Here is a 141,446-nt window from a genome sequence, read left to right on the forward strand (position 1 = left end):
AACCCTTAACTTTTTTTTTTTTAGAACATTCCTTAACTTAATAATATTTGAATGAGTACAATCACCTTTATCACTCCATAAATTATGGGATACGCCTTATAACTCCTTAATGCTCATTAATGTGATTCAGATTTGCTAATACAGTGCACTAAACTTCCAAAGCTGCAAAAACTCTTAACTTGATAGAATAAAATAAAACCAAGTAAGGTTTTTTCTTCTTCTGAAATAATAATAAAAATAAACTCAATATGCTGAAAATAGAAAAGTCATGTTTCATGAACGATGAAATTTGACCGAAAAGCCATATATGCCATTTCTACTATTAAATGGGCATTATATCCATCCGTTTTCCGGGTAGATAATTCAATTTGCATTTGTTTATATAGTCTGTGAACCAATTAATTACTCAATGGCTTAAACGGTAATTTTACCTCCTCTGATTGTCAATTAGCACATATTTTAATTTTATGGTCAATTTAATTATAAATTTTATTTTATTTTTACCAATTTGTCCAATTTTAGCATAATAGTCATTATCGAAGGTGACAAACATGCAAATTAAGTGTAAAAAAGAGAGAGACTAATAAAAAAAAAGTCAAGTTTAAAATTAAATTGATCAAACAATTAAAATATGCCTGCAAGTTTGAGAGATCAAATTCCTAGTCAAGTCATTGTTCAACTTATCCTGACTAAACGACATATAGTTTTAAGAGTCTCATCGCGCCACTTTTTCTAGTCATCCTAATTAGTTCCCTCTTCTTTTTTTCTTGCTCCAAAACGGAAAATTATCATTGCCAAACACTAACAAAACGCATGACCGTAGTCAAACCTCTGCTCTACTTGAAGATTCACGCGGGTGAAACTCAGTCCTCCAATTTTCATAGATTTTTGCTAGTTCAACTACAAATCCACTAAAATGCTTCAATTTCATTTCATGATTATTACTTCACTTGCCCGTGTTTTTTTCTTCTTCTTATCGAGGGTTTTGTAACTCGTTACTGAGATTTTAGGTTTTTAGTCTGTTCTATTGTGTTATTGATGATATTTTTGGGTAAATTGAAGAATTATTTGGAAATGATTATTAATTGTGTGAATTTATATTTTAACAGGGGCTGGATAATTTAAAATTTTCACTATGTATATAAAACAGGTAATGTTCTATATAGGGTTTTCGTTGTTTAATTTTTTATTTACTAGTTGACTAGCTGGGTTAATTTGCAATTTTTTTAAAAAATTATAGATTATAATTGAAGGTTTTAAGAGTTATAGAGAACAGGTTGCTACTGAATCTTTCAGTCCAAAAGTTAACTGCGTTGGTAAGTTTTTTTTTTTGCCTCTCCATTTTTTTTCATTAAATTAATTATAGTTTATATTGTGCAAAGGATAAGATTACATGAGATTGTGTATTCCATTATTTAATTTTACTGTACTGTACTTAGAAATCATGACTATGTTTAAACTGCTGCAGTTAGAATGTTTGCATTAATTAATTACTGAAATAGGCGAAATGCTGAATAATACATTGGCATTTATTATACAAATATCACAATCGTATATAGTTTAACTTGATAGCTCTAGATTAAATGTTATAAGTACTTTATTCCTCTCTTTGATTGATGTCATGTGTCTTAGTTAATTTACTTGCTGTATCGTAATGCTTTTTCTCTTTGGAATTCTGTCAACATATTGTTCTCTGGTTGAAAATTTTCATTCATATTCCAATTGGTTTCTGCAGTTGGAGCTAATGGATCGGGCAAGACAAACTTTTTCCATTGTGAGTGTCTGTGTGACTAATGGTTGTTTCACTGTTATTTATTTTTGCTTTTGCTTTATTTTTAAGCAAAATAATGTTTTTTAAAATGTTTTTTTTAGCCATTCGGTTTGTATTGAGTGATCTCTTTCAAAACCTGCGAAATGAAGACAGACATGCATTACTCCATGTATGTGTACTAAATAGTATACCTTCCATTTACAATAAATTACTGCTCTTCTGATATCTACTCATGCTATGTTTTTCTGTGTACATTTTGTTATTTTAACAGGAAGGTGCAGGGCACCAAGTTTTATCTGCATTTGTGGAGATTGTGTTTGATAATTCCGACAACCGAATTCCGGTGACATACTTTAACCCATTCTTTTCTGTTTTGACCTGGGGAACGGGGTTGTAGCTTAGATATAAATATTTTATCTTTGAAAGATCTTGATTTATTTGTCTGTTCCTCATTTTGCGAAATTACTTTTTTAATTTGACGTTTTTTTCTCCTCTGCTACTTCTCTAAATAGAGTGTTAGTTCAAACTTATTATCTATTATGAACTGTAGTTATAATTACAAACTTTGTTTTCTATTAGTTAGGATAAAGGTGCATCATTTTGTTCTTATCCTTGCAGTCATCTAGTTCCGGGTTTAAAAGTACAGTTCACATGATATGACTAATATATTTGGTTTCTTTAAATCCTATTGTCTCAGAAAAGCTTTGGTTAGGTCTTAACTTGGCATTTTTCAATCTTAGTAGTCATGTTCTCAGTAAAACAGTTCTTTCTTTACCAAAAATTTTCTCTTGACTAGGGCAGTTCAATGTGTAACTCAGTTCATCATATGAATTTGGTTTATCCCTCAGTCTGATAACTTTGTGTTAGAATAAAAAGTATGTAACTAACTGTTATGTCTATATATTAATCAACAAAAACTTGACCTGGCATTATACAGAATACAGATGCTCTTGAAAATTTGAAATAGTATTATGGGCATCTTACGTGGAGGAGAAATTAAGTTAGAAAGCGTCTTTGCTTTCCTGGGGTTCTTATCCTTTCTTTTGGTTTGTTAAGAAAGAAAAATTTAGCTTGCATCACTTCATGGGTTCTTTTCTTCAGTCTACTACTTATTCATTCACATTTTAAGGATACTTCTTTTGCCTATAATTTTTTTACTGTCTATTTCTTGTTTTTTCACATTCCAAGGATCTTGCCTCTATATAGGTTGATAAGGAAGAAGTGCGTCTGCGTAGGACAATTGGTTTGAAAAAGGATGAGTACTTTTTGGATGGGAAGCACATCACGTAAGTAGTCTGTTCTTCTTGGAAAATGTAATTAGCGTTTGTGAATATCATGTGTCGCATCCTTCTATCATCCATGATGTTATCTTGACAGTAAAATATGATTTAATTTACAGGAAAACAGAAGTTATGAATCTATTAGAAAGTGCTGGGTTTTCTCGCTCGAATCCATACTATGTGGTTCAGCAAGGGAAAGTATGAATCTTGAATTTAGATAGTTAGACCTTTATTTCTTTTTGACTTATGGATGGTATTTTTCCTACTCTTTTAACATCTTTGTCTCTTCCTATAATGTCTCCAACAGATAGCATCGCTGACATTAATGAAAGACTCGGAGCGTCTTGATTTACTGAAGGAAATTGGTGGAACTAGAGTGTATGAAGAAAGGCGTCGTGAAAGCTTAAAAATCATGCAAGAAACAGGTGAGTTTGTTTCACATCATTCCCTTCCTTCCGTGTTTTGCATTTGCATATATTTGTAGTTACTTTTCTTGGTGGCCAGGTAACAAAAGAAAGCAGATTATTCAAGTTGTTCAATATTTGGATGAGAGACTGAGGGAATTGGATGAAGAGAAGGAGGAGCTAAGAAAATATCAGCAGCTTGACAAACAGCGCAAATCTCTAGAATTCACCATTTATGATAAGGAACTTCATGACGCTCGGCAGAAATTGGCGGAGGTCGGTAAAAGCTTTTTCTCATGAATGATTGTTTCATGTATTCTTGAATATGCATAAATGCAGTGTTTTAAAAACCGGACCGGACTGGCCGGTCGAACCAGTTAAACTGGGAACCGGCCAGTCATTCGGTCCAAATGCCTCATATGAACCGGAAATACAGTTTAACCGGATTGAACTGGATTAAACTGTCAAACCGGATGGAACCGGTGAACCGGTTGGACACTAGAACCGTCGGGTTAGTGAAAAGAATTTGCACGACGAGAGGAAGAAGAGACAGATGCAAATTTTAAATCCACACAGATAATATTTTTTCACAAATTTTGTTGCTTACATGATCGGTTAAAAGAGTAACTAGAGAATAAAAATTTGTGATATTCTTGAGAGTTTGAAGCACCTTTTCAGTTGGTGACTTTGAGTGCATACTTGGTGTATAATATAAGGATGCAGCAGGATGGGCAATAGTTAGGTCATTAAATGATACCATTAATAATTACCATATTAAATGTGTTACATCTGAGCTAATAAGTTTGCTAATAATGATTTTGCATTATATATTTTGCAAATGAACCGGATTCTGCCCTGTTCTGTAATCTTTTAAATTGTACAGATCATCAAGCTTGAGAATTGTGATAGTTTATACTAGTCATTAGGGTCCTATAGTTACTAACTAGTCAGTAGCTGCTTCAACATGAGAATCATTGACATCCATTTGGTACGGGAGTCTTGGCTTATTCACAAATGTGGTTTTATAAGTGAAGGTAGAACTTATTTTGCACACACCGTCTGACTAGTGCTATGATCCAATTTTTTCCGCTCGATGCCATTTCATTTTATTTTTATTTTTTCTATGGGATTTTTTCCACATTAGTGACAGTCTCCTTAAAGAATAGTTTGGTGTTAATTCACATTTTCTATTAAGCCTGGCTGAAAGTTTCTTATTTCATGTAGGCTCTGGGTCGTGTTACTGTATCTTGTGTGCAATGTTCATACTCCAAGAATCTAAACAGTACCTTACTGTATCATCTTTTAGAGTGGCAAGTTCATCTAACACCTAAAGATGTTTATTTCTCCTATTTCAGGTAGAAGAGGCTCGAAACAAGGTTTCTGAAAAATCAGCCAAGATGTATAATGATGTGTTGGATGCACATGAGGAGTCCAAGGGCTTGGAAAAGACGCTAAAAGATATCACAAAAGAGCTTCAAGGATTGGACAAAGAGAAAGAGGTAGTAGAGAAGCGACAGACAGAATCAATGAAGAAGCATACAGAGCTTGATCTTGATGTGAAAGACCTGCAGGAGAAGATTTCTGGAAATGCTCAAGCTAAAGTAATATCTTTGTGGTACCAAATACATGCATTTAGTTTCTACCTTTAAAGAATTTTTTGTGTTTATGTTCTGCATTTGTATTTTTACAGGAGGATGCAGTGAAGCAACTTGATATTCTCCAGAGAGAAATACAAGATTCAATGGAGGAGCTTGACAAAATTAGCCCGTTGTATGAGAGTCAAGTTGTTAAGGAAAAGAATACTGCTAAAGGGTATGCAATACAAGTTTGCATAAGCTCATTGCTTGTTGCACGTGGACTCGTACCATTCTTTGGCTAAATGTTTATTCTTAATGTTACTTTATGCTGGTCGTAGTGCATGGTTTGAGTTTTGAGACTTTGTTATGCAAAGTGAAAAGGCTACTGGTTAATCTAAAATTCTCGTAGCATCCGAGATTAATTCATTTAAGATTCCAAGTTACCTGGAATTCTTCTATTATTGCTGATGAAGTTGATATCTTTTCCCTTATTGCATACCTGTAGCGTCTTTTAGTTGTTTGATACCGGCTTACAAACTTTCGCTTGGGTGCATTTATGTAATTTGGTTGTCCTACTACATCGTAAATACCTCTTCTGTTTGAAGAAGAGTTTATGCTATATCTTGTACCTATTTGACTATTTTTTAATTCTTGAATGGTTTGGATAACTTGCAGAATCATGGAGCGTGAAAAGCAGCTTAGCATTCTTTACCAAAAGCAAGGCCGTGCTACCCAATTTCCCAGTAAAGCAGCTCGGGACAAATGGCTTCAGAAGGAAATTGATGATCTCCAACGCGTTCTTTCTTCAAATTTGTCTCAGGTGATTGCTACTTTTTAGTTTTTTTGAGGCTTAGCTGCTGTTGAAGGGTTTTTAAGAATGTATTTTCAGGATGTGCCTTCCAACAGTATTCTTACTATGTAGTCCAAAATGCTAGCTTTAGCCCCACCTTTCAACTGTGTCAATTATGTAGTTCGAATACAGCCATCCATTATGTGAACTCGTTTTGCAGACCACTATTCTACATGATGGAGATGTTAAACTGGCCTTTTGTTCTGTACTGACTAGTTATCTCAAGAATTATCGGAAAATTGAAGGAAAGAAGACAAAACAAAGTAATAGAAACATAAATAGATGCATTAAATGTTGGCATGAGATTTCATTTAGAAATGCTGATATGACATTTGTAATCTAGAATTATACACTTGTTAGTGTAGCAAATTATGGCAGACCAGGAAAATGTTGTAGTCACAATATACATGGAATAGCTATAGCTGACCTAAAGACCCCAAAGTCGGGGCCGTAGCATTAAGATAAGTAAATGGTGTGGTAAAAATGTAAAATTGTCACAACCGTGTCTACATTTGCCTTCGTGAGCAACAAAAGGAGGAACGATACAGTTATGCTTAACTCCTGCAAAGTTCTCATGATATTTTGCTGCTTATAATATGTATACATGAGTTGACATGAGATGAAAGAGTGGAATATATTATTATCAGAGGAGTACTGAGATAATCATTCGATCTGCATGAAACATGAAGCCATCTTCTTCTTTAACATTGTTAATTGGTTGGTTAATCTTAGTACTGATCAAATAGTTTCTTTGCTGAACTTGTTATAACATTCCTTCCAATTTTATGCTTTTTTGTTGCATAGGAGCAAAAACTTCAGGATGAAATTCACAAGCTTAACATAGACTTGAAAGATCGAGATGCCTACATTAAGAAACATAAAGCTGAAATTGCAGATGCAGAATCTGGTATTTCGCAATCTCGTGAGGGGTTAAATAGTCATAGAGCACAGAGAGACAAGCTGCAGAATGAGCGAAAGTATCACCTTTTTCCCTGTTTATTTGTTTGGGCTTGTTAAGTCCATAATCAGAACATGGCTAAGTATTCTTCTTTCTTTTTTTCTTCCCTTCCTAGGTCGTTGTGGGCAAAAGAAAGTGCACTTATTGCTGAAATTGATAAATTGAGAGTAGAAGTTGAAAAAGCAGAGAAGAGCCTTGATCATGCAACCCCTGGTGTAAGCTATTCTATTTTCATATCTGGTCTCTGATTCCATGAGCTCAATTATTCAAACACCTGATACTTGATATTGAGTTTTGTTTTGTTACTGGGTCCATTAGTATATATACGCTCGACAACAAACAGACCTGTTTGCGAACTTGCACATTTATTTATGATTTATTCACATAAATAAGCCCATTTTGATGCTTGTTTGTTAAACAAGATAAAGTAAAGCAGGTCCAAGGTTGGTTGACTGGGCTTGATAGCTCAAGTTTCATCAATATGATTTTTAGACAATATTTGGATTTGGGAATGGAATGGAGTGCATTTTTAATTGAACTTTGGGTTCTTTTTATATGACTCTAATTTTGTAGGCTGCATTTATGAGTATTATTTATTTATTTATAGAGTCAGATATACAGTCAAAGAAATGGGGTTAAAAGTGAAAGGAGCAAAAATCGAGGATAAGTTTTGTTCCCACTGTTGGCAAAACACACGAAAAGGGGGGAGATTTTCAGGGGTTATATTTTGATCCCATATGAAATGGTGCCTTCATTTTCAAATGTTTGCTACTATGTTTGAAGCCATTTTGACTGCATAAGCGCGCGCACATATACATATATATAAATATAAATATATATACATATATATTAAATATATATACATATACATACATATAAAAATATATACACATTTACATTCATACATATATATCTATATGCACTTACATGCATACACACATACATATATAAAGCTGATCAGCCAAATGCGCAATTCAGCTTTGTTGTGCCTCAAAACTAGTAATTGATACACTGCTTTTGTAATGGAAGATATGGCACACTAAAAGATTTAATAGCTGTGGGTGAATGGTCTGTTAGCTGTGCTTGATGGCTTCTTTTTAAAAGAGATTCTTCAGCAGAATTTAGATCTTAGATTTATTAACCATCTCAGACTTTTTTTTGGTTGGTTTGTTTATTACTATTTTACTTTGATAAAATATCAGGACGTGAGGAGAGGACTCAACTCTATTCGTCGAATTTGTAGAGACTATGACATTAATGGGGTTTTTGGTCCAATTATTGAGTTGATAGAATGTGATGAAAAGTTTTTTACTGCAGTTGAAGTCACTGCTGGAAACAGGTATCATTTATGTTCTGTTATAAAAAAATTCCTAAATTTTCTGAATTGGAGCTTTATGTTCTCCTTAATCTGCAGATTAGATTAAATGCGGCCTTTTACTTTGGCCATCCCATGTTTTAATTGATTTTTAGTTTACTTTAAACTGTTCTTTTTGTGTGTACAGCTTGTTTCATGTGGTGGTGGAGAATGATGATATATCAACACAGATAATTAGACACCTTAATTCTTTGAAAGGTGGACGTGTTACTTTTATACCACTTAACAGGGTTAAGGCACCACATATAACTTATCCACAGAGATCAGATGTCATACCTTTGTTAAAAAAATTGAAGTTCTCCTCCAATTTTACCCCTGCTTTTGCTCAGGTGAATACTTCTCTCTTATTCCGTGTTCATATAAACAACGAGTCTGAGAGAAAAATAATTAATAGAAATTCAAGTACTGTATTTTGGCTAAGTAAATTGAGAATGTACTGATATTGCTGAAGTAGATAATTGGTCAATGTTATTACTCACTTATTTTCTCATCTTGCTTGCTATGGGTCCTTTTGTAAATTGTTTCAAAAAGTGATAATTATCTATACACCTAAAGGTTTTTAAGTGAAAAAGTGAAATTAGGTAGATGATAGCATGGGGCTATTTGCTCTTATGGTGATGTCTAGAATTGCTGATCCTGCGTCAATAAATTAAATTTCTTCCAGTTAACAAACTTCCCGGTCAGCCTTCTAATCATCCCACATTGTAATTGAGTGCTCAAGCATTTGAACTATCTTTGGCATGCATTTGTTTATGTTGTGATTGTAGTGAACCTACATGGGGCATCATGTGACTCATGAACGTAAAATCCCTTCTTCCTCGATTGATGTAGATGCATTCTTTTTGAAAGATTCCTGTGTTTCTATGATCAGAGCACTGCAGTTCCTTTCCATAACTCTTGGAATCTGTCCCATAAATAAATTATGGATGTATCAAGTCAATGGGCATGTCTTTTACCATCTGGTCATTATGATAAACATTTGAGTTATAGGATATATTAGTTGCTTTTTAAAGGTTGAGAGTTGCACAATGCTTTGTCTTGTTTATATCATCGACTTGCTTCAGGTATTTGCTAGAACTGTGATTTGTCGAGATCTGAATGTTGCCACTGAAGTTGCACGAACTAATGGTCTGGACTGCATAACTTTGGAAGGTTAGCGAGTGGGTTTTCTGCATTTTGACCTTTCTGTCTCTAAACAAGTGTCAGGACTAATGTAGTCCACTTTTTATCAGGTGATCAAGTAAGCAAGAAAGGTGGCATGACAGGAGGATTTTACGACCATCGTCGTTCAAAGTTGAAGTTTATGAATATGATAATGCAGAATACAAGATCTATCAATATGAAGGAAGAAGAGCTGCAAGAAGTTAGATCTATGCTAGGAGATATCCTTTTCTTTGATTTTATTTAGACAATTTGGGTAGTGCTTTCATGTTATCTGTTGAAAAGCATTTTCTTTTTTGGATGGCTGCATAAAATGGTAAATATTGCAGTTTACTCTTGTTGGATTTTTCTTAATTATGACGTTAGTAGTCACTGCTGATTTACTGGTAGCTAGAGTATCTAAATGTCCGAGGATTATTAGTTGTACGGTGTCTCATATTCCTTGACAGACCTACATATCCTCAAAAAGTTTTTTGGAGCTCCAGTCTTGGATTTTACTTGAGAAGACAGTTTATTTAATATTTTATGTTCTCCACTGATACATTTTTTGCATTCTGTTGCTTCTCTGGTTCATTTGAGTTCACCTAGGATTTAAGAGCAACTACCTATATTTCACTGCATACTTGCTGTTGTGCTCTGCCATCTCATTTCTATGTTTTTATCAAAGTGAGGACCTGTAACATGGAGCTGGACCTTTGCTTCATTTTTTTTTTTAAATAATTATCTAGGCATTTTTATAGGAGTCTTTTGGAGTAAATGGTAAATTCTTTTGTAAGCTACTGGAAGAAAGAAATGAAAAAGCCAAGTCCCGCTTAATGCTAGAATTATGAATGACTTGATTAAATCCCAAAATTCATCTGCCTGAGCAGATGCTAGTCACAAAATTCTTTTAGCATTACAGCTTTTGAGCCATCTGTCTTTACCATTCATAAAATGCTTTTTTGAACAGACCATCTTATTCTTGTCATAGTAGTAAACATATGAGCTTGGCAATTGCCAATGGACATCTCAGTGATGTTATTGTCCTCCTGATGTCATGTCTATCCAGACATCTCTGTTTTGCTTTTACTTGATTATTCTCACATATAGACCAGAAGATAACTGAACAAGTGACTGAGCAGCAGAAAATTGATGCAAAGCGAGGCCATGACAGATCAGAGTTAGAACAGCTGAAGCAGGATGTTTCTAATGCTAATAAACAGAAACAAACTATTTTAAAAGCTCTCGACAAGAAGGTAGTTTATACTTTTAGATTACCTTCCCTTGCCAAAAGCGGTAGTCCTTGTACATTTATTTTTGCTGTTCTGAAAATGATTGAAACTCTTCTTACATAATTTTGTAGGAAAAATCACTTGCTGATGTCCGAACTCAAATAGATCAGCTTAGAGGCAGTATGACCATGAAACAGGCCGAGATGGGTACAGAACTCATTGATCACTTAACGCCGGAGGAAAAAGAACTCCTTTCACGTCTAAACCCTGAAATTGCAAACCTTAAAGAGAAGCTTATTGCCTGCAGAACAGATCGCATGGAGGTTGGTAACTTAATTTGTTGCTGTTATGATTGGGATTTTTTTAACTAATTTGTTGGCTCATAGAATATATATGCCCAACCCTTAGACTGAAACAAGAAAAGCTGAACTGGAGACTAACCTTACTACCAATCTGAAAAGACGAAAGCAAGAGTTGGAAGCTGTCATATCATCTGCAGAGACAGACATCTTGCATGGTGAAGCCGAGTTAAAGGTACAGGAGCTGGATGAGGCTAAGTCATTGCTTGAAGTTACAACACTAGAACTAAAAAGTGAGCTTCATGTTAATATTACTTAACTAATATTAATGGTTGAAATTTAAGGCTTGTGCGCTAATTTCGGATTGTTTTCAGGAGTTTCTGGTCGTATAGCGGAATTGACAAAGCAACTTAAAGAGATCAAGGATAAAAAGGGAAAATTAAAGGTAAACCTGACCTCAGTTTTGGCTCTTGGTTCATTCATATTTGAGGTCTGGACACAACCTCTTTGCAAAATGTAAGGGGAAGACTGCATACAAATGCGCCCACCTTCCCCCTACCCCCTCAATAGCTGGGGAGCAGTTTGTGGACAGGATGAGTCTTTTTAAGGCAGTAACTTTGGCTCCAGGCTAAGGAAGACAGCTATGAGAGCACACTTCAGGAGGAAGCGAAAGAATTGGAGCAGTTGTTGGGTAAAAGGAATACTTTTCAAGCCAAGCAAGAGGAGTTCTCAAACAAAATTAGAGAGTTGGGCCCCTTATCATCAGATGCTTTTGAAACGTAATACTTCCTCGTCAAAACTTTGAACTTGCTCAATTCATTTTTAAACGAACGATTGCGGTCTAAAGCACCAAAAGTTTTCACACTTGGATGTGTACTTTTTTATTATACTATGATCAATCTAACACCTTCAGGTGTGATTGATTAGCTGTGTGCCTAATCCACCACAGTCCACACACAAAAAAATTATGTTGATATTCTTGGAGGGTGTCATTATTATTGTCAAATGACCAATTTGTCAAAAAGTTCAAACAGTTAGATGAAGCTACAAGCCTGCAACTATGGTTTTATAATATCCAACATAGATCCACTTTATCTTGTGTCTAAATATTTAAATATTCAGATGGTAGTTGTCAAGAATCAAATTCTAGACCTTTTGATATTAGAAGCTCTGATACCATGTAAAATTATTAATTCATTCAAAAGTTCAAGCTATGAGGTGAGGCTCCAACTATGATTTTATTATCTCTAACAACTATTAATCATGCCATTGCATAGTGTATGTTATTACATTTTTCTCTGACCATCAGGAGCCCCTAAATACTCGTCCTTTATTTCGTTTTACGAATATGCTTTGTTCACAATTTGTAACAGGTATAAGAGAAAGAGCATAAAAGAGTTGAACAAAATGCTCCATAGGTGCAATGAGCAACTGCAACAGTTCAGCCATGTCAACAAGAAGGCACTAGATCAGTATGTAAACTTCACTGAGCAACGAGAAGAACTCCAAAAAAGACAAGCAGAACTTGATGCTGGGGACGAGGTATCAGTATTTTGACATTGTTTCAATCTGTTATGATGTATATACTATTGGCAATAGGGGCTTGACAGGTTTTATTTATCTTTAAATCATTGCAGAAAATCAAGGAGCTAATTTCTGTTTTGGATCAGCGGAAGGATGAATCTATAGAGCGTACTTTTAAAGGTGTTGCTCGGCATTTTCGAGAAGTGTTCTCTGAACTTGTCCAAGGTGGTCACGGTCATCTAGTTATGATGAAGAAAAAGGTTTGTTATTTGAGCTTTTAGGTCATATATGATCATGCATCATAAACATATGTTTAACATGGCATAAACTTAAACGCACTTGAAATGTAAAATATGATACTGTTGTTTGATGATCCCCACATGTTCAACTTCCATTCTTTTTTGGCTTTTCAACATCTGGGCTTAGTAGTTAGTGTATTTGAACATGAAAATGCCATTTATTTGTCAGTGAATGGGCCTAATCTGGAATTGCTTTGTGAATTTTGTTTCATTTCTACAGGATGGTGATCATGGTGATGATGACTATGATGATGATGCCCCTCGTGAAGCTGACACGGAGGGCAGAGTTGAGAAATATATTGGAGTAAAAGTAAAGGTATGCATCTCTTTATATTGATTTTGCAGAAATATTTATTTCATGTGGGAAAAAAGAAATAACGAGAAGGTAGCTGGTGTAGTTTAGCTTGCAGGATCAATGCTGGTTGGTACACTTTTTGTTAGTTTACATGACTAACTAATAGGAGAATTTAAATACCAGTTTAAATGAGGCATTCTCTAAAAATCACTCTTTATTTCTATTTCTTATTTCTTTTCCTTAGTAAGAGCAAGTAGAGTATCATAAATTTTTTAACGGAATACATTTGCAAATCAATATTGGATGTGTTTGCTGTGTGCAAATTAATAGAAATCGTTTCTTCTTAGAATGGGTTATAACTAAAGTTAGTTCTATTATATTTGATAAAATTTTATAATAATTTTGAAGTTAATACGTTTTGTTTATTATGGAAAAATTACCATTAATTGATATGCCATATATATTCCTCGCTTTGCTCTCCTTTTCACTTGCTTTTTTTCTTTCCACTCTCCCTAATATTCTCTTTTATTTCTTCCTTTCTTTTTTCCTACAACTTGATATTGGTAAAGATCTTTTGAGAATAAAATAATTGAAAACATAGCATGTATGATGGGTATTTTCGAAAACTACATTAGTGAAATCACAGTCCAATGAAATTCAAAATTCATTTTCATCTTATATGAGTTCCATATTTGGGTTGTATATTATTTGATGTGGTATCAATGTCTATGAATAAAAGGTCTGGAGTTTGATCCTTGACAAATGACACTTGATTAATTAAATATTTTAGCACAAGGTAAAATAGGCCTATACTTGTCCACACTTCAAGCCCAGTGGGCATTTGCATACTAGTAGGGGGTGATAGAAATAATAAAATCATAGGAATAATGGAATATGGAAATTATTAATGGCATTCTTACTACTTCAAGACATCTGTGACTTGTAATTCAAACATTTTGCACTTTATCTTTTTCTGCTGTTTAGGTTTCATTTACTGGGCAAGGGGAGACACAATCAATGAAGCAACTGTCTGGAGGACAGAAAACTGTTGTTGCCCTGACATTGATTTTTGCCATACAACGATGTGATCCTGCTCCTTTCTATCTTTTTGATGAGATTGATGCAGCACTAGATCCTCAGTACAGAACTGCTGTTGGAAGTATCCTTTTTTGCAGTTTATTATTCTTGTGCGAATAAAGTGTTCAACTGTTACACTTTTTGGTTCTATATTAGCTTGTAGATGCCTGTGCTATGCCTAGTAGGACGTGTGCCTGCTTGTATTTTTTGTAGAACCAGCATCTCTGTAATTGCATAAATCTATGCGTATGAAGTTATACTTGCAGTAGTGCTTAATCATTTTATCTAGTGTATGAGGCGTCAAAACAATGAGAACTGAAAATACTGTAGTTATAACCATGTCAACGAGTAACTTTGATGAAATAAAGATGAGATGTTGAATGTGTAATTGCAATTTCCCTTCGCATGGGAGACCTCCTATTTTCAGGAACTTTTTTTGCTGTTTATTGTCTTTTCAATCATTGCTAAATGATTCTTGGAATCGTGATAGCTGTTGCATTCTGTGAAAATCATATTTAGAATGCTTTTCTATTTTTAAAAGCTACCTGTGGCTCACTTGGTGTTTTTAAATGCGGAAACTGAATAGAAGATTATTATTGTGCATCGAGAGGGGCAATTTGTTCAGTTAAACTACTGCATTGAATCATTTGATCCAGGTTAGGTAGCTCTAATTGTTTTTCTTGCTCTATGTTGCTGGTATATTTTTGCATCCAGATGCTGACTCTTTCATGCGCTGATTATCAAAATATTATCTATGTAGTTGGTTATGCTGTGTTCTGCTATTGCTATTTTATCTGAGGCTCTCCACTTGCGGAAAATCCTTGACTTTTTTGTTAGATATGATTCGCCGCTTGGCTGATATGGCAAATACACAATTTATAACAACCACCTTTCGGCCAGAGCTTGTCAAAGTTGCTGACAAGATATATGGAGTCACACACAAAAACAGGGTGAGCCGTGTCAACGTTGTTTCCAAGGAAGATGCTTTAGAATTCATCGATCACGATCAATCTCATAATGTAGATTAAGGTCAGAATCTTGTTGAGATTAGCAATTTTCTTATGATTTCTTTCACTTGAATATCGTAAACAGAGCAACTATTAGTCATTGTGTGTGGAAACCCTTTTTAAAAGGGAAAGAAACAGCCGGTTGAAACACCTTCTCTAAGTTATTCAAAGCTGTAAAGATTAATGTGCCAAATACTTGAAAAAGAATTGCTTAGCTAAAAGATATAATTTCGTGAACGTCTAAATTAATAATGCGAAAGAGTAATTCAATTTATTGTCATTATTAAACTATTTTCTAAATCAACTAATTCTTGTTTGTGTTTGTGTTTGTGTTTGGTGCAGCTTACTTGTTATGTACGGTATGAGGTAACATTGATTGAACATGTATGTAGATTTTCTATCATGTATGCTGTTTAGTAATGCTGCAAGGTTTTTAATAGGCACTGAACACTAAAGCTAATGTAATAGTGTAGAACAATTATTGTATATATTTTTGTCTGTGCTTCGGAATTTGCTAATGGAAGATTATGGGAAGGCTTTGAATTTCGGTGAGCTTGAAATGATTTTGATTGCTTAATTATACTGGGTTATCCATTTTACTAGTAGCAGTCTAGCATGTCTTGTAACGACAGTTGAGTGTTTCAGCTGCTCCCTGCAATAGTCAAGTTTAACAACAATCTCAACCAAAAGGCTTTGTTGTTGTAATAGTGGATCAACATTCCTGGCAATCTGATTCAAACATGAATGAGCTGAATATGGTATTTGTACAATCAAGATGAATACATCATGCTGGAAGCGATAAATAAAGACATCCAGGGACACCTATAAGAACTGGTTCCGCGTCATCCTCATTCTTAAACTTTACCATGTAGTGATTAATCTTCTAATCAATAACATCAAACTTTTAGCTAAGTTCGCAACAATTCAAGGCGATTGTGAAGGTTTTGGTATCCAATTGGTTTTTCTTACAAGTTCCATTATGACAGTGAAGAACCATGGTTTTCATAACTCTTCTTGGATTCTATATTCTGGGAGATAATATAGACTGCAGTACTCCATTATTATTCACAATTATATCTTCATCGTGTAGCACAAATCCTAAGTCAATGATTCTTATACGTCCCTTGCCATAGATAATTATACAACCATTGTGTTAGAAGTGTGCTAAGTTGGTCACAGGGAAACCTCCAAGTTCTTTGTCGAGGAATCATGGGAATCGCGTTTCAGAGTGGAGGCTTGAGAGTAATTTGGTGTATAATTATTCTTTTGATTACCTCCCCCAAGGGTTCTAATGGGAATCATCATTCTAAAACTTTGCATTCTTTGTGGACATATACAATTTTAACAGTATTAAGTTTATGGAGATCTGCTGTAATTGTAATATTTAAAATATATAATTGCATATTCAATAGTTTTAAAAATATATATCATATAATCTTATCTCTATTATCAATTACTCCCTCTGTCCCATTCTAATTGAAAAAATTTTCATTGCACATTTTTTAAGAAATTTTAGTAACTTTACTTTTATATCCTCATATTATATTAAATGCTTCACCACTTTTTTAAAAATATGCTTTTAAAATGCATTAATTGAGGAAGGCAAAAGAAGAAAAGTAGTGTGAAAAGTATTCTATAAATAGAAGTTATCAAATAGAATGTGACACCCAAAATAGAAAATTTGTTCAATTAGAATGGGACGAAGGGAGTAGTATTTTAAGTTCTTCTAATTAATTGTTTTTCCCAAAAGAGATTATTAACATTTACTCCAAAAATAAAAATATTTGCACATTTTACCTCAAAGCGGAAAAGTTACAAAAAATACTTCATGTTTTTCTCAGATTTATGTTTTTACTCTGGGAATTAAAATATTTATGATTTTACTCCGTTATCATCTGGTTATCATGAATCTTTTTATAATTTATTTTTTACGTAAGTTATCATACAATATCAACCTTATCATACTTCATTGTCATCTAGTTATCATACTACAATGTTATGATAACGACATGATAATATAGTGATACTGACATGATAATTAGACAGTTCTGTTTTATCATAACATTATTATAGATATTATCATAATATTATCATAATTATTATCATGACATTATCATCTCGGTATTATATGACAATGTTATGATAATGACATTGATAATGTTATGATAAAAATAAGATAATCAAACACTATTTTTTGCATAATTTTTTTCTGTATTGTTATGATAACAACATAATAAGATAGTGATACTCATATAATAACCAGTGGCTGTTTTTCTATAAAAAAAATCATTTTTTATGCAGTGTTATGATAATATTATGATAATGAAGTGATACTCATATGATAATCAGATGCTGTTTTTTTCTTCAGAAAATCATTTTTCTCATGTAGATTTTTAGATCTAAAAATTGAAAAAATCAAATATGAAAAGAACGGCAGAGCGACGGCGAACCGATAAAGGAACGACGAAGAAGAGAAGAAATAAAGAAGAAGAAATGGCGGAAAAATTTCAAACATCGAAGAAAAAAAAGAAGACGAAGAAAAAAAAGAGAGAAAAAAGAAAAGAAAAACATTAAAATTTTCATTTGAAAGTAAAAAAATATGATAAAAAAGAATGAAAATTAAATATAATTATAATATAAACATGTGTTTGAATAAAAAAAAAACAATTATATAGGATGTTTTTTTAATTGAAATAGAAAATCAAATTATTTTTAAAATGAAATATTTATTCTAATTTTCTCATGATACTAATTAGGACTGTGAGTTTATTCTATCCAAGTTTAACAGTTTTGCTTTTATATTTGAACCAAATTGAGCAAGAATAATTAATTCTTTTCACTTATAGATATTTAATTCGATTTGATTCTCAGTTAAAAAAAAAACCTAAAAACCTGCAATTGTTTTCTCTCTTTCTCGCTCAAGTTTTTTTTGTCAAAGATGAAAATCGACTCTTTCGAGTCTCAATTGTTAGTTTGTTAGTTACGGAGGCGTGGTTCAAACCACAACCTCTTGATGCACTTAGAGGTGCCTTAGCCATTCAAGCTAGGCACACATTGGCTTCTCGCTTAAGTGACTTTGGCATTTCTATCACTCTAGATTTAAAATAATGCAAGTAGAGGCGCAGTCCGTCCTCGAAACAACACTTCTAACACAACTCTGGAGCTGGAAATTGCATTGTAAATATGCATATATTGACTAGATAACATTCTGAAAGATAAACTAAACAATAACAGTTATGTCTCACTAATGCACAATAAAAATAATTAACTCCTTTTCAGAAGGAATTCGGATAGAACAACACCGAAACAACAGTCAACAGACGAGCACTCAAAATTTTGAAGAATTCTTCACTCACCACCTAAACAATTCTGTTAATTGCCCCAAAGACAAATAGCTGCTGCATTTGAGTAAAAAGTTCAAAGACTGTCACCAAATCTCATCAGTCCGGAAGTATCTGCTCACCATCTGCATCTGCTTCTGTTTCAATTGTGGGTTTGGAAGGACCTGCTCCTGGAGCCTGCTTCTTCTTGATCCCGCTTACAATGTCATCAATCCTTAGAAGCATACAAGCTGCTTCTATTGCAGTCTTGAACGTTTGTGCTTTCACATTATACGAATCCCATATCTAATGCAAAAGCATAAAATTGTCAAATGGCAATTTTTGAAAGTACTCGAAAGCATAGAAAAACTAGAAGAGTATGTTACACATAAATTCTAGTATTTTCTGAATATGGAAGTGAGAAAAAGAAGTGAGAACATTTTCTCCTGCCTTTTAAAAACTCATTAATTTTCCAACTTTAAGGTATTAGATGGCTAAAATCCCTTTGTCGAAGGGTTTCAGTTAAATGGAACTAATAGAAGGGGATAACAGTACTAAAATATCAAAAGATAATTACTATCATACCTTCCTCTCTTTCATATCAGTAATTTCACCAGTGTTGCCATCTATGCCAACCCATGCATTGTCACCATTAGCATGCTGTATAATGATTTAAGACCATAAACAGGAAAAAGATAAATAAAATTGAATCCTTGACCTTTCTTCTCAAAAAGTTATAAAAAAAACAATAAGAAAAGCTCATACTTTTCCTTGCAGGGCAGTCATTGTTCGAATCACATTAACACCACAGTTCTGAGCCAAAGTACGTGGTATAGCCTCAAAAGCTATAGCAGCAGCTTCATAAGGCCACTGTTTTACAATCATATAACATAAGCATCAATAAAAATAAAATAATCACGATCAGAAACAATGGATTTTCATTAATCAGAAAGACTTGTAAAAGAGTTGCAGCATATGATTGAGAGAGCAATTAAACCTTTTCTATGCCTTCAATAGATGAACTCTTTTGCTTCAGAGTAGCAGAGACGGTCAGCTCTGTAGCACCACCGCCAGGAAGAAGTTTGGGATTCTTTAGTATATTTCTAGCCACCGACATGGCATCCTGTATGGAAATGAACATTCATCAATTCTGTCCCATATAAAAAGCATTGGGTAAACAAGAACAAATTATTTAGCAAATTGCAGACCTGCAAATTTCTCTCCACTTCATTCAGGAGATCCTTACTGGCACCTCTCAAGAGAACTGTGCATGCTTTTGGATCTTTACAATCAACAATGAAAGCAAAGAACTCATCCCCAATTTTCTTAACTTCAAATAGCCCAGCTCCAGTACCAACATCAGACTCTTGTAACTCCTCTGGTCTGTTCACAATAACAGCCCCACATGCCTTGGCAATTCTATTATTGTCCGTCTTCCTCAGCCTCCTGATTGCACTGACACCAGCCTTGCTCAGATAATGGCATGCTAAATCACTGAGTCCTTTCTCAGTAATAACCAGATCCGGTTTAAATTTCAATATCTCCATGCACATGTTCTGAATATATTCCTCCTCCATTTTCAGTAGGACTCCCCAGTCTTCTTCTTTTACTAACTCAGCATTTGTTTGGTTCTCACCTTTTTTGTATTCAAGTGGACAATCAAGAAGAATTATTCGCGGATTAACAATCTTTCTCCTCATTTTTCCAGGGGCAACAACATCTTTGTTGAACATAACACCTTTAAGAACTTTAGAATCTTCTAACTGGCCGCCAGGTATCTTCTCAACCTTGATGTACTTCTTGATATCCACTTCTCGGAACCCTTGGCCAAGATCAACGCCGACTGTGGAGGTGGCATCAATTGCTAGATCCTGTATGTTAACCAAGCCATAAAGAGAGTATACCAGTTAACCACCAAAAACTAATGAGTAACAGGGAAAAAGTGCTTCAGTATGATTAATTTATTCAAAAGTTCTGAAACCAAATGAAGCATCAAAGAGATGCACAAGAAGATTATACCACAAAAGGAAGTTGTATCAATACATAGGCCATTTCTTGTGATATTTTATATAAACAAATAAAACACTAACTGTTGTGCAACACAAGGAGTATAAACATGTATGATGGTTCAAATATTCCTCATCTATAATATGTTAAAGAAGAGCTTCGACAATTTACGACATTGCTCCGGTCATACATAAGTTGGTAAATATATTTCATTCCAACAACACAAAAATCGTGCAATGTAAAACATTTGCAGCTCACAGCTATTACGTAATGTATACTAATAGATTTCCAACTCATGTCTTATTAGGTATATAATGCTGCATCAATAAGTACAAATCAAATGGAGCACAATATAAAATCTAAAAGAGGTGCTTACAGCAATTAGGTCCCCAAATTGACTAGTGAACTTTGTCCCTATACAGCTCTTGACCAAACCCAACAATGTCGCACCTGCCATGGACATCCAAATGTCATCGACACAGCCAAAAAGAGAAAAGAGAGAACATGTATATTTTCTCGTAAGAGTTTAAGCAATTGTTTCTAATGGAAAGAAAGTACCATTTCCATTGAACACTAGGTTTGTGGTATAAATTCAATGCATAAAACATCTTAGCAGTTATGTATCAACAATAACAGGAAATGTAGCCCATTTTAAATTAAAATAAGTCTAGGATTACCCCAAAAAAAAAAGTAATTAACTGAACCTTTCATTTGCAATCCAGTATAAATATACACTTCGATATACAAACATTGAAATATCTGAAAAGAAATCTGGAGAACAATAAGAATAAAGCAACTGAGTTATCTGAGCAACTTACGGTCATTGACATCAATGGACATGGCAATTTTGTCAAGCACAGCAATGGCATCCTCAAGAGCTTTAACGTAAGCTGCATATCAAATTTAAAACACTTTCATCACAATGCAGTTATGGCTCAAAAGCAGAAACAGGAATCCAAAAAGCATTAGCAATGTTACCTCTGCAAATGACCGTAGGATGATAACTTTTGTCAATAAAGGCTTCAGCAACATGGAGCATCTCTCCAGCTGTAATATATTCGTTGCAAAAAAAAAAAGTTAGCAAAATGGCACTAAAAACATCCAAAATAAACAAAAAGAGGTTAAGCATTCAATTAGGAGTCCCCATCTTAGGTCATACAATCATGGTAAAGATTGCAGAGGGTAGACCAAAACTTGTACTTAAATTAGTTAAAAGGAATTACTTGTATGAACTACATCAAATAAAAATATTCCCTTCCATCCCATTAGCATATTCAAGACTACAGTTTAATCTCAAAAATTGTACCAAGAACAATCACAGATGTTGTCCCGTCTCCCACTTCTTCATCTTGTGTGCGGCTCAATTCAATCATTGACTGCAACATAAAATCATGTCAGAAAGATACACATTCAAATAGAATAAACATTAACAATAATAAATAAAATCAAAAGGAAAAAACTTCAAAAAAATTCCTGAAACACCTGAAAAGTTTTGACCTTTACTGATCTACCATAGTATCATATTACATTAAACTACTTAAACTTCAGAATTTCATTTGTGCCCCAAATTTGAGTTAGAAAGCAGCAAAAATTACACCTTAAGCAATAAAATTGCTTTTTTTGGTGATTGACCCAAAAAAAAAATACAGCTTCAGCAAATGTCAACATCACTCAATAACAAACCTAATCAATAAATCAAATAAAGTTAAACAAAGCTTCTTGCCACAGTTGGTGTAAAGTATATTTAGGAGTGGGGAGAGTCTTAGTATCTTACCTTAGCTGCAGGGTGAGCAATATCTAGTTCACGAAGGATAGCATTCCCGTCATTAGTCACAACAATTCCTATAAACAACAAAAAATAATAATGAGACTTTAACAATTCTCTGAAGTGCAGTAACAATCAATTTTTGAAAACAAATCATACCTCCCGAAGCATCGAGTAACATTTTAAGCATGGATCGCGGACCCAAAGTTGTGCGAATAATATCAGCAACTGCCTAATAATGCAAACATAAAAAACATTTTAATAAATAATCTAATTACATAAATCGGAAAATAAAATCAAAGCAGAATAAATGATTTATCATTCTAACCTTGGAAGCTTGAATATTGGCATGGTGTACTTTAGCTCCAGACTCGCGTTTCAACGAGTCCTCTGTTAAATGAACACATCCATTAATTAACAACTAATTAAAAAAAAAGCTACTAACATTTCTAAAACTAAAAAGTTAGGGTTTCTAAAAAGAAAAAACATAAAAATGAAAAAACTTACTGAGGACAAGAACCGGAGACTGCATTTTTGTTTGATTATCTCAGTTGTAAAATCTGTATTATACGAGAGACGGCAGACCTATGCAGTAACGGCGTCGTTCTGGTGAAACGAAGCAGTGATGTAGTTTTGCAGGAGACAGTAGAAGTGGAAGGAGAAGAGAGGATCTGGGGTTTTAGTTTGGAAACCAGGTTTTAATTTTATACTCTAAAAAACGGCGTCGCGGCACCAAATTGAGTGAGGCTGCATTATACGGGTCGTCGGGTCGAGTCATAAATGGAGCGACTTGTTTAAAATTGGCAAAAAGTATAAAAAGACCATCATACTTTTTGGTTTCTTACAAATAATTGAAATAAATATCAACTTGTAGTAAACAATGAGCATATTGATACAAGAATTCGATTTTCTTAGTACAAATAAACCATGACGCGGACAGATAGGGATGGGCAATGGGATGAGAATAATTTGTAAACTGGTTATAATAATATTGTTTTTAGAATTAAAAACCTAAAGTTAAAATTTAAAACGGGTTTTTTAGATAAATACCAAAAAAAGATAAAATATTCTCAAGAATACTACCTCAATGTTTTTTTTTTGAAAAATACAATCTGTACTTTTTTTTTTGAAAAATAACTTTTGTTATTCTCAAAAATATCTTTTTTAATCTCAGGAATACGATTTTGGTTATCCAACGGTATACTAACACCGTTGGTTAACCAACATATAAAACTATTACAAATTCAAACCTCCATCTTTATTAAACTAGTTGAAAATTCTATTACAAATCCCTCCGCCTTCATCAACGCAAGAATAATCGTCAAATAAAACCTAAATCGTCTTTTTAAAATTAAAATTATTGATTAACCATTTGTTAACCAACAAGGTACTAAAAACAAGGTCATTGGTGTACTATTAGTACACCGTTGGTTAACTAGCAACAAACATAAAATTTAGCAACTATTTACTAACGATTTTATTAACGATATATTCAAAATAAAAATTACAGGTTACCTAACAGTTTACCCAATATTAACCATTGGTTATCCAACATCCAAAAATATTATAATTCTCACAAGCATTTCTTCAAACACCTAGAGTGCAACATATTGTGCAACACAAAAAAATCGAACCACAAACATAAAATTCAACAACTGTTTACTAACGATTTTATTAATGATATATTCAAAACAAAAATTACAGGTTACCTAACGGTTTACCCAATGTTAACCATTGGTTACCCAACACCCAAAAAATATTACAATTCTCATAAGCATTTCTTCAAACACTTAGAGTGCAACATGCTGTGCAACACAAAAAAATCGAACCACCATTCATCAACAATATCGTTCACAAAAGAAAAATAAAAAAATGGATTAAACAACACACAAAATGTGATTAACCAAAATATTCACATTAACAAAGGATTAGACTGAAATCAAACTTCGGATCCGCCCATGAACCCTAATTTCCTTCACCATTTTTAATGATTCTGCTGTGAAAAAAACATTTGTAATTTTCTGGAAACGTAGGCAATCTCTTCACGAACGGCGATGGCAGCAGACTTACGACGGCGCCGATGGTTTGGTGACGATTGTTTAAGAGGGAGAACGCGACATTCAAGGTGGTTGCTTCTATGGTTGCCGCTTGACTGCTCCAATGATGGCGGAGGGCTGCCGTAGGAGGCGGACTTACAACGATTTCTGCTCTGTCAGCGATGTATGGCGGCACGGCACTGGTCTTTCTCTTCAGCTGATCCGAGGAAGAAGAAGAAATGGAGAATACTGCTAAGATCGTATTTGTCTAATTTATAAAGCATAAAAATCAAAAAAAAAGGAAGGAATTGTAATTCTCTAAAATAAAACTAAGCAGCGTATTTGTCTAATTATTTTGGGTTAAGCCCGTATTTTGTCTAATTAAGTCAAATTTAAAACGGTTAACCATTTAAAATTATTATGTTTCTTGGTTTTACGGATTTTAATCATGTAACCATTAGAAAAAATTAAAATAATAAAATGAAATTTATATAATAAATATTAAGCATAATCTAATAGAAAAACTTTAAATGCATTCTATTTAATTTTTCTAATAAAAAAAATATAAATTCAAATTATATATATAAAATAAAAAATAAATTTTAAACTATTTTTATAAATAGACGAGTCAATTCAAATATTTAAATTATAATTTATAACTATCAAATACACATGAGGCTCGTGAGGCTCACGAGCCTAAACTGGCCTAAACGAGCTTGTTATAAAATAACAATAATAACTTTATTATCATTATATTAAATTCTTAAACCTCTAAATTTAGGTATGCATCATAAAAATTGGTTAAATTGCATAATATGTAGTGAAAAATAATTAAAATACAACAAATCTGATTTTTTTTATTTTTATAGAATTCAACTCGAAGTCGAGGTCGAGCTCGAGTAGCTCGAATGTTGTTCGAGCTCGAGCTCGAGCCTGTAAAACACACTCGAGGTCGAGCTCGAGCTTGGCCTAACTCGGGCTCGGCCTGTTTACACCCCTAGTGTCGTGATAGATATGGTTAAATTAATGTATCTTATTCAAATTAGAAAAGTTAATACAATTATTCAAACATGCTAAATTCAGGTAATTGAGGATATGATAAATTAAAATTAATACATGATCTGCTCAGGACACAGTGACAATTGCCAACCATATTAAATTTCCCTGAGCCAAAAGTAATTATAATTCTATAGTATATAACGTGATAACTCTAAATTCCTTATGATTTTTCTCATTAATACCATTAATTCTTTAAAATGGGGATAGATAAGCCGCTCATTGTAACGCAATTAACAAATGCTTGGAATCGCTTGAAGTGGGATTTATAATAAGTAAGCAGTAATTTTGAAAATCTTGGCTAAACTTAAGGTTGATTTTTGTAATTAATGCAGAAACGTTACCAATATCAGAATGAACAAAAAAATAGCAAGAGAAAAAGAGAGATGTAAGGCTTGCAAAATTCAAAAGCACTATTTTATTTGATATAATTTAGATTCCAGGGGGGCTTATATATATCTGCAGTCTGATAAGAAATGAATAGGTAACAGTAGTGCTGATTAGATAATAACAGACATTCCATTAAATGAAGGATTCAACCTGCATAAATGGCATGAATTTTGTCTATAATCACACACAGCTCTGTTACTGCATCTGTAATTCCCATTCGGTCTGCTGGCAATTCAGAAGAACAAGCAATTCCAATGCCAATTATGGACATCAAACATTCTGTCAAAATTCCTTCACTGTTTTTGCTTTTTCTAACTTTACCATAAGAGGAATTTAAGGTCATCTCTAGTTGGACTATTTCCTGAAGGAGAACTGAATCTATGACCTCAGTCTCTCCATTTGAAAAAGCTGACGCTGCGAATATGTGAATGTTCCAACTCTCTTTGAATGTCTCATCAGTCGGCCTCTTCCCCGTAAACATTTCCAGCAACAAAATTCCGTAACTGTAAACATCGCCATATGTTGATATTGCACTTCCTAGTCCATATTCTGCGAGAGATTCTCACATAAAAAATGGTTAAAGTAAAAAACAATTACCATATATATAAGCAATGATATTCAGCTAACAGAGTGGTAGTAAATTAGTAATTATTCCTCTAAATTCTACAGATGAACTTGACTTTAAAAGAGAAAAAAATATGCATTACCTGGAGGAGCATAACCGATAGTTCCTCGCAATCCTGCGGAACTTATTTGATTAGAAGAACTATTTTGGATGGACTCCAAAAGGAATTTAGCCAGTCCGAAATCGCCAATTCGAGCAGTCATATTCTCATCAAGAAGAACATTGCTTGGCTTGATATCACAATGAACTAGTGCAGTTCCACAATTATGATGCAGATATTCAATAGCTGATGCAACATCAATGCCAATTTTTAACCTCTGAAGAATGTTAAAATTCTTGGTTACTATAGAAGATGGATGTAACCACTCTTCAAGACTGCCATTGACCATGAACTCATAAACCAGTGCTTTGAAGTCATTACCTTGATTGTCAACACTTGAGCATGCAGTTAGTACCTTTACAAGATTCCGATGTCTGATATTTCTCAAGGCTTCACATTCTGCTATAAAACTCTTAGCTGCTCCATGATTTTGCAGGTTAAGCACTTTAATAGCTACCATTTTGCTATCTGCGCCGAGATTTCCCTTATATACAGAACCAAAGCTACCGCTGCCTATCAAATTTTCTGATGAGAAGCCATCAGTGGCCTTGTGGAGATCTCTATAAGATACATTTGGAAGATTCAAAAGGGAATTTTCTGAAATGGATGAAGCTGTTAATTGTCGGATTTTCTTTCTTGATCGGATGAAAAGTAGAAAACACAGCAACAGGATAATGGCACATGAAATTCCTGAAACAGTAGCAATGATTAATACTTTGTATCTCCTTTTTCCATTCCTTTTGAAGTTGCAAGCAGGCAGATTAAACTCTGGTATGCCGCCACAAAGCTTACTGTTTCCTTCGACTGTTGTAATGCTTGCATTTTTCAATACCCCACCAGTTGGCACCATGCCTTCAAAATGATTGAATGATAAGAACAAATTGAGCAAAAACTCAAAGCTGGCAAGAAATTCAGGAATCTGGCCAGATAAACTGTTATTAGAAAGATTCAAAACTATGAGACCTCTCAGCGATCTCAGAGATGAAGGAATGGAGCCTTGGAAATGGTTTTCTTGCATGTAAAGGTACTCTAAGCTCACACAGCTCCCAAGAGTACTTGGTATATCACCAGATAACATGTTTTTAGAAATGTCAAAAATACCAAGAGCTTTCAGGTTTCCAATTTCACTTGGAAGGGAACCTGTCAGGTTGTTTTCAGCAAATCCAAGGTAAATTGACAAGGATGAGAGGCCAATAACTTGAGGAGGTAAGGTACCATTAAGACTGTTTCGTGAAAAATCAAGAACCTGCAGATTTCTGCAATCAGCTAGACTCAAAGGGATGGTACCCTGAAGATTGTTATCAGCTAAATGAAGTCTATTCAACCGTGTCATGTTTCCAATTGAGACTGGAATAGGCCCGAAGAATTTGTTTTGATCAAGAATCAATTCTACTAGATTTTGCAGATTTCCTATACTTTGTGGAATGCTACCAGAAAGATTGTTCTTATACACCCGCAGCCGCTGTAAATTGACAAGATTGCTTATACCATACGGTAATATTCCAGATATCTGATTTACATGCAGTGAGAGTTCTTTAAGATTGACAGACAAATTGGCAATGCACTGCGGTAGCAACCCTCCAAAATTATTACGGCTTATATCTAACAAAACTAAACTACTAGCATTACGCAAAGAACATAGAAACATCAGGTCATTCCGTTTCCCGTTTCCAAGATTGTTTCTATCAATAGTAAGAATTGGAACATCCAATCTTTCAAGAAATGGCACATCTCCAATGAGATTGTTTGAATTTAACTGAAGAGATGAAAGATTTGTAACATTAGATATGGAACTAGGAATACGACCTGTGAATTGGTTAACAGCAAAACTTAAGACTCGAAGATTGGGAAAAGAGGTGAATAAATCTGAGGGAAGGTGTCCTTCAATTTTGTTGTCTCCTATATCTAAAACTGTGATAGAAGAAAGATTGAAGATTGAAGATGGTATTGTACCAGACAACTGATTTATAACAAGGCCCAGAAAAGTCAGGTTTTTTAGCCGTCCTAATGTGTCAGGAATTGGCCCAACAAAATTGTTAAGTGCCGCAGAAAGAGTTAAAAGAGATGACAAGTTTCCAAGAGAAGGAGGAATATTACCTGTCAGGTTGTTTTTGGATATAGAAAGAAACCGAAGCTTGGAAAGAAGACCAAGCTCTGGTGGGACCTGTCCTATCAGCTTGTTGTTCACAAGACTTAAAATGCTAAGACTGGAGCATCTAGAAAGATTGGATGGGATTGTCCCAGTGAGTGAATTGTTGTAGAGATAAAGTGTTTGCAGTCTTCCAAGACGGCCGATTTCAGGAGGAATACTCCGGGTGAAGCTGTTGTTTTTGAGGTCTAGGATTTTCAAAAAGCTCAGGTTTCCAATATGAGGAGAAATGGTGCCTTGTAGCTGTAAGGAATTCAGGTCTAACACTGTGACCCTCTCGTGTCGGCGACTACACTTGACACCATACCACAAGCAGAAGTGGATGGTATCATTCCATGAGCTCACGGCACCAAAAGGATCAACACTTATTTTATTCCTGAATTCAAGCAAAGCTAGTCGATCCGTGTCAGTCCCTCCGATTGCAGACGTTGCTGAGAAAAGGACTAAACAATTAATAATAAAACAACAATTCAGGTAGCCAGATCCCAACTGAAAAGTTGAACTTTTTCCCATACCAACAAACTAGGCAATTCTTTTTTTTTTTTACACAAACTAGTGAATGGATATTACAGAAGAGAAAAACAAATGGAAATTTATAAGTAATGAGTACTAACTACAACATTAATGTAAGTGGACCATCATTATCTTCTAACTTCTTAGTCAAGCTAGCACCCTTCATTGGGGTACTAATAAATTTTCAGGGTTGATGAAATTTCTATTCAGAAGTCAATAGATTGTTGACCACGCTAAACAGGGTTGATGAATTTCTACTCGGAAGTCAATAGATTGTTGACTACGCTAAACCAGGTAATTGATTTTTAGTGTCACTACCATGTGAATTATAGCGCAAATGCGAGCAATTTATTCAAGATTATATTTTTTGACCAATTTATGTGAAATTTTATATTTTTATCAAAACCATTTCATGAAACACAAGAAAGTAGAAATTAATAAGTTCATGTGTAGTAGGTGATTATTGCCTTGAGGTGCAAAACCAGTCGTTCCTCTTAAATTAAGAGAGCTTGTCTGAATAGTATGATCAGGCAATGTTCCTGATAAGATCTTTGCCGGACCGAAAAATCATGGATATGTCCGCTTACTTCGATGTCAAGGAGAATATGGAAATACTCAAACTATTGCATTTTTTACATTTTGATCGATCAAATTTTAATTTATTTCAATTTAGTTTTCAAATTTTACAGTAATGGGCCTGTTTGGTTTAGCTGTTTTCTTATAACTGTTGGCTGATAGCTGATAGACCATACGTATTTGGTGAGATTATATTAATTGTTGCTGTTTATATATAAAATGACCGTAAAGGGCATACTTTTACTAAAAACATTAAAAAAAATTAATAATAAGCAACATTTAGTTTAAACTTATTTATATATTTTGTTAATAAATTTATGATTTATTTTAAAAAAATAAACAAATTATAGTTGTTTTAATATAAATAAAATAATTTTATAGAGCTTATAAATGATTAGAGTATTTAAACATAATCTAAATAATAATTTTGTATATTAAAGAAACGATATGTTCTAGTAAGGGTAATTTTGTTTAAATAATTAAAAATATTAAACAACTATTGGCAAAAAAAATTAAAATGGAGTTTTTCCAAAAAAAGTTGTTGGAGGTTCTAAAAACTCTTATACAATTTTTACCAAACGCTTTAGTATAATTTTTTGAAAAGTAAAAGTTAAAAACTCCACCGAAAAACTGAACCAAACACCCGTTATTTACTTGGGGGTTTTATCTATATCTATACTATCTATATCTATACTATATATAAAAGCACGGATGGGGGGGACATGCAAATTTACTGAATAATCCTTTTCAGTTCACTACTAAATAAAGGTTTTATAGTCATTAACTAATTAGTTATTTAATGAATCATTATTATAATTAAAGTCCTAATTAGAATAGGTAGATAAATTGTCTCCAATTTAGTTTTTAGTATGTAAAAAATAACTAAATTGTCTCCAAATTAGTAAGAATACCTATTTTTTAGTTTAATTGAACTACAAAATTAAAATACTGTATTTGGTTAATATAATATTATTTAAATTTCTATCTTATTATTTTTAAAAATATTATTAATAAAATTAAACTAATTATTTAATTATGGTTATTATAAAACCAAAAAAAGAATAAACTCAGTATGCAAAAAATTTAATAACCGAATATATTATATTTATTTTTACAAAAATTCTTAACTAATTTACTATTATATATAAATAAAAATTGATATAATTATAATAAATTTATTAATATGTTCATTGACGAGTTACGTTACGAGTCACGTATATAGCACGTAATGCGAAACTAGTTAAAAAAATGGTTGGTGTTGCATGTTTATTTTGCCAAAGAAGTAACTAAGCCTTCTAATTATGATTGATTATAAATTTAATTCTTCTTCAATAAAATTTAGATTATCAAATTATTAAAATAAAAGAAAAGTAGTCATATACGCTCATTGATTAATGAAGTAAAAAAATTACGTATTAATTATCTTCACATATTCCAAGTTTCCAACCATTATCGTTGCTTAAAAAGTTGATGGAACTGATAATTTTTAAATGGTCTAATGTCTTAAAAGATCCCGACCTTTTAGCTCCTTTTCAATCATACCCTGACGTTGAAAATTTATCAATTTTACCCTATTTTGTATTTTTGTGTTTCAATTGTACCCTGAAAAATTAAATTAATGTCTTTTTCGTTTGGAAATTTGTTTAAAACATTCTCCATGTCTAGCATATATTAATTGTACGTTTTTAAAATTTATTTAAATTTAGTTAAATTAATTAAGAATTTAAGTTAGTATTAATATGATTATGGATTTTAGTTAGTTTTTAAAAATAAAGGATTTATTTGTACTTTTTGAATAAAAAAGAATTTAATTTCATGTTTAAACTTAGTTAATTGAATGATTACATCATTTAAGTTAAAAAAATTAACAAAAATTAAAAAATTGGGGTACAATTGAAAACGGAAAATTCTAAAGTGGGTAAAATTGACAAATTTTCAACGTCGGGGTGGAATTGAAAAAAAAAAGTGAGGATTTTTTGAGTGATTAGGCCATTTTAAATTTTAGGGATAAACCAGATTTTCATTTTTATTTCAATTCGGTGACTAATTTTTTTTTTTGATTAAATTGTAATTTTATTTCTCTAAGAAGGAATTTTTTTGTTACCAAATTTAGATTTATTTTAATTTGTTTTCATTTTAGTGATTGAAAATTCTTCTTGATGAAATAAAATTAAAATTTAGTAAAACAAATTAAAGTTTGATAACCGAAATAAAATAAAATAAAAGTTTGAATACTTTTAGAATCAATTATCCAAATTTTAGAGGAACCAAAGTGAACATTTCTTTTCATTAAAGTAGAGTGATATGACCAATGGGGATTGATCCAAGTGGTAAGCGGCTTGTTATCGTTTAAGTAAGGTCTCAAGTTCGAGTCCTTGTGCATGCAGAAAATTCCCACTGGCAAACTCACCCACCATAACAAGTGCGCGACGCGGGTCGGATCCGGATTAGTTAGGGCGAAGCCTTGGAAATCGGATGAGCTTATTAAAAAAAATAGTGTGATATGATAACTTAACGAAACTATCACAAATTCGTATTGCACTTAATGACTTCTTATCAATAAGGAGAGACTAATTAATGCTTTATCTGATTTTGCCTATCTTAATGTCCCCATGCATGTATTGTATGTGCCATATGAAGTGTAAAGAAAATCTGGATAAGTTTTTTAGTTTCTTTTTCATTTTATATAAATGTCTCCTTTACCATTTTTGCTCTGCAATCCATCGTTCTTTTTTAAAGTTTTACGTCATCGTCCCACTAAAAACCAATTCCATTCTTGAATTGTTCTTTCTGTAAAGGGATTTGGAATCTTTGTTTCTCAAGCTGTTATCTCTTTGTTCACTTTTATCATGAAAAATTGATGTTATGTAAATATATATAGATGATGATGTACATATACAAGCAGACAATACATAGGTGGTGATGATTATTTATTAGTAAATATAAGTCGGTACTCGGTAGTATAATTTAGCCTCATCAAGACCATGCAAGATATGGATGGGTTCTCAGTGTTTTTTATCTTCTTCATCATAAGCATTCGATGTTCGGAGACATTATCCACTATTGTTTTTTGTAAATACTGTTTTTATTTCAAATATTATAGCACTATATTTTCTAATCTGAATTTCCATTTCTTTTAAAATTCCCGATTGTGTTTTATTTGTCTGATATTATAATCTCGTTTCTCAGTACCGTAATTATTGTAAATGTGCAAAAAAATTCAAGTAGTGAAGTATTGTCACTCTTGTGGTTTTTAATACAAGTTAAATTCATAAGTAAAAGAAAATGTCATAGTGAAATAACTATTAATTAATTCAAATGTTTTCTTACTAATGAGTTTTTTTTTATAATTAAAAGGGAAAGCGCTTGTGGGAGAATTTCAATCCACGATCTAACAGTTTGCTGCAATACTTATATCATATGAACTATAACATTGAGACATATTGATGGTGGATTAAATAGTTTTACAGTTATCGGCAATTGTATTTTACTGTTATTAATTAGACTGTTTATTTTTATTAATTTGAATATAAATTATCAATACATGTAAAATTGACGGAACACATTGTCAATTATTTTTTAAATAAATAATTATGTAAATTAGATTGTTGTGAATACATAAAGAACACCCCACACCAATAAATTACAACTAGCAATATTATAAGACTACTAAAAAGGGAAGCATAAAATAAAAGAGGACATTAAACTACAATATCTCAATATGTAAAAAGAATATAATTAAATTAGTCAAGCAATAACCCCACCATACATATATTACTAAAGAAAAATGCAATTGTCACCAAAGATAAAAGACAAAAAGAAAAGATCACAAATAAAACTAGATAGAAAGTTGAAAGAATGTGAACTAATCAAAATTGGCAATAATAGGCAAAGCTTTAAGATATTTATTTTACACAAATCAAACTAGTAATCATAGTATGCCCAAAAATAATATTTCAAATACATCTCCAAATCAACTTGAAAGCATTGAAACATTAATTAATATTCTTTAACCAAACATTTAAATTTTAGCCAACATGCTCTTCTTTGCTAATTTGTCTCCATCCATATATAAAGTTCATTTTCCAAGTCACAAACATGATTGCTGATCTATGAATTGCTATTTCCATCACATCTTTGCACCTCAAACAACTTTTTTAATGTTTCAAAATCAAAATTCTTTCTCCAACTTGGCTACCACACACAATTTGCAGGCCAATTGCATGCCACTTTGAATCTTTGCACATGTTGCACAATTCATTACATAACAAATAGTATACTCTTGTTTCATACTCATGACTTGTTTATGAATATGAAATAGATTATACTATTTAGTTTTGGTGATTCCAATTTATAGAATAATCCTCGTTCCTCAAAAACTTTATAGTCGAACAAATTGAACGAGTCGAATGATCGATGAAATTCTTGTAGCTAGATATATCCCGTTGACGGGATCAACAGAGTTGCGACAGCCGCCAAATTGATGCGAAAATGGTTATAACAATGCCAATGTGATAAGGTGACGTTCTGCGAGTACCGGTTGAGATTTCCACAGCTTGTGGGTACTGCCCATCCGCCGACTTCAAACTGCAACCACCATTACCAGTTCACATTTTAATAAGCTATATAAAATCACTAATAAAAATACTATAAAATATTGTCTCAAATTTCAATTTTGTTTTTTAAAGAGGCCAACCATGGTCCATGAAGACACTCTGGATTTTTCTAGTATAACAACAAAATAAAGACGTGCCGACCATAAATCCTAGTTAGAAAATAATAAAATCCTAAGAAATACAACCGACATGAACTTCAAATTCCCCCATGAGTCATGACCTAAAATTTACTTGTCACCGACTCTAGAACATTTCCTCTGTTCAGAGGGAAAAAAAAAAATCTGAACACCAAATTGCATATGCAAAATTGCAAAATTGACAAGAATGTTAATGAATTCATAAAATATTAATTTACCTGGTCGAAGGTGACGGACAGAAGGTGATCTGATAATCAGCTCCACCGCAAGTAAAAGTGCTCGTACCGTCATCATAAGCATAACTATAAGCTCGAGGGCAAGCATTTTTGAAGAATTCTGAGTAAGAACTTGGTTTACAAGTGTTGGGATTTCCATAATCCCCACTACAGCAATACTCAGGATTCCCAAATGCCTCGCACGCACTTTTACACGCTATGTTCTCGCCATTTTCACTATCCATAACCTTAAGCTCCGAGGGACAAGCATTGTTCAGCGCAACAGAACACCCCGTGATCGTGCAATTCCCGCTCGTTCCCCCTTGTGGTGATATGAGCATCGGCAGGTTATAACCGTCAACAAGGCTCACATCGTAAAAATCAAGACCATTCGCGCCGTTAAGAGTGAACTCTGCAAGCGTAGCAGGAGGAGCAGCGCCATCTCCGGAGCATTCCACAGTGGACGAGCCACAATCACCTGTTGCACAAGAGAATTTCCCTGCCTGATCAAAAGCGCAAACCGTCCGACCCCATAATCGACCAGACCACGAAACGGGGACCTCCAACGCGTTCGATTCGCCTGGTTGGAGAGCGAAACCGGTGGTGGGAAGTTGAGAGGTGCCAGCGTTGGAAAGTATACCGGGCCAGACAGGGTAAGTGCACTTGTTTACGAAAGTAAATGTGGATGAATATGCAGAGGAACACATAAGAAAGGTGAAGAACAGCGAAAGGAAGTTTTTAGCATGATCCGCCATTGAAGAGTGTTGCTTAAGGTATTAGAGAAATGAAGGGTTTAATTTAAAGGGTTATGAAAAGTGGGGATGATGTGGTGGAAGTATGGAGAATGGGGACCTATTTATAAGCAAAGCACATGGAGTCCAAAATGTAAGAGTAAGGTCGGCGAATGTGGGATGTTTTGTAATTTAGTAGTGTGTTTGCTTCGGCTAAGGGGTTACTTATTGATGATATATATGATGCCAGCGTAGGAAAATACCAAATTGTAAGTGTAAGACTGATGCTATTCTACAGGACAACTGCAGATTGATTTTCAGATGTCATAATTGAGAAAGTTTGTGTAACCCACTTATCAAAGTAATGGCCCACTTGGCTAAACTTGCTTTGCAATTCTCACTGGGTGCGGGTTCGACCATCCTCTGCAGCCAATAGACTGAGTTAAAAAATGAATTTCTAAACTAGTACTGATAATATAATTAATTTTGCTAAACCCCCACTAATCATATCTTAAATAAAAAAAATCAGGAAACAATGAGCTATATGCTATAATTCAACTAGTATAAGTCTTGAGTAATTATTATAGTATTTATTCTCTCTCTAAAAAAATCTCTCATTTCTTTCTAAAAACTTTCCTCTCATCTTGAGCTTTTAAATGGTGGGAGAAGATGATTTCCGGTCTTAATCAAAAAAATATCTTCTCTTCGTCCAAATTATTACTTATCTCTATTATATTTTTTTTCATTAAATAAATCTTTCTATCTATAACTTTTTTTTTATTTGAATGAAGTTATTTTGAGATATGTTTTATCTATTTTTGTGAGGTCATTGAAGATTGGGATTAAATGGATTAAGCGGATCGTATTAGGATTTATATATTGAAGATGAGACTTGAAAAGTTTGAAACTTTAAAATTCAAGCGGTTTTAAAATCGTATTTTCAATATTTAAATCATATATGCCTTTTGATGGTTGAAAAAGCCTTATTCGATGACTTTATTAACAACTCTCATCATTATTTTAACATAGTTTTTTTTAATTTGTTGAAAAACCATTCATATTTGTAATTTTTATCATCATTAATGGAAGTTTTAACCTTTGAAAAAAAAAGTGTTGAGCAACATTTTACTAATTTTTTTTTTAATTCATTTTACAAACGTTGAAAATCTCCCTCTCAATAATAATAATAAGAAAAGATATGCAACTATTATTGAAATAATTAAAAACTTATCAAAAGACAAATAAACAAAAGTTTCAATTTCGACTCTTTCATTTTAAAATATAGTAATATGTTCATGCAGTATTGAGTATATTGTCAAAATTCAACCGTGGCGCAAAAAATATAGTTTTAAAAAGCCAGCTACGTTCAACCGCCAAAGAAATATGAGAATAAAATAATGGTAGGCAGGCTTTTGGAAGTGAGCAAAGGATGATTTAAGATTCTGCAAAGCATAAGGGGCGGCAACATGACCAGAAGAGAGGTCCTATCCCATGAAACTGGGCACATCATTTCATCAAGTTGATGATATTTTTGTTTTTTTAACTCATTGAGAATAATAGTTACAGTACCAAGATTTCTGAATTCACAGTATTTTTGATTTGCCATACTTAGGTTTCTTCATCCCATTAAGAGATTGATCAATAAAATACGAGAAAGAATCTTTTTTTCAAGGGTCATACCGATCACTCAAAGAAAATTCTTATTCTCTTCTTTAATTTTCACAACTTTAACATTTGCCGTTTAAAGTTAGGTCACAATGGTTAGCCATTGAAGGAGTGGAAAAGGTTGGTCCCTGTAGATTATAAATAGATTGTATTCTTATCAAAGTATTTTAAAAATTAAACCAAACCAGTCAACTAGACTAATTTAATTAAAAATCGAAGGGCGATCCATTCTGGCCAAGAGTTAAAACTGAAAATAAGACAGAATATGACTAATTAAATGCCATATGAATTTTAAACATATGGTAAGATGTAAATAAAACCTATAGAAAACGTTTCAATCTGTATAGCCCTGCAAAGGCACAGGTCAAGACTCCAGCAAGCCAAGCCAACTACATATACAATTATCAGGCAACCACCGATCATTATTCCGACCTTACAATTGATACATATAAAGCTCTTGAATTCAACTAGATAATAAAAATGCATCAAAAGATTGCAGCATATATAATTCTCTCATGAACTTCCATCAATTTATCAAAACCAAAACAAGAGACAATCAACATGATCCCCGACAAAATTTCACACAGCAAGAAATAAAAGACTCCATTTATCAATGAAAAAACTACTAGCAATGAGACAACTGCTAAAACACAACTGCTAGTAGTGTTGACAAATCTTCAACCAATGAATACTCAAATACAATCTCATTCCTTTAGCAGCGCAAAAGGCAAAGGGGTTATAAAATATCTAGATTATTGGCAACCAATGTCATAAACACTACAAGAGAATGAATACCAACAACCTGACTGCTATTCTGGCCATTGTTCTTCCAAAATCCATTTCTAGACATATATTCTCAAGACATCATAGACAATATACATCATTACAGTTTATAAGATAGTCATGGGAAGTCCTTAGTAACAATTCATATAATAATTGTATATCTAAGCTTCATGGTGATAGACATTCTAAAACTATAAAGACATCCATAAGTGAAAATAAAGTAGGAAAAAATAGAGAGCAATACTCATGGTCTCTGAGTATTATTTTCTATCTTAACTAATATGCTTTTCTACTCTTCCAGTATCCAACAACATTCATACTTACACATGCTTGTCATATTCCGGCTGCACAATATGCAAAAGTTCACCAGTCCCCCGGCTCTCTTTCCAGTCTCATTAAATATCATTTCAAAAGCATCCTATTATGAAAGGTGACTAAGTATCATAAAATTAGTTGTTTGATTCAGTGATTTTGTCACTGGTATTATCGATCGACAAATTTAACAAGTACAAAATTACAGACTACAACGTTTGCTAAAAACAATTTTCATTAAGTTGAAAAATATACTAGGAAAACAAAGTTATTGGACATGTACAAGATTTCACAATCTAACGCAATTATTGGCCTTATAAGACGCTAATAAATTAATTAGAAGACCTCAAATATCAATGATATTCCAAAGACTAATAACCAAGGATCCTAATCAGAAGCTTAACAATAATGTAAAACCACAAAAAAAACCAACAATGCCCACACATTTCATACCACTGACCCCATGAGTCTTCATAACTTCAAAAATAATAATATTATTATATGAACTATGCCCCCGAAGAATCCTTTCACAATAATGGAAGCCTACTACATCATTTCAACACTTACATTTCAAAAGTGCCAATACACGAATCCAGTTCTCAACTAAAGCCAAATAGAAAATAAAATATCTACCATCATGTCATAAGAAACTAGCAATGACGCTTCAACATCTAATTGTACAAAAGTTACAATTTTCCATTACTTACTAATAAATATCAACTGGTAATACGTTAGTTGTCAACAGCCTTTTCTCTTACAGAACAGCAGAGCAACAAGTTACCTCATATGGTAACAGACTCACAAGACAAATATTGATAAATCAGATTAGCAAATACTCATACCAGTTTATGCAAATAGCACTTGTACTTAGGTTACCAAAGTAAATTGATCTAATATGAGATTCAATCAAGTGAACTCAGAGTAGCATAACAGCTCTCGAAGGCCCAAATAGAAATATAGTCTTCAAACATTCATATGATTAAATAGACTATCACACCAATCCACCATCACAAGTTTAGACAAGAATTCAATTGCATAAACACAAACAAACATTTATATCATGGAAATTAGAACATTAATATCAAACAGTCGTTTAGAGAAAAAAGCCCTAACAATTTCTTTAGAATAACCATATGTATTCGCCAAAAAATGGGAAAATTTCCCTCTTAACAAAGGATATTGATATCACCAACTTGGATCAACACAAATCCTATGTATAAATTGGATATTAATAAAAAACACAATAAAAGAAGAATCCCTAGTACCACCATGATTGAAAATAAAAAAAGAAAAATATAGAATTACTCTCCCCTCAAGATTGGTTAGAACAATCCCGAGCAAAATGCCCTTCCTTTCCACAGTTAAAGCATCCACCATTGCTGCTGCTACCATTACGTCCTTTACCAGCATACCCACCACCAGCTTTACCGCTAGTTCTAGCACTAGTACAATCCCTAGCCAAATGCCCAAACCCTCCACAATTGTAACAGGAACCGCTACCACCTGGGCAATCCCTAGCCATATGCCCATAACCTCCACAGTTATAGCACCCACGCTCACTGTTACCACCAGCTCCACCTCCGCCACCACGGGAAGCACAGTCCCTAGCAAAATGCCCAACATCACCACACTTATAACACTCACCATTGCTTTCACCACCACCACCACCAGCAGCAGCAGCATTACCTCCAATGCGCGAAGTACAATCCCTAGCAAAATGCCCAACATCACCGCAATTAAAGCACTCGCCATTACTTTCACCACCACCAACAGCACCGCCTCCGCCACGTGACATACAGTCCCTAGCAAAATGCCCTACATCACCACATTTAAAACACTCACCATTACTCTCACCCCCACCACGGCGATTATTATAACCATTATTAGAATTACCAGTATTATTACAATCCCTAGCAATATGACCACTGCCACCACAGTTAAAACACCCACCACCACTACCATAACCTCCACCACCACCGTTACTAAACCTACGTCCACTACCCCCACCGCGCCTCATTCCCCCATCACCACCAGCAGCTCCCTTATTATTGGGAGTAATAACAGTCACATCAACAGCTTGATATTTATTATCAGCAGACAGAGTGAGAGTAAATTCAACTAAATCATCAACGTAAAGAGAGCGGTACTCACCGTCCGATGATTTGATAGCTGAGTAGTGAATAAACACATCCTGACCATCATCGTCCGGTTTAATGAAGCCGAACCCTTTCCGGTCACTAAACCTAACAACCTTACCCCTAGATCTCACTGCAGTTTGCTCCTCCGCCATTGATTTTGTTAGAATTAAATCAATCGATGAAATTGTATGAGAGGCAAGAAGAAGATCTATAAAGTATAAGGTTTAGGGTTGGATTTGGTGTGTGTAGTGTTTATATAGAGAGGAAGGTGGTTTAAGAGAACCCTAATTGCTTTTTTTTTTTGTTTGCCTAATTAAGCTCACCGCACCACTACCTTTTCGATTACCTTAAGTAATTATTTTCCTTTTCCGTTTGCGGTTTTGTTTTTTATGAGATGCGAGCGCAGGTCGATTTCTGTGTCTTTTGGACCCTTTTTAAAGCCCAATAGTGTCCTCTTTAAAAGCCCAATTATGCCATGTTCAATGAAAATAATTACATAAATCTATACTATATATAAAAGCACAGATGGGGGGACAGGCAAATTTACTGAATAATCCTTTTCAGTTTACTATTAAATAAGGTTTTATAGTCATTGACTAATTAGTTATTTAATTAATCACTATTATAATTAAAGTCCTAATTAGAATAGGTAGCTAAATTATCTCCAATTTAATTTTTAGTATGAAAAAAATATCTAAACTGTCTCCAAATTAGTAGGAATACATACCTTTTAGTTTTATTGAACTACAAAATTAAAATACTGTATTTGGTCAATATATTATTATTTAAACTTCTATCTTATTATTTTTAAAAATATTATTAATAAAATTAAATTAATTATTTAATTATGGGTATTATAAAACAAAAAGAAGAATAACGGATGGGGGGTGACAGGCAAAATTACTAAAAAATCTTTATTAATTTTACTAAAGAAAGATTTTATAATCATTAATCAATTATTTATTTAATTTATTATTAAAAATATATTATAATTAGAATTCTGATTAAACATAGTATTATTAGAGTTTTAATGAAAATAGAATTATATCATAAGTAATGTATCTAAAACCTAATTCCTAATAAGTAAACATCGTTATTTTACGGAGAATAGAAACATTCTGCAAACCGGATTGCATGAAATTCCTGTAACTTGATACATGGTAATTTAACATACTGCCATATCACATGAGTTTAAACATTAATGACTTAATTGCACATCATCTCTTCATCCATCTCTTCTTAACCATTCAACCCATAAAGATTAGTTATCCCTCAACTTCTAGGAGTATAAATAACATCTATTAACGGTCTTCAGGATTGGTTAAAAGAAAATCATGAGTCTTTTCGTACACCATCCCGACATCTACTTATTTTTTTTTATCTTTGCTTATGCGAGCCTAAACAATGTTACTTAGGCAATTTATTATTTTATTAATGATTCGTAATCAAGTTAAAAAATATGAAAATATTATATGATATTATTTGATGTATGACTAAAGATATAAAATTTAAAATTAATAAAATTTATGTTCCTAATAAAAATAAATTATATTATAAAATAAAATATTTTTAATATTTAATTATTATTTTATCATAAATAATTTTAATTAAAGTACAATACTTTAAATAAATTACTCTTTTAATTATTATTTAATATTTTATGTTTAAAAACAGTTTTTAATTAAACATAAATATAATTATTCTATTCTATGATAAATATAATTATTTTATTCTATAATAAATATAATTATCATTATTTGACGAGTCACAATACGAGCCACGTGTGAAACACCTAAAGCGACACTAGTATCACAAAACGAGTTCAATTTTAATAATAAGCTTTTAAAAAAAATTCATTTATGTATGCAAAAAAATTTCACTTTGTACCTAAATATTTTTATTTTATACATTTCGCATAAAAATATATCGGAGATATATTACAAATGTATGTGATGTATCTTTAAAGTATCTAAATTGTTTTTGCAATGTATCTTCTGTAATTAAAAGTCAAAACATAAGATTTCAATTTTTTTATGAAGATGATTTTTTAAATTTTAAGTGTATTTTTAAAAATTAAAAAGAAGTTGTTGGATAATTTTTTGGTTTTTTCAGTTAAATATCCTAATCGGACTTGAACTTGCATATAATAACATCAATCGAAGCTCACTCCATAAACTGTATAATTCACACTTGTTCTCAGACAAACAATCTGATTCTAGGAATGTTTACAATTTAGAATATAAATTATTGCAAATTCAAATCCTTCTCCCTTCAATTGTCATGTGAAAAAAAATCTCCATATACATTAGGTCTAAATAAAATGTTTCCATAACAATAGCAGAAACTCTAATCATGCAAATTTTAAAGCCAATTCCGAGTAACAACAATTTCTAGTCCATTATCTATATAAAATATAGGAATAATGTTAAATAAATTCATAAACTATACATGTTCTTTTAATTTATTCACGAACTTTAAAACATGTCAATTGTATGCAGGAAGTTGCATTTTTCTCAATTCGATACATATGTTGACGTGGCACTCATTTATTGGTGTGATTTTTGTCGAGTTGTAAGTTATTAAGCACATTAACATATTATGATCTCGTGTATAGAATTGAGAGAAAATACAACTTTATGTATACAATTGGCATATTTCAAAATTAGTGATTAAATTAAAAAAACAAATATAATTTATGAATTTATTTACTATTATCTCTAAATATATTAGGTATATTTTCATGTTTCCAAAGTTGTATAATATTTTGAAAGTTTTAGTGTATTATTAATATTAAAAAGATGTGAAACTAAAAAAACTGTAGATTTATTTTTAATTTTAAAATATCACTAATATTTAAACTTTAAACATTATTAATTTTTAAAAGTTTTATTATATACTCTTGATCTTTATAATACATACAAATAGTCACCATAGAAGAGAAGATTTTATTGAAAATTGGAGTCATATTACCTATCTACAGAAATGCAGGTTGATGGAATCATTACAACAAAAAGAGGAGACATTAATTTGTACAAGTAATAAGGGTTGTTCACATTAGTAAACTTCCACATTCCATTGCTCTGCTCTCTTCAATGTCCTTTTGTACTCTAACCAATCAATGCCTGAAAATATAAAATGCAAACATGAAGTTATGTCCAAGAATGTATGTTCAATGAAATTCAATTATAATTTTTTTTTTTCGGAAAGATGAAAATCTTCATTAATAATCGACTACTAGAGTCGATGTGTTTTAATATGAACAAAGTTAAGTATATGTCACCTTCTTTCGCAGCCAACGATGTCATAATGTCATCAATGCCCTTCTCCATTCCTTTCAATCCACACATGTAGACATAGGTGTTATCTTTCTTGAGTAATTCCCAGAGCTCTTCTGCGTATTGAGCCATTCGAGTTTGAATATACATTTTTTCTCCTTTTTCGTTAGTTTGTTCTCTGCTCACAGCAAAGTCCAGCCTGAAGTTATCAGGAGCTATCTCCTTCATTTTCTCGAATTCCTGTCCATCCAAACCAACAATTTTCAACCTTAATTGTTAATGGTTTTGTACTTACAGAAGCATTTTAGTTGGATCGATCATGTCATTTGTCTCACCTCCTTGTACAGCAGTGAGCTGCTTGTGGGTACTCCCAGGAACAGCCATGCCAAACCGGTGAACTATAACAGGCATCAAGAGAACATAATTAGTAATCAGCTGAGCTGATTGATATTCAAGTTGGGGGTAAAACAGCTTGAATGATACCAAATTTTTGTTCTATGTTTCAATTTGATATAAAGACCTTAATTTGTACCATAAAGAAGGCAATTGCCCCTTAATCTAAAAAAAATAAATTTATTAAGTAAAATTAGTTATAATTAATTTTAATTTGCACATATCACATAGAAAAAAAAATTATATATTGACCTTCTTAATTCAATGAATTTTAATATATATATATAAGCCTTCTAATTTCGGTTTGAGGCTACACTACTTAATATAAGGCATCGCATCTACTGGTAGTTAACGTGATGACCGGCATGGAAGTATATTATAAGAATATACTTCATCTTGTCACCACAATAGATCAAAATATGACGAGAAATTATGATCTGAAATAAAAAATATTATTTATTAAGTATTAATTTGGTAAAATATGAAATTTTGGCACTGAATTGGAATATAAGGTAATTATCTAGTGTTGGTCAAACTTTTAACCCTCAAGTTGGACAAGTCATGTTTAGATGATAGGACTTTGCATGATTTGAAAAGAAGTTGTAACAGTTGACATTGATTGAACCTTATAGTCCTCATGCTTCTCAAAGAACATTTTCCACAAGAATGATCTGAAAGGAGCAATTCCAGTTCCTGTTCCAAGCTGTAAACAGAAATAAATTGGACAGTAATTAATGTATTGGAATTGTATTCAATGCAATTTAAGAAATTTTTTGATGGTTACCATAACAATTGTGGCATTAGGATCTTTTGGCATCAGCATTTCTTTTCCAATTGGTCCAGTAATCTTCACTTCAGCTCCAGGTTTCAAATCACCTTAACAAAAATTAATACAAATCTCAACTGTAATTTGGCTCCTCATAATGCCAATAATCTTCAATACATGCAATATTAGTGTAAATTCAGATAAAAATTAATATAATGCAGAAAAAAATAGGATAAATCTATTATTATATTTTTAAACTATAAGTCTTTTGATTAACTAGTGCCTAAACTAAATTTTGTCTATTTTTATTTCCTTAACTTATAAAAAAAACGTGTCTTTGAGTCATTATATTAAGAGCGAGATATTCACGCCCCAAAATAGCGAGTTAGTAGTTAAAAAATGTCATATAACTAACGGAGGTCCATTGAAGGATTTGAAAACATGCTATTCAAAAGTTCATGGATTAAAAAGAGACAAAAGTTAGTTGAAGGACCAATTAAATTAATCAAAAGACGTATAATTTAAGGACCTAATAACGAGTTAAGCCAAAAAAGAAGAAATTTTGAAGACTTACATAAGAAATTTGAGCAGACTCCTTTTACTACTTCTCCATTGTCATTGGTGTACACAAGTCGCTTCACACAAAGAGAAACCTAAACAAATAAAATTTTATTAAAATGAAAATGAGAATGGAAATAAGAGAGAATAAAAATAAAAATAAAAATAAAAAAGAATGATTTGCTCACAGTTTTGGAGTCTCCAAAGTCACCAATAGCACTGCTGGCAATTGAATACAATCTCAGCTTGTGAGGCTTCCCATTCTTATCAATACCATCTGGAATTATACCAATTGACTGCCCTTCTCTGTACGGTACCTCTCCTATACAACCACTCTCCTCAATTATACTAATTTTTTTGATAAAAATATATTATAGCAATTTACATCCATAAACAATTTTTGAAATTCTGCTCAAATTAAAGCATAATTAAACAAAATTGTTCTGTCAGATTTTCAAATTTGTTTCTTTGTTTATTTTAGGGATCCCACATGATCAATCATGTAATATCTCAGTTATAATTAAATTAGGGGATCAATTGAGTCAAGTTGAAATAAAAATAATTCGATTTGACTCAAACATTCAAAATTTGAGGTTGATTTTTATGTTAAGAGCGAGGTTGAACTCGATACTTGATAGAGTAATTATGGAACTCAACTCTGGTCGACTTTGTATCAAATTTCAAAAATGTAATTCTAATAAAAAAAATGTTGTTATAACTAGATATAAATATAAGTGATCAAAAAATATATTAATAAAAACTCAATTAGATTGCAAACCTGTCAAGTCGAGTATCTTAATACTTGAATTGAACTCGATAGCAAATTCGAGTCTGTTTCAATTATTGTTTGAATCAACTTTGAATAACTCAGAAGTCGACTTGACTAGATTAAGATCTAATAATGATTATAATTTACATAAATGCACACTAAAATTGTCAAGGTAGTTAAATTCATACCCTCAGTGCTGAAGACCATGTGCCAAGTTTCACCAGGAGCATCTTCACCAGTAATAATAGTATTCAAAAGGCATCTCCCGATGTAAGGCTCCTTCGGCTTAAACTTGTTAACAACAATACCTTCATCATTTTTCTTCGACTCTTTCTTAACCTTAACCGGAGGAGCTTCGGCCTCTGTTGTAACTTGAGCTCTAATGGAGATCACTCTTCTACCAGAAGACAAAACATCTCTATAATAAACAGGAACCTGAAGGAAAAAAAATAGTCAAATAACGTATCGTGCAATCAAGTAAAATTCTGCTCCCCCTCGGTGAAATTTCTGGTTCCGCCACTGAATGTAACACTATTAGCTGCGGAATAAGTTACCTTGTTGAAGGTGATTCTCTCTGGTGATATGATGGACGCTCTTGAAGATAGAGGAGTGGACTTAGAGGACGGAAAAGAAACTGCAGCTGTAACTGCAGCGGCCATGGCTGTACTGTAGTGTAGTGTGTTAATGGGAAGTGAGAAGATGAAATGCTAGAAGGGAGATTATTTTTCTGGTTTGGTTTTGTTGTGTTTAGGTTTGGAAATGGATTATGGGATTGCGTGGATGAGATTTTGAAGCCAATGAAGTGGTTGATGTGAGGATAAGTCCGTAATCTAATGTATGACTCTCACACTCACTCCATCTTAACACCTCTGTTATTTTGGCTAAACTCACATTTGGCTTCCTAAACAATTTGAGTTTTGGTTATTTGGTCCCTGTTTTTTTATTTTGATTATTTTATTGGCAAGTGACTTGTGTAAATGTTAAAACCCATATGGGAATAGTTTGCATTTTCTTTTTTGGTCTATATTTTTCAATTTTGATTCTTTTGTTTCTTGACTTCTTTTATTTATGCAATTGAGTCCCTTTTTAAATGTTTGTTAGATGTGTGAAACAGGAGAAATTCTTAGGTGAACCTAGTCCACCACGTAGGATTATGAATCATCCATAAATGATATACCACATGGCATAATTATAATAAATGATCCATTCATTTATTAACACATCATTTATTGTATTTAGAATTAAAATTAAACACTTATTAATTACAATGATGTGTTAATAAATCATTTATTATAATTATGTCACATAGCATATCATTTGTGGATGATTAATAATCCTACGTGGTGGACTAGGTTCACCTAAGAATTTCTCGTGAAACAGAAGTTATATGATAGCTAGCATAAAAAATAAAATAGATTTTTACATGTAAAGATAATTTAGATTACATTTAAATGAGTATCACTTATGTTTTTTTTTGTTTTTTTAATTATACTTCTTTCTTTTTATCTATCTTTGTCCCTCTAAAAAATATCTTTCTAATGTAGCAGAGGTGACGGTGGACAAGATAAATAAATAAAATGTCAATTAATATAATAAATTCTAAGACATAGCTCTTATAAGCTATCAATTAGTACGAATATCAAAAATATTAGGCCAAAAACGGTACTAAGTCAATTGAAGATTGAAATTGAAAAAGAAAAAAATAATAATTCCAAAACATCAAAAATTACCTCACAAGAGTATTGAGACCCTAGTCTGAATTTAAAATGGAATACCGAAAGAAATTAATTAAATAAACATTAATTGTAAATTATAATTTTGGAGGCTTTGATTAATGAATTTGGCTCAAAAGCTACAATATTCATAAGCAAAGCGCATGAATATCGATTGTTGGCTTGTTATCAATAAAATTAGCGAAAATTAGTCTAAATCGCACACTTTCAACTTTAGCAGAATAATCAAACTGCCACTGCTCAACTCTTTGATCTATTATCTCTGGGCAACCACTCCCGCATCAGTAATATAATTATACATTAATATCTAAAACATATGTAAATTAATGTATGCATAATATAATTATATATTAATATATAGGATTTGGATTCTCTCAAGTTCAAATGAACTTGAGGGGGTCATGTTCACGATTTGTACCGTTTATTTTGTAAAATTGTGATTTTTGATCTACACCGTTCATTTTGTAATGAACGGTGTAGATCGTGAACATGACTTTTCTCAAGTTTAAAATAAACTTGAGGGAATCCCAATAATATATAAGTTTCAATTCATATCCAATTAGTTAATTAGTAAAACAAATAAAGCATTAATCATTTTATGAAAAATAGAAACTAATTAATCTTTACTATCCATAATATTTCAAAACTTACTATATTTGAATAATATTTATAGGATATACATGTAATATAATATTTGCATTCGAGTTAAATAAATAATCAAATAAATAAACCTAACATCATGATCTACATACTCCATTTATTAGTTTTTTAGTTTGCCATTTCCCATCAGAAAAATGTAACGCCTTTCATATTTTACAAAGGGAAAGCAAAAAAACAAATTTTATTTGACCGTACAGGTTAGGGTTTAGCGCTCAATGGACTCCTACTATATATACTCACTTCCGGGGTTTACTACGAAACCTACAGTAACAATGTCCGACCAAATTCTGCCTGAGACTGTGTCCAACATTCTAAGCCGGTGCGACGTAGCAACAATTGGTCGCTGCAAATGCATCTCCAAGCAATGGCGTGACATAATCGAGAGTACCCATTTCATGAAACTACACTTAGACTATGCCACCAACACCAGCTCCGCTGCCGTGTTCTTCAAGGAGCTGTTCGACGAAGCCCTCTTTCAAGCGTCCATGAAACATCTGGACTCGCGCTATGTGCCAATTACTTCTCAGGTTATGCCATTTGTCTTAATTGGTTCTTGCAATGGTTTACTTTTATTGCACAAGAAACAAACTCAAGACTTTTGCATTGTGAACCCTGCTACTGATAAACATGCCTATCTTCCACATTTACTTCCAACTTGTAATGATGATGCTGCAATAGGATATGGTTTTGGTTATGACAGTGTTAATGATGACTATAAGGTTATTAGGATTGCGCAAGAGTCTGGTCCTGGTAAAACGGGTTTCTTTAGAACTGAGATAACTGTCACTTGTGTTAAGAAAAGAGCAATCGAACTTGATGAAATGCCTTACTTTATGAAGCCATTGGCTAATGGTTTGTTTCTTGCTGGGGCTTTGCATTGGCTAATGTGTAGATATGATCACAAGAATATGCTGTTAATTGTGGGTTATGATCTTGCCACGAATGAAACCCGAGAGCTGCCACTCCCTGATTTGAAGGGTGAACTTAAGGATTTTAAGTTTGAGGACTGTGTAGTTGGTTTGGGTATATTGAGAACATGGTTATCCATATCTACTAACTATGGAAATGGTATGACTGTTGGTTTTTGGGCTATGAAAGAATATGGTGTTGAGGAGTCCTGGTCGAAGCTATTTTCGTTTTCCCTTGCTCACATGTCATGTGCATTGGTTAGGCCTTTGGGTTTATCGAACAGTGATAACTTAGTTGTACTTGAATTGGATAGGACGCGACTTATCTTGTACGACAGAATGGCAAAAGATGTTACAGGTTTAGAGCACAAGGCTTTCGGAGAAGCTATGGTTTGTTTCAGAAGCATTGCTCCCCTTCCATCTGCTGAAAATGGACAAACTGATGAAAACAATCAATCTTCTCAAGATCAGAATAGGTCAACAAGGAAGAAGAGGTAAAAATACCTTATGATTGCAGATATTCAGCTTTTATTCTTAATTTCTGTTTACTGCATGTAATATGATATATAGATATAAAGCATTTGGGGGATGGAACTTAAATGGCTGAATTTTGCTGATGTTCGATTTTTGTTTAGGGATGATTTTCTGTGGAAAGGTTTCAAGCTTATATCATGGTCATGGATGGTAAACAGGTAATGATAATCTAATTATTCACCATTATGATTGCAGTACATTGTTCATAAGCTGTCTCACACATTGTGATTGATATTCATTGTTGTTAATTCTTGATTTCCTTTGACTACATTCTCTATTTGATTAACTTATAGTTGGTAGAAATGTGGTAATTGTAGTGATAGAGAGTCTTATACATCTAGTCTAATGCTTTTAAGGTAATTCTCTTGACTTCCAAGTTCCAGTTTACCTTGCGACAATTATCCTTTTCCACCTTACTCGGGTTTAAAAACTTTAGTTGCTCTGTTTTTTGTTTTAGTTTCACATAATGCCATGCGCGGTGAGGATGATGTGAGGACTTTAAGGAAAAAGTACTATTAGCATAAGCTATTTACTATTTTCTATCCATCTTTCTTGCTAGTTTTTAAATCACTTAGTGGCTTTTATTTTTAATTTTCAAGATATACAGGTTTTCGTTTGCTTTCATAGTTCTCTAGATAACTCCTTCCATAGATGAGCTCTCTTATATTGATGTGGGGATGCAGCTTATGTATAACTTTCAATCCACAATGCAGTAATCATTCTCTGTATTCTTGACACCATTGTGATCTTTCTTTAATTTTTGTTCATTTGTTTGTCTCAGGGTTTCCACTTGTGTGATGAAGTTTTTTTGGTGGAACAGAAGAAATTAGGACAACTTTTTTGTTTAGTGAAGGCCACATATATATTACTATATGTATATTGCTAAAAGGCTTACATGAGATTTCAGAATAGTGATGCTGTAGGATATGGTAAGATTGAGCAATCTGAACTTCTAGGTTTTTTACTGACCAACTTACTTATTAGCTTATGTTAATCTTCCATCAAAAAAAAAAAGCTTATGTTAATCATTAGTCCTTATTCTCTTATGATCCCGTATAGACCGTCATTTTATATGTTTTTGATTGGTGATCTGTAGCTGTTGTAGTATTTTTGTGACTGTGAATGCCAGGTTATTGACTGTTTAGTTGTTTTTAGGGTGTGCAAAATCTAATATAAACCAAACTAAATATCTCAAATAGATAAGTTCAGTTTGGTTCAATTTGACATATTAAAAGAATTACAGTCTTTGGTTGGGTTCAGTTTTGGAATAAAGAGTTTCAGTTTAGTTTTAGCACAACTAACCAAAGAAATCAAATCGACACAAGTGACCTGTTCAGTTTGAAAAATGTCAAGTTGTAATTTTGGTTTGGTTTGATTTGGAAAAAAATTTAAATTTTAGTTTAGTTTGATTCATTTTTAATTGGTAGAGAGTTGGCATTATAGGATTTTTTTGTGTTAAGATCTGAAAGTTAGTCATCCTTTTAAAAAGTAGAAGATTCATTTGATGAATAGTTGGAAATTGTGTTGCTTGGATGACAAGTTTTGCAACAATGAGTTTTCTAAGGCTAAATCTATAATTAGGTTCCTTAATTATATGTATTTTGATTAACTGGTTATTAAATTTCGGTTTTGCTCTTTTTGGTCCTTCAACTAAGGGAAAACATTATATTAAATCCCTCGTTTGATTTCCTTCAGTAGTGTGATTATATGCTTTAAAGTTGGTGATTGATGAAGGTTGAACATTTTGTAGATTCCTGGACAATATATTATATATTTATCTGGTTCATACTGTCAAAATATATTTTTCAACATTATTAAAATTTATAAATATATATATATGTTCAAAAAATAATAAAAATTAATTTTTTATATAAATGTTTTTCTTTTAATTTAGATTTTATAAGTGATTTTGCTTATATATTGGAGTAGTGTTCATGAATTTGAATTATTTGTAAATTATTCAAAAATAATTCAAAAAGTTTTAAAATAAGTTTAAATGAGTTTTTTTATAAGCGCAATAATCTATCTTCATATGATATTTTTAGATTTAAATATATATTATTATTATTATTATTATTATTTGTTGAATTCCATATCTAAAAAACGTTAAATACATTAAATATCATAATTTTTAAAATAATTATTCTTTATTGTATCGAATTCGGATTTATTTGAGTCAAATTAGATGGTTTGAATTTCTTTCGAACTTGAACTTGAACTTGAACTCAAACTCATTTTATGTTTATCAATTTGTGAAAAATAAAAAATATTTTTATTTAGTGTTTTTTTTTATACCGATAAATTCTATTATAAGAAAAATATAGAGAGAAAGTTAGAGAAAGAAGCATAAACGGTTAATGAAAATAGTAATTTTTCTTCATAGATGAAATTTAATTATGTGTTATGTTAGTGAATTCGTCGGACGGATATCTAAGGAAAAATTTAATTTAATGATAAATAATAGTTTATGGATTAAAAAAACTAAAATGAAGATTAAGGACTAGTTAATCAAAACATATAAAGTTTAAGGATTTTAAAATAGGTTTAATTCCTACAATTTTCCCTATGTAAAAATTCATTTTTATAATATTCTATTAGACAACTGAGTTTAGGAGCACGCTCCCGGCGAACATCTAGCAAGAGATTTACAGTAATACTTTTTCTTAACTGAGGGATCATAAAAAGTGAAAATGAAATTTAAAGACTAACTATTCAAAATACATCTATCTATCTATCTCTATATCTATAACTATACTATAAGAGCGAAGGGGGGACAGGCAAAATTACGATAATAGGTTTCATTAAGAGTAAAATTCATATTAAAAAAGTAAAATTAATAAAAGTTTGATTTAAATATAATAACATAAATAAACTAATTGCCGAAGTTTGTATTCTAGCAAAGATCTTAACAGCATATATAAAATCAAACTAATTGGAACGTATTTGACTGGGATAGCAAAGCTAAATTTTTAATTCTAATAGTTAATTAAAATTAATGATTGTGGTATAGGGTAGGATTACATTCTTTTCCGGTGAGTGAAAAGAGATAATAACCAACTAATTTCATACAAATAAAAACTCTTAAATAGGAGTTTGAGTTGTATATAAAGAGCATTGAAAATACATGAGATTGAGTTATATAATAAATGCACTAAACAATATATATCTAAGTTATTGTGTTGTTAATTTAACATTAATTCATCTCATATGCTCACAAATTATAATGTCTTCGGCTCAGCTTGATTGCAAGGTTTGATTTTTTAAATATTTATTAGTTTAATTTTTATGAATATTCAATTTTAGAAAGTGTATTTAATATTGTGTTGATTAATTTTTTTTTGATAATGTGTAGTGTTCTTGAAAAAATTATTGTTTTGAGAGTTGGTGAAAAAATTGTTGCCTCTATTTATAAAATTATATGCAACTTTAATAGTGTTTGTTTGCAAAATTATTAATCTAGAAGAATTATACAAAAATCGACCGATCAACAATAACAATCATAATTTAATAGCAGCCAAAATCTCAAAATCGGACCAACAATTAAGTTCTCAGATCTACGATGTCTCTTCAATAAGGTAATTTCTCTTTTTACTTTCATATATTAATTTATGTATATTAGTGATGATTGTGTGTTGTGGTCCTATCAATCAATAAATTATCCTTCAATAATTAAAATATATGTAAAATTAAAATTTGATAAATTAGAATTGTCTTCCATAAATTTATTTATTTAACCATGAATTGTTTAACTGCAAATTTATGTCTAATTGTAATATAAACTAATTATGAGTTTCTTAAAAAGAATCGGAGTACTTACAGTACATATACAATTTTATTGCTTCCTCAACAACAAGTTCATGCAAAAAACTATGTAATTTAAAACACACATGTGTATTTTTCCATTCGAATCATATTTCTGCAACAAATATGACTAAGTGATTAAATTTGAAATTCCTGTAACTCTATTTGAAAGTCTTTATTAAATAGAACTTTAAATGTTTAATTTAACATAAAAATTTATTATAGGAATACGGATACGTCTTTAGAATTCTAACAAAATTGTTTTACTCAGTATAAAACTAGAATTATGATTTTTAATGCACACTAATTTAACTATCAAACTAGACAATTACAATCCTAACAAAATATAAGTAATAATATATTACTGAAATAAAAAAAATTATAAATAACGGGTCATATGAATATTGCTCACGTGCGTAGCACGTGGCGAAAAACTAGTACTATATATAAAAGCACGGAGGGGGGGACAGGCACATTTACCTTAACGTCCTTATTATTAATATTAGGTTATCAATTAAACTTCTAATTAATGTCAAACTCCTTATTATTGTCAATTTAATTATTAAACTGAGTTATATATCTATACTATATATAAAAGCACGGATTGGGGGGGGGGGGGAGACAGGCACATTTACCTTAACGTCCTTATTATTAATATTAGGTTATCAATTAAACTTCTAATTAATGTCAAACTCCTTATTATTGTCAATTTAATTATTAAACTGAGTTATATACTAGAAATAAAACTCCTAATATAACTAGCTAGATTATCTATTATACGTATATTTTAGTGTCCTATTATTAACATTAAGTTATATATTAAACTCCTAATTAATGTCAACTCCTTATTAATGTCCTTAATATAATTATAAATTTAAGCTATGTATTAATAATAAAACTCCTAATGTAACTAGGTCATCTATTATTCGTATAGATTATGTCTTTAATTATTGTTCCTTCTAATGGTCAAATTACACTTTATTAAAAAATGAATATATTAATTAGTTAAAAAGTTATATTTAAACTCTAACATTAAAAGTAGTTTAAGTTAAGTAGTATTTAAGATTAATTAATTAATTAATTAATTATTAATAGATAATTAAATTCTATAATAACATTAAATAATAATTAAAATAGTAACTTTTAGTTGTATTAGAAATAATTTAGTATATGCAGTATTCTAAATCAATGTTTTAGAAGTGGTTTAACTTAAATAATATTCTAAATCAATTAAATATTATAGTAGTTTAACTTCTTTTTTTGAGAGAATTATAGTAGTTTAACTTAAGTAATATTTTAAACACGTTTTATAGCGCTATTAAATACTAATTTAATATTAAAAATATTAAGGATGAATTACTATTTAACTACATAAACATAAAATTATCACATATAAAACAAAAATTGATGATGTTACTATTATTGCTCTACCATTATCACTTGAATTTAATGTTAATAATAATAAATTTAATTAATATATAATTCGACGAATCAAATTACGAGCCACGTGCGTAGCACGTAATGTAAAACTAGTATAGGTAAAAGATCTAATTATAGATTTATCCATTTTCTAATTGGCATTTGAAAGACTGTATTTAATTGTTGTAATATGACTCTCATTAGTCATTATTGTATTTTAATCTATTTTTCCATGGATCATCTTGATTAAAAAAAAGTTTGCCATTTTCCATCAAAAGAAAAAGTAATGGCTTTTCACAATTTACAAAATAGAAAGCAAAAACAAATTTTTATTCGACCGTACAAGTTCGGGTATATCTAAGGGTTTGCATTTTGTATTACAGTTTGGTTTGGTAGTGCAAAAGCTAATAGAACCGCGCAGTGTTTACGCAACATAAAAAATAAAAACTGAAATAATTTTTATAGGGATAACCGAAATATATTTTTACCATAAAAGAATTCAGTTCGGTGCTGTTTTTGGTTTTTAATTCGGTTATAAATTCAAAATAAATAAATTAAAATTCTAAATTTTAGCAAGGTTAAATATATAACAAACATGAAACAATCAATATTTGCTAGCAGGACAAGCAATCATATTCCGATTTTGGTCGGATGGAATGAAGAAAAAAAAATTATTATATGTAAAATTAAAGGGTTGTACATTTAAACACACAAAACGACGTTGATTTATGTTATATAAAGCGAGTTGTTTTGCTAATCCGATTTTTTGGTGTATTCGGTTTTAAAATATTCAAAACCGAACCTCATACCGAAAACCAGAATTTCTCTTTTATCAAACAGAACCACTCCACATTACCTATTAACACTTAACAGAACCATTTTTCAATTTTCGGTTCGGAATCTCGGTTCAATTCGGTGATTGTACAACCTAGGTATAGGAGAAGTCACCATGAAATTTGAGCTTAACAAAAGTGAATATTACTGCCTCCACAAACTATTCCACCATCAAAGTTTTTTCATTAAATCTTAAAGCACTTAAAAAGTAAGAACCCTAATTAATAAACAAAATGAAAAGCAAAGTTGAAGGCCTACTTATTAATCAGTAGTCCCTTGCTCCATCTCAAACAAACGATAGATTCTGACTCTTCTTTTCTTCTCAATATCATACTAAACAACTCTTCCTCTCCCATCATACAGTACTTCCAACAAAACTTCACAACCATTCTTTGAAAATCCCAAAGGTTTCACATCTATATATAGTAGTATTGATAACTTTTTTGTAATTTTTCTAGTTTGGTATACAATCGGTCGATAACCCAGTAACACTTGTATTAAAAGACTATAATTCAGTAACTATATTTTCCCCCCGGATATGTATGTTAAAATCCCTCAATTCTTTTAATAATTCAATGCCCTAAGGTTCACTGCTAGTTGTATTATTAAAAGAAATCTGCCGACATATATACATAATTACGGATTAGGTAAATAATGGCATTGGCAACGAGCCACCTACTATTACAAAAAATAAATCATATGACCAGTTTATCATTTTTATTTATTTTTCAGCATGTGATGAAACCCTTGTACAATTATTTTTTCCAAAAAAGAGCACTTGTTAGATTTTTAACAGTTTTTTAGCTGACCTTTAGCTAGATCTAATAATATTACAATTTGAAACTAAACAAATTAGGATCCTTCTTAACTATATTCCATTTTTCAATCTAATATAATGTTGCAACATGTAGGCTGCCAAGTTTTTTCTACATTTAAAATTAAGGTGCACAGCTAAGAAGAAACAATAATCTACTCAGTCAATACTGTCAACTATGTATTGAACCAGTGGGAAATATTTTATAATATTCCTTTGCTATATAATCAGGATTTTTATTACTACAATTACTCATATCATCACCTTCTTTTTTTATTTTTGAGTTCAGAGTATCAAATGGCAGAAGAATCGGATTTGAAGCTGATCGGTTCACGGAAATGTCAATATTCTTGCAGGGTAATATACGCTATGTATACTAAAAACATACCCTATGAGTTCATAGAAGAAGAAGATTACCTCTCCACCAAGACAACTTTACTTGTTGAATCGAACCCAGTTCATAAAAAAATACCAGTGCTCATACACAACGGCAAAGCCATTGCAGAATCAATGATCATTCTCGAGTACATCGATGAGACCTGGCCAGATGAGCCTATCCTTCGGAAAGATCCTTATGAAAGAGCGAGAGCTCGTTTCTGGGCTAAATTTGTTGATGATAAGGTATATAATTTATTTTATATACTTTGGCATAATGATGCTAAAAGTCAGATTGTTCGACTTTGTAAAAGTCTATACAAACTTTTCAAAAGTTTTTAATATTTTAATTTGAGTTTGCTGGAAATCTGTCAGAATTTTCAAAATTAATTTGAATTCTGTCTGCATAGTAATTAAATGTGTACTTTCTTTTAAAATTTTGAAAGAATAAAAGTTGTCAATTGGGATGTCACATGGATAAATTATTTTAAGGAAATATTAAATCGATTTTGAATATTGCATAGATCTCCAGTGAATTGACTGTACTTTGATAAATTTAACTTTTTTGAAAGATTTGAATAGATTTTTAAAAAGTTAAAAAGTTCGACTTTTTAACACATTTAGACCTTTTATTTTTGGCTCATACTGTAAATTCCAAAATTTATCTGATTTATCATGTTACTGTGCAGATCGTGCCAGCAGGTGAAAGGTTACTAATAGCGGAAGACGAAGAAAAAGATGAGATCATCAAGGAAATTCAGGAGCAGATGACGTTTCTTGAGAATGTGATCAAAGAAAACAGTGAATATTTGTTAGCTGAGGGAGACGAGGGGGACTACGTAAACGATGAAATTCGTAAACTTCTTGTTCCTATAGAAAAATTCTTAGAAGAAAATGAGGGTAAGGAAAGTGAGTATGTTGACAGGATGCGTTACCAGAGGAAGGTTCTTATGGATTTGTTAGAGCAAAAGAATACTGTTTCGGATTTCGGATGCGTTGTTTTAAACGCTGTGGTGTATTTCGCAATGAATGAGCTTTTGATGATTAGCAGAGAGATCGCTCAAATAGAATTATTGGACGCGGACCAGTTTTCAAAATTTACTCGGTGGTTGGGATTCACTTCGCAAAATTTTACGATCAGTAGTATTCTTCCTCCAAAAGATGATTATCTTAATCATATTAGAGCTCGCGCTGAAGCTGCAAAATCTACCTTGTAATAGAAAGCAGACTCCTGTAGTTGCTTCACAGTTCTAGAATAATTAAATCATTGTGTTTTATTTATATGTAGCTAGTTTGTTTTCTTCCTTATGTGTGATTGCTATATTATCAATAAAAAGCAGTTTGGTTTGTCAGCTTCATAACTTAAACTTGTAACTATATTGAAGTCTCACTATTTATTAAAAGAGAAAAATACTCTTCATTTTTTTTTCTTCATGTTAGTTGTAAGAGTTAAAATTTTAATAAAGTCATTTTTTCAGCCCACTGGCTGGCAGAGGGGTGAGTCGAACCCACACCCCTCTGCAGATGCACAGTGAGTGTGGCCAACCGGGCCAACACTCACTTGCTAAAAATACTCTTCATTCAACATAAAGATTAATTATATTCAAAAATCCATTCATTTATAGTTTAGTGTAAAATAAAAAATTTGATTTCAAATTGATCCATTATATCTGGATGCTTAATAAAAAGTTAAAAAGAAAACTAATTGTACAATAGTATATAATAAGAACTATTTTAAAATAAAATTATCAGACCAGTTTTGATGAGGTTGCGGAGATGAATTTTGAGTTCATGAAAAAAAAGGGAGCGCAAAGTCGCTTAATGGCAGTTTCGTAATTCTGTCAAAATTGAAAGTGTGCAATTTGGGCGGTTCCGGAGTCTAATTTTATAGGAAACGGGACAACGATCGATACCCATCATCTTGGCTCATGGCCTACGTCGCTTCTGGGCTAATTTCCCTCATATGGGCCCTCAAAATGGTGTTTTTGTGATTTCGACAGTTTTGAGACCTTTTAGTTTATTTCGTTTTACACCCAGTTCAGGGTTTTTATTTTGTCTTAATATTTAAATAACCTTATGAGCTGTTGAACGGCAGTTTTTGATGTTTTGAGGCGTGATTTGTTATTTCCCAAATTTCGGTATTCTTTGAATCATCGATTATTTAATGCCTATTGCCTGGTATTCTTTTATTTGAATCAATAGGTTTTAAAAGTTAATTGTTGGCATTATTCTATAATCAACAGCATTTAAAGTTATCTTGTTCTTTTTTGTGACTTCCGCTACACCAGTGGGTATCAGAATCAGTTTGTTTCTGGATTGAATTATGCCGGCGAGGAGAAATCTGTAACGGGTGAAAGAGGTTTATTACCGTAACCATATTCGTTAGATCGAACAGCGACTTGATGATATTGACCAATGAATGGAGGAACGGATGCACCGGGTAATGGAGCAGATGACGGAACAGATGGGTGAGTTGTTGGTTAATCAAAACAGGGCTAACCAACCACCTAAGAGGGGTCAGAATCTGCCACGTGATGAATTTCCTGTTTTTGAAGACGAGGAAGATGATGGGTATTATGAGGAGGCTCCATAACGGCTGTAGAGAGGGCGCGTTGATAATGATCAATGGCAAATTTTAGCGTTGGAATTCATCAGTTTTACGTTAAATTTAAATTATGATCTAAATTGAATACTAAAACAACAAAGTCAATTCACCGGCGGCTGACTCAGGTGGTGCATTTTCAGTGGTTTTTTTAATTCAGTATTTTTATGGATATTAAGTTTAGAAAGAACTTTTAGTGTTAATATTTTTGTACATTTCTTATGGATAGTTATGTTAAAATCCCTTGATCTTTTAATAAACCAATGCTGTAAGGTTTACTGCTAGTTGCTGTTATTAAAATCTTCCGACATACATAATCACGGGTTAGGTGAATAATGCGGGTATTGGTGGATATTGAACTATGCTAAAATTTCAAAATGGGTACGAAACGTTTTTTTGTTACAAAATGGGTACTGAACTATGCGAAACGTTACAAAATGAGTACTCTCTGCCACTTTTTGCTGACGTGACTTCTTCCTTCGTCCAATCAATGGAAAACACGTGGCTGAGAGTATCCATTTTGTAACGTTTTATATAGTTGAATATCTATTTTGTAATAAAAATAGTTCAGTATCCATTTTAATTTTTTTATATAATTCAGTATTCTCATAAGTTTAATACCCTGCATAATGCATTGCAATTTGCAACGAGCCGGTTATTTAAAAAAAAATCATATGACCAATTTATCATTTTTATTTATTTATTTTTCAGCATGCATGAAACCCACTTGTTCAATTTCTTTTCCAGAAAAAAAATGCACTTGTTAGACTTTTAACAGTTCTTTAGCTGACCTTTAGCTATATCTAATAGAATATGCATTCTTACAATTTGAAACTTAAAAAATTAGGATCCTTCGTAGCTATAATGCATTTTTCAATCTAATACTATAATATTGCAACATGCAGGCTGCCAAGTGTTTTCTACATTTAAAATAAAGGTGTACAGCTAGGAATAAATATAATAATCTACGTCCAGTCAATACTGTCAACTATGTATTGAACCAGTGGGATATATTTTATAATATTCCTTAGCTATATAATAACGATTTTTGTTACTACAATTACTCATATCATCACCTTCTTTCTTTATTTTGAGTTCATAGTGTCCAATGGCAGAAGAAGAAGAATCGGATTTGAAGCTGATCGGTTCAGAGAAATGTCAATTTTCTTGCAGGATAATATACGCTCTGTATACTAAAGGCATACCCGGTGAGCTTATAGAAGAAGAAGATTACCTCTCCAGTAAGACTGATTTACTTGTTGAATCGAACCCGGTATATAAAAAAATACCAGTGCTGATACACAACGGCAAAGCCATTTCAGAATCATTAGTCATTCTCGAGTACATCGATGAGACGTGGCCGGAGAAGCCTATCCTTCGTAAAGATCCTTATGAAAGAGCCAGAGCTCGCTTCTGGGCTAAATTCGTTGATGAAAAGGTATATTAATGTCCAATATATAGTGTTAAAAAGGCAAACGTTTTCATTTTTTTAAATCTATATAAACATTTGAAAAGTTGTAAATGTAATCCAATTTGATCAATTGAAAATCTATCTAATTGTACTTTTTGTAATAATATATAATCGATTTTAAAAAATTAGATAGATTTCCAGCAAATTGGCCAAGTTAGAATTAGTTTACAACTTTAAAAAAATTTGGAGAGATTTTTAAAAAGTTTGATTTTTTTGCCTTTATGGCACGAGTAGACCTTTTATTCTGGCTTATTTTACAAATTTTTAAATTCTGTGTAATTTATCATGATAATGTGCAGATCGTGCCAGCAGGTGAAAGGTTACTAATAGCAAAAGACGAAGAAAAAGATGAGATCATTAAACATATTCAGGAGCATATGGCATTTCTTGAGAATGTGATCAAAGAAAACAGTGAATATTTATTAGCTGAGGGTGATGAAGCGGACGAAGCAAACGAAAAAATTCGCGAACTTCTCGTTCCCATAGAAAAATTCTTAGTAGGGGCGAAGCAACCTCGCCAGGAACGAACATCACTAAGTCAAGCATTTCACCGACCTGGTAACAATTTCCGACCTTCTTGAAACCATAGAACGCATGACTTGGGGAGTCACCGGATCGATGGGAATTCAAACATCATCCGAGACAATCATGCCTGATAAGGTCGGACCAAGAACCTTACCCGAGCTCTGAAGTATGTTCGACTTAGACCTAAGCCGAGCTCCGAAGCACTGGACCGCCTAGTCCGAGATCTGAGCTACTCCCCGACACGGAAACCTTGATAACTTGACTCCCAAGTTATCCGGGCTCCGAGGTCCTGTCCAAAGAGCGCCCACTCGTGTACCAGATCCTGGGACCACAGAAGATTTTCTGACAGGTACGTGAGGAATGTTCCCTCTGACACACCTAACAACCCGTGCCTCCCGCAGGGATATTCCACCACGTCAGCATAACTGATTTCTGGGACCACTGAGCTCACAGCCTGCCAGCAAGGCAGGTTTGTCCTTAAACCCTAACTATAAATAGAGGGTTTAAGGACAAACCCTAGGTAATTCTCTTTTTCTCTACTGAAAACATACTCTTTTCTCTTCTTCTTCTTCCTCTACTTCAAAACCTTACTTGAGCGTCGGAGTGAACGTCCGGTGACCCCCACCGGAGTTCCTTCTGACCTCTGTTTGCTTGTGTTGTGCAGGTCGTCAAAACTCGGATTCAGTTTGGTGATTCATCACTTGGCGCCGTCTGTGGGAATCGTTTTGTATTCCCTTGTTCTACTCTGGTTCTCTTGACGTTGCTGATCAGATCTTGACAAGAAACAATGGCTGATGATCCTGTTTTGGACAGGGTAGATCCTCTGGGAACTACGGTTACCGACGCTAACTTGGTTGGTGGAGTCTCTGCTAGTGGTCGGACCTCTGTGATCACTGGCTTAACCCCTCCGGCGAATGCTCAGGTGGGAGGATCCAGGGCCTCTGGCAGTGGAGCTGGATTTGTGCCCTTATATGGGTTGGAAAACTATCCAAGGGCGAACCCTTTTGCTTCAGATCCAAGTCACACCCACTTATCAACCCCAGGAACCACCGTGCCTCAGAGTTTCCTCCACAATACCTTGTCTCCCACTCAACTCAACTTCCCGGTAGACGCTACACTGGTGGCTACGGGAACGGGAACAACTTCTGGGCAGGATATACCTCCGGCGGTCTTACAAGCTCAAGAATATTTAGAATACATGGCTCGCCAGCTGCACCAAGCTCAGCAGATGCACTTTGCCGTCATGTCCCAGTATTACCCAAGTTATAATCCCTCGGCCACCCCTGTGGCCCCGCCGCCCCGAGCTGCTGAGTTTCAGGATGGTCGTCTTCCGAGAGAAGAAGGTCGGAGCGACCACCCACGACCCAGACCTAGGGGTCCCACAGAGCATCAAGCACCAAGAGGCGAAGATCATCGTGACACTAATCTGCCGAGAGACGAAGGTCGGCATGATCGCCCTTTTCCGAGAGACGAAGGTCGGAATGATCCTCCCCCTCCTCGAAGGGAGGGGGTGCAAGACGAGAATCTACCACCGGGGACACAGCGCGGAGACGCTGGTTTGGGGAGGGGAGACCCAGACCCGGAGGCAGATCCTCTGCGGACCGCGAGAGCAGGAGCTCCACCGGTCAGGAGAAACGGGGCCGAGAGTGTTCACAGTTCGGGGGCCGCATCTCAGCATCAGAAAACTTTGCATGACGAAGTTACTCGTCTAGTCCAGGCCGAGCTGGATAGGCATAAAGGGCACAAGGCAGAATCTCGACCTTTTACTACCTGTGGCATTGCTAGCCCTTTGTCAAAGGCTATATGGGATGACCCATTTCCAGATAAGTTTAAATATCCGCCCATTGACAGATATAACGGTAAATCCGACCCGATGACTCATTTAAGTTGCTTTCAGGTTGCCATGGGAGTTCAAAGTGTCTCGGACGCCACGGTATGCAAAGTTTTCCCTTCAACATTGAGTGATGCGGCGCAAAAATGGTACCAGAACCTCAAGGAGGGCTCTATTACCAGTTTCAGGGAGCTCGCCATGGCTTTCAAAACTCATTTTGCCCCGAGCATCGAACGAAAGAAAAGATCCAGTGATTTGAAGAAGTGCTTTCAAAAGCCTGGAGAAAGTTTAAAAGCTTACATTGCTCGATTCAATGCCGAGGCGATCATGATAGAAGATTTGAACGATGATACCGCCATCGATGCTATGAAAGATAACACCAGCATGCAAGTCTTCCGAGACAGCCTGATCACCAACCCGGTTGACACTTACACCGAGTTGATGGACAGGGCTTGGAATTATATCAACCTTGACGAGGAAAGGCAGAGGAAGTCTTATGGGACGGCTAGCCCGGTTCCCAGTAAAACGCAGAATACTCAGGGATCTAACCGTAACCAAGATCGGTACCGACCTCTGAACGAGACTTCGGGGTATAGAGGTAACAAGCCATTCAATGCTCAGACCAGTCCGCCAAGTACGGGGCCTGGTACTAAGCCAAGTTTCAGTATTGGAGGGGGAACGGAAGGATATGTAGATCGAGCAGGAGTGCCGAGACAGTATGTACCACTCAATACTCCGAGGGAACAAATTCTATCCTGGATCAAGCACAACAACGAAGAGATTCGTTACCCGCCGAGGCTAGTGAAAGACGGAGACCGATCCAAGTTCTGTGATTTTCATGATGGTTACGGCCACGAAACAGAGGAGTGTGGACGTTTACGAAGTGAAATAGACAAGTTGGTCTGCCAGGGGCGATTACAACATTTTGTTGTGGCCAAGGAGGGCCAAGACCGAGGGAATACGAGGGTCAACTCGGTCAGGTCGGAGCCCGGAGGGAGTAGGGAAGCCCAATCCCCATCAAAGAAAACACAAGTCACGGGGGTAATCAACACTATCTCAGGAGGAACCTCAGAATCTGAGTATGGTCGCAAACGCAGAAAGAAAAAGCAAAAGATGGTCATGTCTGTGTCTACCGGGTCGCCATGGCCTAACATTGTTTTCGGGCCAGAGGATGCAAAAGGAGTAGATTTTCCTCATGAAGACGCTTTGATTGTATCGGCCATCATTGGATCAAAATGGGTAAAACGATTGCTGGTAGACGATGGAAGCTCGGTCAACTTGTTGACTCTATCAGTCTTTTTGACAATGGGAGGATCCAAGACTGACCTCAAGCCTGTGAACATTCCTCTCCTGGGGCTGGGGGGAGCTCCGGTCACCCCAGAGGGCATGGTCGAGCTAGATCTGGAGCTCGGCATCGAAATACCTCAGGAGGACGGAACAGAGGGAATCCTGGCGGAACCAACGCGGAAGGTACGTTCACTGTTCATGATAGTTGACATGCCTCTGGCTTATAATGGTATTCTTGGTAGACCTATGTTGTATAGCACAGGTGCAGTGACTAGTATTCGTTACTTGATGATGAAAATCCCAGTGGAAAACGAGGTCATAACTATCAGGGGAAACCAAACCCTGTCCAGGCAATGTTACATGGCCACTATGGGCAGCACGGTGGAAACGATGAACATCGATACACCCGAGCTGCTCATCAGAGAGAAAAAAGCTCAGAAACCCCGAGAAAACTTAGAAACAATTGAACTTAAAGAGGGATCTGAGATGTATGTAAAGCTGGGGGTAGATTGGCCAGACGAGCACCGGGAAGCTATCATAGCTCGGATAAAACAGTACGTGGAAGAGTTTTCCAACAGGCCAGAGGATATTGGGGGGGTAGACCCTAATATCATCTCACACAAGTTAAACGTGGATGCAAAATGTAAGCCTGTCAAGCAAAAGAAAAGAACTTTCTCTCTAGAGAAACAAATTGCTATCCGAGATGAAGTAGAGAAGCTCTTGAAAGCCGGGTTCATCAGGAAGGTAGACTACCCTGAATGGCTGGCTAACGTAGTCTTGATCAAGAAGTCCAACGGTAGATGGAGGCTTTGTATAGATTTCACTGATCTAAACAATGCCTGCCCAAAGGACAGTTTTCCTCTGCCAAACATTGACCAACTGGTGGACGCGACGTGCGGATTTGCGGTCTACGCCTTCTTAGATGCTTCGCAGGGATATCACCAGATCCCGATGAGTAAAGATGACGAAGAAAAAACAGCTTTCACAACGGATCTGGGGACCTATTGCTACAAGAAGATGCCTTTTGGTTTAAAAAATGCTGGGGCAACCTATCAAAGACTCATGAATCATGTTTTTAAAGATCAACTGGGCAAGAACGTCGAGGTTTATGTGGATGACATAGTCGTGAAATCTAGAGGAATCGAGGAACATGCAGCGGATCTGGCAGAAACTTTTGAAAAGCTGAAAGGTTTTAACCTTAAGCTGAACCCGGAAAAGTGCGTTTTCGCAGTACGCTCGGGGAAATTTCTAGGGCATCTCATCTCGGAGAAAGGCATTGAGGCCAACCCGGAGAAAATCGAGGCAGTAATGAGCATGAAAGCACCCAGCTCGGTGAAAGAGGTACAAAAGTTGAACGGGAGAGTAACGGCGTTGGGCAGATTCATGAGTTGCTCGGCCAAACGATGTTTGCCATTTTTCAAAATCCTGAAAAATACAAAGAATTTCAAGTGGACAGAGGAGTGTAACGCAGCTTTTGAAGAGCTGAAGGTTTACCTCAGCACACCCCCGGTGCTGGGTAGACCTGAGCCTGGGGAAATCTTATACTTGTATCTCTCGGTGAATGACGAGACAGCAGCGGCAGTCCTGGTGAAGGAGGACAAGGGTCTGCAAACCCCGGTTTATTATCTCAGCAGGGTCTTGAAAGGCCCGGAGGTCAGATACCCAAAAATTGAGAAATTTGCTTTGGCATTGAAGGTAGCGGCGGAAAAACTAAGGAGATATTTCGAGGCTCACATCATTGTAGTACGTACGAACCAACCTCTGAGAAAGGCGCTGCAGAGGCCAGAGATGTCCGGACGGCTGGTCAGCTGGTCGGTCCAGTTAGGAGGATATGACATCCGGTACGAACCAAGACCGGCTCTGAAAGCACAAGTACTGGCAGATTTCATAGCTGAGACCACTGCAAGCGACCAACCTGAAGAACCTGACGAACAACTCCTACGGTGGGTATTAGAAGTCGACGGAGCATCAAATCTAGAAGGATCCGGGGCAGGCGTAGTCTTGAAAGGCCCCCACGGAGTCACACTCCGGAGCTCGGTAAAATTTGATTTCCCGGCATCCAACAATGCCGCGGAATATGAGGCTCTGTTGATCGGACTGAGAATGGTAAACGTGGTCAAAGCCGAACACGTAACGATAAGGAGTGATTCTCAGTTAGTCGTTTGTCAAACTCTGGGTACTTTTGAAGCTCGGGATTCGGAAATGAGGAGATACGTAGACAGAGTCAAGTTCTTCTTAAACAAGATTCAGGAGCTCGGAGGAAAATGGGTAATAGAGCAAGTTCCTCGTTTGGAAAATCAAGAGGCCGATGTTTTGGCCAAAGCAGCAACAGTGAACGAAAAGATACCAGGAGTCCATTTCTCTGTTCAAGAGCATTCCAGTATTGACAACTATGAAACCATTTTTCTAACTCAGCCTTTGGAAAACTGGATGCAAGGTATAGCCCACTACCTGATGGATGGAACTCTGCCAGAAAACAGAGATAAAGCCTACAAAATCTTGCGACAAGCTCCGTACTACGCGTTCCTCGACGGAGTCTTGTACAGAAAGTCATTCACCCACCCGTGGTCGAGATGCTTGACAGCGGAGGAAGGAGAGTATGTGTTGAGAGAGATACATGAGGGTATTTGCGGAGCACACATAGCTCCTCGCATGTTGGCCAAGAAAGCAGTGTTGCAGGGCTACTACTGGCCCCTGATGGTTAAGCAAGCAGAGGAGATAGTAAAGAAGTGTGAGAACTGCCAGAGACACCAGAATATCCGACATGCTCCAACTACAGAGCAGTGTCCTATTACAAGTCCTTGGCCATTTGCAACGTGGGGAATTGACATCCTGGGGCCTTTCACGCCAACCACGGGGCAGAAAAAGTTCTTGATAGTGGCAGTAGATCACTTTACTAAGTGGCTCGAGGTAGAGGCAGTGAGCACCATCACGGAAGCTCGGATTCGAGATTTCTTCTGGAGACAAATTGTGTGTCGTTTCGGTATACCCAGAGCGTTGGTAACTGATAACGGAAAGCAGTTCAACTGCCGAGCCTTCAAGGAATTTTGCAACGACTTGCACATTGACCTGCGCTTCACGTCAGTAGTTCACCCGCAGAGCAATGGGATGACCGAGGTGACCAACCGAACGATCCTGAAAGGGCTCAAGGCCAGGCTAGGGGAGTTCGATAGACAGTGGCTGGAAGAGCTACCGAAGGTCATATGGGCTTACAGAACCACGCCAAGGGCAGGCACAGGAGACACCCCGTTTTCTCTAACATATGGGTGCGAGGCGATGATACCGGTGGAAATAGGGATGCCAACTCTAAGGGTCCAGTTCTTCGATGAGGCTAAGAACGAGGAAGAACAGAAATTATGCTTAGACCTGCTGGAAGAGCGAAGAGAGCAGGCAGCGCTAAGAATCGAAGCATACAAGCAAAGAATGGCTAAGTATCATAACAAGAGAGTTAAACCCTTGAGTTTCCAAATTGGCGATCTGGTCCTACGACGGGCAGACATCACTAAGGGAAATGCGGGAGTAGGAAAGCTCGAACCTAACTGGGAAGGCCCCTATCGAGTCACTGAGGTCGGACGAGCAGGAGCTTATAAAATAGCACACATGTCGGGCAGAGTGCTCCCGAGAACTTGGAACTCCCAGGTTCTTCGGAAATACTATCAGTAGTTACTTGTTTTCATTTTTGAGGTACCTAGGGGTTTTTTCACTTATGTTCGAGTTAGGCTTTTGTAAAACTCAAACATAAGTTTTTCCCCTCAATGAATAAAAAAGATTAAAAAGAATTCAAGTCTTTTCCAAAAACCCGAGCACTCTACTCGGTAAAAAATCCACGGGCTATGTGCCATCCACGGGCTATGTGCCATCCACGGGCTATGTGCCATCCACGGGCTATGTGCCATCCACGGGCTATGTGCCACCAGCGGGCTATGTGCCATCCACGGGCTATGTGCCATCCACGGGCTATGTGCCATCCACGGGCTATGTGCCACCAGCGGGCTATGTGCCATCCACGGGCTATGTGCCATCCACGGGCTATGTGCCACCAGCGGGCTATGTGCCATCCACGGGCTATGTGCCATCCACGGGCTATGTGCCATCCACGGGCTATGTGCCACCAGCGGGCTAAGCGCCACCCCCGGGCTATGTGCCACCTGCGAGCTATGATCATCCCGGGTCATTCAGAAAGATAACAGGTTACCCACACCAAGCAACTTGACCAAGCTCGATCCACGAACAGGCAAGAACCTACCCTAGCATTTTCTATCCCAAGTCTGAGTCAAGAGCCCATACATAAAAACAACATAGACACTGGAAAATTTGCACTACTGGAACTAGCTCGGAAACTAAGCTAAGTTAGCTATGAAAAACACGTTGTCACGTACTTAGCCAAAATTCTCAAAAGCAAAGACTTCATTCAGAAAGTTAACAACAAACACTCAGACAAGCAACGGCCAGGGTATATATACAAAAGGAAAGACCATTCAAGAAAAACAAATGTATACAAAAGAAAATATTCAAACTTACAAAAGAGAGCTCGAGGCTCAATATCCCAAAAATACAAAAAGAAAACATTGTTTAAAATTTACAAGATAAAACTATCTAAGTTAAAACTATCTAGGGGGGTCGGAGCTCGGACCCTGATCATCAACAAGGTAGTCCTCGATGTCGGCGGGCACATCATAATCTTCAGGCAGCTCCTTGGCCCGCCGACCCAACTCCTCAATGTCCAGGACGAAATCGGAGACATCCAGCTCGGCTCCGAATCGACCTCGGACATATTCACCCGCCTGGACCTCGCTGACATAGAGGATGCGGCGGAAGTCGTCATAGATCTTCTCTTCCCGGCCAGCAACTTCCTTCACCTCGGCCTCCGCTTTCTCAGCCCGCTTGGTGATCTCAGAAATCTGCTTCTTCTGGTCGGACACGGTCTCCCGAAGACCCTTAGAAGCCAGATCGTTCCGAGTTGTCAGGTCGGCCAGCTGCTTGGTAAAATTGTCCCGGGCCAGGACTCTGTCATTCTCGAGCTGAGTCACCTCAGCTCGCAGCTTCTCCAGCACACCGAGGTCCTCAGCTCGGCGATCCTCGGAGCTCTTCAGTTGAGACTCCAGCGTAGCAACCAGGGCAGCCCCCTCAGAAGCTTTCTTCTCCGCCTCGGAAGCCCGCCTCTCGGCTTCCCGGGCCCTCTTCTTCTCGGTCAGAAGAAGGTCCTTGGCCAGTGTCAGGTCGATCTCCACCTTGCTCTGGTTTTGATCGGCCATGTAGGCCATCTGCGAGGCCTGCAATAAACAAAAAACACAAGTCAAAATAATAACAAGGACAAAACAAATAAAAAGAGAGGAGAATACAAGATATTTACCTGGAGGCAGAAAGAGGAAACTACAGCCCACAAGTTCTCAGGCTTGTGGGACTTGTAGTGCTCCCGGTCAGCAGGAAGAGTGGTCACACGAGCGACGTCGCCCGCAATGACCAGGTCATGCAAGGTCGCCGGCCGACCATCATTATGCCTGCTGACCCACTCGGCAAAGCTAGCTCGAGTGATGGTCTGAGGACCCGGAGCCGAAGCACTCGACCCCGACGAGATCTCCGGGAGGTCTGGCACCCGGGATGGAGCAGCTCGGGAACTCTGCCCGACAGGCACGGGAGTTGCTCCTTGGGGATCAGCTGGGCCCCGAGCTGGACCATCCACCGTCTCGGTGGAATCCAGGTTCACAAACGGGATGTTCCCGACTGGTTCGGCACCCGCCGGCACCTCGATCCCCTCCGGCAAACGAACCCGGAGGGGGATAGCATCAACACCCCGAAGGGGCTCTTCAGGAACACCCTTGGCAGCAGGAGCCTCGGCAGCCGGCGACTTAGGTATCTCGGCTGGAGGAGCTCGGGGAGGAGGAGGAGGAGCCGGTGTCACACCTCGGCTCGCCGGCCTCTTTCTTTTCTTGCCAGCCAACTTGCTCAGGTCAATATTGTTCACTGCAATAAAAACATACACAACGAAGTCAATATTCACACAGATAACAAAATTCAATGTAAACAAGAAACACAACAAGACATGCTAGGCACAAAAAAAAAAAAAAAAAAAAAAAAAAAAAACAAACAAACAAAACACAGAGCAAATCACAAACCCCCAGCACCGGGCACCGAATTCTTCCAGTAGTCAAAAGCAAGCTTCGGGCACAAGTCATCAGCTTGTGCTTTTTTCCCCGGAGGTGCATCATCCCGAAGGGCCGCGATGTCGTTATCCTCCAGAGGTCCAGGGATGTGGAACCACTTCTCCGGCTTGTAGCATTTAGTTACCCACGAGGTACCCATCCCATCAAAGGCCGAAGGATGGGAAATTTGAAAATAGTCTTCTTTGAAATCCCGGAGTGAATCAATCACTCCGGAGATCAACCCCCCGGGAACAGCTTTTCTTTCACTCCGGAACCGCAGGTACGCGAAGTGGTTCTGGTCTTTCAGCGACATGAGGTATAAACAGCAGAACAACCTCATGCTGGGAACCACCCCAGTCTTCTCACAGAGCTTCAAAAAGCAACTGTAGTGTCGAACCCCATTGGGGTGAATCTGCGACAAAGGCACCTCGAAGTACCGGCTTAAATCCTTGTAATGCTCGAGCAGCGGAAATCGAATCCCGGACTGCAAGTGCTCCAGTGTAAGCATAATGGTATTGGCCGGGGGAACATCGTTTAGCCTCTTTCCTTCCGGGACCAGCGATAGCTCGTATTCAGCAGGGATGCCAAAGGCTCCTCGCACAGCTTGCAAGAAACCCACGGTGCACCGCGAGGCCTTGATATCGCGATCACTCGCCTTCTCACCAGCGTCCGGGACGGTATCTTTACCTTTTCCTTTTCCGAGTTGAGGAGGCCGAGAAGGACCGGTCTCTTCTACATCCGGGGTATTACCTCGGAGAGGGCGGATAACCACGAACTCCAGGGATGGTTCATCCGTGCCCATGTCTTGATCGTCATACCCCATCCCCTCTTCACGATCTAAGGTTTCACCCGACATACCTAAAAGACACAGAAACTAGCTCGGATGAGACGAGTTCCAAATGAAAAAACTAGACAAACGCGTAGAAAAATCAAAATTACAGATCAAAGACAGAATTCCTAAGGGGTGAAACCATCAGAACATGAAGAACATCGAAATGAATTCCCAGAAATTCTGGAAACTCATTCTTCAAACGAAAAACATAAAAATCAAGAACAACACATGTCACAGCGCATGTCATCACTCACAGACACCAAAACGAACACAAAGAGCTAATCCAAAACTCTAGAAAATCAAAAATGCCAAACACGAAGAACACAGAAGAATCTCCAGATTTCTGGAAATTCCTCTCCCAAACAGAAAACGCAAAACAGAGAACAGAGGAAATCACAAAGAAAAATAAATCAAACACAGCCAAAATATCAAATCCAGAATCGAATACAGTAACGCAGAGAAATTCACAAGGAAAACTTAATCCAAAACATCATGCAAACACATACATCTAAGCCAGAAATTACAACACAGAAACTAAAACAAAATCAGAAATGCTTACTTGTATATAGCACAGAAAAATCCTTAAGAATAAATCGAGAGCAGATAATCCCTTGGTAGAGGAAGCACACGCAGTAACAGAAACTTCGGTGAAACAGAGTCAGTCCCTTCAACGGTAAAAAATAAGAGCAGAAAACTTGAAGGCTCAGGGAGATTATGAAATTTGAAGAAGACAAAGAACAGAGAAATTTCTTCAAGGCAAAATACGAAAGTGAAGAACTGAGAGAGAATGTAAAAAGTCTCTAAGTTTTTGAAAAATGCATTTTATAACTAAAAAGAGAGGGAAAAATGAAAGGACACGCCTTTAATTTTTCTCTCTCTTTCCACTCATAACGTCTCCTAGAAAATTGCACTAGCAATAAATGTTAAACACGTGGCTGAGACGTGCGCTGAAGCACAACCGCCATTTAAGATACCCACCCAAACAGCTGTCATGCACGCCAACTCGAAAGGACAGGTCTTTTCACATAGCCGTTTCAGCTCACCCATCTTCCTGACATGCGGCTCGGTGTCAGAGATCACCCAAAAACACAGTAAGCACGCCCAGAATCACGTGACCTAATAACCCGGATAAAATCACCATCTCGGACATAAATATCCGACGCACTGGGGGGGGACTAGTGATAACGTAGCACATCTAGTAGGGGCGAAGCAACCTCGCCAGGAACGAACATCACTAAGTCAAGCATTTCACCGACCTGGTAACAATTTCCGACCTTCTTGAAACCATAGAACGCATGACTTGGGGAGTCACCGGATCGATGGGAATTCAAACATCATCCGAGACAATCATGCCTGATAAGGTCGGACCAAGAACCTTACCCGAGCTCTGAAGTATGTTCGACTTAGACCTAAGCCGAGCTCCGAGCTCCGAAGCACTGGACCGCCTAGTCCGAGATCTGAGCTACTCCCCGACACGGAAACCTTGATAACTTGACTCCCAAGTTATCCGGGCTCCGAGGTCCTGTCCAAAGAGCGCCCACTCGTGTACCAGATCCTGGGACCACAGAAGATTTTCTGACAGGTACGTGAGGAATGTTCCCTCTGACACACCTAACAACCCGTGCCTCCCGCAGGGATATTCCACCACGTCAGCATAACTGATTTCTGGGACCACTGAGCTCACAGCCTGCCAGCAAGGCAGGTTTGTCCTTAAACCCTAACTATAAATAGAGGGTTTAAGGACAAACCCTAGGTAATTCTCTTTTTCTCTACTGAAAACATACTCTTTTCTCTTCTTCTTCTTCCTCTACTTCAAAACCTTACTTGAGCGTCGGAGTGAACGTCCGGTGACCCCCACCGGAGTTCCTTCTGACCTCTGTTTGCTTGTGTTGTGCAGGTCGTCAAAGCTCGGATTCAGTTTGGTGATTCATCAGTGTCCAATGGCAGAAGAAGAAGAATCGGATTTGAAGCTGATCGGTTCAGAGAAATGTCAATTTTCTTGCAGGATAATATACGCTCTGTATACTAAAGGCATACCCGGTGAGCTTATAGAAGAAGAAGATTACCTCTCCAGTAAGACTGATTTACTTGTTGAATCGAACCCGGTATATAAAAAAATACCAGTGCTGATACACAACGGCAAAGCCATTTCAGAATCATTAGTCATTCTCGAGTACATCGATGAGACGTGGCCGGAGAAGCCTATCCTTCGTAAAGATCCTTATGAAAGAGCCAGAGCTCGCTTCTGGGCTAAATTCGTTGATGAAAAGGTATATTAATGTCCAATATATAGTGTTAAAAAGGCAAACGTTTTCATTTTTTTAAATCTATATAAACATTTGAAAAGTTGTAAATGTAATCCAATTTGATCAATTGAAAATCTATCTAATTGTACTTTTTGTAATAATATATAATCGATTTTAAAAAATTAGATAGATTTCCAGCAAATTGGCCAAGTTAGAATTAGTTTACAACTTTAAAAAAATTTGGAGAGATTTTTAAAAAGTTTGATTTTTTTGCCTTTATGGCACGAGTAGACCTTTTATTCTGGCTTATTTTACAAATTTTTAAATTCTGTGTAATTTATCATGATAATGTGCAGATCGTGCCAGCAGGTGAAAGGTTACTAATAGCAAAAGACGAAGAAAAAGATGAGATCATTAAACATATTCAGGAGCATATGGCATTTCTTGAGAATGTGATCAAAGAAAACAGTGAATATTTATTAGCTGAGGGTGATGAAGCGGACGAAGCAAACGAAAAAATTCGCGAACTTCTCGTTCCCATAGAAAAATTCTTAGAAGAGCATGAGGGAGAGGATGATGAGTGGGTTCAAGGAATGCGCGACCAGAAAAAAATACTTATAGATTTATTAGAAGCAAAGAATACAGTTTCAAATTTCGGATGCGTTGTTTTAAATGCTGTAGTGTATTTCGCAATGAATGAGCTTTTGATGATTAGCAGAGAGATCGCTCAAGTAGAATTATTGGATACGGACCAGTTTCCAAAATTTACTGAATGGTTGGGACTCACTTCGCAAAATTTTACGATCAACAGTATTCTTCCTCCAGAAGATGATTATCTTAGTCATATTAGAGCTCGTGCTGAAGCTGCAAAATCTACCTAATAGAAAGCAGAGTACTATAGTTGCTTCACAATCTGTAGTAATTGAATTGTTGGGGTTATTGATTTTAGGAGTCATTGTACTTTCTCAAAATTGCAAAATGGTCACCGAACAATTTTTTGTTCCAAAATGGTCACTGTACTTTGTGATTAGTAACTTCCGGCGATCACCAAATAAAATCCGGTGACTTTTGTCTTACGAGGCTTGCCGAAAGTTTACTCACACCTTCCTCTTTGTCATGTCATTGTCGATATCACTCTTATTTTTCTACATCATCATTTTCTTCCCTAATTTTTTGAACATTTTCCGGAAATAAAAAGGTGTGAGTCAGCTTCCGGCAATCCACATAGAACAAAAGTCACCGGATTTCATTTAGTGATCGCCGGAAGTTACTAATCATAAATTACAGTGATCATTTTGGAACAAAAAAATATTCGGTGACCATTTTACAATTTTGTAAAAGTACAGTAACTTCCAGAATCAATAACCCGAATTGTTGTGTTGTAATTTTCTTTAGTTGTATTTCATTTTTTCTTATGTGTGATTGCTATGTTATTAATAAAGAGTGGCTTCGTTTGTCAGACTGGGAGCTCAAAATTTGTCCTGATGAAGATAATTTTTTATAAAGTTATTTTTTCACATTTCGAAATCAATATAATTATCTTAATCAAAATTGCATTATTTTAATATGGTATCATAATGTGATAGATAGGCTTAGTGACGACTTGGTGGACTGAGTCTACCTACAAATTCTTTTAAGCTTTATTAAATTTATTTTAATTTATATTTCATTTAATTATATTAATAAAATAATTTTATTAAACTAAATATAAATTAAAAATAAAATGTAAATTAAAATAAATTTAAACTCTCAAATTCAAGGGTTAAAAATGATATTAACCAATTTAAATGTGTGATGGGTTAAACAAAATGTTTAGGGGTCAAAGAGTTAAATTAATACAAATTCATGTCAAACGATGTATTAAGCGCTATATATTTGGTGATGTCGCAAATAATCTGGTAGCCTAGTCAAAGATCTTTCGCCACGTTAGTGCGTTTGAGACTCAATCTCCATATTAGGGGTTAAGAAGGATTATTTTATAAGTTTGGAGGTCCGACAGGTCACATGTTAAATTTAAAAGTTAGATGGATAAAAAGATATAAATTTTATAGATCAAACTATATATTAAGCCATAGTTTAGATATGATATTAAAAATTAGTTTGTGGATGATTGATTTTTTTTTTATGGAGAACTACATTTTGCTAGAGAAAAAAGTTTATAATATTTCTTTGCGTATTGGCAAAATAAATTATAACGTTTCACCTTTTTTGTGATCTAAGCTTAACGTTTAAAACTTTACGAAATAAATCCTAACCTTTTTCATTTTTGCAAATTGTAGCCCAAGCCATTTTCTGGCCACTATTTGTTTATGTGACAACCATATTATTGGTATATTAAATTTTAACGTTTTAAAATTTTGCAAATAAAATTCCAACGTTTCGTATTTTTGCAACTTAGCCTAAAAAGGATGAAAAATGGTTGGAATTAGAATTTGCGATATAATTTGCAAAAATTGAAAATATTAGAATTTAATTTTTTAAGTTTTTAACGTTAAGTTAAATCGCTAAAAAGATAAAATGTTGGAATTTGTTTCGCCAATATTTCTATTTCCCTTTGTAGGTAGATTTGCGAATGAACACATGTATTAGCAAAATGTTTGTTATATATTAGGTCCTAGAATTTAGTTTTCATGTTTTTTTTTAATGTTTTTGTAAATATTACTTGTTTTGGCTTCGAAAAAATTTGATGATTTTTTTTTGAAAAATTGATATGTTATTAGAAGCATAAACGTTAACTTATTAAATATAGAGATAATAATCACCCCTGAATAGCGGCTACAAATTTTTTCAGAATTTTTAAAAGGTTAATTGTTTTTTCTTGCTATTTGATTAAATTCATTACTCTCTGTCTTTGATTTTGAACTTTTCAAATTTTTAAAGAACTATATAAAAATAGTGATAAATGTATTATAGTTCATAAAAATGACCCAGTATTATTTAAAAAGATCGAGATGAATCATTTAATGATTTTATTGATTTCTCTAAAATAAAGCTAAATCTAAATTTATTTTTTTGGCAATAAAATCATTTAACTGATAAAAGTAGATATTAGTTAATTCTGATCAAATGTTAGGGAGAGATATTAAACTTTATAAAAGCTACCAAAAATTGGCAATTACAATTAATCTAGTATCAAAAGGTAAATATTACTCACCATGTAAATATTACAATGAATTATTGACATGATGATCCGAATAGAAAAATACAAGTATATTTTTAAATCAAAGAATGTTTAAAATTACATGTAAAACTGATTATTAGCATAATATATAATAATGATAATAATAATAATAGTTATAAGTAATTGATACAATTGGGAGCTTGAAAATTTTATTAATATTTTAGACTTTGACAAATTCTTTTTTATTAATATTAAAAATTGTAATAAATTAAATTCCTACAATTGAAAAAGAAATAGAAAAAGTTAAAATAAATCACATACATTTAGATTTAAAGCTGACAACCTAAAGAAAAATATAAACAATTTATTTATTTATTAAATTAAAGCTTAATTATAAAAGTAATAATCTCAGATTTTTATGTAAAAAAAAACATTTATACAAATTAAGATTAAGTTTCCCTGGTAATCTATGTAAAAAAAAATTCTCTCCATTAATTTAAATGTACTTTGATTAAGTTTAGTTAATAATTGAAACTAAAATCATTAATTACCAACATGAAAATTATTAAAAAGAACATTAGAATTTTTAATATCATAAAGCAAAATGAGTTAGTTAATAATAACAGGAAAGTCATGAATTAACCACTTATAAATCTGTATCCTAATAATAGCTCATAACTAACAAATCCAAGTCAACCTCATAAATCCACAATAACAGCCAATTCTTAATTTACTCAAAATGAAAAAATTCAGATAAAAACGACAGCGTTCAAAGCAGATACATAAACAAAAAAAACTAATTTGGTTCACTTTGCAATTCCCACCGCTCCACCTCTACTGCTTCACTCTCTTCTTCCTCTCTAACAAATCCGCAATTCAAAACAAACCCTAAACCTAATTTTCTTCAATTCAATTCAACAAATTTAGCAATTTTTTGTTACTGTTCAAACTTTTCTTTGTCACAATTCGGTAGATTTGTTAGTGTCAGGTACTGTTAATCTAACGGTTCTTTCTATTATTATCTGTTAATTTTTTTATTACCGTTCTTGAGATTTCTAAGACCGCGTTTGATAGATCGAATCGAATTGAATTGCATAGTTTTGAGAGGGTTAATTATTGTCGTTTCTTGATTGGTCTTGGTTGCAACATTGTGCTTTGAATAATTGGAATTGAGTAATTTTATTGCTTGTTCAGATTATAATGGTGAGAATTACTTTGATGTTGTTGTGTAAATTAATGTATCTGTTGATTTGAATTTCAGAATTATTATTTGGCTTGATTGTTTGATAGATCCAGCCTTTAACAGTAATTTGATCCTGCTTGCATTAGATTTGTGCTTATTTTGTATATGCAAATTTGATGATCCATCTGCTATAGAGAATTGGAACAATTCTACGTAGGCTTGCATATAGAATTGTATATTTTTAACTGGAGTTTTTTTGCTTTCGCTACCAAATACTTGAATTAAGCCGAATGTAGTAGCGAGTGAGGGAAACTTTAGACTTGGAGAAACTGTGTTAGTCTTCCGGATTTGATGTTTCAATTGAGAGGTTTTGGGAATTGAGATTGCCTATGTGATTACGGCACAAGGAATGAAAATAATGATTGCTATAGCAGATATTAGGCCACAATTTAACTATCCTTTTAAGGAAAAGGATGAGGATAGTATTTTTTGGTTAGGATGATTTTTTTTTTTTTCAAGAATATGGGTAATATGCTTATGTTTGTGGTGAACAATTATAGTTACAAAAATGGCATATTGGTTTAAGAAACTGATGATTATTTTTTTGTTTGATCTTGTCATTTATTTTGCAGGTTGTAAGGATCAATATGAGCTTAGCATGTCTCGTATGCCATAGCGTTGAAAGTCCGTCACATTCTTTTAGAAGCTACTCGGTGTCTAGTTCAGACAATGAGGGAAGATGCGCTGCCATTGGAAATTGTTTAACTAGAAAATTATCTCTTCCTCCTCCAAGAGGGAATGGTACGATGGCATCGACATCCAAAGTGACCCCACAGCCAAGTAATCAAACTCTTGATCAAATGACAGGACCCCCAAGACTAGTACGGAGCCGTGCAGTGAGAAGGGATCTTGTGAGAGACTGGAATTTTGATGGGCTAGCGATGGAGCGATAGAGCTGTTGAGAATGTGCTAGATTCTCCGCTTATCTGATAGAATTAGATCGTTCATTTTGCTGTCTTTTCTAGGCTGTTTCTATTATGGATGCAATTGAACTTACTTTTCCACTTGAAGAGTTGGAGCATTTGTAACCATTTTAGGAAGCATCAATGTGAAACATTGTTCATATTTTCTCCTTTTTTATACCATTGCTATGGTTTTAGTCCATTATGCCTTATTCTTTTCGGCAGATTCCGATTTCGCAGCAGAAATGCCGAATTGTAGAATCTTCACGACAGATTGAGCAAATATGTTTGCACCAAATCCCTGAAATAAACAAGTATGTGTATATATGCCCACAGTTTCATAATTGATTTATGTTTTTTTCCTTTTGATTGTCATTGATGTGCTGAAATGTCCAAATGATAGTTCCCATATGTCATGGTTCTTGTTTCATAGTACTGACAATTTCTCAGAACCTACAAAAAGTTAGTCCACTTTTGTCTAACCGTTATCTATTCAGTAAAACCTATATGTCATCATTCTTTATCATCAAGAAACAGTTTGTTGAATAAGATTGAATATCATCACTTAGGGCAACACAAAGCATGACTCTTAAAATCTCTTCTTACAAGAAGAGCATACTACTTTGCATGGTAATTATTGACTTGAGGGATTTCTCGAATGAAATTATTTTTATGTGAACTTAGTTCGCCACGTAGGATTCATCGTATGACACATATACACTATTTAATATGATAACAAATCATTAAATGCTATATTAATTATACTTAAAATATGATTAATTAATGCAGTATTTAATGATAGGCTACCATGTCACGTGTCATATGATGAGTGGATTATTCATAATCTTACGTAGCGAATTTGGTTCACATAAAAATTTCTCGAATGAATGAGACTACTACTATAAACAATTCTAGTCGAATAATGTGATTCGTTTTATGTATTTTGAGAGAAAAATTAGAAATAGGTACTAGAGAAATTAAAAGACGAAAGCTCTCTTATTTTTTTCAATTAACCTCTTTTAACTTCTCAGATATAAAAACAAAAGTCTCTTACCCAAGAGTCAAGAATTGACCCTACAATTCCAAACTATGCAATCTCACATATACAAGTAAAAATTAAAATAAAGGCAATGTCAAAAAAATTTATTAACCTTACACGTTTTTTTTTATTTTAATTATGCCGTTCAAAAATTGTCATTTTTATACACCAACCAACTACCAATTTTTCTCAATTTCATACGCTGTTCAAAAATCCAGCAAAAATTGCTAACATGTCACTATTTGATTCGTTATGACATGTCACTATCTGGTTGCCAACTCAGCAATTATTACCGGATTTTGAACGGTGTATGACTTTGAAAATATTAATAGTTTGTGTATGAAAATGATGATTTTTGAACGACGTGATTAAAATGAGAAAACGTGTAAAGTTGATGAATTTTTATGACATTAACCCTTAAAATAATATTGTTCGTGCATAACTGCCAATCTACTGCCGATAGACAAATTTATCTATAGAACTCATATTATATCTTTTCACGCAAAAAAGTTATCATTTCTCAATATATAAACATCCGTTGATACCCCTGTAACTTGTCCCGTAATTATACAAATCGTAAGTTAACATTATTGGGCGTTATGAACCTTTTAAGTTTCTTAATTTTATTTTTAACTATAATCGTATAGTATCATGGAAATGGAATTAGTATAATATTTTTATAAACTCTCATTTAAATTCAATAAAAATATATATAAATAATTTACAATTATATAATATTTAATGATTACCTTATTAATTTTTGTAATTTAAATTAATTTAATTTGTAATTCAAGTGCTTTTAGAAATATTGTTTTACAATTGAAAAATAAAAACTAAATAAGTATTTATAAAACTTGGAAACTTATTAAATTAAAAATTCATTTTTTTAAATTTAAACTTTAAATTAAATTACATTTGTAAAAATAATAATAATAAAAAAAATCAAATGCTTCTAGAAATAAAAAAGATAAACTAAAAACATTATGCATACGGGAAATTAATGAAAATGATCCGACAATATAACTTTTTAAAAATATTAAGCTTTATAATTGATAGAAATCCAAGTAATTTAAAAATTATGGCTTTTATAATAATAATATTAAAAAACTAAACAAGACTGAATAAAAAAATTAATTAAACTTTGGTTTATCTTAATTTGTTAAATGGATGTGTATTTGGATGACTCATATAGTAGCTGCAAAGTCCACTTATTATTTATTGTTTAAAGAATGGCTCATTTCCTTCATGGGATGGTTATTCTTCTATACATTTATATATTGTTATCTTTGAAAAAAAAAATAAAAAAAATTAATAATTAGTTAATTACTATTTAAAAATAATGATTTCTATAAGGTATAATGATTAAAAGTCAAACATTTTCCGTTTTAATCAATTATACCAACCTTTTAATTTTATCATTTGTTGCATGATGTATGAATTTTATTCTAATTGTAGAAAAATTTCTCAATTTAATAAAATTGAGTTTAAATTTACTCACCTGATAGTATTTGAAGCGGTCATGTTTAGATTTGTGGATCATTAAATCTTTTTATAATATGTAAAAATTTATACTTCTATAACAAAAAAATAATAATTAAAAGTTAAAAGATAATTATTAAATACATATTTAAAACTCACTAAACTTTAAAAATAACTCATGAATTTGAGTAGATTTAAATTTTAGTTTAGATTTGTCCATTAAAAATACTATTTTTATTCATGAGAATGCCTAATTACTACCATTAGCAATAATATTTTATATAATTTTTATAAGGGATAATGTCATAAAAAATTTACCAACTTTACATGTTTTTTCAATTTAATCGTGTCCTTTAACACCTCTCATAAAAGTATACCAATTTTTATTTTTTCCAAATTCATATACGATGCTGACGTAACACTCATTCATTAGTGCAATTTTTTGAAGTGAAAGTCATTTTTAACCGATGAATGAGTGACACGTCAACACCGTGTATGAATTTGGGAAGAAATAAAAATTGGTATTTTTATGAGAAATTTTAAAAAACATGATTAAATTCAGAAAACGTGTAGTTAGTGAATTTTTATGACATTAACCCCTTTTATAATAAGGGAATTTAAGTAACTAAATGAAACTTTTATAATGGAAAGGCTAATATTGTCAAGAGTGAATCTGTCTGTAATACTCCGTATTTGTTTTTACGTTCTGCTGTATATGATGTATAATAATAATAATAATAATAATAATAATAATAATAATAATAATAATAATATGGATAAAATAAACTATAGTAATAAACTATATATATATGGAAAAAAAAACCCCATGCACTTGATTGTAGTAGCCCATACAAATTCATTATTTTGTTAGGCCCATTAATGATTAAATTTGGCCCATGCATTTTGTTTAAACATCTGACCCATACATTTGTTAAACTGATGTATATGTTATTCCTTCATTATATGTTTTGGTTTATGAGTATAAAGTTGTGTGCTGCGGGAATCCTTCCTATTTATATATTTAGCATGTTTTATCAACTCTAATTTATTCCTTACTTTCATCAAACCCTAGCCGACCTAAACATCTCAAAATTTTCTGAAATTACGCTCTCCTAATCCCCCTCCTTTGCTGTCAAGATCGGTGAGTTTCTCATCTCGTTTTTCTGTTTTACTTCGGTAATCGTCACGTTCCGTTCTTAATCTATATCTCATTCGTTTTAGCACTAAACTGAGTTCCGTTCGTTTGCCGTCGTAGCTAACTCAGCCCTCTTCGATTCTACGCTTGGAAATCGTATTTTGGTACGTTATTCTATCCGTTATTCGCGCCGTCGTTTCATCGTTTTCTTGATACTTTGTCTACGTTGTTCATGTTTGATTGTTGCCGATTTTACTTCTTTTGCTAATTTTGTTACGTGATTCTTAACGTGATAATCATTGTGAGATTGTTTGTTAACAATACTACAATTATGTTGAGATTAATTTTGTTGTTCACGTCGTTGGGTTCAGTTTCATTGTTTGAAATTATCGTGACTGCAATTGTTCTTTCATAGTTTTATTAATCATCCTCATGTGTTTTATTCATGTTAATGGAGCTGGCATTAGATTTAGGAGGTCTGAATATTTTTTATAGTCATTGTTCATCGTCAATTTTTTTTACAGTATGAACACTTTGGTTATGGCTTCTGGGTTACTATAGATTGTTGATTTCTATTTATTGGTTTTCTTTGATGGTGATGGGTTCTTAAATTGTGTATGGCGGGAATGTTTGAGTTCCAATTATGTTTGATTATTAACTTCTCGTAGTAATATGGTTTAATGATTATTATTTTGGTTAATTAATTGAAAATGGCTAATGTGATGTTAGGTTCATAATTTTTTTATTCTGGGTTGGTTTTGTTGATGAAATGGATGGCAGTGGCTATTCAAAATATTTGGTTTTGATGTTTCATGATTATGTTATGTGTTGTTGGTTGGTTTTTAATTTTACTAATTAAAGGGTTCGATTTGATTTTTACTAAATTAAAACCGGACTTTTAACTATAGTTTTAATTTTTAAATTTTTATTTGATAACATTATTTAAATAAAATAATAATAATATTAATTCGATTATAATTTAAATGGCTTTGATTATTATTTTAAAAAAAACGATATTAATTAAAATCTTTTAATCGGATGATTACTCGGATAATTATCATTTGAGAATTATTAGCTTGACGTGCCAATTTGGCTTATTTACATTTTAGCTTTCAATTATTTTTCTTTATTTATTTTAATTAAGTAATTGTTATCAGTAACTATTGGTTACTTGTGTTTTAAGTTATTGAGTTCCGTTTTAAATTTTTGATTTTTATTTTATCAAATTTGTATCTATAATTATAAATTATGGTTTATAATTGGATATAAATATATTTATTTTATCAAAGTTATTTTTGAGAATTATAAACTATGGTTTATATTTTTGATAAATATTTTGGGTAGAGTGACTTGGGTCACCCGACATGTGAGGTAGCTTGGTAGTTATTGGTAACTCGGCTAACCAACTATCTGAGGAATTGATCTAAGTTATTATTTAAATATTACTTAAGTAATATTTTCCGTATCAGATTTTAAAACGGGAACTCAATAAACTTGCATTATTATTTATTTGAGTATTGTATTTACTCAACGTTGTTCGTATTTTGTCTTGGGTCACGATATAATTATTTATTCTTTCTGCTCTGGCTATATTTTGTTTCACTTGGTATTGTGCTAGTCCTATGTGGTGTCTAGTACTCTCTAGAGTTCGGGGTTGATTTTAATATTGGTTCTTACCCTGTTCTTAGACTCGTCGACTACTCGTGCTTCAGAGTCGCATCAGGTTTTGTCGCTTGCCAGGTTTTCACGTGGATTAGCAAGCAGTGAGTTTGTAGTGCTATTTACCGTTTTATTAAGTACCGCAATTTATTTTAATATTATAAATGCTTTTGAACTGTTTTAAACGATTGTGGATCTGGATTGAAACGAGCTACTCGATAGGCTTGTATCGAGACTGTGTGCACCGGTAAGTACTCTGGGAATCGGCAGACTAAAGTCTTGCTTACGCTGGTATATATATATATGACGAGGATTTGTTCCCGTCCACGTTGGGTTTATATTTTTCGGTATGATATGTCATACTCACGCTGGGATCATTTCAATACCGTATTTCCATAATCATATTATATTAGTATAAAATGTTTTGATTTAAGGGTTTTAAACTTAATAAATGTAAATAGTATTGCGAACTCATCTCAGTATATCTGACCCCGTTGTTTTCCCAAATTTTCCAGGTTTATGATTTGAAAGCTGGTCCACTCCGATCCTTTTGATTCTTCGGAGGTTTTTATGTTATTTTAACTAGTTACTGTTTTCAAACTCTTAGACCGCAGTAGAACTAGTTTATTATATATTACATTGATATTACACTCTGGGATTATCGATTTGATCGATTATTTATTATTAGCATGTTTACCCTGGATTACTTTAATATTATAGTTAAGGCATGTTGTTGAACATTTTTGGATAAGTAAGTTATTTATATTAGATCTGTAATATAAATTGCTATACTTAGGTTGGAGTCTCGGTTGCCCCCGAGCAGTTTTCTGCAGGTTTAAATATTTAATTGTTTTCCGCAAGGTTTGCTACGGGTTTTGGTACGACCATACCCATACCCTAGCGCCGGTCCCGATCCATGAAATTGGGTCGTGACAAAGTTGGTATCAGAGCTTTAGTTTCGAACTAAGGCCAAATTTTTGCATGTTACGTGTTTATCGCTTTAAGGCATGTTAAGTGTTATAGTTATGTCATAGGATCTACTGCGGAATTAGGATTCAAGTTTTGTCTTTTGAAACGTCATCATTTGTTTTTAAAACTTTCTGCCTGCACCGATAGGATTGCGTCAAGTCAGTCATTAATTATGCTTTGATTTGATGTTTTTATTTTACTATATTGATGTTATTTCACTTGAGTGAATTAATTGCTTTTGATTTCTCGGGAAATCTTATGTTGGTAATTTTCTTTATGTCATACTTGAGTATGATGTAAATTGCCTTATCTTTGTGATGTTGCTTTTCATTTGGGTAATACATTTTGGTTGTTATACTTTAAGGATGTTGATGTTAAATTATTTTGTCGGTACTTCTGGTTTTTGCCTTGAACTTCGATTTCAAAAATTTATATTTGTTAGGCTTTGACATTGTTTTGGGTTAAATGATTTTTGACCGAAAAATCTTTTTCACGTTTTGTGAATTGCGTTGTTGGCACTTATTGGTTTTAAATTATCTTAATATTATTTTTTTCTAACTAGTGTTTGACATAAAAAGGTCAAATGGGTAGTCTGAACACGACACCCTAAAATATTATTTTCAATATCTTGCCAGTAAAATGAAATCCGTTTATTTCAAAGTTTTATATTTGACTAAGGATTGAATAAGGGTTGTTATTTTGAAACAAAATAAAATTCTTGTATTTTAAAAATTAAAATGTTACGTCTAGCTTGGTGTTTTCAAAATGATTGTTTTGAAATAATTTTTCAAGGCGATACCGATTTGATAATTTAACATAATTTTGTAATTTTACCATATTTCGATTTGTCAACACTTTGGTGTTGTTGGTCTTATGCTTGATTTACTAATTTTGGTTGAAGCAAGTATTTCTGAAAAGAATGTTAAAGAATAATTGTTTTTCCACTTGCGAGATTAGTTGATGTTATTACTTTGGGTGACGTCGAGCTACCTATTTTGAAAATAATGAGATTTATGTTCAAAAGGTTTTTTTTTATATTTTAAAATGTGTTGCATATGTTTCATAAATGGATATTATGGGTTTGACTTGGGTCACCTAAACTTGGAGTTGAGCTTGGAAGTGGTAATCACTCGGCTAACTCGATAATTTTAAATTGAGGCGTTTGTGAACAATTTTATCTATTATTTTATAAAGAGGTCTTCCGGAAAATGATTTTTAAAACTGTGGGGCCGACATGAACTTGAAATCTATTTTGTAAATCTTATCTTTCGAAGTGGGTTTTGATAAGTACTTTATGACCAATATCTTTATTATTTTAATTTAAGCTGATGTGTTCAAAATGTTATTGTATGATTTAAATTTTCATCAATTACGGGTTGTATTGAGTTGTCACCATGTCGGTAGGAATTCAAGGATCATATAAGATGTTGTGTGCTTAACTTTTTGAAATTATTTTTGTTATCTACCCTAATGAGTAGTTGTTTTACTGCAAGATATTTTAGTGCTTTTCGGTTTGTGTGATTAATTTTTGATCTATATTACTATGTTATTATTATTGTATCTCGTGCTTGATTAAATTAAGCCATATCTGTTTTTTATCCTCGTTGACATCATTGTGTGGAGTAACACGTGAGAGCATTCCTTGCTAGTTTTCTTTAGCTTAATTTTGGTATTGGTGTCGATGTGCGATTCGAACCTTCGTTTTCTTTTACCCTGCAATTAGTTTTGATGTTATAATTGTTTTAGCCGGATCTAGCGTTTGACCCTAGAAATCGAAGTGATTAATTTTCTTATCAATAAATTTGAGGAGCGATTCTCAAGAGCTATTCGCTGATTCGAATCCCGAAACTGTCCTGGTCGGAGGAAGGCAAATTAATTATATTACTCAACACCGGTGGAATAATTCTTCTCGTGTGGGTTTACCTCGTGCGTGAAATTTTGAACGTTATGTGTTTCTACGTCGGACTCGTTTGTGATAATTTGTTGTAGTCGAAAGTTCAGCTGTGAGTGTTCTAGAATTAGATATGGAATCTCTGAATCGAGGTTGATCAGTGTAGTAATACAATAGTGTTCTTTAGATAGATCGGTGAAATACCAAAACTGATAGTGGGGCTGTGAAGGTGTTCGTGTTGTTTGATGCCTTTCAATTCGATTTGAGGGGGAATTTGTTGTTAGGTGAATTTTAGTTTCGTCGTTGATTTTAGGTTATTTCGTTAATGACGATGCAAATTGGTGGACTAGTATAATAGAGATGGGCAAATATGTCAAGATGGACGAGTGCTCGTCTCACGGAGTGTTATGTCTAGAAAAATATTTCGAAGGAAAATTGATTTCAAATGTTAACTTGTTAAAGTAATTGAAATGTTTTTATCACATGATTGTGCTCAGACATGTCATGAACATGCATTTGAAATGTCACAAATAGGGAACTGCATTGAGCATTGAGTATGATCACTAATTAAAAGAGAAATAAATAATTGATACATGCATTTAGAACATTCATCACGGCATTAAATTATTAGGGTTGAATGCAACTCTTTGGGGATGAGAGCTGTCATCACCCTGGCGCACAATTATGTAAAATAAATTTTCTCAGTGAGACTTTTCAAAAAAAAAAAAATTGTTATAAACTCGCGAGTTATATTGTGAAAATAGTGTTTAAAAGGTTATTAAATTTCAAACGGTTTTGAAATTTTTATTTGGTTGGAAACTAGACAAATACTCTGTGATGACGGTGGTGATTTAAGAGGAATTGCATTGTGAGGATTTATTCTATATTATTGGAGTATCAGCATTTGGTAAATAGGAGCTTTGGTTATAAGTTGCACTTGAGGTTTAGTTGTGGTAAGTGCAAAAAAATATAAATAAATAAATAAATAAATAATTAAAATAATTTGTGTCAGCTTAGACTATATAATTTGAGGAATTTTGATTTATGGAAATTGGTTATGCTCTGCGTGTTTATTTACACTGAAAGGTTTAAAAGGAATTTTGTATTTACAGATTCAATTTCTGTTTAAAAGTTTTGTTACCGATAAGGAAAATTTTTCGTAAATAAAGGAATTTTTATTTTTGGGGAGAAGCGATGAAATTTTATCAGTTTTGATTTAAAAATGGATTTTAAGATTTTTCTAATTGAACGATTTTATAAGTCGTGATATTTAGTTTAAAAATAAGTTTCAGAAGTGAATTCAATGAGTGTTTAACTATTTGGTGCGTTTACAAACTGAAAGGTTTCTAACAGGTTATTTATTGACGGTTTCAAAATGAAAATGAAACTTGAAGTGTTAATGATTTTTTAATTATAGGTGGATGATAGTATTAAATGATATTTTTTAATTATGGAAAAAAATTATTTTCCATAAATTTTTTGTTTTAAGCATAACCAATGAACCGATTAAGTGCGGTTTCGATCTCGATGATTTTTTTGTAGTATTCAACGTTATAGTTGGATGGTGAGAAAATCTTGGGATTTGCGAGTTAACTTAGAAGAAATTTATCAATTCGGAGGATTGTTGTCAAAAGTTTAAGTTATGTGTCCCTTGGAATTGCGTTATGTGTTCTTACGTCTTGGTTCACGAAGTTGATAGTTTTGTCGAGTAGATAAGAGTTGGTTGAACCGGGACGATTCTTGCGGTGTTTAGTTTTCAGCCGTTTTTTTTGTGAGAGCATATTTAATCAGGATGACATATTGATTTGCTTGTATGCTATGTTAAACATGCGTTTTAAGTTTTCTCCTATGAGGTATTTGGTGTCGAGACCACTATAAGTGATATAGTGCGTAGGCATTATGGAATGTAAGATTTAATTCCAATTGTGAGTTTCTGTATGTTTCGGTTTGTAATGTTGGAATTTGGCCTTATAAGATTACAATTTAAATTTTGGGTTCATTCCTACACTCAATAGTGTTGCTTTGGGTAATCATTAAGACTTGATTATATTTTCCTTAGGAGATTCCCTAAGTAGAGCTTTATCAGTAATGCTGAGCGAAAGTTAGTATTACCAAGTGAAGTATTGCTTGATGTAAGTGAGCGGTGCTAGAAAGTTATCGATAGCGAGAAATCTGCTGAGGTTACGGTTGTATTTTGCGTAGGTTTATTTTTACGACTTCATTTTGTTTCTTTTTGAGTTCTCACTCGGTCGTTGGGCGGTTTTGGGAATCAAAAATTGTTACACGTTGTTATTTCCTTTCGTTCTTCTTTGAATGCGTTGACTCTTACATTATATGTTAGGTATGGTTTTGTGCGCGCTATAATTGTTTTTATTTTATTTTGATTTTGTTTTTAAATTCGAGGACGAATTTTTAATAAGTTGGGGAGAATGTAATACCCCGTATTTGTTTTTACGTTCTGCTGTATATGATATATAATAATAATAATAATAATAATAATAATAATAATAATAATAATAATAATATGGATAAAATAAACTATAGTAATAAACTATATATATATGGAAAAAAAAACCCCATGCACTTGATTGTAGTAGCCCATACAAATTCATTATTTTGTTAGGCCCATTAATGATTAAATTTGGCCCATGCATTTTGTTTAAACATCTGACCCATACATTTGTTAAACTGATGTATATGTTATTCCTTCATTATATGTTTTGGTTTATGAGTATAAAGTTGTGTGCTGCGGGAATCCTTCCTATTTATATATTTAGCATGTTTTATCAACTCTAATTTATTCCTTACTTTCATCAAACCCTAGCCGACCTAAACATCTCAAAATTTTCTGAAATTACGCTCTCCTAATCCCCCTCCTTTGCTGTCAAGATCGGTGAGTTTCTCATCTCGTTTTTCTGTTTTACTTCGGTAATCGTCACGTTCCGTTCTTAATCTATATCTCATTCGTTTTAGCACTAAACTGAGTTCCGTTCGTTTGCCGTCGTAGCTAACTCAGCCCTCTTCGATTCTACGCTTGGAAATCGTATTTTGGTACGTTATTCTATCCGTTATTCGCGCCGTCGTTTCATCGTTTTCTTGATACTTTGTCTACGTTGTTCATGTTTGATTGTTGCCGATTTTACTTCTTTTGCTAATTTTGTTACGTGATTCTTAACGTGATAATCATTGTGAGATTGTTTGTTAACAATACTACAATTATGTTGAGATTAATTTTGTTGTTCACGTCGTTGGGTTCAGTTTCATTGTTTGAAATTATCGTGACTGCAATTGTTCTTTCATAGTTTTATTAATCATCCTCATGTGTTTTATTCATGTTAATGGAGCTGGCATTAGATTTAGGAGGTCTGAATATTTTTTATAGTCATTGTTCATCGTCAATTTTTTTTACAGTATGAACACTTTGGTTATGGCTTCTGGGTTACTATAGATTGTTGATTTCTATTTATTGGTTTTCTTTGATGGTGATGGGTTCTTAAATTGTGTATGGCGGGAATGTTTGAGTTCCAATTATGTTTGATTATTAACTTCTCGTAGTAATATGGTTTAATGATTATTATTTTGGTTAATTAATTGAAAATGGCTAATGTGATGTTAGGTTCATAATTTTTTTATTCTGGGTTGGTTTTGTTGATGAAATGGATGGCAGTGGCTATTCAAAATATTTGGTTTTGATGTTTCATGATTATGTTATGTGTTGTTGGTTGGTTTTTAATTTTACTAATTAAAGGGTTCGATTTGATTTTTACTAAATTAAAACCGGACTTTTAACTATAGTTTTAATTTTTAAATTTTTATTTGATAACATTATTTAAATAAAATAATAATAATATTAATTCGATTATAATTTAAATGGCTTTGATTATTATTTTAAAAAAAACGATATTAACTAAAATCTTTTAATCGGATGATTACTCGGATAATTATCATTTGAGAATTATTAGCTTGACGTGCCAATTTGGCTTATTTACATTTTAGCTTTCAATTATTTTTCTTTATTTATTTTAATTAAGTAATTGTTATCAGTAACTATTGGTTACTTGTGTTTTAAGTTATTGAGTTCCGTTTTAAATTTTTGATTTTTATTTTATCAAATTTGTATCTATAATTATAAATTATGGTTTATAATTGGATATAAATATATTTATTTTATCAAAGTTATTTTTGAGAATTATAAACTATGGTTTATATTTTTGATAAATATTTTGGGTAGAGTGACTTGGGTCACCCGACATGTGAGGTAGCTTGGTAGTTATTGGTAACTCGGCTAACCAACTATCTGAGGAATTGATCTAAGTTATTATTTAAATATTACTTAAGTAATATTTTCCGTATCAGATTTTAAAACGGGAACTCAATAAACTTGCATTATTATTTATTTGAGTATTGTATTTACTCAACGTTGTTCGTATTTTGTCTTGGGTCACGATATAATTATTTATTCTTTCTGCTCTGGCTATATTTTGTTTCACTTGGTATTGTGCTAGTCCTATGTGGTGTCTAGTACTCTCTAGAGTTAGGGGTTGATTTTAATATTGGTTCTTACCCTGTTCTTAGACTCGTCGACTACTCGTGCTTCAGAGTCGCATCAGGTTTTGTCGCTTGCCAGGTTTTCACGTGGATTAGCAAGCAGTGAGTTTGTAGTGCTATTTACCGTTTTATTAAGTACCGCAATTTATTTTAATATTATAAATGCTTTTGAACTGTTTTAAACGATTGTGGATCTGGATTGAAACGAGCTACTCGATAGGCTTGTATCGAGACTGTGTGCACCGGTAAGTACTCTGGGAATCGGCAGACTAAAGTCTTGCTTACGCTGGTATATATATATATGACGAGGATTTGTTCCCGTCCACGTTGGGTTTATATTTTTCGGTATGATATGTCATACTCACGCTGGGATCATTTCAATACCGTATTTCCATAATCATATTATATTAGTATAAAATGTTTTGATTTAAGGGTTTTAAACTTAATAAATGTAAATAGTATTGCGAACTCATCTCAGTATATCTGACCCCGTTGTTTTCCCAAATTTTCCAGGTTTATGATTTGAAAGCTGGTCCACTCCGATCCTTTTGATTCTTCGGAGGTTTTTATGTTATTTTAACTAGTTACTGTTTTCAAACTCTTAGACCGCAGTAGAACTAGTTTATTATATATTACATTGATATTACACTCTGGGATTATCGATTTGATCGATTATTTATTATTAGCATGTTTACCCTGGATTACTTTAATATTATAGTTAAGGCATGTTGTTGAACATTTTTGGATAAGTAAGTTATTTATATTAGACCTGTAATATAAATTGCTATACTTAGGTTGGAGTCTCGGTTGCCCCCGAGCAGTTTTCTGCAGGTTTAAATATTTAATTGTTTTCCGCAAGGTTTGCTACGGGTTTTGGTACGACCATACCCATACCCTAGCGCCGGTCCCGATCCATGAAATTGGGTCGTGACACTGTCACTTCCTTGAATTTCTCACAAATGTAACTGTCTGGGATTTCATTCACTTTTCTCGTAAAAAAAGTTTAAAATATAGTCCATAAAATTTAAAAAATCCATGAAAGTCGAAAACTCTTGAATTTAAATTTTAATTATACTTCAATTAATAATAATTTTATAAATAATACTTTTAATAATAAGATTCAATAAAAAGTCTATATAAATTTAAAAAAAGTACATTACTTTGATACTCCTCATATTTTTTGCAATTCACAATTTTTTTTCCATTTTCTGAAAATCAAACGATATGATCCTTCATTTTTATTTTTGCTACCATTTTAGTTCTTTCATTTATTTTTAATGTTAGTCAACTAAATTACAAGACTTATTTAATTGAATTTTATTTCAATTTTTTTCACACTTGTTTTTAACACATGTATAAATAAAATTGTATTTTTATAAGAGTTAATGACTTAATGAGTTCAATTAAAGTTCTTTTATTATTTTCTAAAATTTTAAAAACCAATTCAAGTAAGGAAATTTAAAATTTAAAATATATATATGAAGAAATAGTAATTAAATTGAATTCACTAAGTCATTATATTTTATAAAAATTTAATTTTCATTTATATTTATATCAAAAATAAATTTAAAGAAACTGAAACTTATTTTTTTTTATATAAAATAATAATGGTGCAAGTCTTTTTTTCACTTGTGAATTTTGTGTTTTGAGCTCTGGGTCCCTTGCTCGAGCTTTCCAAATTCCAGGTCTCTGGGTCCTTTCTCCGGTCACGTTGCTTGATTTTTCTCTGTCCTTGCTCTAGTCATGGATTGTTCTGGTTGAGCTGGTTGGGTTTGACTTGCAAGACTTGATTGGCCTACACAGTTTTGCCCTTTATCATATAAATCCTCCCCCCTTCTGCCTCGCCCCAAACTTGTCTAATATTATGTCCAAGTTCTTGTTTCTGCTCAGTGCTTCTTTTGCCTGATTCCTGATCGGTTCGTGTCGATCGGTATGATAACTGTTCTGTTTCTTATAATATGGTTGACATAGATGCCATTTGGGTGGCGTGTTGCGGCAAAAGTGGTAGAACGCGTGGTGCATTGGGATATTCAAAGACATTCGGAGCTATAAAGGTTACAGTTAGAGAATGCTAAGCCACATCTCAACTTGTCGCGGGAAACTTCTGCAGCTGCCGCAGCATCACTGAGATGTGCTGTGTTTTATAGTTTAGTTTGCAAAAGGACAGGAAGATGTTCAAAACTATTACAGCAACATCAGAAGCAGAACATGATATGGAACTAAGATTTGTATGCACACAGAGATGCTTTGAAACGATATGACACCTAAAGGAATGCATTATGATCAAGCAGAAATTAACTTCCCTCTTGATGTGAGACCCAAAAACCAAAATTGCACATAAGTGAATCAATCACTAATGCTGATAAAGTTGCTTATCATGCAGTATACAAATCATTATGCTGATGTGAATTAAAAACCGATAAATCTGACCTCCCCTATACAAGTATTCTCATCTTTGAAAATTCTACGAAAAAATTGAGCATTAAGTAATTCAATTCTCCCCCAAAAGAGCATCCTACTTAAAAATTGCCTAGTTAAATAAAAGGACTGGTAAAAGATTTCTAACCAATATCAGTCCTCCCCGGATCCCACCCCTCAACTCTCCCCAACCCACCCCCATTTTTCCCAAAACGATATCGCAGCCTTTTCTGTGCAAAAGATGTGCGTCTGAAAAGAAAGAAGCAACCATACAATAACTTACAAGAAAGTTATTCCCTAAACCTTTGTCATGTGTGCCTCAGCTACAGAAGAAGTAAGATCTTCCCGAGATTGTGATCTCCTGCTTTGAAGACGCATCTGACTTCTGTGAGGTGACCAGAACGAACCCATGCTATTACTTTCCATCATCTGTCCTAAGTTACTGGAGGAATAACTATGGGATACGCCACCCGTTGATGAGTATAAAGAAGATTCCATGAGCTGGATGCCACCGCTGTTTAGATCATGTGCCAAGCCAAATGGTCCTTGTTGGACACTAGCAATTGGACTCAGTGGCATCTTGACTCTTCCATCCCCTGAATACAAAAAGTTGCCAATTCTTTCAAATTATAAGAGAAGGCATAATAAAAATGCAGAAGATGAAAGTAGGAAACAAATAGAACAAGACCAACTAAAATAAAAATCACAAACCGTGTGCTTAAAAAATTCATTTTCATGATTTCAACCATGTCCACAATGATTAAACACATAAACATATATCCACTAGCGAATGCAGAATGATGGGGACATCAACTAACCATACACTAAACTTATATGTTAATAAAACCTCAAAAAACTGGCTGTTTTAACTAAATTGCATCATACAACATGTCATTTTATAATCGGATGGGTTAGACATTTATTGATCTCCTTTTATAAGAAGCACTAATGTAAACAAAAGCAGTTACCACTTACCAGTATTCAGCTCAAAATTTAAATTAAAAGAAGTGTATCTCTCAATGTGCCAATACTTAAAGTGCACACTCCCCTATGTGGATTATAGTAGAATAACCAGTTACTGTGTTTAAATAACAAAGATTTATTCCAAAATGTAGAACAGTGTAACAAAGAAGAGAACCTAATACATGTTTTGGATAAGAAGATTCGAAGTTACTATATGCAAAAGTATTTCTATACATATTAATTAAAATAAACTGTATTAGGGCTTACCAGAATTTATAGGGCTCCAACGTTGGAACCGGAAAGGAGAAGGGAGACTTAGTACTGATGCAGCAGAAGCACTGTTATGCCTGAAAAGTGGAAGATATGGTCTACGACAAAATCTTGGCACACAATTTCCAGCACATGATAAGGCACAAATAAGTAGAATCAGTGAAGTAACCAGAACAATAATAAAAACTGTGGGATGAATATTCATTTGAAGTATTTCATAACTAGGAAGCCTCAATCTTGGTGAAAAAGCCTTCCCAGCTTCAAAGAGAGCGACCCCAAGAGTCCAAGTAATACCTCCAGAGCCAATACGAATTTGGTCGTCTCTGATGTGTAAACCCTCTCGCAACAATAACACTATGTATGGTGCCCGAAAGCAGTATTGTTCAATAAAAGGCTGAGGAGGAACACTGATTTTTGCAACTTCCCATGTCTGTTCGCAGAATTCTTGCCCCTTCTCAAGGACATCATCAAGTGTAGCTTCTGGAGTCAGATTAAAGAATCGATAAACAACAAAAAATCCAGACATGGCATAGAACTGGCCATAAGGGCGCGGAATATTCTCAGCTAGAGCACAAGGTTGCACGTCGCAATCAAGTGGCGCACTATGATTAGACCATTCAGAAAAATTAATGGCAACTTTAGCAAGTGCACTGCATTCTTCCCAATTTGGAGCACCTATGAGCTGCACAGGGACTCCCGACTTGAGTCCCTTACCAAAATTCTTTCCTACTTTTATAGAATTTGAACCTTGTCCATTAGATACACACTGAGAACAGATGTATTTCTCCTTGTAGCCAGACTGCAAACAAGGGTGCTTAATTTCTACTTTCCCACCCTTTACTAAATCTTTATCAGGAAGTTTTTTCAAAATTTGAACCACCGACTTGTCAAATGCATCATTTAAGCCATAGCCTGCAAGAGAATACGCAGTGAGGTGATGACGGGCAGATCCAATTCTAAGGTCTAAATCAGTCTCATTATGCCCATGTTTCTTGCTCTCAAATGTTACTTGCAATGATGAACCACCCATATCAAGGGCACCAAATGTTGTCTTTTTAGGACTATTTCCTAACACACGTTTTTGATAGTTAAGCGCTATCCATCCATAGTACGCTTCATCCATTCCACTGATAACCTTGACCCATCCTCTCTGGCAAAAAAAAGGTGAATTCTTCAGTATGGAATATGCATGGTTTAGAAGCCATTTTGAATCAGCAGCTGGCAGCCTGCGAACCCCAGCTGTAGCATAAAGAAATAGAGAGGTAGTCTTATGTGCATGCCCAGGTATTTGTCCCTCAGCCCACCTAATCAGTGGATTTATAGCAGACTTTAAGCCAGATATATTCCGAACCAATGTGTGTAGCCCAGGCTCAGTTTCCATTCTGTCATATGCATGTCCACTTGACTTTCTTGAAATACCCTCAGTAAATGATTTAAGAGCAATGGGGATATTACCATCTTTATTTTGCTCAATTGATGCTCGATATACATAAATTCGAGTTCCAGTACTTCCACAATCAAGAACAACATAGAACTTGGGAACTCCTTGAGACAAATATGAACTAACAAATGTTGTAGTAAAATAAATTAGAAAAGCAAGCAGTAGCAAGCATAAGATAATCATGACAAACCGCACCCACTTCCTCTGAAAGAATGGGGTTCCAGCAGGCAATGCTTTCTCCTTTGAGAAACTTGCTCCAGCTTTTTCTCTCTGCAAAAGAGGTGGCTTCCTATCACTTCCCACATTATAATCACCTCCTTCAAGATCAAGTCTTCGATATGATGAGAAATCTTGAAGAGATGAAGAAAGTCTCAAATTATTCTTCTGACCAGAAGCATTATTAAATTCATAACCAATGATATCTCCTGGAGGCGGAGATGATCCAGTTGATATATACTGAGCAGAAGAAGCCTTCGAAGTTGGCAAACGGCTTGTTGCGGCAGAAATAAAATCCACTACTCTATGGAACACCATTTCGGCAGAAGCTATTTGTTAATAAATACATGAAAGCAATGAAGAACTGGTCCAGCACATATGAACAGTGAAGCACCTCCACAGGTGTCAACACACGGAATTTAGCAAGTACATTACAAGAATCTGCAAAATTGGGTAGAGCAGAGCTATCTCTTGCAAAAATGAAGTCACTAAATGTATATGTTCGGCAGCCAGACAATGGAGCTGTGCTAATTGACACCAATGTATGCTTAAATACTCAAACTTTTGGCCAATAGCAAAGGCTGTCTCATATATATGGCTTTCTCCAGCAGAAGAGCTAGGTGACTACAGTATACATACACGAAACAGATGTCAAAAGCCCCTGCATTCAAAATCCAAGAGGTTAAAATCTTCATTTTGCAAATACCATAAAAATCCAAATGCCATACGAAACACAACTTACAGAACTAAAAAAGGCCACGATCAATCCTGATAAAACTACGTAATTCTATTAAGCGCAAAATGTCGACTATACTGATATCTTTGATTGGCACTAAAATTCAAAACAAAAAACTTCTTCAAACAAAACCAAATCTTTGTTTGATTCAAATGTAAATCAAAATTTTAACATTCGAATAACTTTAATTTATGTTGAGATGAATTTAAATTGTCTAAACTTTACAATTACCACTAATTTTATTTAGCTATTTCAAACCAAATCAACTCACAATAGGATTGAATTTTGAATCCAAATTTCTAATTCCACTCCCATTACAGTTCAATGACTGACAAAACAGCTAAAACAATGCCTCCCCGCAAATCCTTCTAGATGGCAAGATTGATAAATTATTTTACTTAAGGATAATACAGATCAACAAATAAAAATGCTATTTAAAAAGAATAACATAAATTTTACCCAATCTCAATGGTGGCAAAAATAATAATCGTGATACCTGTTAGCGAGAGGCAGTCTCGAAATTGAAGCAAACCCAAATCGTACAAATAATAATATAATAGATTCGAATATGAAATTTGTAAGATTTTTGAAAGAAATCAACGATGCGAATGAGATTAATTGGGTTTTTTTTTTTGATTTGGATGCTGCTGTAATAATGAGAGTAATGAAAATTGAAACAGAGAGTTTAGGAATAATAAATTTTGGGAATTAGGCGGAAGGATGAGGGGAAACGGCGGCGGCTGCGGTGGTGGTGGTGGTTGAAAGGGGCGGTAGGGGTGGGGAAGTTGGAAGTGTACGGAAGAGTGTCAGTTCATTCTGTATTGAATTGTATCTTCTTCTCTTTAAACACTGTTGTTTTGCGTGCTGTGATATGCCAAAAATATATAATTTTTTATTGGATCGCATTCTTTATAAAACTAATTCAATTTGCCCCTGAAATTGTCGGTGTTTGTTAATTCATCTCAAAATTAACTTTCCACTCTAATTCGTCTTAAAATTCCCAAAGATGGCTTGTTAGGACTTAGGTCTTCATTTGCATTTGAGTTAATTGCACATAAAATCGCTATCTTTATACTAATTTGCGGTTCTATCAGGACTTTTAAAAGATGACAATGATATTCACTATTTTTTTTGCAGTTATATCACTATTCAAATATTTGGTGATTTATAGCAAACGTAATCGATGAGAGGACGACATGACACGACAAGTCATATGCTACTAGTAGATTTGATCATAATTTTCAATGATATTTTGGAGCATAATTGATGTTTTGCAATTTTCTCCATTAGAGAGGTATGGTCCTAGATTAATTTTTGAGCTAAATAATCAACTTCGTAACATGACTAATTATTTGTGAATTTTGACTTAAATTGTTAAATCAGCTATAAATATCCGAATTTTTAATATAATTGTTAAAAGTTGAACTATTGTGAATGATATTGACAATTTTTAAAAATTATAATAGAGTTATAGTAAATAATATATAGATGTTGATTTTATACGTAATTAACTCTTTAAATTTTAATGTCAGCTAGTGCATCCGGATCTCTTATTTCACATAGTTTTTTTTGATAATTTGGGGAGAGGGGAGCGCTTGTGGGAGGAATCGAACCCACGACCTAGCAATTTGCTGCTTAGCGCTTATACCATTTGAGCTATAGCTCATTGGTTTATTTTACATAGTTTATTTATGCTATTGGTAATAATTCCTTCATTATTTGTCCTAAATTTAATGATATTTCTGATAAGATTTTCAGTTAATTTGTTTAATTTTTCATTTCGGTCTTTAAACAGGAAAAAAGTCAGCAATTTGAAGATTGGAAGATTCCCACGAGGCCACGACCATGGAGAAGGGTGGTCACGAGGGTGGCTCAGACCATGAAAAATAAGAATTTTAGCCGTAAGGTCACACTAGCTATGTCATGACCTTGGGGCATGTTACGAACTTAGAATTTTATTCCGAGAAATCGACAAATTAATAATGGCATATCATTTGACAAAATCATGTTACGAACTTAATTAGAATTTTATGTTACGATACGCGATATCTTATACATCAATATGGTAAACTAATACGGTTGTAGATGGGAGTCCTATGCACTTATGTATAGAAAATCGTTTCAATTACGGCAAAAGGATATCAAATTAAAATAATAAAAAGTGGAGTCTGAGGACCTCACTGGAGCCTACATTAATGTCATTTCCATTTCCAATAATTAACTCAGTCTAATGAATATATACTTTGCTCAAAAAGAGTCATATGTTCTTTAAACAGAGTTACGTAGGCAACAATACTACCATCACTAGTAGGAGAATGTGCAATAAAAATGACTCCTTCCATAGCAGAATAGCTTGGCATGAAGAGATTAGGACGTCCTCCTCCAAAATCAAGCTCATTGAACGGTAAATTCAGCCAACTATAGACATCGATATTCGGATATTGTTTCAAAATATAATCAGTAACTGAGTCCTCGCCTTCTTTCTCCACCAACGGTATGAGCCCGTCCTCTTTCACTTTTAGAGTAGAAAAATCGATAAACGATTGGAAATAGTTATGATTAAGCTTCGTAATGTTGTCATGAATTAGTTGAGCTGTATAAGCCAATGGCTCTCTCAATAAATTGTCAATGCTTGTTGTTGGATATGCCCATAGCACCAAGTTTCCGAAGAACGCGTTGGGTACTCGTGGATTCATTCTCGTCCGACCATCCACGGAGATTCTGACATGGACGTTTTTAGATCCGTCGAGTCCATGAGCCTTGGTTATAGTTCGCCATATATGAGCAACCAACACTTCGAAAGTGGTTCTTCCATTTGAAACCCTAGCCTTGAGTTTAGAAAGAAAGTCTAGTGTAAAAGTAATTTTACGGATAACAATGTCATCCGTAGATTTATTACAAAAAGGAAACTTGTCTACCTTTGGACCATCGCTACCTTTGATTTTATACTCGATTGCTCCATGTTCGAATTCATAATGGGGAGGATTTCGAGAATGAAATATGTTTCGATCATGTAAAGGGAGAGCCTCCATGTCAAGTCCTTGGCTGGCTCTTCCCCATGCAAGCAAGAAATTACTAGCGGCACGCCCATCAGCAATCATATGATGAAATGTGAAGCCAATAACCAATGAGCCACAAGTAAACCTTGTAAGCTGAACTTGTAGTAACTCTTCTACATCCACCAAGTTAGGATGTAGCTTGAGTACATTTGGAGTTGGCTCCGATGGCATCACTTCATCAAGCTTGTTGTCTACCGATGCCTCGACGAACTTCACGCCCTTATCATTTAAATGAATGACAAGATCGCCTTTCTCATTTTCTCCTAATCTTCCGGCCCACTCTCTATATTCTGATAATGCTCTTTTCAGGCCATTCTCAAGAAATGCATTTGGCGGTGTCGGTGCGCGATAAGCGTAAATAATAGCAAAGTGTATATTGTAGCTAACCTTATCAAATACAGAAAGGGGAATTGAGGGCAAGGTTTGAGGTTGAGGATTGCCTTCATAAGTTGGTTTAATTGTTCTTGTACTATCTATTATCACCTTCATTTTTATTTGAGTGAGCTATAGGCAACTCAAGAATTATATGTTAAGAGAGGGCACTTTGTATAGAGGAAGTTTTTATTGCTTTTGGCTTTTAAATAAAGTTAAAGCTCATGTCGTAAATATTACTTATATGGTGAAGAGATAGCTATAAAGAAGTAAGTGTTATGTATCAATATATATAGTAATTAGTAGTATTCAAAATAAATATGTCAAAAGTTACTTTTAATTTATTTAGTTTGGTGATCAAATCTGAAGAGATTTATGACTATACATTTATGGAAAATTCTTACCTAGATCCGGTGCATGAGAAATTCATGGACCAGGCCAATCAAATGCTAGAAATATAACATATTTTTCTCTCACTTCACATTTTGCTAGCATTTGATTGGCTTGCTCTATGAATTTCACATGTACCGAGTTTAGGTTAGAATCTCCCTACATTTAGTGTGGTAATCAAATCTGAAGAGATTTTATTTCTATAATGAGGAATACTGAATTTTATCTTAGATTGCGGAAAAAAAAAATAGAAAAGGATTATTTGTTTTTTTATTTGATTTGGGAAAATTCTTACCGGTTCATGAAAAATTTATAGACCGATCCAATTAGATGCTAAAAAAATTTAAAAAAAAAAGAGAAAATTATGATAAGAAAAAGAAATTTATGTTAAATTTTCTAAAAGTGTGTGCGATGATACAATTGAATTGCCTATTAGAAATTAGGTCGATTCACCTAAAAATATCAAACGGCAATTTTTGTTAGTTATAGTCAAATCTTTAATTTACCAAAGTTAGTCAATTTTGGCATATTTCATTTCTTTCGTAGCGAAAAAAAAAGATTTAAGTAGCAATTTGCCCCTTCAACTTGTAAATAATGGGCAATTAACATATAAATTAATTTCGTTGACAAATCAGTACACGAACTTAGTGATTATAGGCAATTACCCATTTTGGCTAATTAACTTACAAGTTAAGGGGGCAAATTGTCAATTTAATAGACAATTAACTTACGAATTAAAAGGGTAAATTGCCAAAATGGGGTGAATTGCCTATAATCATCAAGTTCGTTTACTACCCACAAAGTTAATTTATATATTAATTGTCCATTGCTTACAAGTTAAGGGGGCATATTGCCACTTAAGTTCAAAAAAAACTAAACTAGATTTATTGCCATCCTGTCATCCTAGTTAGCATTTTCTCGCCAATATGTCAGTCGAATTGAAGTGACATGGCACAATTTTAACTCAGACCCAAACTCGGTTTGAACTACAAGAAAACCGACCTAGGTCAGATTCCAAGCTCCCTTCTAAATTGAAACGCAGCGTTTTCACTCAAGTTTTCAGACAAAAAACGTTGCATTTCAATTTAGGTCTCATTGTCCTCTATTTTCTTAATTCTTGACATTTCTGTAATCCTTAACGTCTCTCTAGAAAAACCCTAGCATTTCTCTAACAGACAAACTGATGGTTCCTCTAACAAACCCAATAAAAAGTTTTTGATTTCTGAATCATCGAGTGTTAAATGTGACATAAGAGTTCTTCAATTACCCTCCTACCACAGTTCGTGGTAGTTGTAAGCATGGAAGACTTTATCTTTTCATTTCATGGACGAAAGTCAACCCTGAAAAGTGGCTTAGGAGATGTTGTAAGCATAAATTAAGTGTAATGACAACTAATTTATTTAAATTTAGGGTTCTGTAAATTTAGGGTTCTATCAAATTAGGGAAAAACTTGGGGTTGTGATAAGAATGACGATTATGTAATTAGGATTCGTGCTTATTGAAGAGGATCGGAGGATGAAAGGTGATGATAAAGGTTTGCAAAGTTGTGGCAGGTTCTGCAAAATGATGATACTGTTAATTTGTGTTTATGCTTTATATTTATTTGTATTTTCATCTCCAAGTAATGGAAATGAGTATTTGTTCTTGCGTTAGTGAATGTTTTGATTTGTATTTCTGTTGTAGGTGATGACATTGGAGCTCCTCGTAGTGGGATGTAAGAAGTATGTAGACAGTATGCGGGAAGTATATAGGTTTATTTAACTTTTGTTGGTGTATCAATGTAAAAGTTTACAAAAAGATGATATGTAATATTTTGTGAATTGAGTTTTAGCCAACCTTACACATGAATTGTGACAATTTCTGAATGTCTTGTAATTTAATGAATATGAGTCAACATTTTGGCCAAAATTTGAGGTAAATATTATATTTGTGACCAAAAAATAATTTTATTTATTCATATACTACTTTTTTAATTTTTCATCTTAAGATTTATTTTATTTTATATATTAAAAAATATAAATTTGATTCTCATTTTTAGGGATTCAGTTCAAATTGAATCTAATCAAACCAAACTGACTGAAATTTTCTATTTTATAAAATCAAACTAAAATTATAAGGATTTGCATTTTTTCAATCTTAACCAAACTTCAGTTGGTTTGGTCGGTTTTTGGTTCGCTGCATGTTGAAACTTAGCTAATTTTTTTCTCTCAATCGAACTGAAATGGAAACTAAATTTTCTTTCTAATATTAAAACAAACCAAAAAAATTATAACCTTTCACAATACCAAATCAAACATATTTGGTGTTCGGTATGATATTTGCAAATCTTTACTCAATTCATTCTACAATAATTTATTGAACTAAATAACATGTGAAAAAAAATCATTATTCATTCTCATTACTTATCATTTTCATTTCTATTCTCGTTTTCCTAACTTTGAACCAACGCCCTTTAGTCTAATGAATAGACAATTTGCTCGAAAATAGTCATATGGTCTTTAAAAAGAGTTACGAAGACGACAATGCTACCATCGCTTGTAAGAGAAGGCACGAGAAAAGCTACTCCCTCCATAGCACAATAAGAGGGCATGAAGAGATAAGGACGCCCTCCTCCAAAATCAAGCTCATTAAATGGAAACTGCAACCAACTATAGACATCCATATTCGGGTATACTTTCCAGAGAAATTCCATTGCCGAATGCCCCGCTTGTTTTTTCGCCACCGACACGAGGCCTTCATCTTTCGCCTTAAGAGTAGCAAAATCGATAAATGATTGGAAATAGTTGTGATTAAGCTCAGTAATATTATTGTGGATTAGCTGAGTTGCATAGGCCAATGGCTCGCTCAATAAATCATCAACGCTCGTTGTTGGATACGTCCATAGCACCAAGTTGCCAAAGAACTCATTGGGCACCTTAGGAATCATTCTCCTCCGACCATCCACCGAGATTCTAACATGGACATTCTCAGATCCACCAAGTCCATGAGCCTTGGTTATAGTTCTCCATATATGAGCAACTAAGACTTCAAAAGTTGTACACGGCTTGTTGTTATTGTTAGTTATTCCACTTGAAACCCTAGCCTTGAGCTTGGAAAGAAAATCCGATGTAAATATAATTTTACGGATAACAATGTCTTCGGTAGATTTATTACAAGTACCAAACTCGTCCAACTTTGTACCATCACCACCTTTGACTTTATACTCGATTTCACCATGTTCGAATTGTAAATAGGGCGGACTGCGACAATTAAAAATGTTTCGATCATGTAAGGGCAGAGGCTTGACGTCAAGTCCTCGACTAGCTCTTCCCCATGCAACTAAGAAATTGCTAACGGCATGCCCATCGGCAATCATATGTTGGGTAGTAAAGCCGACAACGAGCGAGCCACAAGTAAACCTTGTAAGCTGAACTTGTAGTAACTCTTCTACATCGTCCAAGTTAGGGTGTAGATTGAGTACATCTGAAGTTGGTTCCGACGGCATCACTTCATCAAGTTTGTTGTCCACGGACGCCTCGACGAACTTCACGCCCTTGTCATTTAAAATTATGACGGGATCGCCTTTCTCATTTTCTCCTAATCTTCCGGCCCACTCTCTATATTTTGCTAATGCTTTTTTCAGGCCATATTCAAGAATTGCATTCGGCGGTGTGGGCGGGCGATAAGCGTAAATAACAGCAAAATGAATATTATAGCTAACCTTGTCAAATACAGTGAGGGGAATTGAGAGCAAGGGTTGTGGTTGAGGTTGAGGATTGCCTTCATAAGTTGGCTTAATTGTTCTTATGCTCTCCATAATTACCTTCATTCTATGGTAAAGAGAGAGCTATATGATGGTTTTTTTTCTTCTTTTGCTTTCAAGTAAATCAAATACCATTTCGTAGATAAGTTTATATAGTGAAGTGGCTATTAAAAATATGTTTGGTGTGTTTTCTCGTAATAATAAATAGTATCAAAAGCAAATTTGTAGAAGTAGGCTTGTATTGTTTTAGTAATCAAATCAAAAGAGATTTTATTCCTATAATTACAATTAATATTGGATTTTTGTTCCAAATAATTTTCATAAAAAAGGGAAGATATTTATTTTATGAAAGACCTAATAATAAAAAAGGCAAACATTTACGATTTGTTGCAATTTGAACCAATTTTTTTAATTTTCATGATAATAATTAAATTGCATTTTTTTATAATAATAGTCAAATTGGTGGCAAAATTGGTAACAAAAAAATTCAAAGTTTGGCTAATACTGTAATAATAAAATATAATTTGGTTATTATTATAAAAATTAAAAAATTTAGTTTAAATTATAATAAGTCATAAAGGTTTGATTTTTTTCACCATTAAACTTTTATTAAATATGACAAAACTCATTTCAAAATTCCTGTAATGTTATGGTTTTTATTTTTTTAATCCTTATTAATTAATTTTTTTATTAATTTTGTCCCTCAACTATAAAGAAATAACACTAACGAGTCTTAGAGTGACGGAAGTTGGGAAGTGAGTCTCACTCATTGTTTAGTGAGTGGAATCTTTTTTCATAGTATTTGATAACCTATTCCTAACTTCCGTCACTTTAAGATTTATAGTGCCATTTCTTTGCAGTAGAGGAATTAAGTAAAAATAAATAAATAAATAAATAGAGGCAAGTAAATAAAAAAATATAAAGTATAATTTTTTTAAAATAAGTTTAGTTTTTATTATTTGTATTTCAGCACCATTAAATTTAACAAGTTTCTATAAGAGCATCTCCAACAATACTCTAGATAGCATGGACATAGATACGGATACGGCAAAACGGAACATTTGGACACGGCGAAGTGGTACAATTTTAAAATTTTCTATACAAAATATGAAATTTCGTGCTGAAATGTTAAATGTCCGAAACGCTTCCGAAACAGAAAATGTCGATTGAATGAAGTGTCCGTGCTATCTAGCTCTCTATTATGAAGAGTATCTTTAAATAAATAAAGAGAAATTTTTAATAAATAAATATTATTTTAATAATAAAAATTAACTTTTATTTAGTGGATTCTCTAAATATGTACTATTTTATATATAATGAAAGATAAAAAAGATGTAGGTGGAAGACAATAGAAAAAAATAAATATAGAATTTTTTTGTGGACTATCATTCGCCGTCCAAAATTACTACCCACCGTCCAACTTTTTACCGACATACCCCTATAGTTTTTTTTTAAAAAACTAAATACTCTCAACTCAACTAAAAACCCAACGAATATCCGAGCGGATTTATAATAAAAATGTTAGAATCGACTAAAGATAGAAAATAAAAACTTCTAATAATTAATCGGTTTTTAATTTTTTCGTTTTTAAAATTTTAAATTCTTTTTTTATTTTTTTAATGGGCGATGGCCCAATGGACCATCGCTGGCCATCACCATCTCATGGCGATGATGGTCCATTGGGCCATCGCCATCTCATGGCGATGGTGACCATCGCGCTTTTGGGCTATTGGCATTTTTTGGCGATAGTCCAAAAGACAATTATCCTTATGGACCATCGCCCTGAGATGGCAATGGTCCATTGGGCCATCGCCACCTCAGGGCGATGGTTCATTAGGCTGTCACCATCTCAGAAAGATGGCTCATTAAAAAATTAAAAATTTTGAAACAAAAAAATTAAAAACATGTTAATTATTAGAAATTTTTATTCTCTAGTCGATTCGAATATTTTTATTATAAATCCGCTCGGATATTCGTTAGGTTTTTAGTTGAGTTGAGAGGATTGAGTTTTTTTTAAAAAAAAAACTGAAAATGGCTTAGGGGTGTCTTGGTAAAAAGCTGGGCGGTGGGTAGTAATTTTGGGCGGCGAATAATAAAACCCTTTTTTTCCCCATAATACACAAAAACTGCACGTGTATTTTTTTCAATTTAGAGAGTTAAAATTCGAAAAGACAAATTGACTCTTTATTTTTATTTGGCATAAATGCATAAAAAATGACTAACTTTCACGTGTTTCTGCTATTTAACATGAAAATTTTAATTTTTACATGTTTAACATGAACTTTCCAGTTTTGCAATATGTATCACGTTTGCGTTTTTTTATTCAAAACTGTACCGTTTTATATTTAAAACGGTGTCATTTTACACCTAAAATGGTGTTGGTGTCATTATTGCAAATTTTTAAAAGGTCATATATTTATATACCAAAATTAAAAGTACATGTTAAATACAAAAAACACGCGAAGTTAACAATTTTTTGTGCATTTAAGTCTTTTTATTTATTTAAAATAAAAAGTCCATTGAAATGCATTTTTTTAGTTACACTCTTTATTATAAAGAGTTTTAAACAAATAGAAAGTTTATTATGAATGCTCTAAGTACCCGATAAATATCATTATTGCAAATTTTTAAAAGTTCATATATTTGTATACCAAAATTAAAAGTACATGTTAAATACAAAAAACACGCGAAGTTAACAATTTTCTGTGCATTTAAGTTTTTTTATTTTTTTAAAATAAAGAGTCCATTGGAATGTATTTTTTTAGTTACACTCTTTATTATAAAGAGTTTTAAACAAATAGAAAGTTTATTGTGAATGCTCTAAATACCCGATAAATATCATTATTAATTTTCTGCATTATAACTTAATTTTTTTTATTTTGAATGTAACTTAAATTATTAATTGATATAATTATTTTATATAATTATCTATGATTTATTAGAATACTAGCTAATAAGTTTTTTTTTTCAATACAATACTTTTTAATCGAATTAAAGTAATATACCGTGATCCATAAATTCAATAGCTTTGTAAGACTAGATCTGTGCATGGTTAAGAATCAGCAATACTGCTAGGCTTTCAGACTTCCAGATAAAACTAGATCTGTGCATTTCCTTTACTAAAAAAAATCAGTTACAAGCATAATTAGGCGTGTGGAAAACGATAAATTTGGTCGATGTGGTTTATTTTTTTAGCTAATGATTTGATTTTTTTTAAATTTTTAGACCCTTTTCGTTTGGACTCTAATATTTTAAAATTGCTAATTCTAGCCAACTCGGCATCTTTTATTTTCAATTGCACCTTCAAACATTAAATTGATATTTTTTCAGTTGAAAAAGTTCAAATTAATATTTTATATTTTAATATATATTTTAAATTACGTTTAATGTTATATTTAAAATAAAAAAACTTTCTTTAAAAGAAATTAAAACCCAATAATAATTTTTTACACGCTCCACTATTCAAGAGTTTACGCATGCACATAAAACTACAACTCCGAAGAAGGAGATTAGTTAGCAAATTAGAGATGAAAAACTAAGTCGACCAAGATTATACTTGTACAAAAGTCATATATCAAATATATTTCTTTCGTCTCTTGTTACACCTTCCGTATCTTAATTTTTTTTGTATTACTATGAGGTGTCCTCAATGGCTCCTAACATGAGATAACACCTTCCACATTCAGATTAATCCTCACTCGAGCCGGGTATGTTCTTTATGGGAGGTAAAACTCTTACTCTAAGTTTTAAATGGCTGCATATATGAGTACGGTTCGAATCTGCGACCTCACTTAAGTCAAAAGAACATCTTATCAACTCACATATGTGTTGGGGTTAGCAAGTAACTTAAATTTTCCTTTAATCATAGGTTGAATGTAAACATATAAATTAGTGAATAAATTATAGATATTAAATAAAATTGCAATGTAAAAAAGTTGACAAAATTAAAGTAACATCCACGCCGGTGGCATAGCTAGGGATAACTTTTTCGTACTAACCGGACGGACGGATCCGCCATCGATTCCGATGTCTTCAAATAAAAAGATATACGCTTCGGTTTAGCTCCGGATAATCTTTGGCTGAAATCGAGAATGAAGAATTATATGAAGAATTACAGCCAGCGCGAGTGAAAAAAATCCGATCATTAATGCCCTGCACCAATTCCCAATATTTACAATCTCTCAGTTTATAAATTTGGTTTTCTTGATGAAAAGCCGCAGATATTAGATAAAGATCTCCACAAGACTCTACCAAATTTTTACTCCCAGGAATTAACTCACATACAAAGTTCATAACATAATCTGATGATGGAAAACCAATAACCCAAAGACGACGCCAATCAACAGCATACAGTTTTCCATTACAAACAATTATATCTTTAAAATTACTCTCACTATTTGTGTTCATCTTCTTCCAATTCCAATCTCCAAGTTTACAGTAAATCAAATTTCCGCATCGATTGATAGCTAACACCATACAGTCTTCTCTCTTAGTCCAATAATTATCCGGATAAACAATTAATTTCTTGAACAAACTCGGATCGGGAATATATTTGAGTGTGTGTTTTATGCACATTTCTGATACATGATAATTTCTTGAATCAATCACCTCCTTACTATAAAAAATAATACCGGTCTTGTTCCTTGGTGTGATGAGGTGTAAAAGCCGTGCTTTGTGTTGGCTTGGGCTTGAGTGGTGATGATCAACTTCAATCAAGAAACTGTTATAATCTTGACAAATTGGTTTTACCATATAGGTAATCGTTAAATAAAAGTTCAAGCATTTAGGGAACTTAATTCGACCAAAACAGTATTTTTCAAGAGAACCTTGGAGATCACTGCTGTGACAATAGGCAACTGAGTTTCGCCATGAATGGCAAACGCTTCCGACACGAATAATGTCGATTCGAGCTTCTAAGAGTTCGATAATTGAAGCTAAGATGTCAATTTGTAGATCCGACCAACAACGTTGTTTATGTTCTTCCATCTTTGCTTCTTCTGCTATAGTTTTATTTTCTTCCTATAACTATGCTCTTCAATGAAAAGAAGTCCTCTTTTAGTTTTTGATAGTGTTGAAATTGTACTAGGATTTGGAATGTTTGCCGATAAATAAGAATATGACTAAGTACAGAATTTCCTTCCATCTATGTTTTAAGCCTCTCCTAAAACTCTCTAACAGTCTCCTATCCTAAATAGAATTTTATTTAATGATTGACAGCTTAAGTTATATTTGCTCATAACTAGGAAGGATTTTTAAAAATTTAGGAAAAATAATGCTAAAAGAAATATAGAAAACTAAAAGTTGGATTATCAAAATAAAACAAACGAAATGTTGGTTATCGAATTTGTAAAAGGTTTATAGTTCGACAACCGAAAAAGTAGTTTAACATGAATCGTTGAACTATGTAAAGGAAAAATATTAAAAAAGTTAATTGACAAATATCGTAAACATAAAAGAGGAAGCTTAAAGTTAATTGACAAATATAGTTCGACAACCGAAAAAATATTTGATCTGCCGAATGAACCCATGAGCATCAATATTCAAAATTTGAAAGAATCAATTGCCATTTTTCATTATCATGGTTTCTAACAGCTAACTTGCAAACCTTTTCTATGTATTCTCTTCAAGTAAAAGTTGCACCAGCTCCATAGCATATTAGCACTGCGCTTGGTGCTTAGCTCATAGTTAGTAACATTATATATATACTTTGTTTCTAGCTAAAATCATACAGGCCGAGCTAATACTTGAAGACTCTTACATATCAAAATCTCATAGAAATTCATGATTGCCGTGAGTAAAGGTTTATTGAAGACTTGATTTACATTTCTTCATAATTTTCTAAGCTCGTTAGCCCTTTCTTTCAAAGAAGACGAGGATGATGAGGAAGACAACACAGAGCTTTCAGCCTTATCCTTACTAAAGGCCTTCTGAACATCATCTTTAAGCTCCATGAAGTGCATTCTCTTGATTCTCTGTTCATCTGCCGATCCCTTTTCAAGGTAAACCAGATCAGGAAGGTCATCTTCCATAAACTTGTCAAGAACTTCCGAGCAATTATGGAAATAACGTCGACCCATTTCCACTGCTAAAATCAAAACCACAGTGCTTATAAGAGAAGAGTCAATAAATCAATCATGCAATCATGATGCTCTCCAATAAGCACATTTCCTTGAAATCATTTTATTTATGAACTTTATGAAACATTAATAAAAAAAATCTATGGTATGCACGTAAGAAAATCTATGTTCAACCCCGGCCTACTTTTTGTTTCGGCTGAGTTAAAAAGCCTACAATCTAAACACCTAATCTCTAACAGCTTACATCTATCTCGGTAAAAAAGAAGCTGACCGAAGAAAGGAAACAATAGATGGTGGTATAAAACAAAGCTAAAGGCAGTGCGTACCTGTTTCCATAAGGGCTACCATCCTAGAATGTAGCCTTTTATCTCGCATAATTGGTGTTTCATTTAAGTCAACCTCTCTCAAATTCCCACTCGAGCTTTTGGATGCAGAAAGGCTGGCAAACTCAGATGTCGTCACAGCATGAGCAATGTACATGGCTACTTTGGCTTCAATAGGGAAGAGTACACGTGCAAATGCCACTGATATACAATCCACAACATAGATGTCATAACTTTTAAGGATAATCAGTACTCATGACCTATTTCAAATTATGAAGATCCTTGTGTCCAAACTATGGTGCTAGCTTACTACATCTAAATTCTTCCCAGCCAATAATTGGAGAGGAGGACATATGAAATGAAAAAAGAACCACTGATTTCATATACATAGGGATATTAAGGCTCAAAGATTAATACAGGGAATCAATACAATTTGCAGAACATGTTTTTAACATTCTAAGAAAATGATCAGAAATATAAACCTTTGGCTTTGAGAACAAAGAACCATTAGCAACTTAACATCATTACCAAGGATGAGTAGATTAACCAAAATGTGTAAAACAATTCAGTGGTAAAGGCAATCCCATTGAAAATTAAAATAAACAAATGTACATGATGTTTAGCAAACACAATGTGTGAATCAAGTTACAAATTATCCTCTGCAGGAAAATACCTCTGTTCTCCAAGTACCAAAGCTTCATGTGCAGATCATCAGGTGTTAATTGGGAAGTGATAGAAGCATCTCCTGCCACTGGGATCCTCCGCATTTCTCTCTCTAAAATATCAATGCATAGCCGATGCCTGTTTGCTTCTTGACCACGCTCCATTTTAGCATGATAATCTTTAGGCCTAGTCAACCTTCTGCAGATGTTAACAGCAGTTCGCCCATCTGATGCAATGTCTAACGCGCAAGCCCCTTTCGTCAGCAAAGATTTTATAACAGATGGTTCTTTTTGCATTGCTGCAATGTGGAGGATTGTGTACCCTTGTGGATTTCTAAGGTTGACGTCAGCAAGACCAAGGGCGAGCACCTGAGACACAACCTTGGGATTACAGTATGCAACAGCATAGTGAAGAGCATTGGCGTCATCGAGTGTTACATTAGACTCTGTGAGGAGAAGTTCAACCAGTTCAACGTCATCTGAATCTAACGCTCTGTGAATTTTTCTAATGCTCTTTTCCTGCAGAGGCTCCTCATTGTGGCCATCATCAGAAAGGCGTAGCAGTTTAATGTCCTCCGAAACTTCATACGGAAGCTCTTTCTCTATTGAGATGTTATCAAGATCCGAACCTGCTATTCTAGCCACACATTGAGTAAGAAGGTGATTCAATTGGCAATGGAAGGCGACAACGAGTATCGACATTACATCTTCGACATGAGACTTATGAACAAAGTTAAGAAGCCGTCTCTGCGAATACATATGACATCATGTCTGCAGATTTCTACACATGAATAACACGAGGCCAAAGCATACGGTATTGCACGGAAATAAAGCACAGAAGGCGCTGACCTGAAAGAGCGAAACCAACTCGGGTACTTGAAAAATGGACGAGGCGTATAGCATTTCCACAGAAAAATCAATGGCAGGTCGACAGGCATGGTGAGCGCATAGGGAATCAACACAGGTAGAGACGTCGAGAGGTGAAGGATTAAGTTTGGCAGTATAGATATAATTCAAGAAAATGGTGAATGCTTCATATCCAACGTTGCCGTAAGGTAGGAAATCAGAGATGCAATACTGGGGTTTGGGTTGCTTAAACAAGTGACGGAAAAAAGAGCTTCTGGCGGCGAGAATACATCAATGGACGGCAAGGGGTTGAGTCTCGACAACAATTTGAGCATCGCTGTAATAAGAAGCGGGATCAATCCATAGCTGCTCTAAATTGGAGCTAAGCTTGCTTAGACTGAGTACCTCAACGCTGCAATTGGATGTGTGGGAAGATGAAGCGAAGCTCAAGCAGGACGAATTGGTGGCCATTGAATATAAAAGTAGAAGAAAAGAAAAAGGTATTGTAGATCTAAAATGCCCACAACATAACTCAAGAAGCTTCATCTTTCACTTTCAAGCAAACACAGAACTGAAAAGCCAAAGCATCATCACACTCACACGTGTATAGAAAATGACATAACATGTCGTCAGGCTGCTCAAGTCGCTTTGCTCACGCCCTACCCTTCGTCACCATTTCTAATAGGTCTAATTATTTAAAAATCACTCATATTGAATTTTTTTTCATTTATATCCTGATATAAAAAAAAAAACTGTTTGTAGTTTTTAAGGGTTTTTATATTTCATCTCTATCCTAAAATTAAATTTTTTGACAGTTCAATTAATCTGATGATAAAAGTATTAAAAACAACTAAATATAAAAATTATTTTATATTATTTTATATTTTAAAAAATTCAAATAAATCTTTTAACTTTTAAAACGTTCAAATAAATTCAAATAATTGATTTAATATTAAAAACTTATTAAAAAAATTAATTAACTTAAATTTAAAAAAAATACTTGAAGAATTTGTTCTTCACTTGAAGAGATCCAACATGGAGCTGTTTTTCGTGAAGAGCAGGTCCAACGAGGCTATGCTATTCACTTGAAGAGCTGATCAAATGTTGGATATGTTCTAGAAACAAACGTTTTTGGAGAAAATACTTTTACGGAAATATTTTTAATTTTTTTTCGTAAACCGACCTTATTTTATATAAAGAGCATTTGCTTTATGTTTTTTAATTTTACAATTATTAATAACTAATATAAATTAAATTTAAAATTTATTATTTGTTAAACTTTTTGAGGAAGAATGTGTTTTATACAATTAATAACAGTAACGTTTAATTATAATATATGCTAAAAATAAAGGATTGTTTTGAACTTTTTTCCAAATAAAAAGAGGTCAATTTAACTCTTTAATGTAGAGATGAAACATAAAAACCTAAAAAATGGTACAAACGATTTTTTTTCCACGTTAGGGTATAAATGAAAAAAAATTTAAAATATTCGAATATTAAACATATTTTATCTTTTAATTTCACATCTTTTGTTTACATCAAAACTTTTACATGAAGTGTGATGAATAAGTTCCAACGATGACACTTTTAAATCCATCTTATTTAATTGGGTCGGATAGTCTGACTCTAAATTTTAAATGACTATATGCACACGAATACGGTCACGACTCCACTTGAGTACTAAAGTTACAGAGAAAATTGCATAATCTGGATTAAGTGGGAAACAAACCCAATTAGCAAATCAGAGATGTACTTGTGTAAAAGTCATATGTAAAATTTAATTTTCCCATCTCTTACACAATCTGCCTGATCAGTTATTATCAACTAAATGTTTGTTTAATTATAAGCTGAATGTAGAATTATATATTATAATGAATCAATAACATACATTAGGTAAAATTGCAATGTACTATGTACGTAAAAGAATGACCAAAATAACATGAGAATGGTAATGTAATGTTTTGGAATACACATTATTCCGGTGTATGCAAAGAAAAGAAATATAACATCTCGTTTAGCTCCAGATTATCTTTAGCCGAAATAGAGAATGAAGAATTATAGCCCATCGGGACGAAAAAAATACGATCATCAGTGATTCGCTTCGGGACGGGAAAAAAACGACCATCAATGTTTCGCACCAAATCCCAATATTTACAATCTCTCAGTTTATAAACTTTGATTCCTTTGTGAACACTCACTATTATTAGATAAAGATCACCACATGATTCCACCAAATTATTCTTCGCAGGACCCTCACGAATTGACTCACATACAGATTTAATAAAATAATCTGATGATGAACAATCAATAATCCAAAGATGACTCCACCAATCAACAGCATACACTTGTCCGTTATAAACAATCATATCTTCAAAATCATCAGTATTTTTGCTTATCATCTTCCAATCCCCATCTCCAAATTTACTGTAAATCAAATTTCCGCTTAGATTAATAGCAAACACCACACAATCTTCTCTTCTAGTGCGATCATTATCTGGATAAATAATCACTTTCTTGAATATAGAAATTTTTCTATTAGAACTCGAATCGTATATATATCTGAGTGTGTAATTTCTGCATAATTCTGATACGTGATAATTTCTTGAATCAACAACCCCGTTACGATGAAAACTAGTATCGTTGTTTCGTGTGACGAGGTGTAAAAGGCGTGCTTTGTGTTGCCCTAAGTGATGATGATCAACTTCAATCAAGAAACTTTTAGAATCTTGACAAATTGGTTTTACCATATAGGTAATCGTTAAATAAAAGTTCAAGAATTTAGGAGTCTTGATTCGACAAGAGCTGTATTTCTGAAGAGAATCATGGAAAGGGAGTGCAAGTGGGCTAATAACATTACCCTTCGCACTGCTGCGATAATAGGCAATTGAGTTTCGCCATGATTGGCAAACGCTTCCGACACGAATAATGTCGATCCGAGCTTCTAGAAGTTTGATAATTGAAGCTAAGATGTCAATTGGTAGATCAGACCAACAACATAATTTATCTGTTCCCATAATTGCTTCTTCTGGTATTGTTTTTTTCTCTATAATAATGCTCTTAATTCATCAATGGAAAAAGGTTTAATTGTCTATGGAGACAAATATAAATATTAAATTACACATAAAGAGTCCTTTTTTGTCTATGGTACGTTGAAATCTACTAGGATTTTTCAATCGGTCTAAGTTTTACTTTCCCAAATACATTCAAACACTGCCCCTTTCCTGAAAAAAGAATTGAGACGATTTTTTTGTCACGGAAAACAATTGCTGGGTTTTCAGACTTCCAGATTAGTCTCCAAAATTTGCACATACTATTTAGTAAAAAAAAGAAAAATCAACCACAAACATAATTAGATGTGTGGAAAATCGAATGGGCAAATTATTTGAATGATGCTATTTAACCCATTTTTATGTACCGTCTTTCTAAATCATCTAATGGGACAATAAAAGAGTACATGGTTTAAAAGATGTTTCTGATGTATATAGGAAGGTAATTAAACGAATGAAACACTGTCATATAAGATGGGAAATAGAATGAATGGTGATATAAAATGATAAGTTAAATAGCATTTTCTTTTGTCAATTTGGTTTATATTTCTTCAACTTAATAAAAAGTGCAATGTATGATAAAATGTCATGAAAATGGATTCCAACTATGAGCCGACATATTTAAATTTTTTATAATTACCCTATTTTCTATTTGAATAGTGTGCTTTAATTTTAAATTTGGCTTAATGATAAAAAAAACTTAAACCTTTACGACTTGTTACAATTTTATCCAAATCTTTTAATTTTTGCAATAATATCTAAATTTCATCTTTTTGTTGCAATAATAGCCAAATTGATGGCTGAACTTATTGTTTTCAATTAGGCCTAATGGCAAAAAAAACCCAAACCTTTACGACTTGTTGCAATTATATCCAAACCTTTTAATTTTTGCAATAATATCCAAATTGCATTATTTTGTTGCAATAATATCCAAATTTTATTTTTTGTAGCAATAATAGTCAAATTGATGGCTAGATTTGTTGTTTTTAATTAAGATGTTAAGCTATTATTATGTTTTGATGTATAATAATATAGTAAAAGTCCCAAAAAATGACAAAAAACTCAAAAAAATTCACATAAAAAGTGCAATTTGGATATTATTGCAATAAAATAATGCAATTTGGATATTATTGCAAAAATTAAAAGGTTTGGATATAATTGCAACAAGTCGTAAAGGTTTGGATTTTTTTTGCCATTAAGCCTTTCAATTAAGATATTAGGTTATTATTATTTTTTGATGTATAATAATATAGTAAAAGTCTCAAGAAATGGCAAAAAAACTCAAAAAAAATTCATATAAAAAGTGCAATTTGGTTATTATTAAAACAAAATAATGCAATTTGAATATTATTGCAAAAATTAAAAAGTTTGGATAAAATTACAGCAAGCTGTAAAGGTTTGGATTTTTTTACCATTAAGCCTTTAATTTTTAAAGGGTTGTATACATGCGTATAGTTTAAACATGCAATTTCACTTAAATAGATAAAGTCACACAACTTGTGTTGAGGTTTCGCATAAAACTCTACAATCTTGATTAGGAGGAAAAACAACTCCATTAGCAACTTCTCTTTTATTGAATAGAAATTATATTAAAGAGCCATGAGAAATAGTAAAGAAAACGCTCCAATATTCAAGAGATTACGCACGCTTAAGGCTACAACTCTAAATAATGAGACTTATTAAGAAATTAGAGATGACGAGCAACTTCCTCCATCTCTTACATCTTCTGCCTAATAAGTTAGCAAAGACTTAATGAATCAATTAGACATATTAAATATAATTGCAGATTTGCAATGTAAAAAAGTTGACAAAACTTAAGTATCAACATGAAAATGTTTTGGAGTACAAATTATTCCCATCAATGGCATAGGCGCCACGGATAACCTGACGGACAGATACCCCGGTAAAATGTTCTGCCATCGAATCCATTGTTTTCAAACAGAAAAATATAAGCTTCCGTTTAGCTCCGAATAATCTTTGGCTGAAATCGAGAATGAAGAATCATATGAAGTATAGCTAGCAGGAATGAAAAATATCCTATCATTAACGCTTTGCACCAAATCCCAATATTTATAATCTTTCAGTTTATAAATTTTGGTTTCTTGATGAACAAGCACTGATACTAATACATAAAGATCTCCACAAGACTCCACCAATCTATTCCTCCGAAGACGCTGACCAATTAACTGATCACATACAGAGTTCATGTAATAATGTGATGATGAAAAACCAATAACCCAAAGACGACTCCGCCGATCAACAGCGTACACTTTTCCATTATAAAGAATTATATCTTCAAACTCCCAATTATTTGTGTTCATCGTCTTCCAATCCCAATCTCCAAATTTACAGTAAATCAACTCTCCTCTATTGATAGCAAACACCACACAGTCTTCCCGATCATTATCCGGATAGAGAATTACTTTCTTATAAAAGAAAGGAATTATGTCAGAACTCGAGCCGGACATATATTTGAGTGTGTATTTTTTGCATATTTCTGATACATGATAATTTCTTGAATCAATCTCATAGTTACGATGAAAAAACGTATTATCATGACTTTTCTTTTCTGAGACGATATTTAGAACGCGTGCTTCGTGTTTCTTTAAGTTCCAATGATCGACTTCAATCAAGAATTTGTTGCTTGGTGATGAAGAATCATCGCATATTGGTTTTACCAAATAGGTAACGGTTAGATGAAAGTATAAGAGCAGAAACTTGGATTTACAAGTTTCGTTAAATAAGTATTTATCAACAGAGACATCAAAAGGGATTTTTTTCTTTTGATAAATAAAAGGGAATTTTAGAGGGCTAAGGATATTCTTCTTATAGTCACAACAATACGAAATTGAATTACGCCATGATCGACAAACGCCCCCGACACGAATAATATCGATTGGAGCTTCGAGGAGTTTGATAATCGAAGCTAAGATGTCAATTGGTAGATCGGACCAGCTACATTGCCTATGTACATTCATCTTTGATTCTTCTGCTATTGTTTTTTTCTCTATATATAATAATAATATAATTATGCTCTTGAATAAATATAGAAAAAAGGACTCCAACTTTTTTTGTCTTTGGTATGTTTGCCGATAAATAAGAAGATAATTAAGCACAGAATTTCCTTCAATCCAAGTTTCACCTGCCCTAAAACTCTCTAATAGTCTTCTTTCCTTAATAGAATTTCATTTAATTATTGACTACTTCACCTATACTTTTTCTCACAACTAGAGAGGAAGCTTTTTAAATTTTTGGAAAAATACTGCAAAAAAGTTTAGGGAACTAAAAGTTGGTTACCAAAATAAACAAATAAAATGTTGATTATCAAATTGTAAAAGATCTATAGTTTGGTAACCGTAATTATTTTAAGCCGAATCAGTGAACTACATAAAGATAAACTATTATATATATTTATTTATATTGGTGTGCGGTCACTCTACTACTAAACAATTAATTGACAGATATCGCAAGTATAAAAAGAGGAAGCTTAAAATTAAAAGGAAAGGTAAATAAAATATGTTTCTAAGATCATTAAATTCTTTTTATTTAATTCTAGAAGTACTTTTATAATAAAAATAAAATTTTATTTAAATTTTATCAGTTCTCATTTTATAAAATATTTATATCAAAATTATTCATTCTAAAAGAGAATAATTTTAAAATTAATTTAAGTTATAATTATATCATACCTTCGGAAATAATCTCATGCGCGACTTTCTGCATTTCATGAGACGTCACCTCGACAAATTTGTCATCTGATATATGAGGTAACGGCTCACAACATATTTTTTTGTGCCAACCCCCTTTGTGTCATATATATTTTTCCTCCAGCGCCTCCTTAGTCTCCCTTGCACTCTTGTCATTGTTGTAGTAGTCATATATATCATCACTGAGTGCATTAAGAAGAAAATTCTTGCACAAGTAATCATTGGTCGTCCACTGTTGCAAATCAGCATTATGTTTTTTTTTTCATCATCAGCAGTAGATTTATCAATAACATACATATTCATAATTAAAACAAAAACTACTTTTTCATTACAAAAGGGAATTCAATTTTCTGCCTCCAACGATTGAAGTGCAAACTCTCAAAACGAAAGAGTTTGTTAGCGTCAAAAGCAGAGGTATTAGAAAAGTAACATCAATAGAATCCATGGCAGAAACTAAACACGTCTTAAAATTGTTGATACAATTTAGTAAATTACAGAATTACAAAAAATACTAAAAACTGATGCTACGGGCCGAGTCACGGACTAGGCTTTAAGGCGCTTCGCGACTCTGCCTCTCTTCGTCCAAGAAATCTATCAACCACGTCGCTTTCAGGATAAAACAACCAAACGATACGGTAGTACTAGACTATACTACACGCTCTATAACACCTTTTTTCTTATTGCTCAAAGAAACTCATGTGATAAAAAAATGTCTGTGTTAAAGTGTTTTTTGAGAAGGAAGACTATGCCTCATTTATAATGAAATGAAATAAAACAGAAATAATTATTGATGTAATTCATTGTCAAAGAAAATCTTGGCTTTGAATGCATTGGTTACAAGATAAATTACTAACATTAAAGGACTTTTGAATACTAACAGTTTTTGTGATGCAAAAAATAAAATCAAAAATAATAGTATGCCTAAACCAGACGGCGAGCGCGTGTGGTCAATCGGGAAGGATTTAATTCCTCATCCGTTCATAAAATTGGGTACCCTTGAGGCCCAAATTTAATATAAATGAGGATTTTTTTTGTTATAAACATTTTGAATCAATTACAACATTAGTTTCTTTACTTATTTATTTTAAATTCTTGATCCGAATTTGTATCTAAGTAAGCGCAATTGAAATTCTTAGAGAGTTATACATTTGTGTATTGATAAAGCCATTGACTATTTCTTAAAGCTCAATCTATCCCGCGGACTAACCATATAGCGAAGAGAAAGCATGAAGTTATTTCCGATCTCTACGCATTTCACCGCTCCACCGGTGTTAAAAGGTTATAATTCGGTTAACAAAAAATATATTTAAATTAAAGTACACTACTGCTTATGTGATCAATAAATCCAACTACTTTGTAGCACAAGACACATACTTATAATTAGTAATGTATCCAGATATGGAAAAGTATTTGTGTGAATCTAGTTCGGAATATAAAATTATGGACCATCCATTAAATGCATAACACATGACGTTATTAAATGTCATATCCAAGATATGAGCATGGCTAAGAATCTACAATATTGCTGGTTTTCAGACTATTTTTAAGTCTCCAAAATTCGCACATATTATTTACTCTAAAGAAATAAATCACGAACATAATTAAAGGTGTGAAAAATCGAATAAACAAATTTGGTCGATTCGGTTCATATTTCTTCTATCTTCTACTTAATAAAAAGTACAACGTATGATCAAGTGTTATAAAGGAATTCCAACTTTAAGATGACATATTTAAGCTTTTTCCATATATCCACACTACTCTTCATTCGAATGTAGTATTCGAATTATAAATTCCAAACGGTCGCAGTTTAAACATATAAAATCACTTAAAGTCACATGACAGCTTATGTTGAGGTTTAGCAGAAAATTCCATAATCTTGATTAGGATGAAAAGCAATTAGCAACGTCTTCTTTTATTGAATATAAATTATACTAAAGAGCCATGAGAAATAGCAAAGAAAATGCTCAAATATTTAAGAGTTTACGCATACTTAAAAAGTTACAATTAGACATGTTAAATAAAATTGCAATGTCAAAGTTAAACAACATTAAAGTAACAACATGAGAATGCCTTAAGTGCAATTCATTCACGTCAGTGGCATAGCCAGGGATAATTTTTTCGTACTAACCGGACGGACAAGATATACGCTTTCATTTAGCTCCGGATAATCTTTGGTTGAAATCGAGAATGAAGAATTATAAGAAGAATTATAGGCATCGCCAATGCAAAAAATCTGATCATTAAGGCTTTGGACCAAATCCCAATATTTACAATCTTTCAATTTATAAATTTTTGTTTCTTGACGAACAGCCGCTGTTACTAATAGATAAAGATCTCCACAAGACTCCACCAAAGTTTTACTCCGAAGCTCATTAATTAACTGATCACATACACAGTTCATATAATAATCTGATGATGAAAAACCAATTACCCAAAGACGACTCCGCCGATCAACAGCGTACACTTTTCCATTATAAACAATTATATCTTCAAACTCCCAACAATATTTGTTCATCTGTTTCCAATCCCATTCTCCAAATTTACAGTATACCAAATATCCTCTTGCGATTGCAAACACCACACAGTCTTCTTTAATAGTCCGATCATTATCCGGATAAACAATTACTTTCCGGAACAAACTTGTCATTCTTTCAGCACCCGGACCAGAAAAATGTTTGAGTGTGTGTCTTCTGCATATTTCTGATACATGATAATTTCTTGAATCAACCACGTCTTTACGATAAAAATTGATATCGTTCTTGATATTTCGTGTGCCGAGGTTTAATATGCGTGCTTTGTGTTGCCCTAGGTGATGATGATCAACTTCAATAAACAAACTTTTAGAATCTTGACAAGTTGGTTTAACCATATAGGTAATCGTTACATAAAAGTTCAAGAATTTAGGAATCCTCATTCCATCAAAACAGTATTTTTGAAGAGAATCATGGAAAGGGAGCTCAAGAGGGCTAATGACATTACCCTTCGCACTGCTGTGATAATAGGCTACTGAGTTTCGCCATGATTGGCAAACGCTTCCGACACGAATAATGTCGATTCGAGCTTTTAGAAGTTTGAAAATTGAAGCTAAGATGTCCATTGGTAGATCAGACCAACTATATTGCCTACGTTTATTCATCTTTGATTCTTCTGTTATTGTTTTTTTCTCTAGAATTATGCTCTTGAATATATATAGAAAAAAGAACTCCGACTAAGCACAAAATTTCCTTTCATCCAAGTTTTACCTTCCCTACAACTCTTTAATAGTCTCCTTTTCTAAATAGAAGTTCATTTAAGTAATTGACTGCGTCATCTATAAATTTGCTCATAACTAGAGAGGAAGTTTTTAAGTTTTAGGAAAAATACTGCAAAAAAAGTTATTTAGGAAACTAAAAGTTGGTTACCAAAATAAAACAAATGGAATATTGATTATCGAATTGTAAAAGATCTATAGTTCGATAACCGTAAAATATTTTTACCTAAATCAGTAAACTACATAAAAATAAATTATTATATATTTTAATTATTATATTGGCGTGCGGTCATTCTATTATTAAAAAAATAATTGACAAATATCGTAACTATCAAAAGACGAAGCATAAAATTAAAAGAAAAGGTAAATAAAATATGTTTCTAAGATAATTTAACTTTTATTTAATTCTAAAAGTACTTTCAAAATAAAAATAAAATTTTAATGAAATTCAGAGATTTTTAAATTTTATTAGTTCTCAATTTATAATATCAAATTATTCATTCTAAAAGAGCATAATTTTAAGATAATTTAAATTATACCTGACAATTAACTATAAAAGCGTAAATTATAATACATATATAGAAGATCATATAGCATTTTACGCTTTTGTCTTTCATGTTTAAATCAAATAATTATGATCCTTTACAATATTTTAATCCTTGAGTTTATTTTTAGTGCTAGTCAACTGAGTTAATATACTAGATTTTAATATATAAATTTCAATTTAAACCTTAAAATTATATTTTAATATACCTTTAAAAACATTATTATAAAATTTAGTGAGCTAACGGTTTTAATTCAATTTTTAAAATTTATTAATGTTTTTCTAAAAAAAATAGTTTTTTAGCCATCTTTCTCTTATTTCCTACCTACCTATTTTTCTATAAAATACTTAAAATACACTATGTATACACTATTCTTACACTATAAAAACACCATAAATACACTATATATACACTATTATTACATTATAAAAACACGATAAAAATAAAAAAGAATTTCAGAAAAAAAATCTATAAAAAAAATTATTAAAAACTGAAAATTTAGGCTGTGCAATCGGTCGGTTCGGTCGACCGAACCAAAAAAACTGAAAATCAAAATTGGGTGAAAACCCGAAACCGAAAAAGGTATTTGTGAAATTTTAAAAAAGATATTTTTCGTAAAAAAAGTTAGAAAAAAGTCATAAAACTGACGGGTAAAAGTGTAAATAAATTAACAAATAGTGTATTATAAATCACCACTTGGAGTAATTATTTAAATTTGTCAAATTGACGGATAAAACTGTCCGATTAATACCAAAGCCGAAAGCCGGGGTCAAAAACTAACTACCCATCTCCTTTTTCAAGACATTGCATTCCCCCACCTTATCTATTTCTCTAGCTGTTCCAACTCAGCTTATTCATCAATAAATATCCAATAATTTCAACATATATATACAAGAAAAATTATTGCACACAACCGTTGCGCCATGTCATTCGTGCAACAAACCAATTGTGCGTTAGTCATGTGGAAAATTAAATGATAAAAAAAAATAATTAAAAAATTCCCTATCGCAAATGCTCATTGGTTTGATGTAAAAATGGCTCACTGAACTGCCATGTGGCAATAGTTGATTCACTAGTTGGCTATTACTAATTTTAATCAAAAGTTAATTTTATCCTGAATAATATATATTTTATTATTTTATTGAATTATGAAAACTCAAGCATGTATGTGACTGCCGTATCAGTTATCATTGGTGTGAAAAAATTGTCGATTAGGATTTACAATTTGTCCCCCGATAAAAAGAAATTGCTACAACATTATATCGTATTATATATTTTTTACTTACGTGGCTGTCGTGATATTTATTGTTTTACTTATATAGTTGTCATATTCTATGCGGTTCACCTGTAAGTTACGAATTTGAGGGGATAGGTAGTCCTACAGAGCTTCAATTGCCCTTATCAAATTTCAATTTTTCTTCTCTTAATTTAAAAATTTAATAAATCTCGCAATTCGATTATAATTGAAACAAAAAAACATTTAAATCAGACAAAATTTTCGAAAGTTTTAACTAGAATTGACAAAAATTTAGATAATTTAGATTAATTGATCAATAGTAATTGTAATAAAATTTGAGGAGTGCTTTTATATTTCGTTACCATGATGATATTCATTGGAGTTTACTATTCGCCGCCCCAAATTACTGGCCACCGCCCTAAAAATTATCATTTTACCCTTATTGTAAATAAAAAATTCTGAACCAAAAAAAAATGAGTTCTCTCAAATGAATTTACTAATTCGATTAAAATGACGGATAACGCTCGTAATTCGTCAGGAAACGAATATCCACCATCCGAAACTAACGTATCCGGATTTGCCGAGGTATTTTTTCTATTTTACGTTCGTTTTTAAATTTTTTTAATTTTTTTTCAATATTTTTAAATGGTCCATCGCCGAAAGATGGCGATGGCCCATGCGGCCATCGCCATCGTTGGGCGATGGCCCATGCGGCCATCGCCATCGTTGGGCGATGGCCCATTGGATCAATTGTCCCTCGGGGACGATTCCGTCCCTGAGGGACAATATTTTTCATTTTTTTTATTTAATTTAAATAAATAAATAAATAAATTTAATTAATGAATTTAATTAATGAAATAAATAATTAAATGTCTTTAAATTAATTAATTTTTATTAGTTAGAGATTAATTAAATTCTATTAGTTATAATATAAGTTTAGTGTTTTAATTAAATTTTATGTGGACTACTATTTATTTGTTAGTGTTTTTAATTAGAGTTTCAATTAAATTTAACTTTTTTTGTTAGCAAATTTTTGTATTCATGTGTTTAATGTTATTTTATAATTGTGATTTTATTTAACTAGTGTAATTTTAATTTATTTTCCTGAAAATTGTTACAATTATTTATATTAATTATTTACGTTTTGCAGGTTCATTTAGAAGATTATGGCAGTGACGGTATCGATTACAGTGAACGGTTTTTTTATGAAAACGGGTTTGAAAGTGATACCGAAGCAATAAATTGGGCAAAGGGAATTGCTATACGGATTGGGTTTGAGCTGGTTATTTCGTCTCACAAGAAAGGGGGGTTGGTAAAACTTTTGAGATGTTGTCGGGGTGAGAGATATAGAGGGTCGCACACAGATTTAGATTCTTTTGCACGAAAGAATACGAAGACGAAGGCCTGCCAAACCACTCTCGGCTATCAGGTGTTTGACCTCGTCCGAGGCGTCATGATGCGATGCTGACAACCTCTTACAAACTGCATGTCTACTCTGACACTTCAGAGTGCCTCGCTCCTCTTTCCCTGTCCATATTCCATAAGCGACATGTCCAAGGAAACTGGGAATAATACTCTTGTCCTCAGGTCCACCTGGCACTGGATCACTAACAGTTCAAGCAGGTATTTCAGTCCTGGCTCTTCTACTCGTCACTGAAATTACAATTACAACAATTAACATAAATTTAATATCTTTTAACTATTATTAAATTAATAAAATAGTTAAATTTTAGTTACCTGATGACGTTTCAGCAACAAACCGTCCATCTTTCCCCTTTCTCCGTCGAATGTTCACGATTGGTCCTAAACTCTCGTCCTCAGAAGTCTCAAAATCAGCATCGTCTATCCGATCATCTTCCATGTCATCATCCTCCATCCGATCATCCTGTATCTGATCATCGACTGGCGTCTCACTAGCTCCCTCAATAGCAGGAGCCCCCTTCTTGTGTCGTCGGACTGAGGCACTCACACCACGCTTTCGAATATTTCGCTGTCCCGACTCCTCAAAATCAGCTTCAGCTATAATAGGCTTACTCTTTCCCCTGCCACCATTATCGGGTCCTTCTTTCTGCAATTATCAATTTTACAAACAATAATATTCATTAAATTATACTATTAAACTTAAGCAAATAAAAATATATTAATAAAATTCTAAATTGTAAATACTTAAATTTATTTAGTCCGTAAAATTAAAGATTATTTCTTAAAATCTAAAATAATAGCACTACCAAAATTAAATTTAATTAAATCTATATAATAAAATTTAATTAAATAAAAAATTATATTATACAACCTAAAATTGTACTATTAAAATTTAATTTAACTACACCTATAACTAATAAAATTTAATTTAATTACACCTATAACTAATAAAATTTAATTGTATTTTTCAATTAAATTTTTTTAATTAATTATTAGGTTATTTCATTATTTATTAAATCGATTAATTTTAATTTATTAAATTAAAAAATATATAAAAAAAATTAAATTGATTTACGGCTCTCGGACGGCGGCGGCGGCCTGGCCATCGCCCGGCGGCGGCCTGGCCATCGCCCGGCGGCGGCCTGGCCATCGCCCGGCGGCGGCCTGGCCATCGCCCGGCGGCGGCCTGGCCATCGCCCGGCGACGGCCTGCACCATCGCCCGGCGATGGTGCACGCCATCGCCTGGCGATTAGGGGTGAGCAAAAACCGAGTCGAACCGAAAAACCGGGTCAAACCACACCAAACCGAACCGAACCGAATGAAAAATAATTAATATGGAGTGGTTTGGTTTAGGATTTCTAAAAATTACGGTTTTCGGTTTCGGTTTGGTTTTAGAGTTCGGCCACCGAACCGAACCGAAAAAACCGAATTAATAAGAAGGGTTATTTTAGTCATTTGTCTTCAATACTATATATACATCCTTTTCTTCTAACTTCAAAACCCTACCATTTCTTCTACATCTCTGCCGCCTCCACCCACCATTTCAACAACACTCATCATCTTTTTCTTATCTTCTTTTCTACTTCCATCTTTTTTTATCAACTAAATCAAACTAAAAACCTCAATATTTCACTACTCTTTTCTCTTCTTAGTTTTGTATGTTCAAAATATAGGAAAAAGGTGAAAATCGGACAAGTATTCTTGATGAGCGGAGATGAGGGTTGTTGTTTCATTGTTGGGCCGTTGCCGGAAGTGATGATGATGAGCGGGGATCGGGAAATCCAAGAGTCATTGTAAGTGACGAGGGCTGCCGGTTTCATCTCCGGCCGGCGTGGAATTTTTATTTAGAATATTTTTTTTACTTTTAAATCTGTAATTGTAGAGACAAAATATTTTTTTTTTCAGTTTATATAATTACATAGTAATTTTGCTTGTAATATATTGAGATTATTTCTTATTGATTTGGTGTATGTGTTTCGAATTTGTAACTGATAATTTTTTATTTCAGATTTGTCTTTTTAATTTTGTTATGAATTTTTTTTGAACTTTGATGATGTTAAAATTTCGGTTAAACGGTGCGGTTCGGTCGGTTAAAACCGAAATTTCGGTGTACCGAACCGAAAAAACCGCTCACCGAAGTAGGTGGTCTGGTTTCAATAAATTAGGGATGGCTTGGTTCGGTTTTGGCAAATCACACTCCGCACCGAACCGAACCGAACCGTGCACACCCCTACTGGCGATGGCGAAGGTCCGGCAGACCATCGCTGGGCGATGGCGATGGTCTGCTGGACCATCGCCCAGCGATGGCGTGCACCATCGCCGGCCGATGGCGATGGTGCAGCAGACCATCGCCATCGCCCAGCGATGGTCTGCTGCACCATCGCCATCGGCCGGCGATGGTGCAACCGGTCATCGCCATCGCCGGACGATGACCGGTTCCCGTAAAAAAAAAATTAAAAAACATTAAAACCGAAATTAAATTACTTACCGGAGATCCCCGTCTTTTATCTTTCGTCAATTCCGACATAAATCGGCTCCGATTATTGCTTGAGATTTTGTAATGGATTTTAGAGAATTTTGATTTGAGAGGAAGTTGAGAGGATGTTTTTTTTGTTTTTTGAGTTGAAAATAGATTAGGGGTAGTTTGGTCAAAATTGGGGCGGTGGGTAGTAATTTGGGGCGGTAAATAGTAGTCCACTATTCATTTCACTACAAATTGTTGAACTTTCATAGATTGGTAAGACCAAGTCGCATAAAGTTTACTTTTAAAAGCAATGAAAACACGTTGATGATGATGCTGATTTTTCCAACAGCAATGTCAAATATAGACTGTAATTTGCAGCTAATCAAAAAGACTCTGATACTTGACAACAATCAGAGAACAGAACTAAATTATATGTACACTCACATTAACATCAAAATGGCACCAATTTAATAAATAAACAAGAAGTTTATATGCAACAACATACTTTAGAAAATTTGATATATAAAATCAATGAAATCCCCTCGAACCTCTTGACTGATAAAGCTCCAATCTACTTTTCGCCTCGGGAAGCAATGAATCGAACGTTTCGTCTTGAGTCACAAATGATTGCTTTGATGCCCATTCTAGCACCGTAAGCACCTCTGCCTGCGCAAGCTCTTCACTATCCGGAACGTGAAGAGCTATGTAGCTTAGCAGAAGCAATGCCGGCAATTGAACTACTTGTTCGCCAAAATACACGAGCTGGATCAAATGCTTTGCCCCTCCAGTTTGTATGATTGCCTTTGAATGATCGAGGTGGAGATAGTTGTCAGTGCAGGAGAATTTCGAAAGGGCGATTGCAGCCTCTTTGGAAACCTCAGCTTCCCTCTCATCGAGAAGCTTAACCAATGGGGCAATCATTCTAGTCTCGGTCGCACGAAATGTTCTTGCGAGATTCCCGATAGCTTTGATGCAAGGTAAAAGAAGTTCCGAATCAGCTTTTTCAATGATCTTCAACAATTGATCAACGACAGCTTTACAAGCGGGCGAATTAGGCTTGAATGCTGATCTTCGTAAATCCGGGTCTTTTTCTGCTACAGCTGTGATCTCCATCAATGCCATAGCAGAGTTGAACTGAACCTCTTCAGTTCCCTTCTCTAACAGAACCGCAAAACACAAGAGAGCTCTGGATTCAGTAATGCTACGACAAATAGCCGAATTTCCCCTGGCAAGCTGCCAAAGTGCTCGGGCAGACATCGCTTTCATTTTCGCCTTAGTAGCAGGATCTTCAAGGTCCCTGCCCTTCAAGCTAACCCCGGAAAGCGAATGACTCTGCTGATGGTGAGCTACATTATTTTGCTTCAAAACATTGTTGCTCTTCACAGCATTGGTTCCATTACTATTACTATTACTACGCGGAGGCTGCTTCGAGGCAGCATTCATAGCCATAGTATTAGTAACAACATTATGCAATTGATTAGGCGTCTGATTACCCGTAGGATGAGCAATTCGACTATGATCATCATCGATATACGATGCTGGTGATGCTACCTTATCTACTGAAGTATTATTACTAGCCAAAACAACAGCATGATGAATCGAAATAGCCTTATGGCTAGTAATAGCATACTTACTATGCTCCTGCACCGTCTCAAACGCAAGATGACCGACGAGTAACCGAATAATATTATGCTGAGCGAAAAGATCCTGACATTTCGGATAATTCGCAGCGAGTTCTGAGACAGCCCAAGCAACAACAGCCTGAACTTTCATGGGACCTTCTTTAAGTATCTTCGCAAACACTAAACAAACACCCGTATGAATCATATACTCAACGCTTTCCGGGTCACGACCTAGTAACCCGATTGCTTTCGCAGCGTTTTCTTGACCTTCCATTTTACCTTCTTTGACTAGCTTCAACAATGGCTGAACTCCACCCTCTTCAATAATCAATTTCCCGTACCGATCATTATCTCTAGCCAGCGAAACCAGCGACGCAGCAGAGTCAGATCTGTCATCTAAAGACCCAGTTGACAGAATCGCAATTTGCTCCCAAATAAGACACAAAATCGGCTCGTTAGCAGCAATCGGAGGCAAACCCAGATACTCATCGGCCCGCTCATCGGCGGAGGCCGAAACCCTTAAAAGCCAAGAAACGTCGCCGATCGAATTCTCCAACTGAGAAGCCATTTTTCGAAAAGCGGCCGCCGGGATTATAGTGAAAACACGTTGGATTAGGCCATTAGCGCGACATTTTTGAACCAGAGTGAGAGCTTTATCAAGAACTTGTTCAGTATCGTCGATGATCCGACGAGTGGGGCGCTCGTACAGATCGGAACTGGCGCGAGCTGCTTGTCGGAGTAGAGCACCGAGTTTTTCAGTCTTGGATTTGAGTTCTGCGCATTCTTGTTTGAAAGAACTGGCTTCATCAGCTGATTTGACTACCTGGTCAGCTAATTGTATCGGTTTTACCAGAATTTGCTTCACTAAGTCCGCCATGGCGGACCCAACACCAAGAAATGAAAATTAACCCGAAAGGAGGCAAACCCAGATTTAAAAAAGCTCTGATCAGAGAACCCAGATGAGAAAATTTGATTAAAAGAGAGAGAATTTAAAAGGAAAGTTGAGTATTTGTAGGTGTGTCAGAATAGCTTGATTGGTGGAGATGATGGTGGGTAAGAGATGAGCTGGAGATCGGCTGGATTTAAAGTAATTGATTGGGTTGAGTTTGTGCTGCAAATTAAACTAAGATTTTTGAAGAAATGAAAAAGTCTTTAAATTGTTCTTCTTCTACATTTGATTCATGGAAGACGGGCTTTACAAGGTCAAACGCGGTATGTGATTTTGGTAAACTAAAGAGAAGTATTTCTTTGTATTTTCATCTTTTTTGTGTTGTGGTTGGTGGTAACTAAGTTGCGTCTATTTATTAGTGGCGGACACACACAACTTTATTATAGTTTCTGTAATAAGAAGACTAAATCCATCTTAAGCACTTGTAATTTTAAAATTTTATTCATTTATGTGTTTATCTAGTTTTTATATTTAATTTATTTTGGACAAGAAAGAAGCCTGCATTATATTCACCGTAAAACACGAGTGTGAGATCGTATCCAAATTTCCATCTAACTTGACAAGTCGGTAAAATTGACCATAATCATCAGGTTTTAAAATGACTAAATAAATTTAAAATAGAAGCTTATAGTATAATTTAAAAAAAAAATCAAAAGAGAAATAATATTTAAATATTTTAACGTATAAATGCGTTTTGTCATTTTCTATATGAAAATTGTTAATCATTTACAGGCGACTAAACGGCAACTCACAACTCGTATCGATAAAAGAATTATTGAACTAAAATGAATAGTATATAAATTTATTGAATAACAAACTTTTAAAAATATTAAATAAAATAATTAAAAGTATATCAACCTATAATAGGTAAAGTTTTTTTATATAATTTATAAAGAAGAGCGCGCTTATGTGAGTAATTGAATCCACGTCCTTATTAGTTTGATGTCTAGCGTTTATATTATTTAAAATATAACTAATTGGTTAATAGGTAAAGCTTAATAAGAACATTTGGTGGCAAAGTCGTGTTCGGCAAGCTAAACTCTTTCCGAGGTCCGTATATTTTATGTTTTTTATTAAATATGTCATAATTTTTTTTTTAAAGTTATCTTTTCAATAACAATATTTGCTAAATATTGATTTTAATTTTTATAAATATATTTTTTTCAAATTTTTACTTATAATAAAATTTTGTCCCGTCAAAAAAAAAGCATGAAATCGAATTTGAAAAATATATAAATCGAAGAGATAATTTTTTTTTAAATGTGAACGTTCTAAATAAAAGTAATACGGTGCAAGAAAAAAAAGGTAACAAAGTATAGGAATTTTGAAATGAGTTTTGCCATTTTGGCATCTTCCTAACCAACATTGTGCTCTGCACATTCTATGAGGTTCACACTTAAATGTTAAACATTCATCAGTCGAATGTAAAAAAACTAAAACTAATTAAATTAGTATAAATAAAAAAATATAAACACAATTAAGTGGCCCTTTATGAGTAGAACGTTTTATTTTGATTTGTCTTTTTTAAGTATAGAAACAAAATTAAGAATAGGAAACTTTTTGGGACGTCAATTGAGTTTCGGAATTGTTAAACTTCTTACATCCGGAAATGGTACTTTTGAAAAATGTTGACGTTTCATGTGTGTATAAAATAAAAATAAAAAATATTAAAATTCTCGTAAAATGATTTCAACTTGAATGGATCAAATTCACAATTTACATCATTCATTACTAAGTGAACGTATATATTAGTTTAATTAAATTTGTACTTTTTAAATTTACATCATTCATTAGCAAATGAATGATGTGTAAATTCATTTTAACCAACCCCTCAAATTGAAATGAACTCGAGAAAATTTTAATTTAAAAAACAATGACACCATTTAATGCATAAAACTGCAAATATATAATATCGTAAATAAAATAATATAATGATAAGAACAAGTGACCCTACGAGGAATGCATCTAATATCAAAATAATTAGAAAATTTATTATTTGAGAAATCGAAAATTAGATGTCGTTGAATTTTGAATTGAATTAATAAAGATTGAAGTTAGTTCGAGTTAAATTATTATTTATTAATTAAATTATAATTAATTGAAAAAAGTCTAAAAATTCATAATTTAATTTAATTATTGAAATAAGTATATAAAAGTCTCTAATTTAATTTGATTGAATTGGAGTTTAATTATGATTAATTATTAAAAATTATGAAATCCAATTTCTGAGTGCCTTTTTATAACGGTTTGCTATACTTGTGGTTTTTTTTTGTATCTATTCGCTAATTTAGACCTTTTTGATATTTGATGTCAATATCAGAGGGTAAAATGATTATGTATTCAATTATCAGCCAAGTAATCACAAATATCAAATTTAATAATAAGAATTGTATTAATAAGAAAAAGATATGTAATATTAGTTTTTAGAATTTAAATTATATACTACAATCCTATTTCTACCTAGAAGATAGTTTATAACTTACAAGCTGATTTGTTTAGTTTCAGCAAACTATTTTCCTTTGAGAAAATAAATCTACTACCACCCAAAAAGTAATCAATTTTTCATAAGATGTTTATAGATTTATGATATGAACTCTCACTCAAACTCATCCTAATTCTTCTAAAAGGGATAACCAAACATCTCAATGATTTGTGGTTGATTGGATCTTTCACTTGTTATTTTACACCTTTGCAAATGGAAAAGAATGCCTTTATTTTCATAGACTCCATGAATCTTTTAGAAAGTAGGCTGAGTCACATCTTCAATATTCCTTCAGTTAATGCAAGATGTACAAAATGACAAGAGGAGGAGCTTATTATAGATTGTGTTGGCCAATTAGGTTGAGCTCCTTTTGTTTAATAGTGACTGACAGTCTGATTGTGTAGTACAAGATACACTGTCAACCTGACTGTATTGGTTAAACTGATTTTTGCCTAGCGGATTTTAAAAATACCTTCCATACATATTGCTTTAGAAAGTTCAAGAGGTTTTTAGATAATAGACCTTGCAACATTTCAATAAATATTTTAGTGGAATTTAGTTATCATCAAAACAGGGGATAAAAAAATGAGACTTTTAGCTAACAAAAATTACAATTGAAACTGAAAATTATAAAATAAATTAAAATTTACGATTTTGAAAGTTTGAATCGTAATAGAAAAAAATCAAAAAAATTGATATTATTTTATGATTATATCTAGGGATAATTACTAATTCTTCCCTGACATTAGTCATAATTACAAGTCCTCCCATGATTTTTAAAAAGTCAATTGTTTATCCCTTGATATTCGATTAAATTAACTCCTACCCTCTGATATTAATTAACTTTGTTATTTGACTTTGTCAAAAGGTATTGATCGTCAAAAATAAAATTCAATTTGATCCTTAAACTTATTTTTTTTCAAAAAAGTCCATAAAATTATTGAAAAAGTCAAATTATTTTTTAAAATAATTTCAAATTACTTATCAAACCATAATATTCTATTAATTTATTTGGATTCATTTTACAATTAAATAAATCTATAGATTTTTTAAAGAAGAAAAATAAATTCACGAATAAAATTACTATTTTAATTGTCAAATGACCTTTAAACTAACAGAAGGGTATAATAGTTAATTTAATCACATGTTAGGATGTAAAAAATTGACTTTTTAAAAGTAGTTGGATTACCATTAATTATGATCTAATGTCATGAGTTAAAAAGTAAATATTGCTTATGTGCATAGTGAATCATTTTAAAATTTTATGCACCATAAATTCAATGGGAGTAGATTTATTTTTCAAGACTGGCCTTTCTTCTCATAGTCTTGAATATTCGTTCCTAAAGAAGGATGTATATTGCAGTGTTTTGTACGTATAGTTTCCTGGAAGCAGCCTAGATTTGGCCATGGGATCATACGATTGGTACTCATGAATCATGATACACTGTTTTAATAGTTTTATGTCCAAATCAAAACTGCAGTTCATGTCTTTTTTTTTTTTTTTTTTTTGAGAAAGGAACTGCAGTTCATGTCTTGTATGTCAATTACACCACATATATATAACTTTTCAGAAAGTTGATTTTTATTTTTATCAATTAAATGATAAAAACAATAAAATATTTAATAAATAATTAAAACAATTGAATTTAGGCATATTATTGTAGGCCTAATGGTAAAGAAAACCCAAACCTTTACGACTTGTTGCAATTATATCCAAACCTTTTAATTTTTGCAATAATATCCAAATTGCATTTTGTTGTTGCAATAATATCCAAATTGTGTTTTTTTAGCAATAATAGTTAAATTGATTGTTAAACTTGTTGTTTTTAATTAAGATATTAGGCTATTATTATGTTTTGATGTATTATAATATAGTAAGTCCCAAAAAATGACAAAAAACTCAAAAAAAATTCACATAAAGAGTGCAATTTGGATATTATTGCAACAAAATAATGCAATTTGGATATTATTGCAAAAATTAAAAGATTTGGATATAATTGCAACAAATCGTAAAGGTTTGGGTTTTTTTGCCATTAAACCTATTATTGTATTTTATAGCTACTTACTTATAGAAGTAACTTACTTAAATTTTGCTAAGAAAGTTACTTCTCTAATTAAGAAAAAGTTTGACTGTCAACTTCCTGAAAAATATGACACATAAAATGAACCAAGTAATTTTTTATCACTTTCCTCTAATCAACTTACCTCTAACCAAGTAAGGCTTTAAAAAAAGTTTACATTTGTACTTTCCAATTAGAAAGCAATACATATTAGCATGCATTATCAATGCATTAGTACCTGTAAGAACGCGTTGGGGCATCGGCGTGTCATAGCGAATTAGTACGTCAGAGCGCGTTAGATGTGTTTTTGACGCATATGACGCTTTTTTTGAACCATATTGACGTCATAATGATGCATTTACAGTCCTGACATGTGACACATATTTTTTTATTGAAAAGATACAAATAAAAAGTAAAAAGATGAGTGAATTTTTATAACATTTAAGTGTTTTAGGCAAAAAAAGATGCCGCTTTTAGTCATTTTTTATTATTTTCTCTAAAAAATTAGTAACTTAAAGGGGTTAAAGATTTTGGGGGTCACCCAACTTTGTCCAAGTTGCAAAATGGTCACCCAATTTCAATTTGTTACAAAATGGTTACTCTACTCACTAATAGTGAACTTCCGGTGGTTCCTAAATAATTTCCGGCGATATTTATCCTACGTGGCTGCCGGATGCTGACTCACTTCATTCCTTATTTGCCATGTCATTTTTCTTTTTTTAAAAACTCCACGTCCACGTCCACGACAGCTTCTCCTTGTTCTTCTTTGTAACATCAGACCACCATCCATAGCCACCAGAAACCAGTACCGACAGCCACCCTAACAACAACCAGCAACCAGAAACCACCCTCGACAACAACCACCAGCAACCACCCTAACAGCAACCAGAAACTACCACGCCACCCACAGCCACTAGCAACCACTGACAGTCACCAGCAAAATTAAATCTGAAAACCTCCGACGAGCATCACCTTCTTCGTTCAACATTACTCATCATCTGGCCTTACTCCTCAGTTGCTCGTCTTGCCGCCTTTCGCCTTAAGTCGTTCTTCGATAATGCTGCTGTCGTTCAACACTGCGACAAGGAAGATCGAACTATCCTCCACCACTGCTGTTTCTGCCGTTCAACGCTGCTCCTCGTTCAACACCGTTCGCCGCCAGCTGCTGTTGCATTTCACATCTTTTTCCTGTTCATCTTGCAGCAGAGGAGACAGATGGCTGATAGAGATAGACAACGATGATGCATGATGTGAGCAAGATGATATGCGGAGGCGGCAGCTAGACGATGTGAGGAAGATGATATGCGGCGGCAGCTGGTTGATAGATTAGGGTTAGGTTTAATTAAATTGGGGATAGGGTTTTATTATTTTAATTAGGGTATAATTAGAGATTAAATTATAATTAAAAGAAATTAGGAAAGATATGATGACATGGCGAAAGAGGGAAGGCATGATTCAGCATCCGGCAGCCACATAGGATAAATATCGCCGGAAATTATTTAGAAACCACCGGAAGTTCACTATTAGTGAGTATGATAACCATTTTGTAACGAATTGAAATTGGGTGACCATTTTGCAACTTGAACAAAGTTGGGTGACCCCCAGAATCTTTAACCCAACTTAAGAATTTATAGACATGCAAAATTTTGATTTAGTTAAATTTCGATTTCTTTTTCTCGAATTGACTATAATGTTAAAAGGGAATCGAATTTGATACTTTCAAATCGAATCACAAAGTCTCAACCATTCACGTCTGCGAGGGATGGGAATTAGCAGCTAGTTAGATCAAACAGTTCATAACCTTTCAGTTGCGCAGAGAAATAACTCAACTGAAAAAGCTTAAACTTGCGAATAAATTCAATATAAAAATCTAAACAAAATGTATCCATATATTCTCCTCGAACTTTGGCTGTTTTATTTATATATACCATGATCTTATTCGGGACTAATTTTGGAGTCGATGTGGGCAATATTCTACATTTATATCCACAAAATTAATCTTACATGGCGTATATTACATCGTGTCACATCAACTCTAAACTGATTGTAGGTATATTTAGCAAAAATCGAAAAATAATAATGTATATGGATAAATTTTAAAATTATGATATATCTGACAAACATACTAAAATTATGAATATATAAATATATTTCACCTCAAATTTATTAAAAATGGTTAGGGTTTTCTACGTAAAGTTTGATGATAAGGGTATTTTTTTGACATGTTCATCATCACACATATATATGCTTGTTGCATTATCAGGCAAGCACTATAACAAATGATAACCTACCATTCCCAGTTTGTCATTTTCTGATAACTTATTAATCACAGACACAAAGCTGCTGCTTCCACGAAGCTACTGGGAATATATATATATACGTACCTCTCTACTGCTGCACAGACCAGAAGACAGTCGGTGACTACAATTTGTTTCAAGCCAGACTCTATTCATTGAGAAAGATTTACGTCTCTATCTGAATATTTCATGATTTAAACATGTGATCAACATTCAATACTATTATAATTTGTGGCGGAATCAGAAATTTGCAGAAAAGAACAAGAGAAAAAGGAAATTACTAATGACTGGAGAAGACGACGAAATGCGACGATTTAAATAGAAAATAATGCTAGTAAAATAGTAAAACAAACCCGAAAACAATTGACTATAAGCGGATAGTTGCTCACTCGTCTCACCTTAGTTCCGCCTCTCACGTTAACGTAACCGAACTTAAGTACCATATATTGATGATTAAATAGTAGTTTGGAGTGCACACCCTGACTTATAATCTTGTGTCATCTTGTGGTGAGAACAAGATTCATAAACGTGCATAACAACAATTTTAAGAGAGAAAAATTAATTTTATGGGAAATGGGCTTTTATGCTCTCATTATAATGTTCTGGTGTATATTGAATTGAATAACGAACAAATTATAAAGGACAAGGTTGTGGATTGTGAAAGATGGAGAAGCTTCAACCTAGCTCATATATACAAATTCTAAACCAACAAAATTATTAAGCTTCAAATCCACATATAGATATATATATGCTACATAATCATTTGACGTATAAAATTAAAAGAAAAAGAACAAGCTCGTGATTAAATTATATCTTTCCATTTTAGTTTTAGCAATTATACAAGCCTAACTCGTTTAAACACGTTTAAGCACGGTAAACTAGTTTTAATTAAATATTATTTATTTTAATAATTTAAATAATTTAAATGTTATTAATTTTTTAATTTTTAATTAGATATTTTATATAATTAAGATAGTATTTATCTCAAAATATAGTAATAATTTTTTTAATATTATATTAAATAAATTAAAAAATAATTAAATGGTTTAGATGTATCACTTTAAATTGATTCGTTAACACATTTAGATAAACGTGTTTACACGTGCCGTGTTGTGTAATCCGTGTAATATTTTTATCGTGTTTGAATTTTGTATATTAAATCTGACTAATAATCGTGTGGTATTCGTGTTTAAACTAATCATGTTCGTGTCTGACCTGTTTATGACATGTAGACACGATTGCCATGGTCTTCTTCCAATTATGTGCAGTGCATGTTCATGCTTCGCCGAAGCATCCAATTTCATCATGAAAATCTGAAAGTAACTCCAAAGGTGAGCTACATATTCTTTATTTTTTTCTGCAATAATATTTTAGGGTTATATAAAAAAGAGTTAAAAATATAAGTTATTTGTAACTAAAAAAATTCTGGATGCACTAAATTATCCATTAAATAGAATTCTGGATGCAGTGAAAAAATTAACAAAACAGACAGGATAATAAGGGCAGTTAAGGAATATTAGAAGATTAAAAATCAAGATTATTAATTAAAGGTTAACAAAGTCATTTACTATAAAAAATGGAACGCGGTTATTAATAGGCGGAGTGTAAAAATCCTCACCCAATACAAGTAATAGTCAATTAGCATAGATTTTTATCTTATGATCAATTTATTTTAAATTTGGCTTCTTCTTTTTAACCAATTTACCCTATTTTCATACTTAATTTGGTGCGGGTTGCTCACCTCCGGTAAAGCTAAAATTGAGCAAATTGAAAAAAAAAATTGACTAATTAAATTGACCATAAAATTAAAATGCGTGCTAATTGATAAGTTAAGGAGGCAAATGAATAAGCTGATGTGAAATTGAGATATAAACCACACATCTATAAATTCCCCCCCTCCCTCATACTTGCCACATCACACTCATATTTTAGTTCTACTTTATCATTTTTTTGTCACATTTTATTAAAATATCACTTGATGATTATCAAATTCGAGTTCAGAAACTTTTAAAAAAGACTTAATGTCTTAAAAAAAATTCAATCTTTTAGTCTCTTTTTAATCCTACCCTAACGATAAAAACTGGCCAATTCTATATTATTTTGTATTTTATCGTTTCAATTGTACCCTCTTGATATATTAAATTGACGTCTTTTTTCTTTGAAAAAAATTCGAAAACTTTCTCCATGTCTAGCATATATTAATTATATTTGTTCAAAGTTATTTAGATATAGTTATATTAATTAAGAATTAAAATTAATTTTAATTTGATTATATTTTTAGTTAATTTTAAAAAATTAGAGTTATTTATAAAACAAATTTAATTATATCTTTAAATTTAATTAATTGAATAATTTCAACATTTAAGTAAACAAATTAACAAAAATTAAAAATTAGGATACAATTGAAACGATAAAATGTGAAATATGATAAAATTGACTAGTTTTCAACAATAAAGTAGGATTAAAAAAGGACTGTAAGGTCAGAATTTTTTTAGGACATTAGACCTAAAAATAATACAAAGTCTCAAGTATTTTTTGAAGTTAGGCTAACGTTTACTAATCTCTAATGTTTTTTATCCAGATTTTTCACCGTTCATGATGTTGCCCTCTGAATTGATGCAGTGACAGAGCCAAGATTATTATATAAGAGAGGCCAAATCACAATACATGATATATATTCCGTCATTGTCCTGATGCATGTCATCGATTATAAACAAAGAGGGATCTATTAAGTGTATGATAAACAATAATCTGTCTAATAAATTTAAAATTTTAATGATTCATTATCAAAATTATTATTAATAAAATGTTTCCTTAAATTTTTAATGTATATGAGTTCTTGTGATTTTTAATATTTTTATATT

The 141,446-nt window shown here is 33.4% G+C and overlaps 20 protein-coding genes across 20 annotated transcripts; 5 read left to right on the forward strand and 15 right to left on the reverse strand.

The window, feature by feature from the left end:
• The first annotated feature begins 705 nt into the window (after positions 1-705).
• On the forward strand, positions 706-15,633 carry LOC126679037 (structural maintenance of chromosomes protein 3). The gene is made up of 30 exons (XM_050373972.2): positions 706-856; positions 1,110-1,150; positions 1,241-1,316; positions 1,736-1,774; positions 1,873-1,940; positions 2,043-2,114; positions 2,978-3,057; positions 3,171-3,249; positions 3,359-3,476; positions 3,556-3,731; positions 4,811-5,056; positions 5,146-5,267; positions 5,708-5,852; positions 6,687-6,859; positions 6,956-7,055; positions 8,043-8,179; positions 8,343-8,544; positions 9,280-9,367; positions 9,448-9,597; positions 10,460-10,611; positions 10,719-10,910; positions 10,996-11,179; positions 11,261-11,331; positions 11,514-11,665; positions 12,260-12,428; positions 12,524-12,670; positions 12,930-13,025; positions 13,989-14,163; positions 14,919-15,110; positions 15,431-15,633. The coding sequence occupies exons 2-29, from the start codon at positions 1,136-1,138 to the stop codon at positions 15,107-15,109; spliced, it is 3,615 nt and encodes a 1,204-aa protein (XP_050229929.1). The 5' UTR covers positions 706-856; positions 1,110-1,135; the 3' UTR covers position 15,110; positions 15,431-15,633.
• A 2,625-nt stretch (positions 15,634-18,258) lies between these two features.
• LOC126677688 (T-complex protein 1 subunit gamma) lies at positions 18,259-22,874 on the reverse strand. The gene is made up of 13 exons (XM_050372443.2): positions 22,688-22,874; positions 22,509-22,570; positions 22,340-22,412; positions 22,190-22,257; positions 21,722-21,791; positions 21,394-21,462; positions 21,234-21,305; positions 20,792-20,865; positions 19,617-20,279; positions 19,406-19,531; positions 19,174-19,278; positions 18,994-19,068; positions 18,259-18,714 (listed from the first exon to the last, which is right to left on the reverse strand). Exons 1-13 carry the CDS (start codon positions 22,710-22,712, stop codon positions 18,529-18,531), a joined length of 1,668 nt encoding a protein of 555 aa, XP_050228400.1. The 5' UTR covers positions 22,713-22,874; the 3' UTR covers positions 18,259-18,528.
• Positions 22,875-25,667: 2,793 nt separating this feature from the next.
• LOC126676624 (putative receptor-like protein kinase At3g47110) lies at positions 25,668-29,075 on the reverse strand. Its single transcript, XM_050370860.2, has 2 exons — positions 26,370-29,075; positions 25,668-26,211 (listed from the first exon to the last, which is right to left on the reverse strand). The coding sequence occupies exons 1-2, from the start codon at positions 29,047-29,049 to the stop codon at positions 25,808-25,810; spliced, it is 3,084 nt and encodes a 1,027-aa protein (XP_050226817.1). The 5' UTR covers positions 29,050-29,075; the 3' UTR covers positions 25,668-25,807.
• Positions 29,076-33,475: 4,400 nt separating this feature from the next.
• On the reverse strand, positions 33,476-35,578 carry LOC126679287 (pathogenesis-related thaumatin-like protein 3.5). The gene is made up of 2 exons (XM_050374281.2): positions 34,597-35,578; positions 33,476-34,212 (listed from the first exon to the last, which is right to left on the reverse strand). The coding sequence occupies exons 1-2, from the start codon at positions 35,346-35,348 to the stop codon at positions 34,080-34,082; spliced, it is 885 nt and encodes a 294-aa protein (XP_050230238.1). The 5' UTR covers positions 35,349-35,578; the 3' UTR covers positions 33,476-34,079.
• A 3,537-nt stretch (positions 35,579-39,115) lies between these two features.
• On the reverse strand, positions 39,116-40,555 carry LOC126678891 (cold shock domain-containing protein 3-like). The gene has a single exon (XM_050373805.2). It carries the CDS (start codon positions 40,372-40,374, stop codon positions 39,397-39,399), a length of 978 nt encoding a protein of 325 aa, XP_050229762.1. The 5' UTR covers positions 40,375-40,555; the 3' UTR covers positions 39,116-39,396.
• Positions 40,556-43,149: 2,594 nt separating this feature from the next.
• LOC126677621 (ferredoxin--NADP reductase, chloroplastic) lies at positions 43,150-46,803 on the reverse strand. The gene is made up of 9 exons (XM_050372331.2): positions 46,538-46,803; positions 46,172-46,418; positions 45,403-45,536; positions 45,231-45,309; positions 44,675-44,766; positions 44,516-44,593; positions 43,833-43,895; positions 43,503-43,737; positions 43,150-43,344 (listed from the first exon to the last, which is right to left on the reverse strand). The coding sequence occupies exons 1-9, from the start codon at positions 46,640-46,642 to the stop codon at positions 43,277-43,279; spliced, it is 1,101 nt and encodes a 366-aa protein (XP_050228288.1). The 5' UTR covers positions 46,643-46,803; the 3' UTR covers positions 43,150-43,276.
• Positions 46,804-48,493: 1,690 nt separating this feature from the next.
• LOC126676358 (F-box protein CPR1-like) lies at positions 48,494-50,909 on the forward strand. Its single transcript, XM_050370541.2, has 3 exons — positions 48,494-49,778; positions 49,920-49,976; positions 50,600-50,909. Exons 1-3 carry the CDS (start codon positions 48,592-48,594, stop codon positions 50,646-50,648), a joined length of 1,293 nt encoding a protein of 430 aa, XP_050226498.1. The 5' UTR covers positions 48,494-48,591; the 3' UTR covers positions 50,649-50,909.
• A 6,022-nt stretch (positions 50,910-56,931) lies between these two features.
• LOC126677690 (glutathione S-transferase U7-like) lies at positions 56,932-58,413 on the forward strand. Its single transcript, XM_050372445.2, has 2 exons — positions 56,932-57,307; positions 57,751-58,413. Exons 1-2 carry the CDS (start codon positions 56,984-56,986, stop codon positions 58,276-58,278), a joined length of 852 nt encoding a protein of 283 aa, XP_050228402.1. The 5' UTR covers positions 56,932-56,983; the 3' UTR covers positions 58,279-58,413.
• Positions 58,414-65,167: 6,754 nt separating this feature from the next.
• On the forward strand, positions 65,168-69,126 carry LOC126678549 (uncharacterized). The gene is made up of 7 exons (XM_050373444.1): positions 65,168-65,588; positions 65,901-66,118; positions 66,218-66,430; positions 66,473-66,883; positions 67,028-67,574; positions 67,692-67,975; positions 68,968-69,126. The coding sequence occupies exons 1-7, from the start codon at positions 65,168-65,170 to the stop codon at positions 69,124-69,126; spliced, it is 2,253 nt and encodes a 750-aa protein (XP_050229401.1).
• A 4,564-nt stretch (positions 69,127-73,690) lies between these two features.
• Positions 73,691-75,457, forward strand: LOC126677689 (glutathione S-transferase U7-like). Its single transcript, XM_050372444.2, has 2 exons — positions 73,691-74,022; positions 74,355-75,457. The coding sequence occupies exons 1-2, from the start codon at positions 73,693-73,695 to the stop codon at positions 74,877-74,879; spliced, it is 855 nt and encodes a 284-aa protein (XP_050228401.1). The 5' UTR covers positions 73,691-73,692; the 3' UTR covers positions 74,880-75,457.
• Positions 75,458-94,296: 18,839 nt separating this feature from the next.
• Positions 94,297-98,916, reverse strand: LOC126677622 (probable apyrase 7). Its single transcript, XM_050372332.2, has 3 exons — positions 98,525-98,916; positions 95,633-97,953; positions 94,297-94,998 (listed from the first exon to the last, which is right to left on the reverse strand). The coding sequence occupies exons 2-3, from the start codon at positions 97,608-97,610 to the stop codon at positions 94,700-94,702; spliced, it is 2,277 nt and encodes a 758-aa protein (XP_050228289.1). The 5' UTR covers positions 97,611-97,953; positions 98,525-98,916; the 3' UTR covers positions 94,297-94,699.
• Positions 98,917-100,206: 1,290 nt separating this feature from the next.
• LOC126679377 (agmatine coumaroyltransferase-2-like) lies at positions 100,207-101,576 on the reverse strand. The gene has a single exon (XM_050374397.2). It carries the CDS (start codon positions 101,574-101,576, stop codon positions 100,251-100,253), a length of 1,326 nt encoding a protein of 441 aa, XP_050230354.1. The 3' UTR covers positions 100,207-100,250.
• A 2,725-nt stretch (positions 101,577-104,301) lies between these two features.
• LOC126679386 (agmatine coumaroyltransferase-2-like) lies at positions 104,302-105,663 on the reverse strand. The gene has a single exon (XM_050374402.1). The coding sequence runs from the start codon at positions 105,655-105,657 to the stop codon at positions 104,302-104,304; it is 1,356 nt and encodes a 451-aa protein (XP_050230359.1). The 5' UTR covers positions 105,658-105,663.
• A 2,964-nt stretch (positions 105,664-108,627) lies between these two features.
• On the reverse strand, positions 108,628-110,577 carry LOC126678550 (F-box protein At2g17036-like). Its single transcript, XM_050373445.1, has 2 exons — positions 109,707-110,577; positions 108,628-108,710 (listed from the first exon to the last, which is right to left on the reverse strand). The coding sequence occupies exons 1-2, from the start codon at positions 110,575-110,577 to the stop codon at positions 108,628-108,630; spliced, it is 954 nt and encodes a 317-aa protein (XP_050229402.1).
• Positions 110,578-111,124: 547 nt separating this feature from the next.
• Positions 111,125-114,077, reverse strand: LOC126679545 (BTB/POZ domain and ankyrin repeat-containing protein NPR1-like). The gene is given in 4 exon segments (XM_056105614.1): positions 111,125-111,676; positions 111,995-112,192; positions 112,665-113,400; positions 113,503-114,077. Coding segments are annotated over 4 exon segments (1,734 nt in total). The 5' UTR covers positions 114,046-114,077; the 3' UTR covers positions 111,125-111,419.
• A 1,381-nt stretch (positions 114,078-115,458) lies between these two features.
• Positions 115,459-116,540, reverse strand: LOC126678552 (putative F-box protein At3g25750). Its single transcript, XM_050373446.2, has one exon. The coding sequence runs from the start codon at positions 116,511-116,513 to the stop codon at positions 115,473-115,475; it is 1,041 nt and encodes a 346-aa protein (XP_050229403.2). The 5' UTR covers positions 116,514-116,540; the 3' UTR covers positions 115,459-115,472.
• Positions 116,541-118,480: 1,940 nt separating this feature from the next.
• Positions 118,481-119,524, reverse strand: LOC126678553 (putative F-box protein At3g25750). Its single transcript, XM_050373447.1, has one exon. The coding sequence runs from the start codon at positions 119,522-119,524 to the stop codon at positions 118,481-118,483; it is 1,044 nt and encodes a 347-aa protein (XP_050229404.1).
• Positions 119,525-120,356: 832 nt separating this feature from the next.
• LOC126678554 (putative F-box protein At3g25750) lies at positions 120,357-123,350 on the reverse strand. Its single transcript, XM_050373448.1, has 2 exons — positions 122,382-123,350; positions 120,357-120,485 (listed from the first exon to the last, which is right to left on the reverse strand). Exons 1-2 carry the CDS (start codon positions 123,348-123,350, stop codon positions 120,357-120,359), a joined length of 1,098 nt encoding a protein of 365 aa, XP_050229405.1.
• A 3,090-nt stretch (positions 123,351-126,440) lies between these two features.
• On the reverse strand, positions 126,441-127,947 carry LOC126677595 (uncharacterized). The gene is made up of 3 exons (XM_056105530.1): positions 127,783-127,947; positions 127,023-127,353; positions 126,441-126,938 (listed from the first exon to the last, which is right to left on the reverse strand). The coding sequence occupies exons 1-3, from the start codon at positions 127,945-127,947 to the stop codon at positions 126,901-126,903; spliced, it is 534 nt and encodes a 177-aa protein (XP_055961505.1). The 3' UTR covers positions 126,441-126,900.
• A 1,670-nt stretch (positions 127,948-129,617) lies between these two features.
• On the reverse strand, positions 129,618-132,086 carry LOC126677594 (uncharacterized). Its single transcript, XM_050372282.2, has one exon. It carries the CDS (start codon positions 131,669-131,671, stop codon positions 129,701-129,703), a length of 1,971 nt encoding a protein of 656 aa, XP_050228239.1. The 5' UTR covers positions 131,672-132,086; the 3' UTR covers positions 129,618-129,700.
• Positions 132,087-141,446: the final 9,360 nt, after the last annotated feature.

The sequence above is a fragment of the Mercurialis annua genome, linkage group LG4, assembly GCF_937616625.2.
Source record: "Mercurialis annua linkage group LG4, ddMerAnnu1.2, whole genome shotgun sequence".
NCBI lineage: Eukaryota > Viridiplantae > Streptophyta > Magnoliopsida > Malpighiales > Euphorbiaceae > Mercurialis > Mercurialis annua.

What these genes read in the sequence shown, in the direction of transcription:
- LOC126679037 (XM_050373972.2), top strand. An exon ending in TTGGATGGGAAGCACATCAC is followed by an intron (nt 3,058 to 3,170) that starts GTAAGTAGTCTG and finishes TTTAATTTACAG; the next exon opens with GAAAACAGAAGTTATGAATC. An exon ending in TAGTTATGATGAAGAAAAAG is followed by an intron (nt 12,671 to 12,929) that starts GTTTGTTATTTG and finishes TCATTTCTACAG; the next exon opens with GATGGTGATCATGGTGATGA.
- LOC126677688 (XM_050372443.2), bottom strand. Translation starts at nt 22,712, where the DNA reads ATGCAGTCTCCGGTTCTTGTCCTCA. An exon ending in GTTACTCGATGCTTCGGGAG is followed by an intron (nt 22,258 to 22,339) that starts GTATGATTTGTT and finishes TGTTGTTTATAG; the next exon opens with GAATTGTTGTGACTAATGAC. An exon ending in CTATTGAAGGCATAGAAAAG is followed by an intron (nt 19,279 to 19,405) that starts GTTTAATTGCTC and finishes ATTGTAAAACAG; the next exon opens with TGGCCTTATGAAGCTGCTGC.
- LOC126676624 (XM_050370860.2), bottom strand. Translation starts at nt 29,049, where the DNA reads ATGGGAAAAAGTTCAACTTTTCAGTTGGGATCTGGCTACCTGAATTGT. An exon ending in TATCGGTTATGCTCCTCCAG is followed by an intron (nt 26,212 to 26,369) that starts GTAATGCATATT and finishes AATCTCTCGCAG; the next exon opens with AATATGGACTAGGAAGTGCA.
- LOC126679287 (XM_050374281.2), bottom strand. Translation starts at nt 35,348, where the DNA reads ATGGCGGATCATGCTAAAAACTTCCTTTCGCTGTTCTTCACCTTTCTT. An exon ending in TGTCCGTCACCTTCGACCAG is followed by an intron (nt 34,213 to 34,596) that starts GTAAATTAATAT and finishes TGGTGGTTGCAG; the next exon opens with TTTGAAGTCGGCGGATGGGC.
- LOC126678891 (XM_050373805.2), bottom strand. Translation starts at nt 40,374, where the DNA reads ATGGCGGAGGAGCAAACTGCAGTGAGATCTAGGGGTAAGGTTGTTAGG.
- LOC126677621 (XM_050372331.2), bottom strand. Translation starts at nt 46,642, where the DNA reads ATGGCCGCTGCAGTTACAGCTGCAGTTTCTTTTCCGTCCTCTAAGTCC. An exon ending in CTAATGCCACAATTGTTATG is followed by an intron (nt 44,594 to 44,674) that starts GTAACCATCAAA and finishes TTCTGTTTACAG; the next exon opens with CTTGGAACAGGAACTGGAAT. An exon ending in ATCGTTGGCTGCGAAAGAAG is followed by an intron (nt 43,345 to 43,502) that starts GTGACATATACT and finishes TTATATTTTCAG; the next exon opens with GCATTGATTGGTTAGAGTAC.
- LOC126676358 (XM_050370541.2), top strand. Translation starts at nt 48,592, where the DNA reads ATGGACTCCTACTATATATACTCACTTCCGGGGTTTACTACGAAACCT. An exon ending in AGGTCAACAAGGAAGAAGAG is followed by an intron (nt 49,779 to 49,919) that starts GTAAAAATACCT and finishes ATTTTTGTTTAG; the next exon opens with GGATGATTTTCTGTGGAAAG. An exon ending in TGGTCATGGATGGTAAACAG is followed by an intron (nt 49,977 to 50,599) that starts GTAATGATAATC and finishes TGTTTGTCTCAG; the next exon opens with GGTTTCCACTTGTGTGATGA.
- LOC126677690 (XM_050372445.2), top strand. Translation starts at nt 56,984, where the DNA reads ATGGCAGAAGAATCGGATTTGAAGCTGATCGGTTCACGGAAATGTCAA. An exon ending in CTAAATTTGTTGATGATAAG is followed by an intron (nt 57,308 to 57,750) that starts GTATATAATTTA and finishes GTTACTGTGCAG; the next exon opens with ATCGTGCCAGCAGGTGAAAG.
- LOC126678549 (XM_050373444.1), top strand. Translation starts at nt 65,168, where the DNA reads ATGAACATCGATACACCCGAGCTGCTCATCAGAGAGAAAAAAGCTCAG. An exon ending in GGGTCTTGAAAGGCCCGGAG is followed by an intron (nt 66,431 to 66,472) that starts GTCAGATACCCA and finishes TTGGCATTGAAG; the next exon opens with GTAGCGGCGGAAAAACTAAG. An exon ending in GGCTGGAAGAGCTACCGAAG is followed by an intron (nt 67,976 to 68,967) that starts GTCATATGGGCT and finishes GAAAGATAACAG; the next exon opens with GTTACCCACACCAAGCAACT.
- LOC126677689 (XM_050372444.2), top strand. Translation starts at nt 73,693, where the DNA reads ATGGCAGAAGAAGAAGAATCGGATTTGAAGCTGATCGGTTCAGAGAAA. An exon ending in CTAAATTCGTTGATGAAAAG is followed by an intron (nt 74,023 to 74,354) that starts GTATATTAATGT and finishes GATAATGTGCAG; the next exon opens with ATCGTGCCAGCAGGTGAAAG.
- LOC126677622 (XM_050372332.2), bottom strand. Translation starts at nt 97,610, where the DNA reads ATGGTGTTCCATAGAGTAGTGGATTTTATTTCTGCCGCAACAAGCCGT. An exon ending in TTGGAGCCCTATAAATTCTG is followed by an intron (nt 94,999 to 95,632) that starts GTAAGCCCTAAT and finishes TTTTGTATTCAG; the next exon opens with GGGATGGAAGAGTCAAGATG.
- LOC126679377 (XM_050374397.2), bottom strand. Translation starts at nt 101,576, where the DNA reads ATGAAGGTGATAATAGATAGTACAAGAACAATTAAACCAACTTATGAA.
- LOC126679386 (XM_050374402.1), bottom strand. Translation starts at nt 105,657, where the DNA reads ATGAAGGTAATTATGGAGAGCATAAGAACAATTAAGCCAACTTATGAA.
- LOC126678550 (XM_050373445.1), bottom strand. Translation starts at nt 110,577, where the DNA reads ATGGAAGAACATAAACAACGTTGTTGGTCGGATCTACAAATTGACATC. An exon ending in TTTTTTCACTCGCGCTGGCT is followed by an intron (nt 108,711 to 109,706) that starts GTAATTCTTCAT and finishes GATTTTTTTTAG; the next exon opens with TAAAGGAAATGCACAGATCT.
- LOC126678552 (XM_050373446.2), bottom strand. Translation starts at nt 116,513, where the DNA reads ATGGGAACAGATAAATTATGTTGTTGGTCTGATCTACCAATTGACATC.
- LOC126678553 (XM_050373447.1), bottom strand. Translation starts at nt 119,524, where the DNA reads ATGAATGTACATAGGCAATGTAGCTGGTCCGATCTACCAATTGACATC.
- LOC126678554 (XM_050373448.1), bottom strand. Translation starts at nt 123,350, where the DNA reads ATGGACATCTTAGCTTCAATTTTCAAACTTCTAAAAGCTCGAATCGAC. An exon ending in GCGTATATCTTGTCCGTCCG is followed by an intron (nt 120,486 to 122,381) that starts GTTAGTACGAAA and finishes GATTTGCAACAG; the next exon opens with TGGACGACCAATGATTACTT.
- LOC126677595 (XM_056105530.1), bottom strand. Translation starts at nt 127,947, where the DNA reads ATGGCGTGCACCATCGCCGGGCGATGGTGCAGGCCGTCGCCGGGCGAT. An exon ending in GCCGCCGCCGTCCGAGAGCC is followed by an intron (nt 127,354 to 127,782) that starts GTAAATCAATTT and finishes TGATAATTGCAG; the next exon opens with AAAGAAGGACCCGATAATGG. An exon ending in TGTTGCTGAAACGTCATCAG is followed by an intron (nt 126,939 to 127,022) that starts GTAACTAAAATT and finishes TTGTAATTTCAG; the next exon opens with TGACGAGTAGAAGAGCCAGG.
- LOC126677594 (XM_050372282.2), bottom strand. Translation starts at nt 131,671, where the DNA reads ATGGCGGACTTAGTGAAGCAAATTCTGGTAAAACCGATACAATTAGCT.